General features: G+C 38.8%; 1 protein-coding gene across 2 annotated transcripts; it reads left to right on the forward strand.

Annotated features, from left to right (window-relative positions):
* The first annotated feature begins 51,374 nt into the window (after nucleotides 1–51,374).
* Mtx2 (metaxin 2) lies at nucleotides 51,375–113,469 on the forward strand. Of its 2 annotated transcripts, XM_034496230.2 has the most exons (10): nucleotides 51,375–51,601; nucleotides 80,120–80,167; nucleotides 81,179–81,225; nucleotides 95,877–95,949; nucleotides 104,657–104,733; nucleotides 106,129–106,221; nucleotides 106,685–106,723; nucleotides 107,110–107,235; nucleotides 108,200–108,276; nucleotides 113,047–113,469. In XM_034496230.2, the coding sequence occupies exons 1-10, from the start codon at nucleotides 51,562–51,564 to the stop codon at nucleotides 113,216–113,218; spliced, it is 792 nt and encodes a 263-aa protein (XP_034352121.1). In that variant the 5' UTR covers nucleotides 51,375–51,561; the 3' UTR covers nucleotides 113,219–113,469. The 2 variants fall into 2 exon arrangements, with proteins under 2 accessions (XP_034352121.1, XP_076785040.1); XM_076928925.1 differs by lacking the exon at nucleotides 106,685–106,723 and having other exon boundaries at nucleotides 51,392–51,601.
* Nucleotides 113,470–138,846: the final 25,377 nt, after the last annotated feature.

Raw genomic sequence — 138,846 nt, forward strand, 5'->3', positions numbered from 1 at the left:
CTCTGTCTCTCTGTCTCTCTCTGTCTCTGAGTGTGTGTGTCTCTGTGTGTTGCATATCTATATGTGTGCAGGTGTATATATGGAGGCCAAAGGAGGACATCAGGTGTCCTGCTATATTACTCTCTGCTTTAGTCCTTTGAGACAGGGCTAGACTGAACCTTGGGCTAGGCTAGTAGCCAACAAATCCCAGTGATTTCCCAGCTCACTCCCCAGTGGGTTGAGTGTGTTCCATTTTCCTGTGGGTGCTGGAGATTCAAAGTCAGGTCCTCATGCTTACATAGCAAATGTCCTCACCCACTGCACCATTTCTTTAGACCCTTCCCACATATTTCATATGTGAATAACTATGGATATCTTAGTTCATTCAGGCTCAGACTGGTTTATAACAGAAACTTATTTCTCAGGGGTAGGGAGAAGTTCAAGATCAGGGTGCTGGATGATGTGGTGTTGGGTGAGATCTGTCTCCTTTATCTGTGCCACCCACGTCCTCACTTCCCGAAGATGATTTTGTCAAAACATTTTTGCCGCAGCAATGAGTTAAGTAACTAAGATAGTGGCTAATCCAATTTCTTGCCAAACATCAGTGGATAGTTCTCAGAATTATTGTGGGGCTTTTAGGGGTCCTGTTTGAGGTTTTAATAATAAAGACGCAGACACAGCTGCATAGTATAAGTCTGTTGGCCTGTTTGCTGGGGCTGTCTCTCAGCCTCTAACTACTGAACTTCTCTGACATTTTGTCCCCCTGTCCCACAGCTGTCACTGCTCTACCTCCCTGTTTTGCTCACTCCTGCTTCCAGCCTTTTTCCTTCCTCTTTTATCTGCTCTGTCTCCTGCTCTGGTCAAGCTGCCAGCTCTTTATTGCTCAAATGCCACACTTGTTTCTCATACTAAAAAGCTATCAGTATAGTGAGAGAGATTCTTTCAAGGCAGCTTGCCTTTCTTTTTGGGTAGGCAAGAAAGCAACAAACATTTGCATATCCTTGCTAGCCTGGTGCAGCAACACAGCGGTTAACAACTGAGAATACAGGGTTCTCCCAACACAGAATAGTGCATGGGGATAGGGTGAGTTGGAGGAATAGTTCTCAGGAATTCTTTTTATGCTAGAGCGATTAAGGTGGGCAAGGAAGGGGTGTCTGTAGGTTGTGAGGAGGGCCAAGGTGAGTGGTGGCACTGGAGTTCAGGTAAAGGAGAAAAAGCCCAATCCCACCTTGGTCCAGATGGAGAGGGTCACACTAAGTTGCTTAGTTGCCTTAGTAACAGTGGGACATTTGTCTCAGCACTCAGGAGGCAGAGGACAGGGAGATCCCTCTGAGGCCAGTCTGAGAGTGAGTTCCAGGCCAATCAGAAATATGTAGTGTGAGACCCTGTCTCACAATAGTCATCCATCTTAGGGACAAGAAGTTTGTTTTTTTTTTTAAATGAATTCATTAACCTCTTTATTGGTGAAGTCAGTTACATACATGCAGCTCTGAAATGATATGTCTGTGAGCATTTGGCTAGAAATATTTTTTAATTTATTTTTTATTAGATATTTTATTTACATTTCAGATGCCATCCCCTTTCTCCATGTGAACATCCGCCTCCGTGTCTGGGACAAGAAGTTTTAAGATGAGTATGAATTGCAAACAAATTGCATTATTTTGATCTCATTTCTTCTCTTTCTTGTTTTGTTTTTTTAATTTTTTTAATTAATTTTTTAAATTTTGTTTTGTTTTTCGAGGCAGGTTTTCTTGGTGTAGTCCTGCCAGTTCTGAAACTCATTCTGTATACCAAACTGGCCTCAAACTCAGAGACAGAGATTCACCTGCCTCTGCCCCTCTGCCCCTCTGCCCCTCTCTGCCCCTCTGCCCCTCTGCCCCTCTGCCCCTCTGCCCCTCTGCCCCTCTGCCCCTCTGCCCCTCTGCCCCTCTGCCCCTCTGCCCCTCTGCCCCTCTGCCCCTCTGCCCCTCTGCCCCTCTGCCCCTCTGCCCCTCTGCCCCTCTGCCCCTCTGCCCCTCTGCCCCTCTGCCCCTCTGCCCCTCTGCCGCCTCTGCCTCCTGAGTGCTGGGATTAAAAGCATGTACCACCACTGCCCATGTTTTCATGTTTTAACTTGAAATTCACTGTGGAAAAATTTAGAGATAGTGGGGAGATATTGGGGAGGAAGTGAGGAGGCCAGAGTCAGGGTATCCTTTTCTTCACACTTCTTGGCTTGCCAATGTTCATTGAAATGACTTGTTGGTCTGGTCCCAGGCCTCTGGCTTCTGCTACTCTATCAATATGGCACCTCACTGGGACTCCTCTTGGATATCCTGTTGTCACTTCATGCCATGGAGATCCTGTAGTATTGGATCTGTAGGACCAACCCTTTCCTGCACTCCAGCAGTTCATTAAAGAGGTAAATGTTGGGGATGGGCCAATTTAAAGCTCTGGATCTGGGCCTGAGAGGTATCTGAACTGGTCAGTATGCTGGCTTTCTGGCTTTTTTGTCCTGGCTCATCTGCACCCCTGTCACCAGGGTCAGCTCTGCTGTGCTGCCCAGGAGAGGTACAGAGCCTACTTTTCCAAGTCCTGCAGCTGGTGAGGGGCAGGGCCAGTTCTCCTGCTCTCATGACCCCATGATCATGTCTCCTGCATGCTGCAGTTGGTGAGAGGCAGCGGGTAGGAGGGTATTTCTTCTTAGATGAGTGGTAGGCCCAGCTCTCCCAAGCTTGTATTATGGGGCGGGCTCACCTCTAGATTCCATGATGTATGGTTTGAGTACTGCTGCCGGCTAGGGGAGGAGTCAGTGTTCCTGCTCTCAAGTCTTTAGGGCCAGCTCTCCTGCGCGGTGCCCAGGTGAGGGGTGAGGCCAGATCTGTCTGCACAGCTCACTCTCAGACATCAACAAGTCCCTGGGTGGCAGCCCAGACCAGGGATGTCTGCCTGGCCTTTGGTGGTAACAGACCCCCTGCTGCTGCAGGGCCATCTACTCAGCACAGCCCAGGACCTTACCATGGTCCCAGGTGGCACCCCTGGCTTCTCCCATCAGGCTGTTCTTCACTACCATCAAGTCTCCAGCTCTGCCTCTCTTCATTGTGTCCATGTCGTCTGTTCCTCTTTTTCATCCATTTCCCCATCACTTACTTTCTCCTCTTAGTAGCACCCAGGGTCTCTGAGTGTCTGGGATCATCTCGGGAGTGCTATTACACATATTTTTAAGACTACCTAAAGTCTCTTTTTCTTATAGAAATTTAAAAATGAAGAGACTTCTACCCATTCAAGTAATTTTAAGCTAGAGAACCAGTTACTCAGATGACTTCTTATCTATGTTATATTTTATATTCAATAATAATTCAATATCCTACTTTTGATGGACTTCAGATGAGCAGGGTATAAGCGATAAGCCTAAGTAAGCATCTTCAGGCTTTTTGATGGAGAGATCTCAGCCTTTCCTGTCGTATTAGTTGGAACATTGTCGGTTTTATTTTTAATAAAAAGATGACTCTGGGCAGCATTTTATTTTCCCCTCACTGGGATGAAAGTGGTATCAGATACTTTTTTGAAGGCTGTGAAAAATAAAAGCCCTATTATGCCACCAGTGACCTTTGGCAGGCAACTGATCCCTTGAACCACTGTTGCCTCTGGAGTTTCCAACTAAGGTTTCTTCTGGTCAAGCCATCGACAATCCAAATGTCAAACAATAGTGTGGCCATTTTTCATCTCAAGATAAATGATTCTCTAATAAGGTGGTCAATTAGTCATATTCACATTACAATACATCCCCTCATGCATTTTATGTTGTATGAAGATCTCTGTAGTCCTGTTACCTCCTTATTAAAAAAACCTCTTCATTCAGATTTCAGGCTATTAGAACACATAATCAATTCAAATGTGCCCCATATATGACCTCATATATTGACAGTGTCATTATTCCAATACATTTGCCGAAGGTGGTACATGGGAAACAATATCTGTCTCAAGAAAAACAAAACAGACTGCAACTGTATTCCATGCAAGAAGACCCACCCTTGATAAAGATAATGTTCTAGAATGGTCTTTTTGCTGAAGCAGAATTTCTTTTTTCACTTGGAAAAAAGGTTTTTCTTGGAATTCTTTCTAACACAAACTCTTAAGTTTGCTTTTTACTAGAAAGACAATCCAGTGTGGGAAACAGTAGGAGCACATTCCGAGAGTTTGCAAAGCCTTTATATATGTGTATACGGCTTTAAAAACACTTTTCTGGGTTTATTGCTGTAGTTTAGAAACAGGTTCCCATGTAGCTGAGGCTGGGGATGATGTGTGTGGTGGTGTGCAGGGTGGCGTGTATCTGGGGAGTGGTGTGTGTGGTATGTGTGTGGGTAGGATGGTGTGTTGGGAGGTGTGGGTGGTGGTGTGCATATGTGTGTGATGTGTGTGTGTGGGTAGTGGTGTGTGGGGTGATATGTGTGTGTATTGGTGGTGGTGGTGTGTGGTGCATATGTGTGTGTGTGGTATGGGGTGGTGTAGGCATGCGTGGATGTAAGCATGGGGGTGATTGTGGGGTGTGTCTGTATGTGTGAAAGTAGTATGGATGTTTAAGGGAAGGCGTGGGGGTGTGGGGTTGGTGTTTCTGACTCAATTCTCCTCTCTCTCCTGCCTCCACTTCTCTGTGTGATCACTGACATGAACCACCATATTTAGTTCTGTTTTACTTTTAATTTTAAATTTTTGTTAATGGTAACACCACCTCTCTGTATATGTATGTTTTTAAAATTACTTTTATTACAGTTGTACAGTTTGCCCAAAGGGCAGCTGCTCTTAAGGGAGAGCTATGAATGCACCATTCTCAGAGACCTCCTGATTTGAACTTAACAGAACATGGCTAGGCTGTACCTCTGTTGTAGAGTCCATGCAAAGCACAATCAGGACTTTGGATTCGATCTCTAACGCTAAATTAATGAAGTTTATAAAAACCTTTTTTAAAGATGTTAGTTGGGCACTCAGCAGCCTCAGACAGTAGACTATAGACAGTTTCAACTCAGTTTTGCAAATGTACTAAATTATAGTATTACATAGGTGTGTGTTTATAGTGACAGAGAAAAATAGTTCCGTGCCCCACCCATATCTTTGGTAACTCATCACAAATAAGAAATATTTAGAATATATAAATAAACTGGCTGAAAAAAGTGTATATTCCATTGAAAAATAGAGCAGCATTTCCAATAAGGATTATAAATAAAGTAACCTTCATGGAGTCAATTATTTATTGGCTTATTCATTCCTTCTTTCTCCTGGATAGTCAGTGACAGGCACCTATTCTGAGCCAGGTATTGTATCAGGCAGTAGAGATACAAAGATAAATGACATTCTACCCTCCGGGAGAGTTTTCTCCTCCTGGATTTTTAATGTTTAATTCAATCAGTGCTTTTCTTAGGAAGAAAAGACGACAGAGGAGAAGGGGAAATGAGGGTCTGAAAAAGGTATGGAAACCTGACTCAGAAGCTCCTTGGCTTTTCCTGTGAGGTTTTGAAGCCATTCTATTAATATAATGAGGTCACTCCATTACTTTTCCAACTGAAATGAAGCACACCGCCCTGTCCTCCCAGGACGAGTGAAGGTTATCAGTGCAAGGCTATGTGCATAGACTGAGGACAGGTGAGCGTTGGCTGGAGTCCTGATCCTTGTATCAGCTCATTGGCACCTTTGTGCCATTGTCTTTTTGTTAATTAACACTAATTGTGTTAGTGTCTTTGTGAATTGGTTTCCTCACTGCAAAATGTGAGTAAAGATATGAACATGGTGGTTTATGCCTGTAATTTTAGCACTTTGGGGAATCAGTAAGGAGAATCCAGACCTCCTTGTTAGCCTGAGCCATTTCTTTTTCTATCTATCTATCTATCTATCTATCTATCTATCTATCTATCTATCTATCTATCTATCTATCTTTTTAACAATGAAATGTGATCCACATAAAAAGTCATAAAAACTTGGAATTGTATCTTTCAGTGTTAATTAGCGCCATTGCTAACCTTAATGTTTTATAAGATTTTAGAGTAACTATGGTACAGCCCTTTCCTCTCTTCCTCTGGTCTTGCTATGCACGTTTTGGCATTGATCCCAGACTAAATATAACCAAGTCTTGTTTCATGGGCCAATATAATTTTTAATCCCTGGGTTGATCGGCAAATCTTTCCAGACAAGATTTACTTCACAGATGCATTTAGATGGACATTGGCTATACCTAATAGCACATCAGAATTTAAAACACAGGTCATCAGCATTAGCTTGGCTAACGGAACAGAGGCTTGCATTAGGGAGCCAGCTATCTCACCGGCACATTCTGTTGGGAATTGACTAAACGTAACTGTTAATTGAAAAAAAATTAAAACTGGAGCAGTCGAGATATACTCTCCCTCTGACAGTTGCACACAAATCCCCTAAGTGTTAATGGAAACTCAGCTGAGTGCATCACTCAAAGAACATGCCTCTTAACGTCCAGGCTCACCTGCCACTCTTCCATTTCATGGCCTCCGGTGGTGGGCGGGGGTGGGGAAAGAGAAGACCCTCCTCTGAGAAAGTTTGAAGGCTTTTGAAGAAGGGAGAGTCCATCTCTGTGCCCTCACCAGCTCATCACACCAGGCTTTTGTTAACACGACCCAACTGCTGGGAATCCCAAGTTCCCGAGCTCTAGGGACTGGCTGTTTATCTTTTTAGAATAGACAGCCAGGCTTTTACCTTGTTTATGCTATGAAAGAAAGGCTTACAACGTCTAGATCTTGCTAGAAGCAGTAGAGTATGCCTACAGTCTCAGCATCCCAGAGGTTGAGAAAGGAGGATCCTGAATTCCAAGCCAGTGTAGACTAATAGTAAATTGGAAGCTTTAAAGGTCAGACTGAGCTATATAGAGAGACTGTCAAAGCAAAGCAAAACAAAACAAAACAAAACAAAACAAAACAAAACAAAACAAAACACAAATCCCCTTCTGTGAACATTAAAGGACATTTGGTGGTGGGGACATTGGCTGAAATGTCTTGTTTCTGAGTTCTGGGACTCACAGAAAGCTGTGAAAAGATTTTGTGCTCTGAGTTTCAGAAGAAGGGAGAGAGTTTTTATTTCCCATTCATTTTGATAAAAAAAACCAAAAACCAAAAACCAGCCTACATCTTTTAATTTCTGCACTAGCTGAGATCAGTTTCTGCAGTGGATCCAAGTTACTATCACAGCTGTGTGAAAAGCCAATAAGAAATTTGAGACTGCTGTGTCTACATTCGCCTCTAGTCTCCTCAGCAACGTGTGTGTGTGTGTGTGTGTGTGTGTGTGTGTGTGTGTGTGTGTGTGTGTGTGTGTGTTTCAGCGTTCCAATGTACCTGCCCAGCGACCAGGCCCAATATGTTCTGAAGCCTCCCCAGTGAAGCAACCACCATTCAGTCTGAATCAGAGTGATCTCCACCACAGCAACTTGTTTGGCTTGTGCCTTGTCTTGGTTTCCCGCGGCTGTCTTATCAAGATACCACAAATGGTGATTTAAGACAGGCCTTCTGTAAGTTCTGGGGGTGAGTTCTGAGTTGTATCTCACTGGGCTGGAGTCTAGGCATTGCCAGGGCTGCGTTCCTCTCTCAAGGCTTGATGTTTTGCATTTCCTCTTCCAGGTCCCTTCCATCTTCAAAGGAGAACAGTTCATTAGTCTTTCTCACTCAAGTTGACATCGCTTGGACTCGGATTCTCTCCCCCTCCCCCACCCTGTAATTGGCTTTAGAGGCCATGTCAGGTTGGGCTTTCTTATTTTAGAGTCAGCTGATTGATAATCATAATTAGATCTACAACTACAACTTAAATTTCTCTTCACTCTGTAACATATTTACAAATGTTGGAGATCAGGATGTGGACTTTTCCTTTCTTTCTTTCTTTCTTTCTTTTTTTTTTTTTTTTTTAGACAAGGTCTCTCTGCCTGCTCCTGGCTGTCCTGGAGCTCCCTATATAGACCCGATTTGCATCCAACTCACAGGGATCGGTTTGCTTCTCCTCCCTCAAGTATTTGGTTTAAAAGTATGTGCTGCCATGCCTGACTCAGCATGGGTACATTTTTATCTATGTTAGGGTTGGAAAAAAAAATCTTCCCATATTCCCACTAAAGGGAAAAAAAGCAACAAAAATTTTTTAAAAGAGAACGTTTCTTTTTTCCATGAGAGTAAAATATTTAAAAACAAAACAAAACAAAACAAAAAAACAAAAAAAAAAAACAAAAAACAAAAAACAAACAAACAAACAAAAAAAAACCCACCCTGTCAGTTCAAGATATGTCATTTGGTTTGAGGATGGGGAATAGTTGGATTTGAATCTCATGTCCGCGTGAGCCTTTCTTGCTGAGGGAGAAGTCCCAGGTTTATGAGGTCACAGGAACAGCATTAACAGTGTTCTCAGTGGCTCTGGGGGCTCGCCTCTTGTTTTAACAGCAACCTGGGGTAAATGAACCTGCAAAGTTTAAAGATCTGTTATTCAGCTCAATAACAAAGTACTTGTGCATTCATGAAGACTGGGGTTGGGATCCTCAGAATCCACGCAAAGGCCTGGTAAGCTGGCATGCCAGTTTGTGTTTGTACAAACTCTGGCTTCCCCTGTGCTTGTCCTGGATATGTCTCTCTCTCTCTCTCTCTCTCTCTCTCTCTCTCTCTCTCTCTCTCTCTCTCCCCACATCCTGATGAAAACCAACTGCCTTGTTTTAAGCTGTCCTACAGAGAGGCTTAGTGAAGCAATGCAGGATAAGCTTCTGGATGAGAGCAAGGGAAGAAATGTGTCTCCAAATGACACCTACGGAGGAAGAATTCAGTCAGTTCTTCCCAGGGTGCATCTGGAAAGGGACACGCCCTAGGTCCAGCAGTCTTGAAGCTGGAGCATCAGGTAGTGCTATCTGTCCAGATTCTACACAGAAGATTGAGAAAGCACATGCTCATTGCCTAAGCCTCCAAGGCTTAGGGGCCATCTGCTCCATAATAGTAAGTAACCAATGCAATAAAAGGTGAGCCTTAGGAAACAGAGGGAAGAAAACCCACTCATAGCTCTTCCCCTTAGCTGCAGGCCCAGATTTAGGTTTTGCATACTGTGGTGGTTTGAATATGTTTGGCCCAAGGAGTGGCACTATGAGGAGATGTAGCCTTGCTGGAGTAGGTGTGGCCTTGTTGGAGTAGGTGTGGCCTTGTTGGAGTAGGTGTGGCCTTGTTGGAGTAGGTGTGGCCTTGTTGGAGTAGGTGTGGCTTTGTTGGAGGAAGTGAGTCACTGTCGGGATGGGCAATGAGATCCTTCTCCCAACCACCTGAAAACCAGTCTTCTCGAAGCAGCCGTCGGATGAAGATGTAGAGCTCTCAGCTTCTCCTGCACCATGCCTGCCTGGATGCTGCCATGTTCCTACCGTGATAATACTGGACTGAACCTCTGAACATGTAAGCCAACCCCAATTAAATGTTGTCCCTTGGTCATGGTGTCTGTTTATAACAGTAAAACCCTAACTAAGACAGAAGTTGGTACCAGGGACTGGGGTAGTGTTGTGATAGGCCTGACCACGTTTTTGTTTGGAAGAATGTGGATTTGGGGACTTTGGAGTTGGAAAGCTATGGAATGCTGTAAGTGTGGCTTAACAGACCCTCCTATTAGGAATATGGAGGACTGTGGTGCTGAGGGTAATTTGAATTGTGTAGGCCTGCTGGCCCAAGAGGTTTCAATGGAGAAGAATGTTAGTATGTGATATTTTGGTGAAGAACATGGCTGCCTTTTGCCACTGTCTGAAGAGTCTGCCTGAGGCTAAGGTGAAGAGATTTAGATTATTTGCTTTGACAAAGGAAGCCTCAAAACAACCTGGGCTAAATTCTGTTGTGTGGTTACTAAAGTTAACACTTATGAAGAACATTTTAATGAAAAGGAACAAGCTGAAAAAGGAAAAATATCAGTTGTGTGGTTCAAGTAATAAAAGGGCAGCAGGAAGTGAAATGGAGCTGAATCCTTTGTTCAAGGACATAAACAGATTAAGGGAGTGCTGACTTAGGGGCATGATCCTACCCAGCTAAGCTTAGGTCCATGCATGGTGGTACACACACCTTTGATCTCAGCATTCAGGAGACAGAGCCATTCAAATCTCTGAGTTCAAGGTCAACCTACAGAGCAAGTTCCAGGACAGCCAAGCTCAGGCAGTGAAGGAGTTAGAAAACAGAAAGTGATAATGAAATAGAACAAGGGGGCCACGTTCCAACCCCAGCAAGCAGCAGAGCTTGGCAGCTTTTGAGTGTCTCTGGCTTTAGAATCCAGAATAGAAGGGACTACTGGGACAATTGATGCTGGTTAGCTGGAGTTAAGATATTAGAGGTGATTAAGAAGAGACCAGCATCACTGAGGTGAAATCTGGGAAGTGTTTTCTGAGAGCACGAAGAAGCTGTGTTCCAGAGGTAGCCAAGGTTGTACCTCATGCTGCAGCTGGACTTGGTGATGCAGAGGAGTCTCCCAGGTGGTACTGATTTTGAAGGTATGCTAACTGAAAAATAAGGTGCAGTTTTTAGCCACCTTATATGTGCATCTGTGTGCAGAATGAAATAAAGTATGTGTCTTAGGGTTTTACTGCTGTGAACAGCATATTAAGCTATAAGCATTTTCATGTTGTTATAAAATGTTTATTCTTATGATTCTTACTGGCTAAACAAATATTCTCAAGGGAAAGTGCATAGTTAATTTCTTGTCTACTCTTGGGCATTTTAGTTGCTTCTTATTTTATTTGCAATTACAAATAAGGTACCACCCCTCAAGTGCTAGCCTACTTTTGATTTGGGAAAGCGTTGGGTCAGAGGATTTGACCTGTGCTCAGTCCTCAAATTTCAGAATACTGTGGTGACTGTAAGTACTTAAAGTTACTCAAATCATTGTTAGGGTTGTGAAGGAGGGACAGGGTAGGATGGGAGGGGAAGGGAGGAAGAGACTCTTCCAGGGAATAGAACCTAATTTCCTTTGTCTAATCTCCATCCCTTACAGGACTCACTAGATTTCAGTAGCATCACAGGCCGGCCATTCACCTTGAGCACACAGGCCTTGGGGGACATTTGAGATCTCAACCAGGGGAGCATCCCTGGTCTTATCCTTCAGTGCCTAGCTTCAGCTCTAATAAGAAGCATCTGCTGCTGCTTCACATAGTAAACTGCAAGGAGGTTTTCAACAATATCTGTGAACAATTTTATCTCTCAAAAAATCGTGGTAAGTTCTGAAAGGTATCATTGGGTAAACTCAACCAAGAATCAAAAGATTAGCTTTTACAGAGTGGAGCAATATCTGTGACAAACACGGAATTAAAACATGGAAGTGTTCAGTGAATGCCACGGGGCAGAGTTTAATATCAAGTGAAGTACAGTGAGAAATGAATAATAAGAGAACCAGAGAAGTTCCTGGTTATTAAGCTGTTAACAGAAGTAATTGCAATTTTTTTTTTTTATAAAGCAGGTTAACATACCATCAAGTATCAAATATCCTCACACTATTCTTAGGAGCTGGTGGTGTAGGCTAAGAAGCCTATATACAGAAAGCCGACTGTCCCCAGCACCACACAGCAGAGTGAAACTACACTTTAGGCCCCAGGTTCTGTAATTTGATTTGTTTGTGATTTTCCATGTTAGCTTGTGTGAAGATTAGCTCTAGAAGGAAGGCCTTTTTAACCTTCGAGGAGAGGTCTTCACACAGCTAGAGACTGGTAGAAGGAAATTGTGACAGGAGGCTCCCCTTTTGCCCCTGGAATCCACACCTGCCATCCTCTGGCTGTCTGACTGGATCCCCACCTGTGGAGATAGCCAGCATCAAAGGCTCCTTGCCTTTAGCTTTCCATTGGTATTACCAAAGGAGAGCTGGTTATTATTTCTCTGTTTTCCTTTCAGAGATTTCATTGGCTGGCTGTGTCATGGACACAGACATCCTATCTAGAGTTTGCTGCCTGCTTTCTTCTGGGACTCTGACTGACACACAAGCTTCATTGCCACCAACCAGACCTGTTGATGTCAGATGTCTTCCTCAATCAGTCTCCGTGTTGATTGCTGTGTTGTTGTTGTTTTTATTTTGAGTCAAGTCTGGAGCTCACCAATTTGGTAATATTAGTTGACGAGTGAGATTTGGGGGATCCTTGTGGGTCCCCCATTTCCCTCCCCCCATGCTGGAATCACAAACTTTACCACCATATTCTGCTTCTTTTGTGGGTGCTGGGGATCTGAACTCAGGTTCTCATGCTTGAGCCATTGCATTAAAGCATTTGCATTTATTATTACAATTACTATTTTTAATGTGTGTTTGTGTGTGTGCAGATATGCACATATGTGTGGCACATATGCACAGGACAGAGGACAACTTTTGGAGTTGATTTTCTCCTTTTACTGAGGTCCCTGGGGTTGAACTCAGCTTGACTTGTGAAACAGGTGCTTTTACTCACTGGGCCATTTGCTAGTCCTGACTACTTAACAAACCTCAAGTGCCCAGTTGTCTCAACCAATATACTTTGAGATTGTTTGGAAATGGTTTAGATGGACACTAATTAAATATCTCACCTTCTCAAGCAGGGTGTAGTGGGGTGGGTGTATAATCCCAGCAGTAGAGAGATGGGATAGAGAGACTGTCAAAAGTTCAAAGCCCACTTGCCCTACATAGGGAGATTCTGGCTTAAGCCACAAAACGAAACAAAAAGTTCTAACTTTCTTGATCTTTTATAGTTTTAGTTAAGATACATTTTATTTATTGAATGCTTCAGTGTCTTCATGATGGGATCATGGGAACTGAGCAGACAGTAGTTTTTATGCTGGTCACTTGGTAATAATATTGTGCTTTCTACACAGAGTCCCTCACCTTCAAACTAAACAGCTACATCAGCGATAAAATTAAAATCACACCAATAGATTTTTTTGAAAGCTTTTGTTTTGATGCAGTAAGATCTATTTCTTTAAAAATATTATTGCCGGGCCGGTGGTGGCGCACGCCTTTAATCCCAGCACTTGGGAGGCATAGGCAGGTGGATTTCTGAGTTAGAGGCCAGCCTGGTTTACAGAGTGAGTTCCAGGATAGCCAGAACTACACAGAGAAACCCTGTCTCAAAAAAACAAAAACAAAAACAAAATGTTATTTTTTATGCATGTGGGTGTTTTGTCTGCATGTATATCTGTGCACTACCTGTATGCATTGACCATGGAGGAGAGAAGAATGTGTTGGATGCCCTGGCACTGGAGTTATAGGTAGTTGTGAGCTACCATGTGGTTGCTGGGAATTGAACTCAGAACCTCTGGAAGAACAGCCAGTGCTCTTAACCACTGAGCCATCTTTCCAGCCCTAGTGACATCTATTTATATACTTTAAGTTTTCATCCCTGCTAGCAAGTTTATCCAGGACTTTTCCCACAGTTTGAGTATTTTTAATCTTTAGGCTACTGGTGCTTCTCCCTTGTTCCTGACTGAAAAGAACCAGTATGTAAATCCTACCGGCCCCACCCGATGCTGACTGTAATGCTAGGCTGGGTTGGTGTCCCCATTCTACTCTTTTCAGGAGACTTTCCAATTTGTTCTCACTTCCTCCTTTGGACTGGAAACATACCTGGTGCATGTAACTTGGCCATCTCCAGTTTCCTTCATTCCAGTAACATCTTCAGTGGCCGCCTCAGGAAATATTAACCCAAGCTTACTTAGGAAGGAAAATGACCTTTCCATTAGACTTGTTCTAGGCTTTAAGTAGAAGCCAGAGGCCATATTCCTTAATGTTTCTTTTCTTTTTTTTCCCCAATAAAATTGTGGTCCTACTGGGATGAACAGGATTAAAAACCAATTTAGCTGGGTGTGGTGGTACATATTTGTAATCCCAATGGAGGGAGGAGGTTCCAGAGGTCGAGGCTGTGCAACCAGATCAAGACAGTCAAGCTCTAAAGTAAGGGCCTGTCTCAAGAAACGAAGGGTTGGAAATACAACTCAGTAGGAGAGTATCTGCCTTCTGTATGTCCACGTGCAGGGCCCTGGCTGCAATTCCCAGCTCTGCAAAGCAAGCAAACAAAAAGGTAACCTAGTAGTGAGTGGTTTAAATAAGCCAGATTCTTCTTAGAATTAAAATGGATACATATTGACAGATTAGTAACTGATTTTCATTGCTATTATGCTCATATTTACAGCTACTATTTTATTTACATCATTTTTATTAATAAGATTAATTAGGGGGAATTGTGCATGACATAATTTTTCTTAAGGGCTTACTAGGAGAAGTAAGACTGGAGAGGTGACTCAGTGATTGAGAACACTTACTGTTCTTGCACAGAACCCAGGTTTGGTTCCTAGCACTCACACGGTAGCTCCCAACCATTTGTGACTCCAGTTTTAAGGACTCTCATGCCCTGACTTCAGTAGGTAACAGACATACACATAGGCACTCACACATACACATAATTAAAAAATCTTTTTAAAAGAGTAAAAAAAGAAGAGATTTATTTTATTATAAATTTTTAATTTATTAATTTTAATTATTTATTTATTTTTAGTTATGTGTATGCCTGTATGAGAATATGTACAGGTGTTGTCAGAGACCAGAGAAGGGCATCAGATCCTCTGGAGCTGAAGTTACAGGTGATTGGGAGAAGCTTGATGTGGGTGCTGGGAACCAAACTTATGTCCTCTGGAAGAACAGCAAGTGCTCTTAACCACTTAAGTAATTGTTGCAGCCCAAGAACTTTTAGGGCATAGAAAAAAAAAGTGTAAGTATTAAGACTAAGGCACTAAGTCAATGAACCAGGAATTGATAGTAATCTCTTATTAGTTAAAATTAGTTACGGCTACAAGAGCCAAGATGGCGGTTCAGTTTTCTTTCATGTAGAAATCTAGAGGCCCGTAGTAACTGAAGTCATCAGGGAGCTGAGCTCCTGCTGTCTTTCTGTTTTCCAGTCTAGTGTTTCATCTCATGGTCCAAAGTAGCCACTGCAGGTCTAGCTGTCATGACTGCAATCCAGGCAACAAGGAATAAGGATGTATGCATATTTTGTACTACACAAAATATAGACATAAAACACAGGCCATACTGTAAGCTAAGAGATGTCACTTAATGTTCGGCTACCTCTCAGCTAAACATCCCCAGCACGGCTGTGAGGCGGAAGGATGGAGCAGAGGAGCAGGCGGCAATTGGAGAGCACTAGCAGGAAAGCTCCCAGGAGCAAGCATCTCCAGAAAACGAGTCCCTCAGAATTTGTCTTCCAACATCGAATGGCTTTAAATACACTTTAAATCATTTTTAGGAACGTTTTTATAATCAGACCAAATGCACGACTCTCAGGAGCCTAGTATCAGGAGCTCATCACAAGAGCTCTTAATGTTGGTGCCGAGAATGAAGACTGAATGAAAGTTGAAAACAGAGGACCTCGGAGTGAGGGCTGAGTGGACTCTGGAGCCCGGCAGCAGCCCAGCACACCGTGAGCGATGGTTTTGATCATTGTCAGTGGAATTGCCCAAATTGCAGATTTGGGACTTGGGGACGTCCATCTAGATCCAGTTCTTCTAAATAGCATCGCCATACTTGCTTTTACAAATCAGGAAACTCAACTCAGAAGAAAAACAGTTTCTTTTCTTTTTCGTTCCTTTTTTTTTTTTTTAAACCAGTGGAGCGTTTGCTCTCCCAAATGAGTTAGTTTCAATCCTTTCTCGCCATTTCCTGCAACAGTAATGTATTCATCTAGTAGTGTTTTAAGTTAACTTAATGAGTTCAGTTTGTCATTAGGGAATGATTTATGTCCCACAAAAAACAGAGCTTTTCTAATATGTGTGAAAGGAATCTCCAAAGACCTTTCCTATCATCCAATGGCCATCACATTTTGGCTGTATGCAAACTTCCCTCTGGATGACGATGACCATCCAACTTTACCCCCTAGAAGGTGGGGGCTCTTTCTATCTCACCTCTAGTGCACAGCGCAGTGGTTCTCACAGATAAAACTGGCGCCCCAAAATATTCAAAAATTCTGAAGCTGGAACATACACAATGCCAATAGAACTAACAAATTTTAGCAGTGGCTTCTGATTAGTCAGTCATCTCTTCCAGCTCCAAGAGAAACAGAAAGTCCAGAGTCAGGCAACCCAGGGGAGTCTGGAGCTTTTGTAAGACGTGAGAAGGGAAAATATTTACTGTACTTGACAACAGCTCAGCCGTGTGAGAAATCCACAGCTGTGTACCATAGTGAAGCAAAGGAAGCCCCACGGCTGGCTTAAGCATTTTACCACACCTGCTTGCAGCACTGCTCCTTTTGCTACTTCTGTTGCCAATTCTGCCCATTTGCCAAAATAAAGATGTTCCTTAGGCAGCCAGACCTCAGCTGCCAAGATGAACTAATGACTTCAGGATGGGAGGCCAAGGTTTCCTGTAGGATTTCCTGGACAGATACAACTATATATCAGTCCCTGTGGAGTTCCTGTTTAAATACAGAGGAAAGTAACTTAAAATTATTGACATAAAAATCACTAACATACATTTTTTCCAGTCTTTCACTTGTCTTACAATGTTTTCTTGTTTAATTTTATTTTTTTTATGTTGAGTTTTTTTTTTAACTTAAATCTTCTCTAAGTAAACTTTAAAATTTTTAATTTAAATGGTTGTCATGATTTTTTATCATTCATCTTTACATAGTGAGACCCCAATTTTAGATGTAAGTTAAATATTTAAATTGTGTGCAGAATCATGGAAATTATACAATCTATATTTTGCAGCACAAACATGCATATTTATCGTGCTCTTAGGAAAACACTGGAGAGAAAAAGGAAAAACTCTAACAAGAGGCTTTTATTTCCTCTCTTGGTGCATCCTTCTTCCACTCTGTAGATGTTATAAAATGCTTGCCTTGGACTTGCTTTGAGTCTTGCTGACTCTTGCTGGAACTGCTATGTTCATGCAGAACCAGAAATATTACATGCATCGGTGCCTGGCACTGCAGGTCTGTAATCCCAGCTACTCAGGAGGCAGATACATGAGGAGGTCAGGGCCGGCCTGGGCAATGTAAGGAGACTCTAATTGAAATTAAAAGTAAAAAGAGACCCGGGGATGAAACTTAATTGAAGAACACTTGCTTAGCACACACAAAGCTCTAAGTCTGGTCCCAGTACAGAAGGAGGAAGGAAAACAGGGAGGGAAGGAGGGAGAAAAGGGAGGGAGAAAAGGGAGAAAGGGAGGGAAAGAGAGAAGGAGGGAAGGAAGGGAGGGAGAGAGGACTGGTGGATGAACAGATTTCCTGAAAACTTCACTTAGAAAACACTTTCAAAATGACACCCTCAAAGCGGCAAACCAAGTGTGGGTCTACTGTGAATGCTGGGCCCTGTGTATGTGTGCAGGTCAGATGCCCAGGAAACCAGCCCAGAAGATAAAACCGAAACAAATGTCACCTTTCTTACTTTTCCTCTTTACAAATTGAAATATCAGTAACCATATAAGGACATGCTGGCAGGGAGTGATAGCTCAGTGGTTAGGAGCACTCGCTGCTTTTCCAGAGGACCCCAGTTTGGGTTCTAGCACCCAAATCAGGCAGTTCACAGTCACCTATAGCTCCAACTGCATGGGGTTTCAATATCTTTTGACCTCTGGGTACATGCATGCTTGTGTCACACACACACACACACACAACATAACATAAAATAAGACATGCTAATAAGAACAGTATTAAAAATAGCACAGTGAGCTAAGGAAATAGCTCAACCGGCAAAATATTTCTCTAGCATTCTCAAGGACCTGGGTTTGATCCTTAGTACCAAATAACTCAGGTGTGGCAGTGCATACCTGCAATTTGAGCACTTGAGAGGAGGAATGCAGGGGGATCAGAAGCTCAGAAATTCAAGTGCATCTTTTGTTACATAGAGTTTAAGGTTAGCCTGGACTACTTGATACCTTGTCTGAGAGACAATGAGGGATGGAGGGAGAAAGGATGGTAAAGTCAGGCTTGGCTGCATACACCTGTGATTCTGTTATTTGGGAGGCTAAAGTGGAAGTATTGCAGTTTGAACCTGTAGTGGATTTGAATGAGTGTGGTTCCCATAGGCTCATATATTTGAATGCTTGGTCCCCAGTTAGTGAAACTATTTGGGAAGGATTAGGAGGTGTGGCCTTGTTGAAGCAGATGTGTCACTGTGGATAGGCTTTGAGGCGTCTCTTTCTCTGCATGCTCTCTGTAGATCATGATATAGAACTCTCAGCCTCATGCCTGCCTGCATGCCCGCCTGTATGCCCGCCTGCGTGCCCGCCTGCGTGCCCGCCTGCGTGCCCGCCTGCGTGCCTGCCTGCTCCCTACCATGATGACCATAGACTAACACTCTAAATCTGTAAGCAAGCCCCCAACTAAACGCTTTCTTTAAAAAGTTACCTTGGTCATGGTGTCTCTTCCCAGAGACTATCCTAGGCTACATACTGAGTTGTTCAAGGCCATCTTGAGAAATACGGTAAAAAACAAAAGGAGATAGAATGAAACAGAACACACGGTAACTGACTCAAGCTTTGGATGAACCTGAAGACGCTGTAAGAATTACCATGACAGAAGGAAGTACTAGCCAGTGTTGAAATTGTTGTGTGGGAAATCAGTGGGCTCAATTTTTAGAGACTGAACATACTAGTTGTTGGTGCAAAGCTTAAAACTTTTGAAAAATGAAGGTTAAAAGTTTCAGAGAGGTGGTATTAAAACCTGTCACAGTTTTAATATACTTTGAAAAATTTGTTGCATATGTCTACAGCATAACTATTTCTACTCCCATCTCAAGGAGATGATACAAGAATAAGTAAAGACACCAATCTTGCTATTTTTTTTCACGCTCTGAAACTCTGTATTCCTCTGTGGATGTGAGACAGCACTATAAGAGCCCCCAAAGAAAATCTATCTAAGCAATTTCCATTTGAAAGACTTAAATAAACAATGATGAAGAAGCTATCAGTTTTGTTTTTATTTTAATGTGTCTTTTTTATATTAAGGTGAAAATTCAGCTATATTTTTCAAATGATCAATAAAAAAACTACAAGTATGTTAGGGTGACATGAAAAATCCTCACAAAGGGGCTGTGATTAAGCTGGGTGTTTTCTGTTAAATATGTTGCTATAAAATAAAGATCTATCTTGTATTCATCAATAATGGTTTCTAATAAAATTAAACAAAAGCCAGATCATCCTATGCTTACTCAAATACTCTTTTAAAATGACTTACATGTATACACGCGTCACCAAACATTGCTGAATGCACACTCAAGGATGTGAAAGTAGCCAGCCGGGTAGTGGTAGTACATGCCTTTAATTCCAACACTCAGAAGGCAGAGGCAGGGTGCTCTCTGAGTTCAAGGCCAGCCTGGGCTATAGAGCAAATTCTTGGACAGATAAGACTGCACAAAGAAACTCCATGTCTCAATCAAAACAAAACAAAACAAAACAACAACAACAAAAAAACCAAAACCAAAACCAAACCAAACCAGAATATGAAAAATGAAGCCAGGTGTGGTGGCACATCCCTATAGTCCAGTACTTGGGATGCTGAGATAGGAGCAGCAGAAGTTCAAGACCAGCTTCAGCTATATAGCAAGTTTGAGTCTGCCTAGGCTACATGAGGCCCTGTTTCAGGAAGGGGAAAAAAAAGGAAGCATACATAAAGTGGGAGATCTCTTTGTCTTTCTGGGGTTGGGCATTAACATTATTTTATTGGAATCATTTAAAAGTTTAGATAATTAACAAGTGAAGTCACTCAAAAGGTGTGCTGTTAAAATCCTTAGTGGTCCACTTGACTGAAACCTAGAATTACCCAGGAAGAGGGAATCTCATTTGTTAATTGATGTAGGACCCACTGTGGGATGTACCATCCTTAGGCAGGTGGGTTTGGGATGCATGAAAGAGGTAGCTGACCACGAGCCTGCAAGCAAGCTCAGAGGTCTGTGTTTTAGTTTCTGCCTCCAGGTTCCTATGGAATTCCTGGCTGTAACCTGTGAGCTGAAAAAGACTCCTTAAGTTGCTTCTGGTCCTGGTGTGTATCTCAGCAATAGGAAAACAAGTTAGACCATGCACTGCAGCACGTGCCGGTCTGCCTATAGGTCACAGTGCAGGTGTGTATCCATCATGCCTGCCTTTTATCCCTTTAAAACATTAGAACATTTTATCTTGAGCTGATAAATTCTAGTTGGGTTTATTTGTAGGGCACACGGTAACATGATGGTTTGTGGACACAGTGTGAAATGGTTAAGGCAAGTTAATTATTGTCTCAGTCACTTCAAATACAAGTCTTTTTGTGGTGAGAACACCTGAAACTTGTCAGCTATTTTAGAATGATACCTTGCTGTTAGTAATTATTCACCGTCTCACAGAATAGATCCAGAAACACATCCTCATTTCTTACTGATGCTGCTGTTCTTGTGACAACCCCCCCCCCCCCCAAAGTGTCTGGATATTCATCCTGCTCCCTGCTCTGTAAGTTTAACTGTGTTAGTTTAAAAAAAAAAAAAAAAAAACAACTAAAAGTTTTCTTTACTAAAGTTTTTTCATTGATCTCTAATAGTTGTTTGTATTTATGGGATATAATGTGATAATTCAATATGTACCGTGTATAATAATAAAACCAGAGTAATCAGCGTTTCCTTCCCTTTCAGTGTCCTTTCTTCTTTCCTTCCTTCCCTCCCTCCTTCTCCCTTCATTTACTCCTTCCTTCCTTTTCTCCTTCCTTCCCTCTTATCTTCTTTAGTTCCTTTCCTCCTTCTTTCTTCTCCTCCTTTGCTCTGTCTTCTTCCCTCCCTTCCTTTCCTCCTTCCTTCTCTCCCTCTCCTTCATCCCTTCCTTTCATTCTTCCTTCCTTTCCCCTTCATTCCTCTCCCTTCCTTCTTCTCCCCTCCCTTCCCTCCCTCCCTCCCTCCCTTCCTTCCTTCCTTCCTTCCTTCCTTCCTTCCTTCCTTCCTTCCTTTTTCTTTCATCAACACTGGAGATTAAACCCAGGGTTTTATGCATACCAGGCAAGTGTTCACCACTGAGATACACCCTCTGCTCCTCTTTATAGCTTTTATTTTGAGGGTTTCATTAAGTTGCTCAGACTGGCCTTGAAGTTGTGATTTTCCTTCCTCAACCTCCAGAGCTGCTGCTATTACAAGCCTGTGTTAAAACATATTTTTCTTAAAGTGGAAAACTTAAAACATATGTAAAAGTAGGTACTGAGAAAAGTGAATCTCCACATATTAATCAACCAACTTCAGATAATTCTCAATCCGCATCCAGTTTTGCTCTGTTTCCACTCCTGCCTACTTCCCGACCAAGTGAATGATTGTGGAGAAAATACAAGTATACGTTTTCATCTAGAAGAATTTTACTGCATATTTCTAGAAGGACTGAAAAACAAGTAGCTTTGATGCCATTGTCACATCTTTTTAAAAAATAACCAGTTTTCTTAGAATTGTAAAAACAAAGCCACTATTCAGTCATTAGCTGACTCAGAAATGTGTTGGTTTTTTTTTTTTTTTTAAACCGCTGAATTTTCTGGAGACTCTAATCTGGTTCCCATTGGATGATCACTTCTTCTTTAGCTTGATTTTTGCTGTCTTAACCCTTATTGGTTAAGACCAGATGATTTTTCCGTAGATGCTCCCCACTTCCTCCCTCCCCTCCTTAAACATTTTTTTTCATTTTTATCATTTTACTTTTATGAATGTTTTGCTTGCATGCATGTCTGAGCACCACATACATGCCTGGTGCCTGTGGAAGCCAGAAGATGGTATATGATTCTTTGCAATTGGCATGCTCCAGAGGATTATAAGCTGCCATGTAGGTTCTGAGAACACAACCCAGGTCCTCCAGAACAGCAGCCAAGTGCTCAGAAACTTCCAAGCCATCTTTTCATTGCCCCCTTTTTATTTCTATTGATGTTTTAGTACCTTTATTTCTGTGGTGGGATCCATGGCTTTGTGTATATGTATTCCCCAGCCCTGTAGGATTTTTCCAGCCTGGAGTTTGATGCTTTTGCTATGCCTTGTAATTGCTTAATATGCTCTTTGTCCCCATGATTTCTATAAATTAGTAGGTAGACATGAATACTTAAGCCAAGCAGCTTCTACTTCAAGGAAGGGCCATTTTCAAAGTGGTGGTGTGTCCTCTGTGCACATCGCTCCAGGAGATACATTATATCAATCACCACACCCTCGCCTTCCTTGCACTGATACAGATGGATAGCTTAGGGGATGTCAGCATATCATACTGCACTGCTCTCCCCATTGGTGCCTTCTCTTCCCTGGGTTTGCACTTTGTTGCTCTTTATGGTGGGTCTGAGCTGTGTGATGGCTGTGCAGCTCTGCTGATCTTGGCTGGGCTTGGCTATGTGATGTTTCAGGATTCAGCTAGGACTCACAGCAGCTGTCTAGCTATTGTCACACATCAGACAGCCTCCACTGGGACAGCTCATCTGCTCCTTGTCTTCATTCTACAACAGGCACATCTAGCCATGACCGTCTGGTGATCACAGGAGTCCAAGAGTCTTCCATATTTAAAGCATCTGAGTCATTATAAGATTGCTCATTCTTAGTAAATTCTTCATTAAACTTCCAATTAGTTTTCAGTATGAGATTCAATACAGATACAATGTATGATAGATCTGACCTTTCTGAAGCTGTGGCAGTTCATTTTGTCTCTTGTGAAATAGGAGAGGCTTTATTATTAACATTTTCTAGTCTTTGTACTTACACAGTTTTATAGACTTTCTGACGTGATTAAAGGTCTTTATCATTTTGTTCTTGAGCTTGTCAGTTCAATCCATACCAGAATTCTTTATTTCCCCTAATTTGTCTCATTGGCTCTTTTACTTCCTGAATAATTTTTCTTCTCTTCTTTCTTTTGACAACCCAAGTGGATTGACAGACAGGTCTGTTTAACTTGTTCTAGGGGACATTTAGGAGAAACCTGGGGGAGTTAGTGTTTGTAACTTTTGTGGTATTTTCTTAATAAAGGTGCCTTAAAGAGACAAAGGTAGCCATTGACTGAATTAAGAGGGATGCCAGGCATGGGAGGAGAAAGAGTTTCTCTGGGATTGCTATAATTTACAGTATTTCCTGCCTTTTTAATTATACAGTCTCTCTCTCTGTGTGTGTGTGTGTGTGTGTGTTGGAAAAAGAGAGAGAGAGAGAGAGAGACAGAGAGAGAGAGAGAGAGAGAGAGAGAGAGAGAGAGAGAGAGAGAGGAGAAATTTTTCTCCTTGGCTTGACCAAACATAATAGTGGATATTTTATTTAACATCTCATATTCTATAAACTATTTAAAAATATTAATTTACCTAATACTAATAAAATTTTGTGGGCTACTCTGAGAAGCACTAAACTTAATTTATAGAGGTGAATATGATTAAAGTATATTATACATGTATGGGAATCTCATAATGAAACCCATTATTTTGTACAATGAATGTATGCTAATAAAAATGTCTAAAATTTTAATTTATAGATTAAAAATGCTAAAATCAAGAAGGTGGTTTTTGTCTAACTAGTGGCAAAGCAGAAGACTAGCTATGTAGCCTAACTCTGTCCTCGGAGGGAATCCATTACTCTTTATTCAAGAGTAAGATAGCTCCCAACGGATTTTTACATAATAATCTCCTCTGAGGGTTAAACTTCATCAACTTGAGCCAATTTGTAATTACTTAGGAGACATTCCTCCAGGTATGTCTGTGATAATGTTTCCAGGAAGATTTAACTGAGGCAGAAAGACCTACCATGAATGTGGGCATCACATCCCATGGACTGGGGTCCTGGACCAAAGAAAAAGAGGGAAATGGGCTGGGAAGACATCTCTGTGGTTAAGAGCACTTGCTTCTCTTCCAGAGGACCAGAGGCTCACCCACATGTTGGCCCACAACAATCCAGTCCCAGGGGACACAATGCTCTCTGTCAGCCAGGATTGCATATAGTAGACAGACATACATGCAGGCAAAACATTCATAGATGCAATATATATATAAAATAACATATATGTTATATTTATATATTATAATATAAATATATATTAAATTATACAGTCTTTCTGTGAGAGAGAGAGAGAAAGAGAAAGAGAGAGAGAGAGAGAGAGAGAGAGAGAGAGAGAGAGAGAGATTTCTCCCCTTGGCTTGACCAAACATAATAGTGGATATTTTATTTAACATCTTATATTCTACAAACTATTTAAAATATTAATTTACCTAATACAAATAAAATTTTGTAATTTATAATATATAATATATTATTATACAATATAATGTATTATAAAATATGTTATAATATATATTAAAAAGAGGTGGGCAGGAAGTCACATGTTCAGTGCTTTTTTAAAACTAGTCATCTCAAATTTTCCTCCCAACTTGTCAGTGTGACCAGACACTGTGGGCTTGCCTCCCAAAATTTTGGACTGTTTCTCTGTTAAGCCACAAGCCCAAATAAATATTTCTTCTCTTAAAGTGATTCTGTAGGAATTTTGTTACAATAACAACAAAAGTATTGGGATACTTTTTTTTTTTTTTTTTGAGACAGGTTTTCTCTGTGTAACCTTGGCTATCCTGGAACTTGCTCTGTAGACTAGGCTGGCCTTGAACTTAGAGAGCTACCTGCCTCTGTCTCCTGAATGCTGGGATCAAAGGTGTGCACCACCACCACTACCTAGCTTAATATACCCCCTTAATAATAAGATATATAAAGTATTTTGCTTGTGAAAGCACTGGCTGAATTTTGCTAAGCAATAGAATGATCTCTAGATGTTAAAGACAAAACAAATAAAAAATGTTTTTTTTTTCTCAAAATGTGGGACACAGCTTATGTGGAATAAATTTAACAATAATAAAAAACTATTAAGGACTCAAGAGTCTTATATTACACACATCTTTATAATTTATTTTGGAACTACCAGAACTGATGGGCAGGGTGAATATGAACAAAGTACCCGACACACACATGGGTGAAAATGTTATAGTGAAATGTATCGTTTTGTACAGTCAATACCAATGCTAATTAAAAATACCTTCTTGAATACCATTCACAATCATCATGCCAAAAAGTGGTCACTTTCCCCCTAACAACAACTAGAACACCATCAGTTTATGTATATTCCTTTAGTGTCTTAACACTATGCTCAAAGTATTTTCAAAGAATGTAGATGGAAGGAAGGTTTATCCTAGTAATTGGTCTTGGAGACAGGATTTCCCTGTGTAGCCTAGGCTGGCTTGAAACTCTTAATCCTTTGGATCCAGCCTCCTGAGTGCTGGGATAACAGACATGTGCTACCATACAAAATTAGAAATAACTTAAAGAGTTCTATCCATCTCTTACTGTGGGTGTATGCATGATGATGATGATGGTGGTGGTGGTGATGATAATGATGATGTATGTGTTCACACACATGGCAGGGTGAGCATGTGGAGGTCAGAGAACAACTTCCTGTAGTCACTCCTCTCCATCCACCTTTCATGGATGTCTTTACCCACTGACCCATCTTGACCCCATCTAGTAACTTAACATTTTTTAAAAGATTCATTTATTTTATATGTACGAGTGTTTTGCCTGCATGTATGTTTGTGAACCGTGTTCATGCAGTACCCATGGAGGTCAGAGGAATGTGTTGGATTCCCTAGAACTGGAGTTACAGGCAGTTGTGAGTAACCGGATGTGTGCTGGGAACTGAATATGGAGCAGGAGCAGCAAGTGTTCTTTAACCACCGAGCATCCCCTTCTTTCTCTCCCCCTCAAGCAACTTTTTAAAGTGGCCAGATTCTTTTCAGTTGTAGATTCTTTTAAAAATATTGATTCATTTTATTTGTATGTGCACGAGTGTTTTGCTACAAGCATGACTGTGTACTATGTGCGTGCCTGCTGACTTGGGAACCAGATGAGAGCATTGGATTCCTTGGAATAGGGTGGATTTGGAGATGTTTGTTAGCCACTGTGTGGGTGCTGAGAATTTAATCCAGGTCCTCTGCAAAAGCAGCCAGTTCTCCTAACCTTCGGGCCATTTCTATAGCTCCCAATTACATATTCTTGAAGCTCTTTTAAGAGCTACGACGTTTCTCCTCAGAAAATGAGCATTTGTGCGCATGCTCACGCTCGACATGGAGTTTTGTGATTTTATAGGACCTCTGGAAGAGCAGCCAGCCCTCTTAACCACTGAGTCATCTCTCCAGCTCCTCAGGCACCAAAGAACATTTTTGGTGGAAGTGGTGGGGGTGGAAAAGCTGCCTTAGATGGATCAAGGGACAAGTTGGGAGAAAAATTTGAGATGGCTAGTTTTAAAAAATTTGGGGAGGGTGGGAAGGGACAGAGATGTGATAACAGTACAACTATTTGGATGGGGTTGATGCAGGGAAGTGAGGCGTGTCAGAGTGAGAATTTGTGACAAAAAGCCAGGGAGATGGGGGAGAGGGGAGGGGAGGGGGAGGGAGAGAGCAAGAGTGAAGGAGAGAGGTGGGGGAACTAAGAGTCTTTGGGTAGAAGGACCTTGCATGGCAACTGTCCTTTCAAAGCACGAGGAGGGTGACACATACTGACACAGATGCTGTCAGACAAGAAGAAATGACAGAGAGCTTGTGAGAGTTCTCTTGTTAATCTTTCAAGCATCTTGGTAAATCGACGTTGTCTGCTGAGATGGGAAAGATGAGGAAGATGTGGAGATCTGAAGAGAGAGACGGCACCGGAACAGCAACACCTGTAGACTTTGGAGACCTGTTACCTAGGTAGTGTATTAGTTAGGAGTTCTACTGCTGTGACAAAGTATCATGAAAAAAAGCAGCTTGGGGAGAAAAGGGTTTTAGCTTACACTTCACCACTGAGGGAAGTCAGGGTGGGGAACTCAAGGCAGAGGCCACTGCTTACCAGCCTGCTCCTCCAGGCATGCGCACTCTGCACTGTTATACACATGGACCCCACCTGCCCCAGGGTGGCCCCACATCTCCGTGGGCTGAACAATCCACATCAACCATTAATCAAGAAAATGTCCTATGCACTTACCTATAGGCAGGTTGATGGAGCCATTTTCTCAACTGACTTTTCTTTCTCCAGATAATTCTAATTTCGTCAAGTCGACAAAACCCCAGCCAGGACAGGCAGTGTACAAGTTGACACAGGCTAATAGACAGGTCCTTTTCCAGCCATCCCGTGTCGTTCTTACCTCTCATCAGGGAAACTTCTCTTTGCAACAGATGCGGACTATTACAGAAAACCACAACCAATCAAAATGCAGAGCTGTGGATTCCCTTCCCAGTGGGCGCATCTACAGAGCACTCCCACACCTGAGGCTTAGGGATCACCGCAGAAGAGAAAGTGGACAGACTGTAAGAGTCAGAGCATCTGCGAGTTTGCTGTTAGGATGTGTCTCCTAGGAACGTCAGAAGCCACACTCACAAAGTCTCACCACTATAATGGCTTAAATGTGAGCTGACCAACAACAGACATGCTAAAGTGAATGAGGGAAAGCCATGAGACCTCAACCCTACACAAGAACTACAGACAACTAAGCAATGCTGAGAGTGAAGGAAAAAGTCTTCCCCAGGGAGGAGTATACCTGTTGGTTATCCAGTATCTGATGGTTATTCTTCAAAACATATATAGAAGGAACATTATATAGTTGGAAAAAGATGTATTTATGTATCTACAAATATATATGTATATACATATACATACCCATGTGTAACAATAATGAATGGAACAAGAGAGAACAAGAACAAGGAGGAATATATGCACAAGAGTTTGGAGGGCAGAAAGGGAAATGATGTCATCATACCATTATCTTCAAAAATAAAAGAAATCATTTTAAAAATATGGGACAACTGAAGTAAGTTCACAGAATGGCAGTTGCGTGCCCCAACAGAGGCCTGTGGAAACTGCTCATTATATGTCCTTTTATAGAGAGAGACCTCACTGCACCTTGATCAGCAAGGTACTGCTGTCTCCATCAGAAAAAGGAGGGCTGAGATTCTAAAAGAATGCTTTCTGTGTTTATGAGTGGGGATATGTAATGTATGCATGTGTGTGTGTGCGCGCATGCGTGCGTGTGGGGTGTGTGTGTGTTTATCCAGAGGTCAACTTCAGGTAACCTCTTAAATTACTCTTCTTTATTTTGGGATACAGGATTTCTTCCCAAACCTGCACCTCATCCATTTGGATAGGCCGGCCAGCCAATGAACTTCAGGGATTCTCCAACCTTTGCCTCCCATTGTTGGGATTACAGAAGCTGCCGGGCCTGGGGATCCAAACTCAGGTCTGTATGCTTGCACTGCAGGCGCTTTTACTGACAGAGCCGAGGTCCTATAGCTGGGAACTAACAGAATGGTGAATGATAGCTAGGTAACGTGTCTCCAAAGTCTATGTGCTTTCTGCATGCTAACAATGTCATAAGGAAATAGGGAAATATAAACTTTGCTTTTAAAATATTCATGTTTTAAGGACGTCTGCATGGCACAGAAGTGGACTGCCAGCAGTGTCCTGTGACAGGGCTGAAGCAGCTCCTGCGGAACAGAGGCTGGGTTGTTCTGCAGTGTTGCAGCCTACGTGGAGATGGGAACAAGTTCCATAAGAGCTGACAGGGTGAGAGAACAAAGCCTCGCGTAAGGAAGGAAGGACTCCTGAGTAAGGAAGGACTCCTGCCTATGCTCTGGTCACATCAGCCTTTTCTGCAAGCATAGGCCGCAAGTGCTATCATGAGCACCCTCTGGAAAAGGCAAAGCTGAAATATGTACTCAGAGACAGAATTAAAATTTTATATCTATACTTTAGAAATGTGAGTGTTTCATAAATATAAGCCATTAAAATGATTTAGATTTTAAAAAGGAGACAGGGAGCAGGAACTGTTTTATCAGATTGGTCTCAGAAAGCTCACTGACTGCCAAAACGCTAGTGCTGAAAAGGAATTAGGTGCAGACGACTTGGGGAAGCCGTGTGTGCTGCCAGCTTGAACTTTTCTTCTGTTCCCACTGAAGCATATTTTGGAAAATCTATGTATGCATCCTATTGTACAGAGAACTTCAAAAGACTTAAGTGGACCACTGCAGAAACCTCAGAATATTGTCTTGAGAATACTTCAAATATTTTCAGAACGCATCAGCATAAAACATCTGCACTGTGAGTTAAAGATGCCAATCGGGTTGCCAGCAAAGGCAGAGTTTAATATTCCCAGATGTTATTATGTAGTATCTATGATATGTTGGCTGAGCAGGGTATGCACATTTGTACATCACAGTACTTTTCCAAGATGTAAATGTAGTCCCTGAAGATATAACAAGAGCAAGGCTGAATAAATTGTCTGGAAAGTAAAATTCATATTTCTTTTTTTACTCTTAGCTTAAAATATGGGGGAAGGGAAAAGGCAAGAAAATTAATTTCCCCATTAGATATTACTGGGAAAACTGAGCTGTGCCCGTGAAAACACACGCACATCTAAAACGAGTACCTGCTGGCCAGTGGTGGCACACACCTTTCACTTCAGAATCGGGAGGCACAGGCACATTGATTGATTTCTGTGAATTGGAGGCCAGTCTGGTCTATGAAGTGAGTTCCAGGACAGCCAGACTACACAGAGAGACTCTGTCTCAAAAATATCCAAAAAGACCTTGTTTTAAAATAATTGATTGGATTCTATATAGAGTGTTGGAACAAAACAAAGCAAGATAATTTTACAATAATAAATATAGTCATATCTCAGTTGAAAAATGTTTTTGGGGGATTTGATCATTTGTAGCAACCTTGTTCTTGTGAAAGTCGGTGGTAAGGACAGAACAGTAGAACTAGTTGAATTTTTGTTTTACTAGCACATATCTATTAATTGTATAGAACATGAGCATCATCATGGCATTTCCTACATGTATACAACATACTTCAATCACACTCAGGGCCATCATCCTCTGCTCTCTCTCCTTCCTTCTAGTCCTACCTCTTAGTCCCCTTTATATGTCCATGTCTTTTTTTTTAAATGACTAGGTTTTGGAAATAATAGCAAACATGTATATCTGGCTAACTGGCTTATCTTAGTATGATGGTTTCCAATGTATTCATTTCTCCCTTTATGGCTAAATAATAATCATATATATACATATATATATTATAATCACATATAAACACATGATATATATATATATATATATATATATATATATATATATATATCCCTCTTAATTTGAGAACAAACATAAAATGTTTGTGAGGTGTTAGGGTGAGAGCACTGACTTCCCAGTCTTCATGTCTATAATCTGTGACCCATGTGAGTTATTTAGTCCCCATCCTTTAGTCCCCATCAACAACAAGTTGTTAGGTACCCATTATTTTACTATTTTACTTGCTAGGCAAGAGAGATACTAATAGGTTTAAGATTTCTTTCCAATCTGACAAGATGTGTAGATTAAAATTGATGAAGTAAGCTGATGTTCACCCAGAAGGGCCAGGGTATTTGAGAAGCCCTTCACAGACAGTACTTGCAAAGGGTGAACAAGGTACAAGAGTGGGTAAGAGCGTGACAGAATGAACAGAGCCACCAGAAATACAAGAGCTAGACTAGTCAATGCCTGTCTTTGAATAATGAGTAGAGCAGTTTGGTTGGAAAGAACTGTATTATTATTTAATGAGCCTTTAATCCCAAATTGTGTATGGCAGCTTAGCTGTTATTTTAGCAAACACGCTAGCTATTATTGCTATATTTAGCTAGCCTTTGGTATATCAGACCATCCAACTGTTTACAATCACTTTTATTAACCCTGGGGAAATTACTGACGTGTCTCAGAATGTAACACTGACGCTGTGGAACAGTGGGCAGACATTTACTCAACTCTGCGGGACATACAGTTGCAATGGAACGTTTCTTGCTCTAAGGGAACAAAGTAGTTGCTTTTGCAAATAGCTGCAGGGAGGGGGGCAAAAAGATGAGTTAGCAGGTAAAGGTACTTGCTGTAAGACTTGACAACTTGAGTTTGGTCCCTGGGACCCACATGGTGGAAGGAAAGAAGCAACTCCTACAGATGGTCCTCTGACCTCCACATGTGTGCATTGCATGTATGTATTCCAGGACAAAGTAATGAAAATGTTTTAAAATGGCCTTAAGTAAAAAGCAAAAAGGATCATATATCCACTTCAGTGCTTTAAATAAAGCTTCCAGTGACTCTTACTTTGAAATATGATCTTCTCCATACCCATGAGGAGAAAGGTTGTCTGCATACAATGAAGACCCTAAATCTCCAGGTCTGGCCCAGGTCCTTTATCCCCAACAACTCTAGGACACTGTTCTTGCTTCTCTTCACTCTGCCACAAACACATCTTTACCTAGTGACCCCAAGCATACTACACATACAACAAGTGCCAATAGCCCATCTTTTTCCATCCTCTACAAAAAAATATAAAAAGGACAGAAAACACTTCCATTGCTACTTCCTTCACACACACACACACACACACACACACACACACACAGCTCTATGCACAATGCGTGTACCAAAACAACAACAATAAACAAAATCTTAAATCAAACTATCCTTTCTTTTGCAAACCCTACTCTGGCAAGGGGTAAACACCCCAGTCACCAGGTCAGATGATTTGCACTCTGAGAGAGAGGCACAATAAAGACCAGGGTAGGGTGGGTGGGGCAGATCGGTGGGCTGGGTGTAGAAGGTGGGTTGTAAACAGGAGGCAGCTGGAGATGAAGAACTGCCATGAGGCCACAGATATGTCTATCTTATTCACTGTACTTCATAAAGTCTGCCACAGTACCCAATACTCAATAAATGTTTGTAAAATTAAGATTTGCCCAAGGATGGAAATGGCCACCAGAGGAGAATATAAGATGTCCTGCTCTGTCACCTCATTATTTTGAGACAAGGTCTTTTAGTGAACTTGGAGGAAGTGGGGCAAGGAGTGAGAAGCATGACCCAACAATGAGTAGGTTGATTGTCAAGTTCTGTTAAAAAAGGCTTCTCTGTAGGAACACACACACACACACACACACACACACACACACACACACGTGTGTGTGTGTGTGTGTGTGTGTGAGAAATATGTGTGTGTATATGTATACATATAAATGTACATACATATGTGATATATAGATACATATATGTGTGTATATATACATATATTCATATATGTGTGATATATACATACATATATATATATATATATATATATATATATATATATATATATATACATGTACACACATACACCTGCAATGCAGATTAGGCATGCAAAAAGAAGATAGACAACAATGAAGACAGTTTAGATTTTGAACTCTGGGTACCCCAGATAACAGATATAGAATAGCAAGACCAATTCTGCACCCTAATACCCATGCTCTGGGCTTCCAATCTGCTCTGGGCTTGCTCAAAATTTCCAAGAACTCGAACAAATTTACAGCCTAAAATTGGAAGGATTTCTACAAAGCAGGCACTGATACAACTACCTATATGTATGTACCCACTCATCTCTAGACTGCAATGCCTTTCAACTTTAAACAATAAAGAACCTTACATCAGTTTTGGATAACAAAACAACGGTCACCCTTTAATTTACTACAACACACCGTGCAAAACCTTTCTTGCTATACTGCCACCACTTGCATTAAGTGAATGCCAAGCCTTGGTGAGGTGAATCCATTCAGTTGTTATCTGGCTTTCATTGTTGCTGTAATTTCTTTTAAGGCGTTTATGAAGAAAAGCTCCATGGTCATCTCTGCTCTACCCTAGGTACCTGTCAGGTTATTGCCCATTTGCAGGTTCTCTCTAGACAAGCTTTCTTCCTTTGGGAAAGAGCCTGTAGCAAGTGCCTCCTCACTCCTCAGGTAGACAGAATGCTTCTGAGAACCACAGGGTCTTTCTGACCTCCAGGATCAAGACTCTTGGGAACTGATACTGACAGCTACATCAAGATTCCAGAAGCCTCTGGACCTTTTGACTTAGTGGCTGACTATTGTCTTCCCTGCTTCGGCAGCATTCCTCTCTTCCTTTCAACTACCTCTGGCTGTCTCATCTCAGTTTCTAGAGTTAGGAAGGTGTTCAGTCTGCTGTTTGGCTCAGGCTCTGGTATGGATGATGCTGGAGACATCTTCTAGCATTTGTGAGGGCTGTTTCCTGTAAAACAAAAAGGACATTCTTAGCTACTGCTTTTGCCTCTAAAAACAAAGAAGAGGCTAAAGAGAATTAGCTCAGTGTTTTCTAAAACTTCTGAAGCGTGTCCCAAGACATATCTCATTTCAAGGAATCCTTTTGGAAGAAAAGGTTGGTTAAAGAATTTTAAAATTAGTTGGTTAGAGAAGGTTGACTTGGTTGGTGTGGTGACTCGTGCCTTTGATCCCAGCACTCAGAGCGCATATGCATCTCTGTGAGTCTGAGACCAGCCTGGTGTACAAAGTGAGTTCCAGGCCAGCAAGGGCTACACAGTGAGACCCTATTCTCCCCCAACTCCCTGACAAAAAGAAGGGAAGGAGTTAGAGAGGAGGCTCAGTCCCCAGCACCCACATGATAGATCACAACCAGCTATAATTACAATTCCAAGGGATCAGACACCTTTTGGCCCCCACAGGCACCAGCCATGCACCGTATGGTACATAAACGTAAGTGTAATGTAAATGTAAATGTGAGGAAAACCACTCACACATATAAGAAAAAAGAGAGAGAACTATGCGTAACTCTGCTGACTGTTCTTATGCACAGAGATACATAATGCACGGAGCACAGTAGTAGCTCTGAGAAGTCCTGCTGGAAAGCGGTCTATTTCGAGTGGAGGTGTAGCTCAGTGGTAGAGTGTGGATTTACCATGTTCAGAGCCTGAGTTCTATCCCAGCACCAGTGGAGAGAAAGAAAATAATGTAGTGTCTTCCAAACAGGATTCTTTTCTCAGATCTTTGTAATGTTTGTGAGTGTGAGATGTGTGAGAGTACATGTTTAAGTGTGCCCAGGAAAGATCCAAGCAGAGGACAGCCTGTGGGTGTTAATCTTTACCGTGTTTAGAGACAGGCTCTGCTCCTTTCTGGGGGCTCCAGGCTAGCTGGACCTTTATTTTCTGGAGATACTCCTGTCTCTCCCTCCCATTTCCCTAGTGAGCTGTGATTTCTGCTGCTTTTACTACCGAGCCCAGCTTTGATTTGGGTTCTGGGGATCCAAATGATCCATCTGGGAATCTAGATGATCAACTTGCCTGGTAAGCAAGTGCTTACCCACTGAACCATTTCTTCAACCCATGTGATTTGAATACTACAAAGCATCTCCAAGGAACTAGAATGCTCAAAGCTACACATAGAAAAATAAGTGAGTCCTCAGTCTCTTCTTCATTTTTGTCCCTGCAGTTCTTTTAGACAGGAACAATGCTGGGTCAGAGTTTTTGACTATAGGATGGCAACCCTATCCCTCCACTTGATGCCCTGTCTTTCTACTGGAGGAGAACTCTACAAGTTCCCTCTCCTAACTGTTGGGCATTTCATTAAAGGTCTCTCCCTTTGAGTTCTGAGAGTCTCTCACCTCCCAGGTATCTGGTAATTTCTAGAGGGTCCCCCCACCTTCCATGCCCCGCCCCCAGGTTGCATACTTCCATTCATTCTGCTGGTCCTCAGGGCTTCTCTCCTGTAGCTCCCCTTATACCTGTTCATATTCCCTTTCCCCCTCCCTCTCCCCTCTCCCACCCAGCTCTCTCTCTCTCTCTCTCTCTCTCTCTCTCTCTCTCTCTCTCTCTCTCTCTCTGCCTTCCATAATTGTTTTCTTCTCTCTCCTAAGTAGGATTGAGGCATTCTCATTTGGGCCCTTCTACTTGTTAACCTTCTTGAGTTCTGTGGATTGTATCCTAAATATTCTGTAGTTTTTTTGTTTGTTTGTTTGTTTGTTTTTGTTTTTGTTTCTTTTTGGAAAATATCCACTTATTAGTGAGTACATACCACTCATGTCCTTTTGGATCTGAGTTACCTCAGGATATTTTCTAGTTCTATCCTTTTGCCTGCAAAACTCATGATATCTTCATTCTTGTTTGTTTGTCTGTTTTGTTTTCCAAGACAGGGTTTCTCTGTGTAGCCCTGGCTGTCCTGGAACTCACTCTGTAGACTAGGCTGGCCTCGAACTCAAAAATCCACCTGTCTCTGCCTCCCAAGTGCTGGGATTAAAGGTGTGCGCCACCACTGCCCAGCAGATATCCTCATTCTTAATAGCTGAGTAGTATTCCACTGTGTAAATGAACCATATTTTCTGTATTCTTTCTTCCATTGTGGGACATCTTCCACTGTTTTGCAGCTTCTGGCTATCACAGATAAGGCTGCTTTGAACATAGTGGATCATGTGCCCCTGTGATGGTGGGGCGTCTTTTGGATATATGCCCAAGAGTAGTATAGCTGGGTCTTCAGGTAGATCTATTTCCAATTTTTCTGAGGAAACTATGGATTGATTTCCAGAGTGGTTGTACCAGTTTGCAGTCACCTGAGGTTTTGATCTTAGCCATTCTGATTGGTATAAGGTGGAATCTCAGGATTGTTTCGATTTACATTTTTCTGATGACTAAGGACTTTGAATGTTTCTTTAAGTGCTTCTTGACCATTTGAGATTCATTTGTTGTGAATTCTCTCTTTAGCTCTGTACTTCATTTTTTGATTGGGTTGTTTGGTTTTTTTTTTTTTTTTTGGAGGCTAGCTTCTTGAGTTCTTTATATATTTTGGATATTGGCCCTCTATCAGATGTGAGGTTAGTGAAGGTCCAGTGACCAGCCCAACTTGGGATCCATCTCAAGGGAAGGCTCCAAGGCCTGACACTATTACTGATGCTATGGTGTACTTACAGACAGGAATCTAGTATGGCTGTCCTTGGAGAGGTTCAACAAGCAGCTGACTGAGACAGATGCAGATTCTTACATCCAACCATTGGTCCCTGACTTCTGTGGTTGAATTAGGGAAAGGCTGGAAGAAGCTGAGGCGGAGGACAATCCATAGGCAGACTAGCAGTCTAAACTAACCTAGACTCCTGAGGTCTCTCAGACCAACCAGGCAGCATACATGAGCTGGTCCAAGGACACCTGACACATATACAGCAGAGGACTGTCTGGTTTGGCCTCAGTGGAAGAAGACATACCTAACCCTTGAGGCACTAGGGCGTGGGGAAGCCTGGTAAGGGGGTGGGCATCCTCTTGGAGACAGGGGGAGGAGCAATGGGATGAGGAACTGTAGGAGGGCTGACTAGGAAACAACTGGACTGTAAAATAAAAAGCCATAAAAAATACTTGAGTCAACTGGTACTACATTAACTACACTCATCTGCTTTGCTGTTAACCGACGTCTTTGCTGTAAAGGCCTGTTTGTATTCTCTAAGCTCTCCTTTCTTCTTGGCTTTTGCTTTTCTGATGTTCTGCCTCAGTCCGCTTGCTGTTCCTGCCTGGGTGTTCTCTACCATTCATGTTTCAGCTCTGTTTGTTTGTTTGTTTTTCTATTCTTTCATCCCTGGGGATCACACCTTGTTTCTAATTTCAACTATCACTTATACACTTATACACAGGCTTGGAAAAAAAATCATTCCTGTGTGGTGGTTGCTTTTAATGTTGACTTTCACAATCTAGAATCACCTGGAGAGAATCTCAGTGAATGTCTAGATTGGGTTGGCTTGTAGAGGATTGTCTTGATTATGCTAATCCAGGCAGGAAGACCCAGGATAAAGGAGGGTGGCAACATCCTTTTTGCTGTGGTCCTGGACAATGTGAGCAAGGAGGAAGTGAGCTAAGCACAGGCTTCTGCCTATGGGTGCAGTTAGTTCTGGGGCTAGTCCTGCCTCGATTTCCCCAAGATGACAGACTGGAACTGGAACTGTGAGCTGAACTGAACCTTTTCTTCCCTTAAGTTTCTTGTTGCCACAGCAACTGGAAAGGAAACCAAGACACCTGACTTTTCTCCTAGCTCTAGTTCTGTATTCTTAATGGCCCCAGATCATTTTCTCTTGTACATTCTGCTGGTGTCTCAAATTTAACACATCTATGCTTCTCTTTCTACAAAAGCCACCTTCCACCTTTCCTCAAGGACTTGTTGCTAGGATTTTGAGTTTGGGTAGAAAATGCATTGTTATAAATATTAAGTGAAAGCTTCACTCAGGTAAAAATCTGCCTTTTTACCATGTTTTCATTGATTGGGGTACCAGGGGAAAGAGTTGTTTAAATACATGTTGTTTATATTCATGCCTATATAATGAGTGTATCACAGGTACAAGATTGTGGTGGCAGACGTGATATTATTTCTAATGTCTGTTTTTATCACAAAGAGTCAGTAATATTTGGTTACCAAAGTCATTAACATTCTAAATATAAAATAAAATGCCAAACATGAATAGTCTTGATATAGATGAACAATAACCACTTTTGGCCCTCAAAGTTAGAGGAAAAGCCCATTTTAGTGGCAATAAAGAAGATTAAATACTCAGAAATAAACATACTAACAAACATACAAAGCCTAGATGTGAACATCTTAAAATATCCTCCTAGGCAGAGGCAGTGGAAGAAGAGACCACAGTGGAAAGTTGTCCTCTGTTCTTGCATCACAAGAGTCAACATTATAAAGATGCCAGTTCTCCTTAAATCCATTTATAGAGTTAATGCAGTTCCAATAAAAATTCCAAGAAGCCTTTAAAAACAGAGCTATCGAAGTTGATGCAAAGGTCATGAGGAAGAATAAACACATGAGAATAGTCAGGAAAACACTGCAAAACAAAACTACAAGGGAAGAAAGACACTGAAGGAGATAAAAGACTCCATATAAAAAGGAACGGGATTTTAAGAAAATAAACATTTATCTACTCGTATGTGCTAAAGATGTGCAAAGAAGATAAAGCAGAAAAGGAGGCTGGTTACTGCAGGGAGTAGACAGGAACAGGGGTGGAGAGAACAGGACAGGAGGGAGAAGGCAATGATACTTCTGTATCAATCTTTTTTGGGTTTTGTATATTTTGCATTTTTAAAAAAATGAATATTAAAATGAAGGGCCTCATTATCACATTTTCAAATATACATGTCATTATAAAGAAATCTTTCTGTACTGAGTTCTTAGAACTATGGTAATGAGACACACATCCCACTCCCTGATAAATAAAAGTAACTTCAGCCAGGATGTGAGAGAAACCAGAGGTAAAATTCGAAGAATGAGATAATATATATGTGTGTGTGTTGTGTGTGTGTGTGTGTGTGTGTGTGTGTGTGTGTATGAGCAATATATAACACTGAAGTGGCTAAGGAAAGAAAACACGAGCATGGAAGATGATATTTGGACTATAAACTGTAAGACAAAACAAATCTTTGCATAGAGGCTGGAGAGCTGCGTCAGCAGTGAAGAGCATGGACTGCTCTTGAGGATCCGTGCCCACTTCCCAGTGTTCAAGTTAGGTGGCTCACAGACACCTGTTACTACAGCTCCAGGGGATCTGACACCTTCTTCTGAGGGCAGCTGTACACATGTAAAACACACACACACACACACACACACACACACACACACACAGATACAGATATACAAACACACAATTCAAAAAGTTAAAAATAGGAGCTAAAGAGAACACTTAACAGTTAAGAGCTAAGCTGCTCTTCTAGAGAACCTGGGCTACAGTCCCAGCACCCACATGGTGGCTCACAAGTATCTGTAACACCAATAATAGGGAATCTGATGCCTTCTTCTGGGCTCTGAGGGCACCAGGTATGCACATGACACATAGAAAACATACAGGTAAAACATCCATATGTATGTACATACATACACACACATATAATAATATATATATAAATAAAACCAACTCCATAAATACGCTCAAAAAACTAATTAGATAAATTAGGAGAGAATCTTAGTTATCAGTAGTAAGTATGTAAATACTCAAGAATTCAGATTTAAAATATTAGGAAAACTGTGATATCCAAGTTTTTGTTTCATTTTGGTATATTTTAATCTGATTCATACTTAAAATATGTATTTTATTACTACAATACAACCTGGCAGGGCTGGCATGCTACTGGTTTTTTTGTTTGTTTGTTTTGTTTTTCAAAATAGGCAATCTTTGTGTAGCTCAGACTGTCCTGAAACTTATTCTGTAGACCAGGCTGGCAGCAAACTCAGACATTCGCCTGCTTCTGCCTTTTAGCTGCTGGCATTAAAGGCACGTGCCACCAGTGCCCAGCTATTTCTTTGTATTTTTTTTTTTTTTTTTTTTTTTTTTTTTTTTTTGAGATAGGGTCTCTCTATGCAGCCCTGGCTGTCTTGAAGCTCAAGACCAGGCTGTGCTGGCCTTGAACTCACAGAAATCTATGCCTGCCTCTGCTTCCCAAATGCTGAGGTCAAAGGTAAGCAGCACCGTGCTCATCAGTCTGCTGATTTCAAGCAGGCAAAAGTTTTTCTAAAAGCCTTGTTGTTCCTATATTCATTAACATGAAAATGGATATTATGAAATGTATATGTTATATGTAAGTTTACCTCTATAAAGAGGTATATATAGACTAATTATATGGTCTTAATTTTGCTATAAAGATCAAAATAATTTTTAATAGAATTCATTCTTTCAGATATTCTCTTTATTCATTCTGGCACCAAGACCATGACTGTGTTCATATTTATGCTATGTACATGTTCCACTAACTCTTTTTTGATTATATGTTTATTTACACATTGAGTTTTGTGTCTGAGTAGGGGGCTCTATTTTTTTTTTGGATATTTTATTTATTTATATTTCAGATGTTATCCCCTTTCCCCATTCCCCCCCATAATCCACCTATCCCATCCCTCCTCCTCCGTTTTGCTTTTAACCCACTATCTTTTTGTTTTGCTTTATTTTTTATTTTTTATTTTTTAAGAAAGTCTCACTATGCACTCCAAACTGGACTTGAACTCAGTACTCCACTGCCTCAGTCTCCTGAGTGCTGGAACTACAGGCCTGGTTACTGTTCTGGGTTGGCAACTCTTACATAGATATAGAAATGGGCTTTCTTTTCTCTGTCTTGTTGGAGTGTAGTTACAAATCTTCTGGAGAAAGCTAAATGAGGAAATTATTCAGGGGAAATGAATTGTTTTATCTCTCCCTAAACTAACAAAAAGTTCCCTTTGAGGGTTTTTTTTTTTTCATATATTTTACTTATTTCTATTAAATTTTTGGTTAACATACAATTAAATGGGTTTCCTTGTGATATATATACACACACACACGTGTGCCTGTATGTGCTTATACTTTTTTGTTTGAGGCAAGAGTTTTGGCATATATTCTAGACTATTCTTACACTCACTCTCTTATGGCCTCAACCTCCTGAGTATTTAAAGCCACTGAATGTGGCTGTGAGTTTTTAAATTCTTCAGGCGTGGACTGAAGCACCAATGGGCTGTGAGAGCCTGCTCCTGTTGCCTGACTGAAGTAGAAGATCTCCAGTAGCCTGTCTGCTGTATTGTATACTACTACTCATATTATAAATCCAACTTAAAAAACACCGCAGGCAACAGACAAACAAACAACATCGGAGGCAGAGTACTTTTACTTAAAATTAGGTTCTTTCTTGCCATAAAATATACACAAAGCTAAGGAGAAGATCTGGATAGAATTTGTGTGGATTTGTGAGTATACTCTCTTTCAACAGAGAACTATTCAGTCACATGGGCGCAATAGCCGTGATTGGCAGGTGGGTGCTGCTAGCTGACATTAGCTGTTTTTACTTCTTTCATGTTTCTGTATTTTATTTCTAGAATTTTTTTTTTTTTTTTAGAACAAAGCTGGCAAGACACCAAATATTTCACCTGATCATCATCTTAAAGTGATTTCTTGGATTTTTGAAAAGTTAGAGGGTGTGATGTTTTCATTTTATGTAGGAATTAAAAAATACAAACGTGTTATAACGAATAGAAGCGTGTTGTGCCTTTGAGGGATTGTGAGGTTCAAGGAGTGTGCCCAGATAAGTCGTTCACTCTCTGCACAAAGGCTGTGGTTTTTGATGCCCTTTCAGGTTACTGGAGGCATTGCCTACAAGGCCAAGCACTTAGTTCTTAAGATACCACATTTCAGAAGGGCGCCTGTATCTTGGCAAGGGCATTTCACTTACAGGAGTTGTGTTAGCTCTTGCAACACTGCCACAACCTAAACCATTTCTTAGGCAACACTGCCTGTAACTTGCAGAGGCTCACATTTTCTCTAACATTCATTCCACTGCATGGAAATGACTGATTTGTGCCTCCACCTTCTCTATTGGATTGTAAGCACACACACAGCAGACACTAAATTTTGTTTCCTTTAGTAACTCTGGAATCTATCTGAGTTCCCATCACCAAAGTGGGAATGAGAGAGTAAATGAATCTTATGCCCGAACACAGATTTGACTTGAAGGCAAAGGAAATGGTGGTGTTCATGATAGCTGGCATTTTCTTCTAGCTGCCAGCTTTACATCAGAAGTGGCCTGTTACTCCATCCTGGGGCTTTTCTTCAGAGGGACTCCAAACGCTTGGGTCCTTTCAGATTTTAGTGTTAGAGGACCGTCTCCTCACCAGCTGTGTCACATATGTTGTGGAAACCATTGCTTTCGGGTACCTTAGTCATCATCACCATCCCCCCAGCTTTGTTAAGGAGTTTACAGTTTGTAAAATGTAACAACTTGGTTAAGAGTTACAATTCACACCAGATCACTGTTCTTTCTGCATGTTCTCTCTCTCTCTCTCTCTCTCTCTCTCTCTCTCTCTCTCTCTCTCTCTCTCTCTCTCTCAAAGAAAACATTTAATTGTGAGCTTGTTTACAGTTTTGGAGGTTTAGTTCATAATCATCATGACAAGGAACAGGGAACATGCGATCACTGCAGAAGTAGCTGAGGGATACATCCAGATCCACAGGCAGAGAAAGGGAGAACAAGACATAATTGACTTCATGTAGCCTCTGAAACCTTCAACCTCACTCCCAGTAACACACCAAGGCAAAACCTGCTCCAACAAGGCCATACCTCTTTTCTTTTTCTAGGTTATATTGATGTATATTTTATTATTTTATAGACAATAACCAAACCGCATGAGAGAGATAAGGTATCTCCCATGCTCCATGCTGTATGACAGTTTAACCATTTGAATGTTGTCATGGGTTCAGGCATGTCTTATGACTTGTTCTATGGCATCTGTGACTGGGTGATATTAAGTGCTTATCTAATGGAGTGAACAGACAGGAGTGGTGTGTGTGTGTGTGTGTGTGTGTGTGTGTGTGTGTGTGTGTTTATGTTAGTGCTAGAGATTAAGTGATTAAGTTCAGGACGTCAAGCATTCTAAGCCCCTGAAGTTAGGATAGATGGAAGACAGACATTTCTGTACATAAAGGTCTTAAGAGTGGGCAGTGTTGCAACTCTTAGGCCTGAAATGCTGCCACCCATACTTTCCCTTTCAACTTAGTTAGTTTATGATACTACAATCTTTTGCTTCTTTTTTATTTCATTCTATTTTTTTTAAGAGAAAGAAAGCTTATTTTTTTTTTAAATTGAGTATTTTATTTATTTACATTTCAGATGTTATCCCCTTTCCCCATCCCCTCATCCTGCTATCCCATCCCTCCTCCTCCTTTTTTGCTTTTATATCACTTTAATTTCATGCAAGTATTAAGGTCAGTTCTAGGTTGAGGAACTAGCAATACAATAGATGCAAATAGTCAAGGAACAAGCAAGACAATAAACACAAATAGTCAAAGAACACGCAAGGCAGTAAACAGAGTCCCATGATCACTCCCATGATCACTATTTCTAAGGGCTTATCAGGATGACCAAAATATCTGAGCCTACTTCCCTGTCCTAGCCCAAAGTCATTTTCATGCTTGAAACCTTCTTTGTTCTAGCCTATGATTTAGATTCCTGCCTGAAATTACTTCTTTGTTCTAGCCTAATGTCAGATTCCTGCCTGCAGCCCATTTCCTTGTCTTTGGTCAATGTCAGATTCCTGCCAGGCAGCCCCAAAAGCTATCCACATCTCCCCCCCTTTTTAATGCATAAACAAGACTGAGCCTGTCTTAGGTCATTCTGACAAGAATGCCTTTTTTTTTTTTTTTTTTACTCATTGTAGAATATGCATTATCAAAAGCAATGCACTTCTGTCATAGGTTGGTAAGGCTCTGTGCAGAATCTTACCCATCCTTGGCTTGCCAGCCTGTTAAATTAATAACTCTGTTTGGGAGTCCATTTTCAGTTTCAAGTCATGTACTTTGGCTGTCAACATGTTGATGTTGTTAAAGACAAGCTTTAACACAATGGGTAGTAATAAAATTATTCCCAGGACAAAAAGGGCTAGCATGATCAAGATATATATGCCATTCTTGAAGCTTGACCAAAATGAAAATACTGACCTCAGGCCATGGGTAATTTTATCAGCAGCACCTGCTGCATGAATGCTCAGCAGAGCAGCATTCTTTACATTCATAAGCTCACTATGCAAAGTTAAAACATCCAGAGAGGTGTTAGAATTATGCCAAGTATACTACAAGTGTCTTTAAACTTTTTCCTAATTATAATGACTATCATTGCAAATCTTAGAAGTAACACAACACCCTTGGTATTTGGCATGACACTCAAGATGGCTCCTTACTCTTAAACTCTGGACCTCCTTCCAATAATTTGAATAGGATAAAGAGCATCAATCCGTTGTTCCAAATGCCTATCTAAATCCTCTTGTATACTCAATACATTAGTAACATTGTTTGCTAAATGTTAAAATTAGCTGTCTTAACTTCTTGTGTCAAAGCAATTGCATAAGCAGTGGTGCTAGCAATTAATGTAATTAAAGCTGTTATACCAGCAATAATCAAGCCCACTACCCTCTTGCTTCTACTTAAAGCCTGACTCACTTCTTCCAGTACTTGCAAGCTTTTTTCAGAAAACCAAGTAATACTCAGGGCAGTTAAGACAAAAGCTGGTTGATAGACTCCCATAACAGACATGCCAGGTTTCAACACACTAACACAATTATAAAGTATACAATCAATGCAACTTACAATAAATACTGTAGAAGAGGCAAAAGTAATTTTAACTTGACAATTCAAAGAGCCTTATCACATGCACTAATACTTGTTTGAAATCCAGAACCTGTCCCAACTTTATCTCTTGCTATCATAACATCATAGAGAACTGTAGCTAACTTCCAAATATGTTTCTGAAAATGTCCAGATCCAGCCTTCCAAATGAAGACTGTTATTTCCAATATTGCATTGATTTCCAGACAAGTACATGATTGAGTCCGAATAACTGGTTATATTTAAGAAAAATATAAGAATCATTATAACTTCTCTTTTTTGATTTTCTGTCCCACAAGGTCTATAAACTTGAGGCAAGGTAGCTTTTCCCATCTGGGATATAGGAAAGCAAAGGTGGGTCAGGAACAGATGTCCAATGCAGCTTCCCAATCCCCATTGTCAGGGCACTCAGCAAGCTCACAGGTCAGCATCATTCTTTGTCTCAGCATGTCTCACCCATTGCTCTGGCAGTCACCATGCTCCTTCAGCATCCTGCAGAAAAAACACAAACATGCCCTCTTCCCCATATTAGATACCTGGTCTGGATCATGCCATATGCCAGTAAGTGGATCCTTCTTTTTCACCTAGGCATAAGTGCCTAGTAGTAGGGTGCCAGAGACACTCAGCAGAAAGTTTCTTGGCATCCCAATTTTTTTAAAAAATTTGAAATAAAAAGAGCATGATTTAAATAAATTTGTGGTATACAGGGATCTCCCTTCCTGTTTTTGTTTTGTTTTTTTTTATGAAGATATTGTTTTAAGGTTCCATGGGCCCTTCCACAATACTTTGTCCTTGAGGAGTATAAGGAATCCCCATAATAAAAAAAAAAAAAAATTGTTGACAAAAAGTCTCAGACAAAAAGTCTCAAATGCTTGACTGCAATTGCCAGTTCCATTATCTATTTTTTTTATTGGATTTTTTATTTACTTACCTTTCTGTGGGGAGCCGACAGAAGGCAGCTATCATCCTTTCAGCCATCTTGAGCCATATACCCTGACAAAAGACTTGTTTTCAACAGCCTACCACAGCTGAGCACACTCTGATAATATCTTACTTTATATACCCAGGATTTTCCCTTGGGTGTGTGTGACTTAAAGGTGTGACTTAAAGGTATGACTTAAAGATATGACTTAAAGATATGACTTAGAGAGGAGACTTAAAGGCGTGACTTAAAGGTGTGACTTAAGTGAGACTCATAAAAGGCGAGAGGCAGACAGAAGAGGGGACTGGAAACTTGGAACTTGGAGGCACTAGGAACTAGGAACTAGGGACTAGGAACTCAAGACTTGGGACTTGGACTAGGAACAAGGGACTTGGAAAGAGAGAAGGGAGACTTGAGAATAAATGGGACTGAATCACACTCTGTCTGGTCTCCATTCTGCGTCCACCCTCACTCTCTCTCTTGCTGAACCCTGACCCGTGGACCGGAGCAGCAGTATGAGCCAGGACAATTTGGCCCCCAAAGCTTGGGGCAGTGAGGGCTCTAACAATTTTGTCCCCCAAGCTTTTGGCAGTGTGGGTTCCAATATTTGCAGAGCGGTCCCCAACACCTTTCAGATGTTATCTCCTTTCCCCATCCCCCCTCCAAAACCCCTTATCCCATCCCCCCTCCTCCTACTTCTATTCAGGCGTGCCCTCTTGTTCTTTATGTAACAGGGCATCTCTGCTGTGGAACTCAGAGCTGGTCTAAGATAGTATCTCAGCAACTCAATTAATGAGACCTGTTTCGTGCAAGACTTAGAAGCAGAATGATCTAAGAACTTCTCATGTTAGTCAATTCTAGCCTGTGTGATGGAGTTTTTTTTTCTGCTTGTGTTTGAGATTGGGTTTTCCTATGAAGCTCATGTGGGCTTGAACCCGTAATTTTCCCGCTCAGCCTCTCGAGTGCTAAGATTACAGATGTGTGCTGCTATGTCTGGTTAAAAGAGTTTTTTCTAAGTGGCACAAAAAGTATTACAGAAAATCTAGAAGACAGCAAAGAGTTAAAACTCCCAAATCCCATTCCCTTCCATAACAAGATTTTTAAGAAAAATCATTGCACTTTTTATAACTATGTTTTGACATAATTAAATTCACAATAAAATACATTTTCAGCTGGTTCTTCTGTTTGTTTAATATTACACCATTTGCACTGTCTTTTCTGATGTTATACAGCATCCACAGTTTTCCATGCTGTTATATGGTCTTTATACATACTAAGTACGGATTTAGGGAGGGTATATCTTTGCTAGGCAGGTCTGCAAGGGCCCTACACACGTCTAAGGATGAGACATGTTGTTCTATTGCAGAAATCCCTAGCTCTGTTCCTTTTAGTTAACACAATCATCTGAATTCCTCTTTCCCTCCCCTGTGCTAGAGACTGCAATTAAGGCATCATTACATTTAAGGCTCCCTTTACAGACATGAAAAGTATTAAAGAGCTTAAATGGCCCATCTAAGTCCCAAGACAAGTAATAGCCACAGTGTAGCGCTCCTTCGTTCCTTCATTCCCAAGGTGCACAGAGGTTCTATTGTTTTGGCTGGCATGCGTATTTTCTCCATTCCTCTTATTGCAACAGGCCTCTCTGCCCCACCCCCACAGCCTGCTCAGCCATCCTATCCACTCACTAGGACGAAGTACTAAAAGTGGGGGTAAGAACTTGCAGTTGAGGCTGACTACAGTTCTTCTAGGGTAACTTATAAGTTGGAAGAATGCCAAGTTGGTGCTGCTAGCAGCTATTTCTTAAGGTGCCTGGAGAAGGTTCATTTTTAGATAAAAAGAAGAAAACTGAACAGAGATGAGGGTGGTTCCAATAGGCCTTCGTTAAATCTGTAAATTGTTGCTTTATCTTTTGTGTCACAATAGACCAATGAACTTAAACTTGCTTAAGCTTAGGTTTAACTGTGTTTTTATAAGTTGCAACCACAAAAGTTCTAATTAATATAGTTCCTGTGACTTTAGGTAAGACAGCACTACCATCAAATGGTAGTCAGCAAAAGAAAAAGACTCAGTTCCCAGTAACAACTTATGACAGCGAGCAAGAAGATATTTAGAAGAACATGTTGGAAACTTAGCATTTTAATTTATTTTTAAAAAGCTGCTAATATTTGAAAACTCTTTGCCCATAAGAATCATGTAGCTATTTCTCAAAAAGTAGTCAAGTCAGCTTTTAGTTCATGTACTATTGTATGGTGTGAAATAGAAGGCATTATGATCAGAAAGTGGAGGGAGAAAGGAATAAACTTGATAGTCCTGCTCAACTGTGTTCCTTAGGTATTCAAAAGGGAGAAAAGGAATGGCAAGATATAATGATTAGCTACCGTTACATTGCTGGATCCTTTAACCATCTTTGTTAAAACTGGGCATGGTGGTACATGCCGTTAGTCCTAGCAACTAAAGAGATGAGTTTGAGGACAGTTTGTGATACACATCAAGACCTGCCTCATCCCAACTTAAAAAAAAATTATTAATAGAATAGAATAGAATAGAAAAGAAAAGAAAAGAAAAAAAAAGAAAAGAAAGAGAAAAAACATTTGGAGTAGCTTGAAGTTATCTATTGTTTTGTGGGTTTTTTTTTTTTTTTTTTTGTTTTTTTTTTTTTTGTTTTTGTTTTTTTTTTTGTCTCTTAACTGTATAACATCCTATTTTGGTTAAATGAATTAGCCATAACTAAATCTGTTGATAGTAGAGGAGGGAACTAACTTAAGAAGTCCGGAACTTACTGTTTTATTATCAAAGCAACAGTATTCTTTTGAAGGAATCATGGATAAGAGTTTTCTCTTGCAGACATCCTTCAAAAATACTTTCATTAAAGAATATTCTGTCAGAAAAATGAAATGTAAATAAAATGCCCTAATATTTTAATGTTTACATACACCCAATAATTGAGCATTTTCTTACTATGTAACTTAGTAATATAAAGTCTAGGTTAGAGACATGCAACTATTCTATGACAGAATAATTTGGCAAGTAAGTAATTTTATTAGGGCAAACAATAAGACTGTTAATGTCATGCATTAATAATTTATTTTCAATAATTGTGTGATTATCCTTTTAGTAACATATGGATTTTACAGCACTTTTGTTTTATAACCTCATTCTTAAAAATTCCAGTGGCTTGTTTTCTTGTATTTCCCTTAATTGTGGTGATCTTAACCAGATCTTCAGTTTTAAATCTGCCAGTTGTTCTAATACAGATGCATAAATATATTTTCTCCAGTTGGCTCTTTCTTACAAAGCAAGCTTGTTTGTGGGCACCGTCGGGACATCTGCATCTTATTGGATTTAATTTCTAGTAATAAAGACCTCCCACATTACACATTCTCCTCAGCCTAAATTTGCTTGTGTGGGAAGCAAAAGAACTGTCAGTCAGAGAGAAAAAAGTAAACCCATATGCTGTGGAGGATTCAGCATCCTTGGCTACAATAAAAAGAAAAAAGGAAAGCCGAGTACAGACAGTACCCCAGCAGACCTCATTTTTAATTTTTTTTCAAAAGGCTAGCTGCTGTGGTCTGAATGCTGGTACCCCATCAAACTCAAATGTTGAAACTCAATCAGCAATATGATAGTGTTTAAGAGAGAGAGGCCTTTGGGAGGATTCCCTCCTCATGTATGGAATTAAAACCCTTTATACAACACTTGTAAAACAAAAAAGTGTTTTTTTTTTTTTTTTTTACAAGTGTAGCTTCACACTTCTATCACAAGTGTTAATTCATGCTTCTAATTTTGTAATATTTATGATTTTTCTTCAATTGTAACCTATAATTTAAAAAATGATTAGGCTAAGAGGGAACACTCATGGGATCTACTACCCTTCCTTTACTAGTCCTCCTCTGAACCAGACACTGGATCTCCTGAAGCCTTGGTTTGGGATTTAAGAGCTTTTCAAAATGAGCAGTAAATCTGCTGCTTATAAATGAGCCAGTCTAGCTAGGTGTGGTAGATTGCACCTTTAAACCAGTACTCTAGAGGCAGAGGGAGGCAGGGGGAGGCAGGGGGAGGCAGGGGGAGGCAGGGGGAGGCAGGGGGAGGCAGGGGGAGGCAGAGACAGAGGGGGAGGCAGAGACACAGGGGGAGGCAGAGACAGAGGGGGAGGCAGAGAGAGAGAGAGAGAGAGAGAGAGAGAGAGAGAGAGAGAGAGAGAGAGAGGCAGAGGCAGACAATCTGTAAATTTGAGGCCAGTCTGGTCTACATAGGACAGGCAGGCAGTCAGGGCTATGTAAAAAGAAGAGGGAGAGAGAGAGAGAGAGAGAGAGAGAGAGAGAGAGAGAGAGAGAGAGAGAGAGAGAAGCGTGGCTTGAGTAAAACTGTGCAGAATCATTCCATTTGTCTGACAAATGCTCTCTTGCTCCGACATCTATTTCCAGCCTCTGGCTCTAGCATTCTTCTCCATGTTGGGCTTCACCTCTACCCCTTACACTTGCTTACTGTTTTCAGTCAAGCCCTGAGATAGGGCACTAAAAATGTTCAAAAACAGTCAGAACGTAGTGTCTGTGGCTTCAGAAAGGCAACAGATAGAAGAGGCTGGCACAACTTGACGTGGTAATAGACTTTCAGTTTTCAAAGCCTCGTGTAGAGGACAAGGATGGAAAAGTTGATTGGCAGGAAGATACCTAGAACAGCTCAATGTCAACCACAGGATGAGGAGGAAATTGGGCACCACATACACTATTGGTGTTTTCTCCCTCAGCACAAACAAGGGCAACCTATCATCTTGTGTTTCTATAGGCCTCTCATCAACCCTGAACTTCAGCCAGAGAAAAGATGCTTTTAGAAGTACTTTCTGTCTATTTAAATTAGGAAGCTTAACTTTGGTTTAACAAGCTTCTTATTTGCTGTGGGGATTACCAATACTGCTACGGCTTACTCTTCAAAACTTGCTACCATTTCATGTTCTCTGAGAAGACATCTATGTACTAGCCTCTGGTATCTACAGAGGTGACCTTATCTGAAAACTGGTTCTTTGAAGATAAAACTAAGAAGAGGTCATTTTCAAAAATAGAGTAGGCCTTAATCCAATGACGGATGCCTTCATTGGAAGACAGAATTTTGGCAAAGAGATGCACAGGGAGAATGTTGCCTGCTGACGGAAGCAAAGGTTGAAGTGACTTGTCTAAAGTCATGGAATGCCAAGGAGCACTGGCAATCCTAGAAGCTGGGCAGAGTTGAGGAAGGATATTAATTTCTGTGTCCTTGAGAGAAAGCATGGCCTTGCCAACACTTTCACCTCAGACTTCTAGCTTTCAAAACTAGAGAGTATCTGTTGTTTTAACCACCCAGTGTGTGGTAATCTGTTCAGCACCTCTGAGAAAGCAATATACTACTTAAGTATATGACCAGAAATATGGACGATAAACTGTAATGGAGGGTCAGAGACCTGTGGACATAAAGAAAGGAAATACACCTTTCAAAGCAAACTTTATAAGCAGTGAGATTTTTTTTTTTTTTTTTTTTTGTAGGTGTGGTGGTATCGAGGAAGCAGGTTCTTAATTATGTCAGGCAAGAACTTTACCGGTGGGCTGACTTGCTCAGTCCTGACTTTTTGACTCAGTCTTGACTTGTTGATGTGCCGTTAATAAAAATAAGTCAGTCTTCTCCAGGCTGGGGTGATGGCTTCATGGGTAAAGTCTGAGGAGGACCTTTGCTGGGTTCCTAGCTGCTACATAAAAACCAGCTGCAGTAGTTAACTCTAGGGTTGGGAGGGAGGTGGGCAGTGACAGACCAAGTTCCTAGTGTGTCGGCCAGCCTAATCTTTGTCCTCCTGATTCTCAGTGAGAGACCCTATTTCAAAAAAGAAGATGGAGAGCAACTGAAGAGGAACTTAGACACTGATCACTGGCCTGTACAAGCTGATTCATGTGTATGCATGGGCTAGGCCACCAACTCTGGTATTTGAGTTGGATCCCCGGAACCCACATGGTCCGAACTAAATACCAAAAGTTGTCTCACCTCTCTGAGCCGGGTTCTCATCATTGAAAAGGGGCTTCGGCTCACCAAATGATCTCTGAAATCAAGTGTAATTTTATGCCTCTAATTCTGTAATGTTTATGATTTTTCTTCAATTGTAACCTATAATTTAAAAAAAAAAATGATTAGGCTAAGAGGAAAGACTCATGGGATCTAGCGCTCAGAAACAAGTAATTGAAGTGTTTTATTCTCCAAACTTCAATTTGGGTGCTTGGAGTTGAAAGATTAAATTATGTCTCGGCTCACGAGCTGTTCAAGCCTCCTTCTGGCTGGCGCGTTTGAACAAATAACCAACACTAATGTCTGTCTATGGACTCCAAATCCTGCAGTTAGAGGAATTAAGAGATTTCCTGAGGTTTTGGGCTTCAGTAGTACCGGACCAGGCACTTTAACCTCTTTAAACCTGTTTCTGTCTTGGTGAATTGCTGAAAGGTTGCAATAAAATTCAAAAGCGCCTCATGAACCTAGAGATACTACGCGGGAAGTCTGATCTCCTAGGGCTCTCGCAGGTCCGGAGCGCGCGGGGCGGAGCAGCCGGAAGTGCCGGCGCGCGCTGTCAGCGACGCCGGAAGTCCTCCGTCGGCCTGGCGGTAACCTTGCGGGCCCGGCCGCCGCTGGTGAGGTGAGCTCGGCTTGACTGAGCGTTGGGCCAGCGAAGCTCGTTAGCTGCGGGGACCCGCAGTGGTCGCGCGGGAGTGCGCTGAGAGCCGCGGAGCTCAGGTGCGCGCGCGCGCAGGACCTCTCAGCCGACATGTCTCTGGTGGCGGAAGCGTTCGTCTCCCAGATCGCAGGTAGCCCGCGTGGGCGCAGACGGGACGGCGGGGGAGGCGGCGGGCATCCGCGTGGGGAGAGGGCTGGAGTTTCCTTGCAGCCGTGGGTCGAGGTTGCTGAGCCCACAGCCCGTGTGGAGACGGCTATGGAGGTTTGGCCTCACTTTCCGGATGAGGAAACTGAGGACACGAGGCCAAGGTCACCCTGGAGGGGCAGAGTCCAGTCCACACCCCCTCCGCGGTGCTTTGTTCCCCGTCCCGGCGATCTGGGGGTGAGGAGGAGGCCCGGGGGTCCCGATCGAGGTGGGGGCGTGGCCACAGGTTCTGTCCTCGCCTCCCCTAAGGCTTCTGTGGGAGTGTGGCAGCCTCTCTGGTCTTAGGTTCTCAAGTTTAAGGCGACTGTCACTCTCGAGCTGCCCTTCTTTACTCGTTGTTGATGGGTCACCGAAGTTCTTCTCCCAGCCATTTGCAAAATCTGTGGGATTTTTTGAACTATTCTTAATTTGTATGAGGCTTAAAGAAAGTAAACATCTTTGACTCTGTGGTTCGAACTTGACTTGTAAAAAGATTTATAATATCTGTATTTTTCGTATTGAAGTTTTTATTTTGGCGAAGGTGGCTATGATAGAGAAAAGAGTTAACTCCAGCAGTGTTTTCAATATCCAAATGAGACAGTCACTAAGATAAACAGGCATATTTGGGATAAAGTAGTGTACTGAACATGAAAAGTATAATGTGTTCTCAACTATCCCAAATGCTTTCCCAATGTATGCTTTCCCAATTCAAATGTACTGCATTTGTGTGAACATAGATTTCCTTTTTTTCTTTAAAGTAGCATTTTATAGAAGAGAGGGTAGAAGACATTGTGAGCTTCACGAAACCAGGGATGCTTGTTTGTTCTTGTTGTGTCCTAGTACTTGTCTGTTGGTTCTCTTTAAATACCCATGACTTGAGTAAATGAATAACATTGAGATTTCAAGTAATGGTTATTTCTGATTTTATCACTTAGATTGAAAAAGTCAGGCCTATGACATGAGATCAGTGGTTTAATTTAGACCGATACAGTGGTTATAAGTCTTTTCACAGTATATGTTCATATTCTGAATGCATATATCCAACGTGTGATTTCTTTTCAACAAGAAAATGAGGAATGGTATTTGATAAGTTCAGAATTCTACCTCAGTTAGTCAAGTCTACAAATTTCCAGGAATTTTGTATGGTGTCTTAAATTGTTTGTAGTGCTCTGTTATGCTATGAGGAAGCATTTAAAGATAGATAGTTCAGTAAATAGTAAATAGTATTGGAACAGCTTCTAAGTCAACATATGGTACGAATTCTAGATGTATTAAAGATATAAATGTAGCACAAACTAACTTAAAATAAAATAATTAGAAAAAACAAGGACAGATACAGGGTATTATTTTAATAATATTGGATAGCAGAGTTTCTAAGCAAAACATGAACTATACATTCCATAATAGAAATGGTTGTATAAGAATATGGAAAGTTTTTGATGTTAAAAGACTTCATGAGGGTGTGGGGCTCTTATCTGTAGTCATAAGCACTTGGGAATCTGAGATAGGAGAGTATTGCAGGCTTGAGGCTAGCCAGCCTGGGCTTTATAGGGAGAACATGTTTGAAGCAAAACAAACAACAGTAATAAAACCTCCACTGTAAATATATACACAGAATAAGAAAAATATTTAATTATTAAAAAAACTCCTAAAAGAAAGGCAAAAAAAATCTGAATAAGTATTTCATAAAAGGAGAAATACAAATAGACATTGAACAGGTGAAAAGCTGTGCTCTAGGAATAACTGATAATTTTTCAGTTTAGTTAGGCAAAAGTGAATATGATAATCTCTAATATTGTCAGGGCACATAGAGTAGAGAAACATTACTTTCTAACTTTTAGTGAGTATAAATTAGGCTCCCTTTAGGAAATATGTGGAAATATTTATAGAAATATTTCCTAGAATGTTATATTTTAATCCAGAAATCATCTGTATGTGGATTTATTTGATAGAGATTTGAGGACCAATTCTTCAAAGAACTGTATGATAATCTTCATTATAGCATTATAATGTTAAAATAAGAATGTCCCAGATGTATATCAGGGACCAGATTGTGATACCAATCCAACAGTTTCAACAGTACCTAAAATAAATGAGTTGTCAGAGAGGTATGTGCACTTCATTGTTACCACTATTTATGATAGCCACGATAAAAGCAAGCCAGGTGTCTCAGCAGATGAATGGATCGAAGAGATGGGCATATATAGAAAAAGAATACTAGATATCCTCAACAAGAAGGTAATTATTTGATTCATGGTGACATGAGTCATTTAGACTCAAGGAATAATTTTTGTTGTTGTTGTTTGTTTCCTTTCATGGTGACTACAGGTGGTAGTAATGTTGTCTTCCTTAGATTTCTGTTGCTGTGACCAAAAGCAACTTGGGAAGGAAGGGTGTATTTCAGTTTATAGTTGAGGCATAAGTCTATCATGAAGGGAAGCCAGGGCAGGAACTCAAGCAGAGGCTATGGAGGAGGAGGACCACTGTTTACTGGCTTGTTCCTGGTAGCTTCCTTAACCTGCTTTCTTATACAGCCAACCCAGGACCACCTGCCTAGGGGTAGCACACCACCCACAGTGACTGGACTCTCAGACGTCAGTCATTAATAAAGGAAATGCCCCACAGACTTGCCCACAGACCAGTCTGATGGAAGAATTTTTTTCAGTTGAGTTCACTCCCCCATAATATGTGTAGGTTTGTGAAAACTTGACAGAAACTTACCAGCACAATGTATATTTCAAAATAGCCAAAGGATAGATTTCTAATGTTATCACAAAAAGTTGATAAGTTGATGATGGAGATGTTAAGTAGCTTGATGTAATCTTTATACAATATGTACCTCTGTTAAAAATATTATGTTTGTTATTTGAAAAAAGCAAATTTATTTCTGATATGGTAATAAATACTTGTAATAGTAGCAGTTGGGAGGCAGAGGCAGGAGGATTGCCAGTTCCAGTATAGTCTGGGCCATATAGAGAGATCCTGGCTTGATGGTGGTAATACTAATAAAATAAAATGATAAAAGCAATGTGTGTACTTGGGTGTTTATAGATACTGATAGTTAAGAGATGTGATATGTTAGTTTTCAAGCTAAATTATATTAAATAAAAAGTTATAGTATGATATATATTCTGTGTGAACTTTGTTTTTGTTTTTTGTTTTTCGAGACAGGGTTTCTCTGTGTAGCCCTGTGTCCTGGAACTCACTCTGTAGACCAGGCTGGCCTCGAACTCAGAAATCCACCTGCCTCTGCCTCCCAAGTGCTGGGATTAAAGGCGTGTGCCACCACCGCCCTGCCCTGTGTGAACTTATTAAATAAATTCGGTTTGGACATGTATATGCTTACCTAAGCAAAGAAAAACATTTAGAACAATTGAACTAATTCTCAGGAGTTTCAAGAAAATATAAACTGTTGATAGAAGTTGGAGGAACTGTGTTTCTGATTTACTTGAATTACCGTAGGGAGCCTATTTTACTTTTGTAATTTAAATGACTATAAAATTTTAAATTAAAAGATTATACTTAGTCAAAAACTGAAAAGAAGATAATCTGGGTTTAACCTTGACCTTTAAGTGACTTAGGTCCAACAGCTATCTACAGTGTCTTGTTTCTGGTTATAATTTAGCATTTTTAGAAGGAAGAGGTTAACCTGTAGGTAGAGATACATGTTTACATAGTTCTGTTTTAACAATAATTATGAATTTTTTTTGTAATTGAGGAATCTGAGTTTTAATATATATGATAGTTTGGTTAGTCTTCCTTCCAGTGGTCATGAGCTAGCACACTTTTTGATATTTCTTTTGGAAACGTTTAAGGCATCTTAATGTTTATCTGGTATCTGTGATATTTCCGTCTCTGTGTGTTTGATATTTCTTCAGTGCCTCCCCAAGACTGATTTGCAAAGGGCATGTTTATAAGTAAGCTGCTTTAGTGTGGATTTGCAGTGTTCCACAAAGACCCATGTTGTCTAAAGTTTTTGATCCCTAAAGTTTTGATCTCTGTGGCGTTGGGAACTTGTGGCATTGGGAGAAACTTTAAGAGGTGGCGACTGTGAGACCTTCGTCTCTTTTGCTGTGTCCTTACCATGAAGAGAACAGTTTAGATATAGCTGCTTCACCACAGGTCCAAAGCAGTTAGACTGCCCTACAGTGAACCAAAATCTCCCAAACTGAGGTGAAAACAAACCTTTCTTCTTTGTAAGTTGGTTAGTTCAGGTATTTTGTTAGAGTAATGGTAAGTTTACTAGTAAAGCTTTCCTTGAATTTCTCAGGGTAAGTGATCCCTTATTGTCTCTTTACTAGCAGTGCACCTCCGGCTTCAGTTTCTCATTCTGATTCCACAGTGAAACTTTCTTAGTCTCCACAACTCTTAAGTTTTTACAATTTTTTTTTTTATGCTTGCTTGGTTTATCCATCTGTGAATTAGCTAATTTTGGGGCTTCCAGTCTTTCTTGCTCTCTTCTAAAATAATCTTTATACTACAGGTCTCAGTGGCATTGTTGTCTTTGTAAATTTATTTTCTTAAAATATTTGGTGTGATTTTCTCTAGTTTCAACACTTTCCTTGGTTTCCCAACGTCAGTAGGGCTAAGGAGCTTAAAAGCCTCTCTATAACTTAAGTCCAAGGCTGTTACAGTGGCTTCCTCTCTTGCTACTCCCTTCCATGGACTCTGGACATTCTACACTATTTGTAATGTCCATCTTCAGCACGTCTTTAGTTGTCTGCTTGAAGTGGCCACATCAACAACTCCTGTTTCATCTTAAGACTCAACACCATTTGAATTTGTGTGTCTAGGACATTTGTTTTCCTTGTCAAATGAGATTTTTTTAAAATAATAATAGTAATCATCCATGGTTATTATAGAAAAATGAAAATAATACAGAGAACTGCAAGGAATGAAGTGAAAAATCAACCGACAGCCTACTGCTAAAATTTAGACTTTAAAATCCCATCTCATATTCAAAACCTTGCTGAGCAAATCTATCATTTCTTTTTCCTAAATTAAAAGTATGGGCATAGATAATACAGAGGGTGCATTTCTTTTGTCATATGATATAATGGGATCTCCTCTCATGTCTATGATGAAATTATTTGCTGTAATATTTGAATGGCTACGTAGTATTTCATTGTAGTAAGGAAACCATAATTTACTTGTGAAAACCTAAAAACCACAGGGTTTTTAGGATTTTTTGTTTTGTTTTGCTTTTTTGAGACAGGGTCTCACTAAGTAAGTACCCTTGCTGTTTGGCCTGGATCATGCAATGAAGACCAGGCTGGCCTTGAACTTAAAGAGTTGCATTTGCTTCTGCCTCTGAGTGCTGGGGTTTTTAGGATATTTTATCTATCAGTATAAGTAAAAGATTGGAGACAGTAGGTGCTCTGTACACAGGAATATCCACACCAGCTCATACTTTTATTGTGTGACTGACCAGACCAAGCAAACGGAAAATTTGAAAAGCAGACTGTTAGGAACAAGGGATCTAGGAGGAAGAGAAAACATTTTGGGACCAGGTGCTATTTGTAATGTGTGATCTCAGGGAGGACTTAGTCCCTCTTTTAAAGGGCTTTTAAATTTTTAAGCCAGTTATCCTTTTGAAAGTCATGTAATTATGAATTTTAATTGTATCAGTTTTTCATCACAAGAGCACCTACATTAGTATTAGAATAACCAGAAGTTGTTTTTGTATGTATCACAATGGCTCTTAGTCTTGTTTTGCTTTTCTACCACTTATTGTGCAATATTTCTGGCAGCCTATATTAACTAGAGAGTAAAAAGAGAATTTGGCAAGTCAGTTTGGTCAAGTTGAGATATATGCCAAAGCCATTGAAGGTATATGTGATTTTTCTCTTTGCAATGGTGCTTACATTTGTGGGATACATTTCTTTTCTTTTTTTTTTTTTTTTTTTTTTTTTTTTTGGTTTTTTGAGACAGGGTTTCTCTGTGTAGCCCTGGCTGTCCTGGAACTCACTCTGTAGACCAGGCTGGCCTCGAACTCAGAAATCCGCCTGCCTCTGCCTCCCAAGTGCTGGGATTAAAGGTGTGCGCCACCACCACATTTCTTAAAGTTGAAGAGGAATTTGAATTACTCTATTCCCAAGTAACATGGAAAGAAAAATAAATGATGACTTTGAATGAACAATTTGGCTCTCTAGATTACAAGCTAGATTTGGAATTTAAAAAAGATAAAACATGGTCTTGGATATTGAATTATCTAAAAACTTTTAAAAATGCATTTTATTTTATTATGGACATTGTTTTGCCTGCGTGTATGTCTGTGTGATGGTGTTGGATCCCTTGGGACTGGAGTTACAGACCTTATGAGCTGTCATTTGGGTGCTGGGACTTGAACCCAGGTTTTCTGGAAGAACTCTTAACCAGTGAGCCAGTGCTTCTAACTGGTGAGCCATCTCTCCAGCCCTTTAAAAAATTTATAAACAATCCCTGTATTTTACATTTTTATTGTTTTTTTTTTTTAATTGACAAGCATTCCTAACATACATTTCTGGTTTGTTAGTTTGTTTATACTTGAGCTTGTATAAGTCCCTAAATGTAAGTATCTTGGAAATAAGTGGGATTAAAACAAGCATGTTTTAGCTCACCAGTGATGCTAGTTTGACTAGCCATCTTGCTCCAGGGATCCCCATCTCTGCTTCCCGTGTGATGGGAATGAGGATATGTAATATCCTAAGTTTATTCTTTCAACAATCTTAGAAGATACTTACTATTTCTCCATTTACTGTTAGATGAAATGTAGCTCAGTGGTAAGCCATTTACCTATCATGTGATCATGTGGGTGACCCTGGGTTTGATTCCAAACCTCAAACACAGACATGCATACACACACAAAAACAGGCGTATTTTAAAAATGTTTTTTATATTATAATAAAGTATGCTTTGTTCTGCTTTTTCTCATCTTAGTACAGGGCATCACATCAAGAAAGGTTCCAGAGGCTGAGATAAATGGAAAAAATAGAGGCTAAACTAATCTTACAGTATTGGTAGGAGTGTAATATAGTACAGTGGAAAAACATTTTCACATGCAAGGCCTGAGTTCTATGTTCAGTACCACTAAAAAAGTGTTTTTATTTACTAAATTCTTTAAAATTTTGGTATGAAGGAGCAGTGATGCTACTGTTGACAAAACCATATTGAGCTCTCAAAGTATTTAATGATGAAAACTACAACAGATAATTGAAGAAATGCATTAATATTTTAAATGTGCTGAGAACAATACATTCGATTGGTTTGCTCTTTAAAATAAAATAATATTTTCCTAGTTGTTTTCACTCAGTGTTCTGATGATTTCCTAGTAGCATTGAGGAAGGCACCAAGGAATTACTGAGGAATTATTGAACTGGCCATCATATTTCAGATAATCATTTTTTTCATTATCAGTCATATGGATAGTATTATATTATGGAACTTATCCTGTTGGTAGATGTGAAGTTGATATTGAAGGGGCAGGTGGTGAAGGCTGTTGAAGTAATTCTTTAAAACGGCAGCATCTGATCTGGCTTGTAGTTATGGAGCCACCATGTTCCCAACTAGGCTAGGCCTGAGGTCAAGAGCAGCGGCCAGAGACATGGGCCCTGCCACCCACAAGACGCCAGTGTGGGAGATGGCTCTGCCAATCTTCTAAGCTGTCTCCTCAAGGCTGGGCTAAGCCCAGACCATCCCACCATCCAGGTACCTGGTAGAAAATGAGACTCTAATGCTTAAAGATTATCCAATAGCTTTATATATTTGGTAATGCCCAAATAACAAGATGCCCACACAATTAGAAGTGTTACCCAATTAACTAACCTAGATATAAGTTGTTACCTAGGGCTGCTCCCGATACATGTGTGGTTCTTCATTGCTTCTCCATCAATGCCTCCTTCCTAGCTCCTCCTCTTCCTCTCCTTACTCCTTTTCTTCCTTTCCTTACTCCTCCCACCTTAGCTCCTCCCAACTTGCAGGGTAAATATGCTGCTACAGAAGGCAAACAGACAAAATAAGGTTATACTTCAGATGAGAAGTAAGCATGGCCTATTACTTGAGCCTACTGTATTCATGAATATATTGCAAACCAGATTCTTAAAGGCAATGCTTTGCTCCCTTTGAAAACTTTATTATGTTGCTAAGATTCTTTGAAAGACATGTTAATTGAAAATTGTCTGCAGTTGAGGTAATGTCAATTTTAATTTTCTTGTAAGTTTTATTACAGTTTGATACTCTTTGATGGGTTTGGGATGGGACCCAGTGCTTTGAGTGTGTTAGGCAAATACTCTACCACTCAGCTATACTCACACCTCCATAATTTTGAATGATTTAGCTTAAAAGATTTTGGTGACGGGTACCCTCTTAATTTTGTCAGTATTATCTCTGGATGCTTTTGAGTTATTAATGTTAGCTTAAGCTTTCCATATTTGAGTGAAAATTGAAAGAAAACATCATCAAACTTCTTAACATTTCTCAAACATTTAAAAAGTATCTTGAGAAGTAGTTATAAGATAGAAGATATGAAATAGATAAGAGATTGAAAATTCAGACTTTTCATTTTTTTTAAAGACAGAAGTTATAATGTTCAGTAAATTTAGCTAAACTCATTTATATGGGGAAGAGAAGTGTTCGCCTTGCCAGTAAGAAAAATTCATGCTTTAATTTTTTATTGCTTTGTAAATGACCGTCTATTCTTGACCTCTTTTCTTATTTTTGTATAGTCTATAAATGAATCATGGTTTTGAACTTTTTTACATCAGTAATAAAAATGAAATTTGATGGGTTAGTAATGAAGGCTCTTTTCATAAAAAGTAATTTTATCATGACAATTTCCATTAACTGTAACTATATTAGCAAAATAGAAGCCATAAAATATATTTCATTGTGTGTTTTTATGCTAATTGTATAGTTTTATCACTAAGAACTTTTCTAAACCACAGAAATTTCTTTGTAACTTAATCTGCCCTTGGATTAAAAAAAAAAGGTTTTTTGGTGTGTATTTATCTTATTGAATACAGCATTCTTAGATATAATAGAATTTCTTTTCATATATATTTTATTATATATATATCGTCAACCTAAGCATTGTCTAAACTTTGTATAAATAAATTTTATCATCTGTTTTATCATTAAAAGGCTGTTGTTACTGACTGCTGACTAATAATTTGTTAGCTACCTTTGCTTATTAGTCTTTTTGTTAAATGAAAATGTTTTGAGGCTGGGAACATAGCTCAGTAGAGTACTTACCTAGCATGCTTTTGTAGCATGCCTGAGGCCCTGGGTTCAGTCCTCAGCACCACAAAACCCAAAAGCAAGCAAACAAAAGCTTATGGACATCTTGAAGTATAAGTAATGTTTCTGATTTGCATGTTTTATTAAAGAGTTATTATGCTGTCATTGTTTTTACTATTACTATTATCAGTTAAAGACACTAATTTGGCTAGTGATAAGAACTAGTTATAATATGTAAACTACTTAACTGGTAATTTTTTTTTTTTGTTGTTCTTCAGTTGGAATAATGAATTATTAGTATTAGTGTTCTACAGAGGAAGAAAGTCAGTAGGGCCCAGGTATAGACATGAGTATGTGAGAGGGAATTTATTTGGGGAATTAGATTATTTGATTATGGAAGATGAGATGTTTCACACAGGGATGATGGTAGTGGGCTCAGTTCAAATCTGAAGTTTTGAAAACCTGAGAAGCTGATGTTTCAGTCCAAGACTGAAGGGCTGAGAGAACCCACAAAGTGACTGATATTAAGTCTCAAGAGTCCAAAGATTGTAGTTCCAGTGTCTCAGAGCAAGAGGAGAGGAGGGAAGGAAGCAGGCAAAAGAAGGAGGAGGGAGGAAGGGAACATGAATCTTTTCCATTGTTTTTCTTGTGGTAGGGCGAATGCTTATTTCATCTTATATTTTATAGCCCACCATCAGAGGAAGTCAAAGAAAAAATTGAAGGTAGGAACCTGGAGGCAGGAACTGATCATGGAGGAATGCCTTGTGACCTGAACCCACAGGAATAAGGGTCCTTCATGATCATGATCATGTGTTAAAGGGAGTACTAGAGATGAGAAGATAGAAAAGACAAGAAGCTGGAGTAAGGAAGTCTTACATAAGCTTTTAGAAATCATAGACTACAGATTAAAGACAAATATTTATATTTCAACTTACTGTTTCAGATTATCTTTGGCACCATAGCTAATTGACTTTATTGGTCTGTAGACAAAGATTTGAATTATGTTAAATGAAATGAATCAATTGGATTTTGTTTTTCTTTTTGAATAATGTAGCAACTTCTGTGCAGATCAGCTGTCTTTTTCTGTCTCTCTGTCTCTGTTCTCTCTCTCTCTCTCTCTCTCTCTCTCTCTCTCTCTCTCTCTCTCTCTCTCTCTGTGTGTGTGTGTGTGTGTGTGTGTGTGTGTGTGTGTGTGTGTTCTAGACTTCTCTTGTCTTATGTTCACCTTATTAAGTGAGTCAGGACTTCTCTCAGTGTAAACGGGAGCTCACAGTTACAGCTGTGGCTAATCTGGACTTGCTCCAGAGATCCCTGTCTCTGCTTTCAGTGTGATGGGAATTAGGATACTTAATATTCCAACTTTATTCTTTCAACAATCTTAGAAAACATTTACTATTTTCTTTTTTACAGTAAGATAATGAGGCAAGAAAAGGTTAAGAAACTTGTCCAAGATTACTCAGACGATAAATTGTAATATTGGGAGAATGTACATGACTTCAAGACCTAAACTTTTTTCTCTACACCACCTGTTTTTACTTACTGTGCTGTAAATGGTTCGTATCCCTTGTTTCCTTTCCTTCTACCCTACCCAGTCAGTAAAATTAGATTAGGAAGTACAATGACAACTTTATATTTATCTTTGCCTTATTAAAGCCATTTAGGTATTTAATTACTTGTTTGTTCATTTAAATGGGGGGGAGGAATTCTCAGAATTACTACATATCACTAAAGTGTCTTCTAATAATAGCTTTTAGCCATATCCATAAATACATGCTTTAGTAAATAATGTAAGGTGGTCAGAAATCTCAGTTAATCTACATAGATCCTCAATAGATCCTCAAAATTACCTTATCTGAGCTAAATGAATGAAAGAGATGAAAAGAATTTAATTTTATTTTAAGTATCACCTGTGTCTCTCGGACTTTTTTTTTTTTTTTTTTTTTTTTTCCGAGACAGGGTTTCTCTGTGTAGTCCTGGCTGTCCTGGAACTCACTCTGTAGACCAGGCTGGCCTCGAACTCAGAAATCCACCTGCCTCTGCCTCCCAAGTGCTGGGATTAAAGGCATGCACCACCACCGTATGGCTTCGGGCATTCTTTTTAATGTGTATATTATATGTATTAAGTTAACAAAAAAGATTTAGACCTGGTACATTTACTTTCTGAAATGGTATGTACAGTTTATGTATTTACACAGTCATGCATCACAGGCAACAAAGACTCTGATCCTGTTCATTCAGTTTCTTCTTCCTAAGGACTTAAGATAAGTTGTAACCAACACTGTAACTGTAAGAAACTTTCAAGAGTCACAAATCTGTGGTTTTTTTTTTTTTTTTTTTTTTTTTTTTTTTTTTTTTTTAAGAAGACAAGGTCTCATGTAGTCCAGACTGACCTTGAACTTGCTATGTAGCCGGGGTGAATTTGAATTGATTCTGCTGCTCTTACCTTCTGAGTGCTAGGATTATAGACGTGTGCCATAGCACCTGGATTATAGGGTACTCCCAGTTTTTTTGTGCATGCCTGGCAAGCTCTCTAATAATTGAGGCACATTCCAAGCCTCACAGAACCCTTATTTGAATCTATTAGTCTTTATCTTTGTATATGCACTTTCTTGCAGTACATTCTAAATTGCCTTACCCTATGCTACAGAAAGCTACCTACTTGTGTTTTAGGTATATGAAAATGACAACATGGCTCCTGCATATCTCCCCTTTTTAAAGATACAAGTAATTTTCTGGCATGAATCTCAAACTGCTGACGTGCGAGTTTTTTAAAAATTATTTTTATTTTAATTATGTTTCTTTGGAGATATAAGCATGTGAGTACAGGTGCCTTTGGAGGCCTGAAGAGGTCATTGGGTTCCCTGGAGCTGGAGTTATAGGTGAGTGTGAGCTACCCGACGTGGGTGAGTGCTGGAATCTGAACTTGGGTCCTATACAAGAGGCGTGCTTTTAACCACTGAACCATCTCCCCATCCCTGGAAGAATGGTTTTAATCTCCTGTTTTGGGAAGAGTCACTCCTTAACACATTTGTAGTAAAGTCTTTAAAACACCCTGCCTGTTTGGGGACATTGTTTAATCATCTCCTGATTATTAGCTGGGATGTGTTGTTGCCTTTTTCTATAGTTTGCAGGTTGAATTAATGTTGAATTTAATACCTACTACAGCATTTTAAAATTCTCATGTTGATAGGCTTGCATTTTAAGTCTAATTATCTTAAAAATCCATTTAACTATATTTGCCTAAAAGATGATGGGTTTTAAACTTAGTGTATTTGTTGACATCATTGAGGAAATCAGTCCTGTGTCTAACTTATTTTTTGTTTTCTTTGTGTTATGCAGTAACTTGATTGTTTGAGATCAGCCAAGTACTTGTTTGAATGTAGTATTTGCATTTACAACTTTGGCAGAAAGTCATTGGAATTTGGGGATAGACGGACTGCCGCTTGTCTTGCTCCTTTTCTCTAACACTGTCTAAGTAGTGTTGCTAGGCTGAAGGAATGACATCTATGAACTTTTAGAATAGAGTTGCCTAAGGATAAACTGAGTTTGACTTTATTAGTGCACAAATGATAGGTTTGTGTAGAGTTATCACAGCATTAATCAATTTGATGGATTGGAAAAATGACAGAATTGAAGTGGCATATAATATTAGTGCCTATTATTCTACAAATTATGTCTTCACCTATGTTCATATACCAGAGGAGTCATGTTGTACATTAGAAATGCAGAATTTTAAAACATGAGAAACCATCAACAGAAGGGACCTTTTTTCATGGCCTGTCTCTTGTCCTTATATTAGATCAAGAAGTAGGCCTGGAATCTAGACTTTTTTATTAGGTCACCACTTTCATAGTGTGAAATACCCTGAATGAATGGGACGGAAGGATCATCTGCCACCAGATTGACTTAGCACTTAACTTGACATTGAAGACAATACAAGTAATATGTAAATAAGAGACCTAATAATATACTTCTGTGGATTTATTTGCTACAAGTCATTTCAATAGTGTTCTAATAGACTACTTGTAAAGAATATTAAATTTTTAGGATTATGTTTATTGATAAAGCATAAAGATAGCTTAAATACAATTACAATAATGTTGAACAAATATTTATACTTTGATTGTTATTTTATCATGTATAATGCTAGCTTTTACCCACTGTTAGAGCCATTGCTTTATGGCTCTAACAAATTTAAGAGTTGTTTATTTAATTTTTTAAACTTAAAAATTTTGGTTTTATTAAGACAGTGTCTATATGCCACCTGTGCTAGCTTGGTACTTATGATCCCCTTCAGCCTCAGCCTCACAAATGATGTAATTATAGGATGTGCCACCTGCCTTATTCCTTTTTAATTTTGTTTTGTCTTCCTCAACACAAATTCATAAAATGGTAGAAAAAGTCTATTTTGAAAGTTTAAGAAATAACCAATTGCATAAAAATAACCCTTCTTTATTCCCTAAAGACTAAAGCATAGAGACATCCTTTTTAGCTCTTGTTAAAGGAAGACACTAAATAAGAAATAATCAGGACGTTGGCAAAGGACTGACTAGCTTTTCAGTAGCACTAATTGGGACAAAATACAAAATAGGAATAAATTTCTTTTTTTATAAAAATAATAAAATTGAGTATATATTTACATGAATACTGTTAGAATAGCAATTCTATTGTTTTGAATTTATGGTTTGTTTTTATGTAGATGAATGTTTTGTCTACATGTGTGTCTGTGTGTCTAGTTGCCAACAGAGGTCAAGAAGAGGGCATTGACCCCCTTGGAACTGGAGTTTCGAACCATGGTTGTGAACCACCATATGAGTTTTGGGAGCTGAGCCACAGTCCTCTACAAGAGTAACCAGCACCAAAATCATCGAGAAATCTCTCTAGACCCCAGTAATTCTAATTTTTAAAATGTAAATTAGATTGGACCACTAAGAGTGTCTTTGTTTTAGCATGAAAAAGATCTGGTAGTTTTTTTGATCTTAGAAAAAAAATTATCTCAGCTTTGTTTAGTGTATTGCATGCATGTGCATACCCTCATGTATACCATAGCACAAGTGGAAAGATCAGAAAACAACCCATGGGATTTGGTTCTCTCCTTATTTCCTTATACCAGGTATGTCCTGGGCATTGAGTTTAGGCCAGCTTTTACCTACTAAACCATATAGTAATTTCCTTTCTTAGAATGAATTAATTTCTCCATAAGCAGGCAGTGTGTGTTTGGGTGTGTGTGTACTCCTTTACATGTACATGTGTGCATGTGGGAGGCAGTGGTTGACATCAGTTACTTTTTTTTTTTTTTTTTTTAAATCAGCAGAGGTTTATTGGGAGAGTTGGCTAGCCAAGGTCAAACTGCTTATCCACTCAGGAACAAAGTTTGACAAAAGGCCAGTAAGCTGAGGGGTTTTTTTGTAGCATGGGGTGGGGAAAGGAAGGAATTTCTGCGCGGTTACACATGATTGGTTGTTTTACAAATTTTGAACATCAGCAGGCTGTAACACTGGGAAAACCTCAAGGGGGGTGGGTAACCAAGAACAATGGAACATTTCAGGGGAACCCACCCTAAATGATTTAGAGCCACGTGAAAATCACTCTGCATACTCATTCTTCTCAAAAATGTAGTTTTACCATGTCATTGTGCCCTACCCTGTCATTACCAACTATTTCAGGTTAACTATTTCTCACTTGCCATAGCCCTACCCTGAGGCTTGAGGAATGTTAATCCAGCAAGTGTGCTCTGATTCAGGGATAATGCCCTCCACCCGGAATGTGTACCAGGGCAGTGAAAGCCTGAAATCTTACATCCAGTTCTGCTTTCTGGAATTTGCATTCTTTGCTCAGGTCTAAGGGCAAAGAAAAAAGCCTGCATATATTTCACAAAATGGTCTTTATAATTTTTCACTCTACATCCCCACTTTTTCTGATAAAGTTATGTTTTTAATCATAAAAACTCAATTATTAATAAGTCTATTCTCACCCCACTTTTTCTGATGTGGATATTTAGAAAAGTTTAAACTCCAGTGTCATCATAATTATCATTTTCTTGACCTAAAGCTCTATATTGATGGCGCAACACAAAAAGCTGAACAGCACTTATCCTTCCTCTAACAAAAGTTACTAATCTATTTAAAATGCAAGGAACTATGGTTCACAAGTGGTCCAGCAAGGGAGGATAATAGGGTTGTCATCCAAGGGGACTTACTGAACCAACACTCGAATCAACTTTGCTGCACCTCTCTATCTTTCTGTCTCTGGTCTAACCTTAACATTCTTCTCTTAGAGTAGCACACAGACCTTCTTCTTTAAGAAACAACAAGTCTAGTCCTCTTAGCAGCACCTGTCTCCACACCTGTGGCCACTCCTAGTCTCAGTGTAACAGCTAGAGTCAAGGAAAATAGGCTCTCTTTGGAAGCGTCTAGGGTATATCTCAAACTCACGTTCAAGAGTACCTGTAGGGTGGTAGTAAACCTGGAGAACTAGCTGGACAAGTATATAATCATCTTTGGCCTCATCTAAGACAGAAGTAGATATATAAAGGGTTAATCTTGAGCTGCAAGCTCACCATTTATCAATTTTAGGCACTATGTATCTGTTAGCAGGGGTCCTTGGGCTCTATTTTATTAGCTAGGGGTCTCAAAAAATTTCTATTTCTTTCAAACACACTTTCAAAGTTGTCCTCTGACTTTTACATATTTTGTGGCACATAGTTGTCTACATACACATAAAATCACATATATAATAAAGAGAAATTGCAAAAGGAGCAAATCTATATAACTCTAGATTCACATTTCGATTTCAATCTTGGAATCACAAGTTGTCATTTAACCTTGGGTGTACACACCCTAAGCCCCACCCTCTAAGGCAGCATTACCCCTGTGCCTCTAGGGTGGGATGTCTTAGGAGACAAGGACTGCTGTTCTTTGGCCGTGTAGAATAGCAGAAGACCTTGAGCTAAACAGCAGGGGGTTGCTCAGGTCTGAATGTTCTCCAGTTGGCATCAGGCACAGGTGTTGGTGAACTTCAAGGAAGTCGGATGGTCACCAGCGCCAGAAACAGTCTCTTAGTAGCCTGAAAAATCATTTCCCACACAAAAGGGACATTCTGGGTGTGGAACAAGGACAAGGGACACTCTAGCCAGTGCCAGTTCCCAAGGGCAATTTAGTTTTAGGGTTCTGTTTATTCTCTCTACCTGTCCTGAGCTTTGGAGACAGTATAAACAATGGAGCTTCTAATTAGTCTCTAATATCTCTGACAATTCCTGACTTACCTTAAAACTGCTATCTGATCTAATTACCTAGGACACTTGAAACCTCGGGAAGGTCCCTATTCTAGGCTGTTTTCTCCTAGGTATGTTCTTATTTATTCTAAGTCTCATAAACGTTTGCTTGCTGGCATATATTACACTGTCTTTATCATTTCTCTGGCCCAAAACCTGAGGTCCATTTTATGCTTTAAATCTCTTGGCTGCTTGGTTGCACTCATATCTTAGGAGTTTATCTGTGCATTTAGTCTGGTAAGTCTTTTGTTTTCTGGGGAGTATAGTTCTCCCTTCTTGTGTGCACCATTGCCTCTTTTCCTCTAGATAGTAGCTGGCAGGATGGCTAGCAATCTGAGTTCTTTCTCTTACTCTGTGTTTTAAGTGAGGCCATCTCTTAGGCCCCAAAATGGGAGGGGCTCCTGTATCAAGCCCCTTGATCTGTCGGGTTATTGCCTCAGGCCACTGAGTCTCCTCCCTTTTGGTGTCCCGGGCAATGAATATTTACAGCTGCTGGCTTTATCAGGGTTTCCTCTCTTGGTATATAGCCCTGCGGACATGGGCTGTGGCAAAAGTATGCCTGCTTGTTGGCCCCAGGTTCCAAGGTTGCTCTCTGCACCAATGATCCCAGGGGTGGGGAGTCAGCCCAGATGACATTTGTGTCCACCATAGTAATGCTGGCTTGTCTCTGACCAGCATGGAGAAAACTACTCCCATCTGTAAAGCAGGTTACCTCGGCTCCCGGCTGGAGTCAGTAGGAGAAGACTTTCCTCTACCCGTGAGTTCTTGTCAGCTAGTTGCAGCCCGTCAGGTAGGAAGTGTATCTGGACCCCATCCTGGGGAGTAAGTCTCAACCCGACAGAGGGTAGGAGCAGTATAGGATGACCATAAATGAATGAGATATCCAGCCCATCTCTTAGTCCACCATTTTCGGGTAGTCCATGAATACATTTTGGCCCATTGGCCTGGAGGAGGACCCTGGGTCTATCAAGAGTTGGGTGGCTCCAAGCCACCCCATCTATCTCAATAGTTGTCTTCACACAGAGCTAATATCTTCGCCACTTGGGGTGTTTTTCAAGACCTGGGATTTCCTGGCCCTGGCTTCTATTTGTTAGGGCACTCTTGGACCCCGAAGCTGGCTCCTTTACTTGCAATGTGCACACTGGTCTTTTTCAAAGAGTTTCTTATCTCCCTTTGATTGGAGTCCTTCTTCTCTGCTTTCTGTAAATTCTTTTCCTGTTACCTTTCTTTTCCTTCACCTCTCTCTAGTCTCAGCAACTTACACTAGACCTTTTATCTTACACTAAACCTTTTATCTTCTCCACTCCTTTTCTCTAGACTTACACTAAACCTTCTCCACTCCTCTTCTCCACTCCTTTTCTCTAGACTTACACTAAACCTTCTAGTGACTTATCTTGTAGTCTCTCTAGCCTCCCTGTTTAACCTCATGTGCCTTGGTCAAAATTAGTGGGGTCTCATGTTCTTACACAAGATCTATCAACGGGATCTGGCGTGGGCCTTTGGGTATCCCTTACCTTCTGTAACTGCTGTTGACCACAGCCTGATCAATTGATGGGGTCCCCATGTCTGAGGGAACATTCTTTTTCTGGTGTCCTCTCTTGTTCTTCACTCCCGAAGACCAGAACCTACAAGGGTCTTTCGGAAGAAAGGCTTTTATGGGGGGGGGGGGAGGGTATTCTTCTACTAGATTTATCTAGGTGACTATATTAGGCACTAGATCTAGGTGTCTGAGGGATCCTGGCCTATCTATTGCTTTGATAACTAACTTACTTTTTACTATAAATTTGTATCTGTACCAAAATGGAGGCCTATTCTTTTGGCTCTCTGACTCAGGACAGCCTGTAACTTCTTGTAGTAGGCAACCTGCCTGACCTGTCTGCAGGCAGTTTTGTTGGTTCAGAGTTTCTAAACAGGAGTTACATCACGTGACTTGTCTCAGTGCTACTTATTTACTTTCCTTTTTTTTTTTTTTTTTTTTTTTTTTAAGAAATCTCAGCGCTATTCACTCACTATACTTTTAATAAAAAAATATATATAATTATAACTCTCAGGTGAATAATCTTGCTGGGGCTGTTTGTCCAGCTGTCCTGGTTCCACTGCCAGGTTTTTAATTACCTGGGCCCTATCTATCTTCATAGGTGGCAGGTGGGAAGCCATTGATTCGTTACAGCAGTGACCCCCGAGGTCCCCAGTACAGTCACACACCCGCCAAATGAGGTGCCGGCCAACTTGCGTGGCTAGGTGGTTCAAGGGGGCTGTGCTGGGGAACCATGAGCTGTCTCCCGCCAAGTGCGGGCTGGGCGGGGACGTCCCCCATGTGGTGTTATCTAGAGAGCACCCTACATGTGGTAGGCGGGCTGTCCAAACCCGAACCGCAGTTGGTGCCCCTTACTAAAGGACCTGCCTGCCTCTCTGCTCTGCAGCGGCACTCTTGTACCAGCGGCTTCATCAAGAAAACAGACACACACACACACACACACACACACACACACACACACACAAACAACACAAATAGCTCACCCCTCTCACGGGCAACACATAAACCAGGTGATACAGACAGTTCTTGCCCCTGCCACGGACGCAGAGACCAAGTTACACACTAAGGGCATAGAAAGACAGCCAGAAATCTGCCTGCCTCTGCCTCTCAAGTAAGACTCCAATAACCAGACAACGCAGTCAGTCTTCACAGATTCAGATTTAACAGATTCAGACGACTTGGCCAGCCTATGCTGGACCAAGTCTAACAGATTTCTAACACGCCAGCAATGAACAACCCAAAAATAGACACACTGCCATGAGAACACAACAAGTGAGAACACAACAACCGCTGCCCTAGGCTGCAATGGCCATTTCTGACCTTTTCTCTCAGCCCCATTGTTAACACACAAAAAGACTAACAAAAACCCGTCTCAACCCCTAGTGCCAGCCGAGAGGGATTCCACGTCCTCTCCGGCACCTAAATGAACTCCCAGACATCTCTGGGGGGTGCAGCAGCTAGTGACCTCACGTCTGTTAATCACTCATTTATCTCCTCTCGAGACAGAAACTGTTTACTGCCCCTCACGAGACAGAAACAGCTGCCAGTCCAAATGGAAAGTGCACTTTTCAGAAACCAAATAATTCAGACAGACAGGCACAAACAACTTAGACAAACCTAGACAAACGGCACAGGAGAAATCAGACGATTTAGACAACCCAGCACATGAAAAACCAGAAACCAGGCAATTTAGACAAAAGGTCACACAACAACCAGACAGGAAACCGAGGTGTTCCCTCACCTCCCAGTGGAGTTCTTGTATTAGGGTGCTCACAAAATCCAGGACTAGCTCACAAATGAATACTCACAAACTTGGGAGACCCTTCCTCAAGTCTCAGGAAATCACGACCACCCAAAAATCACAAGAAACCATACCTGGATGCAATCAGCAGAGGTTTATTGGGAGAGTTGGCTAGCCAAGGTCAAACTGCTCGTCCACACAGGAACAATGTTTGACTGACATCAGTTACTTTCCACCCTTTTTTTGTTTGTTTGTTTGTTTGGACAAGATTTCTTACTAAACCTGTAGTACCAAGTTCTTAAATGGCTGCTGAGTGTCAAGCTTAGGTCTTCATGCTTGAACGGCAAACATTAGCAATTGAGCCATTGCTCTAGCTGCTAAAACAGGTTGTTTTACTTTGGAATTCTTAAAATAAATAGATTTGTTGTTGTAATTATTTAATCTCAATGGGGATTTCTAACCCACCTTTGATCATTCAGTTCCCAGATAAAAGATACAGAACTTTTATATTTATAATTAGCCTTAATCAGCACTAGAGCTAGGCAGTTATCTACCCTCTGAGTTGTTATGTTTACTTCCTGCCAATAATCCTGAGATACAAAAATTTCCATCTGGGTTGCTCTTAACTTATTGACCAGTCCTCATGGCCATGTTTTCATGATCCACCTACTCCATGGCACCTTCTCTTTCCTTGTGGTTTCTGCCTTGGACCCTAAGACCAGAAACCAAAACTTTCTCTCTCTCTTTTCTGCTCAGTTATAGGTTGTAGGCATCTTTATTCTCCAATCAGGGATAACTTGGGGTGGGAGGCAAGGTTACATAGCATCACTTGGGTCCATGTGTAGATTCTCTTGTACCTGGGGGTAACCAGGCCTTGGGGGCCAGTATTTAGCATTATAATACATAACAAAAGACCAAACCTCAACATAGATTAGCTTGAAATGGTAATTAGACAACAAATTAAAACTTCATAAGTTCAAATTTAATATTGTGGCGTATATTATTAAAACTTCTGTGATTTGTTTGAAGCAATTGAGAGTCCAAAATTTTAACAAATAACTTCAGGACTATAGAAATAAAATTGTATCTAAGAATTTATTCCTTAGGAACCTAGAGATACAATATTGACCTAACAGTATGATAGTGTAGAAAATAATGTATGACATAAGACAAATAGAAACTATGTGGACTGTGATATGAAAGAGAAATTATATTAATTATAAGAGCCTTCTTGATCGAAGTGACATCGTCACCCAAGATGTCTGATTGAGTATTTGTCAGTACGAAGAATATTGCAGGGAAACAATTTGAGCAAATTCATCAAAGTAAGAGAGTCTGAAGTATTCAAGAGCATATTCTAGTTGGACAGAAAGAAAGGTCTGAGTGTTGAGTGGTTAGGTACCCAAGGACCCTATTAGTATTCTCTACTAATTCATGTTCATTTTTCCCTCAGCCTTTTTTTTTTTTTTTTTTTTTTTTTTTTTTTTTTTTTTTGGTCAAAAGCTGATTTTTCCCAAGAAAGAACAGGATTCTTTCTTGTTCAGGAGCACATGAATACCTGGGTTCCATGGTGAAACTTGAAATAAGTAACTAATTAGAACAATATACTGCCATATGGGCTAGAGTGTATATCTTGTACTATGCAAGATAATCATTTGATGTACAGAAGAAAATACCTGTAAATTAGCCATGCATTTCTTACACAACTATAAACCCTAAAACTTAACATTTCTATTTGCCATTTTACATAGTTTTTAATTACATTGTTTTCATCAGTGTCCTTGTTACTGAGATGAACTCCTATGAAAAAACAAAGCAGAAAGGATTTATTTGTGGTTTCAGAGGTTTCCAAGCCTGGTAAGCTGGCCCCACTGCTGTGGGTGTGAGGAAAGGAAGGCAGTCATTATGGAGAACTCAGGGCAGAGTGAGGCGCTTGCTGGTGGCCAGGTAGTAGGATAACATGGCCTTCAAAGGCATGTCCCTAGTGATGTACTACCTCTAGTCAGGCCCTCCCTCCTAAAGTTTATAGTTTTTCCCACAGTAGTTTCAGCTGCCCACCAAACTTTTTAACACAGGAGCTTATGTGGGCATTTAATGTTCAAATCATAACAATCAGATATTACTGCCAAGGCCCAAACTCTAACATGCTGTCTCACTGCTAATGCTTTCTGCATCCTATGACTTTAACCTAGGGTTCATCATTTAAAATCTCACATCCCCATTAATGCAGTATTTCAGCATGCAGGCCCAACCAGAGTTACCAGTCATGGTTGTTGATTCTTCTAATAGATAAATCAGATATACAAAATGTTTACACTAAGAGTGAAAATAAGAAGAGTTAAACAAGTTGAAGTCAAAGATCTATCTATCTATCTATCTATCTATACATATACATATATACACATATATATATATGTATTTAGTGTTTCTCTACTTGATATAGTTGCCTTATCTTCCTTGTAGTGCTAGCGCTCCGCATAAAATGATACAGGGTAATAATAAAATCTAACATTTATTTAGCCAGCATTTTCTGTGTGCTAGGTTCTAGGAATGACATGAATTCTGGACTCACAGTTTGTTTTCTGCTTGGAGACATAACTAAACGGTGAGATTATAAAAATATTGACTGTGATAAGTAGTATAATGGGTGTCTGTGTAAGGGAGTGTTTGAGTAATTTAGGGATATCAGTAAAGACTTCCTAGGGGTAGCTCAACTGCACCATTTGTAGGATACAGTGCAAAATAAAAATTTGAAGCTCTTGTCCACAACTGTAAAGATTTCAGGACTGGTGCAGCAGAATATTTTCATAGGTCTGTAGGCTTAGATTTTTTTCAAAATCTACTTTAGGGTTCTTAAACGCTTCAACCTCCCTTTTAGCCCGCTGACCAGAGGTAGCATAGAACGAAGGGTAATAGGAAAAGGGGGCTGTGGACCTGTTTAGAAGTAGTCTTTTGTGGTGATTCCAATCTTCGTTGTCAGGATATCAGCAGTTCTGTCCAATAGCAAATACCAAACAGGAATCAATACAGCAGAAACTGAAAGGTTTCACTGAACTGGCAGGAGTCAGCAGAAACGGCAAGAATCAATCTGAATATCATGAGAAATTCTTTGGTGTGTTTCTCTCAACAAAGTGAAAAATCAGCGAAGACCAGCAAAGCATTGCAAGATATAGCAGTACAAGAGTGTCTTCTTACTGTCTGTAGGGTTGTATTTATAGTCTTTCTAAACATCATGTGCCCTCTTAAGCATCTCCTCCAGGAAAACATCACATGCCCTCTCATGTCTGCTTCAGCAAAACATCATCTCACAAGACAGCTTCCAGAAAAACATCATATGACACAATTGAGTTTCCTAAGAAACCAGAAATTTCCACTTCATAGGTCCTTCCTGATTGCTGGATCTGTTCAGCTGCACTTGTTATATGTCTATAAACAGACTCAACCTGAGCAAGTGACATTTGAGCTGAGATGTGATGACACAAGATGGGGGAAAAAGTCATTCTAAGTAGAGGAAGCCAAAAAAGTTTTGGGGCAGGAGAAATTGTGATGCATTCAGAAACTGGATGAGGGTCATTGTGGATGAAGCACAGAGTGGGAAGGACTGGGGGGGCATGTGATGGGTAGAGAGTGTGGTTTTTCTAAGAGCAAGAAGGATCTGGGGCACCATGTTGAGGGCTTGAATTTTTATTGCAAGAACTGCATGTAGGCTTAGGGTTTTAAAAATTTTATTATATACATGTATATATGTATATATATAATAAATGTATATATATATGAGTTTACTGTTGCTGTCTTCAGACACACCAGGAGAGAAAAATCCTACATGTGATTGCTAGGAATTGAACTTAGTACCTCTGGAAGATCGGCCAGTGCTCTTTTTTTTTTTTTTTTTTTTTTTTTTTTTAGATATTTTATTTACACTTCAGATGCCATCCCCTTTCCCCATTCCCCCCCCCCCCCCAGAAAACCCCTATCCCATGCCCCCTTTTCCTTTTTGCATTTATACATTTTTTTAAATAATGTTAATCATAAGCGTTATAAGTTTGGAATTGTTCAATCAGAGGTGTAACCCACTGACCGACCTAGATATAACAACTATCTTTGACTGGTGGAGATACATGAATATCTGCCTCCCTGTCTCCCCCCTCTTTCTCTCTTTCATCACCTAGCTTCTCCTATCCTTCTTCTCCTCCTCTTCTTACTCCTTTTCTTCCTCTCAGTACTCCTCCTACCTTAGCTCCTCCTACACATCACCCTTCCTGTTAAAATGAAACTTTTCTCTCAAAATACAATTAGAGCATAATTATGCCAATTTGTACCAGTGAGGTACAAGATAGTCCTAATACCCAGTCCATCATTTTGTTGACTAACCAGCACCTCTGTCATCTATCCTAACTAAAACATTTACTTCTGAACCTGGCTTTAGGATGAATGTCAGCTGACGACCATCCACTCAAATCTTTTCTCTTACGGTAAATAGCTATAAGTTTTCAACCCCGTCAGAAATCCAGAATGACTGAGTTAACTATAATTGTGGGAAGCACAAAGCATAGCTTCTAAAACTTAGCCAATTTATAGAGACCTCTGAACACCTGAAAAGCCCCTATACTACCGAACGTTGGAGCATCAAATCTTCAGCCTTCTGGCCCAGAATCATCTGACAGACTTTGGTGATGCAGGATTATTAAGGACTGATTACTCTGTCTAGGCAGATATAATCAGTCGACTATTCTGCATGTGTGTCCTTTTCTGGACAGTAATTTGTCTGTAGATGGAAAGAGGCAATTCTTGCCTAGTGTCGGCCAGTGCTCTTAACCGCTGCCATCTCTACAGTCCGAGGGACTTAGATTTTTTAAAAAAATTTTTTTTTTTTTTTTTTTTTTTGTAACAACATGAGATTTAATGATACTGGTACACCAGGGCTTCCTTGCATTGTAGGCAGGAGAACCCCGAGTTGAGGTTAAGAACAGTTTTTATACAGTTTAAGGGGTGTACTACAGAAACAGTGACTAGGCACAATGTGATTGGCAGAACAGTGTGACTTTTAAACTGATTGGTCTTTGAGGAATGAGGTAATAAGGACGTCCCTTGTCTGTAAGTTAAAACCTATTTTTAATAAATGTTTTAACATCTCTTTTACCCCCACAACCCACCAGAAGTAAGGGAAAGAGGTTAATAGAGCAAAGAAGGATGTTGTTTAGAAATATTTCCTTGGAGTGAATCTAATCTGTGTTGCCATGATATAGTAGTTTAGTTCACATGAATCAGTAGTGGCAACTCAGTCTATTCACAAATACCATCCATGAATCAGCAATGGCAAATTGATCTAGAAGAAACCTTAAGGATCTTCCAATTGGTTTGACTCTGCAGAAGCATTAAGAATCTGCTGGAAGACCACCAGAAGTTTTTTGGCGTGTTTTTCTCTGTGAAGTCACAACAAACAATAGCATACCAATACCACTGAGTGTCATCAACGAAAACCAGCATCAGCAAAGCCCAAGGATGACCAGCAAAGAATGACAAGGCATACCAATACAGTCCTGCATTGTTCACTGGCTGTTGAGCATATTTATATCCATTTTAATCAGAGTTCTCTCAAGCATCACTCTATCAAAACACTACATGCCTTTTTCCAGGTTGCCTCCAGAAAAACTCATGTCTGTTCTTAGCAAAACATTCTTTTACATGTCTGCTTTAGCAAAAACATCCTCTCATAAGACAGTTTCCCCCCCCCCCAAATTTTTTTTTTTTTTTAAAATCACATGACATAACTGAGTCTCCAAGGAAACCAGAAATTTCTACTTCAACCACATGTAACTCTTGGTATGGTTTAGGCATAAGTAACTTGCACCTTAGCAGTGTTAGACAGCCCTTTTGCCTAACTTCTATTTTTTACTCCCCTCCCTTATTTTTGTTCTTTTGAGACAGAGTTTCACCAACTCCCTTTTAAGAAACTATTTTAGTTTTGTCTTCTTCCCTAGTTGAGACCGCGTTTCCTCTAAGGATATTTATAATGGCCTTTCCTATTAGGAGTCCTTTAGTAGTAGAAGTTGAAGGTACATAGGGCTAAGTGATATGTAATATTTATTATTGGAAGTAGTTTTGTGGTCTAAACATTTCCAGTCAACTGAAGGACAGTTAAAAACTTTAAAAAATTTAAAAATGCTACAGGTATTATGTCTCTTGTCATGACTATGCTTTAAAAATGTCTACCTCCCTTTATTTGACATAAAACTCGGGCAAATGATTGCGTGGGAATTGACTTGCTTGACATTGGGAAAGAAAAACAGAAAAACTTGTCTTTTTGGACTGAATCTTTTGTCAGGTGTTTACAATAAAAGGCTTTAATTAATGTTATTCTCAGCAAGAAGTAGCCTTTATATTTTGCCATAATTGGGTGATAATTGTTAGATTATCATGATTCTTAGATTTACTTGTATCAGTGGTTTTCAGTCTTCCTATTGCTGTGACCCTTTAGTACAGAGCCTCATGTTGTGGTGATCCCCCAACCATATAGTTAATTTTGTTGCTACTTCATAAGTGTAATTTTGTTGTTATAAACCATAAGTGTAAATATTTGATATGTGACCCCAATGGAAAAGGTTGCTAGACTCCCCGGGCATTGTGACCCACACTTTGGGAACCATTGACTTAGTTAAAAGCTTATTCCTAGAATGGTACCTCCATGGATCATGTATAGAGCTATCAGCATGTCACCCAACATGGGATTTTCACTTTTGGGATAAAGAATAGCACTAGTGATTTTTTTTTCCCACATCATACTTTAAATATAATTATTTAATCTAGGTCACATAGACTGGGCTCATATTAATGTTTGTATGCTCTGAGATGCTCAGGGGTGAATTAGATAGCTTGTCATTTACTGTGTACAGTTTCTTATCTGTTAATTCATAATACTAGAATTCCCAGCTGTTAAAATGGCTGTATAGATCTCATCAATATACTTGCCTTTTAAAAACTGGTATGTTTTATGTGTGAAGAAGATATCGAATGTTTCAGTAGAATTTCTGGGGATTTATTTTCAGTAACATATGAGATGAAATACATTTTATACATTTTATATATTCTACCAAGCAAAGCATTAACTCCCTCTACCCTAGTTTTCTGCTGTAGGTATTTCATACCAGAGCTTTTGGTATTTCTGGGCAACTTTGCAGTTATAGTATGTTGCAAAATTTCTATTGCTTTCATATTGGTATATACTCTATTGGATTAGAATTGGATTCTTCATTGGATTATGAAGAATCTTTCATAGTCGAGGTGATGAATTAACTGTTTGCCTGCGTGCGGGCGGGCGTGCATGCCCATGTGTGTATGTGTGTGTTTGTGTGTTGGTTGAGTTTGAACCCAGTACTTTATATATTCAAGGTGAGCACTCTGCTCTTGAGCTACTGGAATTGAAGCTTGAATTAATTCACATTATAGCTCATATTATAAACTAATAGAGTAGTAAGTATAGTATGTAAGACATGATACATTGTGGCTCACACAGAGGTATAGGACACAACTACTTCTTTAGTAACTGAGTTTTAAAATAATTATCCTTTGGAAACTTTATAAATATTATTTCTGTGTTTCATTATGAACAAGGTTAATAGGTTTCTTTTACCTAGTACCTCTTAAATGCTCCATCTTAAACTGCCTTACATAATGTAGATTTCTTTTAAAATCAACTATTATATATTAAAAATGACTTATTGATGTGTCAGAGACTGGCTCAGCATAAACACAGTTAGAAAACTATCAATTATTAACTACCACAACCCACTTTCTTGCTAAGAACAATCATAGTTGCTATATTACGGTTAGTTATTTTGGTGTTTTATGTCCTTTACAGAGACTAACTTGGTAAATGAGACCCTGATGATTTTATATATTCTGTTGGTGGAACTATTGCTTCCTAAGCACAATTGAGCAGACACTATTTTAAATTGAGTGTTTTTCCTCAGCGCTGGGATATTGTTATTCTCTATATATGGATTCTTTATACATGCAATCTTCTGTAGATCAGAGTAAGGGTCAGGGACAAGCATCATATGAGAATTAAACTGAACTTTACCGACTTTGTTTCACATTGTAATGCTGCTTACTGCTTATTATGCCACTTGGCTGTTAGTTTTGTAGGGTGACAGTCCTGAAGTCAAGGCAGTAGATCCTTTCATAGGCATTGGGATTCCTATGTTTTATAAATATTACTTAAAAAAATAAAAGAAAGAAAGGTGGTAAACCTGTTAACAGATATGTTTGGTTCTTTCATGTAGTGTGTGACATTTTACTTTTTTGAAAAGCCTATAATAAAATGTTCTGGACATTATTTTATTGTCTTTTTTTGTACTACATAAAATACTAGTTTTTTTTTTTTTAATATATGAACAATAGTTTGAACATAGCTGTTTTTAAGGAAGCTAACTTTATTTTTTAATTATCTTTTAATTTGGCAAGATAGTTTCCTTTTTTTTCTATGAAAAACATTACCACACAATAAAGAAAACATTAAAAACAGCCTAACCTTTGTATGCAGGTTATCATATAGTCTAAAATAGTATGATTCATTGCTGTAGTTAAGTGTCACCTTAACAGTAGACTTTAAATGCTTACCAGTGTACATATTGATGAGCTTGGCTGATTATTGATATGCTTTTGCATCATTTGCCTACTTATCATTGCCTTGTTTTTGCAGCTACAGAACCATGGCCTGAAAATGCGACCTTATATCAGCAACTGAGAGGTAGGTTCTTACTCACAATTAAAAATGGTTTTGTATCAGAATACAATTACAACCAACAACAAACTCCCAAATTAAACCAAGCCAGTTGACCAACCAAGTAAATAAACGAAACTCTGCAGCCACTAAATGTACTAATATAATTTCCTGCAATAAAAATATAAAACACAAAGAAGGGATTCCCTTGTATAATTTGTCTATGAGGTTTTGCCTAAACTTGTACCTGCCAGTTAAAACAACTATTCATAGCCTATAGGGTCCTTAGTTTATTATTGACTCATTATATTGGCTGCTGTAGGCACTGTAAAATGATGTGGTCTCAGGAGCACTTGGCAGATTTACTGCACCAATAGCTGAGACAGCAGATTTTTGAAGTCCTGTGGTAAAGTGGGCTCTCAGTAAAAAGGAACTGTTAAAATGTATAGGCTAGGATGGTTCAGGCTCCCTTTAGCAGCTCTTCATATATCATCAGATCACATTATGGACCCCATTTGGGGCTCAGCAGCCTGCTACAGTTGTCAGAAGACTGCAAAGTAATGAAGACTAATAGGCAGCAGCCCCCGTCTTCTAAGCATGGAATTTTTATTGCAGTGAACTTGTCATCTTTCTTTTGTGTGACAGACCTAGATACACTATGCAATATTAACTGTAAGCTGGTTTATATGGTTGTGAATGCTTTTACTTTTAACTAGAAAAATTTGAACAGATACTATTTTACTTCATTTTAATGAAAAGATTTTTTTTAAAACTTAAAAAAAGAATGTTTTTTAAAATAAACAATTTTAATTGCTGATAAAATGAGATAAATGATCAAATAATTTTAGAACAGTCTTATTTTACATATGGTAATATAACCAAAATTATTACATAGCAACATTGATGCAAATCTTTATAATTTCATTTGTATAGATTTTTAAAAAAAAATTAAAATAGATTTTAAGATGTTATAAATATATTTAGCTTATTTTGCTTATTTAGAGGTTAAACTTTGGACCTTTCATTATGTTTCCACAGGGGAACAGATTTTGCTTTCTGACAATGCAGCATCTCTTGCTGTGCAGGTAAATATGTAAATGATGTAAATTTGTTCTTTGTGCTAAAGGATTTATATCATTTGGAGTTGCAGTCCACCCCCACTGAGTGTTTTGACTTACCATTATCAGTATAATCTTACTCTTCTGTGCAGTATAATTTTATATAGTATTTTCAGTTGTCACTATGCAAAATAAACTTCATTATTTGTTCCTTTAAGCAAAATTACTTTTAGCTGGTAGGCATGGTCTCTCTTAGTAATTGTTTTACTTTTGGTTACATATAATAGTATTTGATTTGGGGTGATAATTTCACTTACAGACTTAAAAATTATTTTGTAACTTATTTGTAAAGAGTTACTACATATTTCTAATCATCCTTCTGCTCATTGCACAATGATGACTTAATTCCATCTGTTAGTCTTCAAGCAGGTAGACTCTTTCTAGCTACTCTACACATATTTATTGATTACATGTGCGTTTATTATTCCCAGCCCCCTTATTGACTGTAGTGGCTTTTTAAGTTGTGTATTATAGTTGGATAATCCAAAAAAATATTTTTAGCAGTGTAAACTTAAAATTATATTATGGAATACATGGAGAATTGTTTATTTGGAAAAAGTAAATGTTTTTGTAGGTTGTAAAATTACAGTTTATTATAAACATTTTACATGTTTAGCTGTTTAGGTATTTACTTTATGTAGTTTGAATCACAAAGAAGATTTACTGTGCAGCATGTAAAAGGAATCTGTACATCTGTGTCATTTGTTGGAATTAAGACTGTGAGCTACTGGTAGACAAAGAGAAAGGGGAGGAGAGAAAGTATCAAGCTTTTGTCACTTTGGAGACATAATGCTAAGCATTTAATTTTAGGTCATCTCATATGTAGTTTAATTTGATAATTGCTGGGTTTACTACAAGCATCTAGTATGGCACTAGGTAGTATGGCATTCAGCTCATCTTTGTTTAATGTAGAAGAGATGGGAGAAATGTGCTTGGACAATAATTTAGTAGTTGGCAGGTCTACTATGCTTCTTTTATACTTGTTTTATATCTTTTACCAAGAGGATAAATTGTAATTTTTGCCTTTATTTTGTCTTTAAATGTTATTTAACCAATTTTTATTCTCTTTTTATCTTAATGATGATAAACAAATTATCATATATGTACAATGTATATATATTTATACACACATACTTTATACAGCTTTTCTTAATCTTTTCTTTTTAGTGAGATAACTGGAATTTAAGTGTCATATATAAATATATGACATTATATATATATACATATATATATATGTATAAAACATAGTTATTTGAAATAAAGAATGCACTCAGATATATATGGTATAAATGGTTTGTTAGTGTGGTGAAACAGTTTTACCTGATAAACAACAGTGCAAATAAATTATTTGTTATGTGTAAAATAATATTTTCAATCTTTGTATCTTTGAAAAGACAGCTTCAGGGCATAGTGAATATTTTAGATGATGCAGTGTTTCTTGACCGCTTTTATCTGTCATTTGGGAGATAGTACTTTAAGGATTTAACAAAGCTAATTAACATCTTTTTTTCAGGAAATCTTTCAGTGCATGTAGTGAAAGAAAAATGGTACCCAGGCTATTTTGTATGTGATTTCAGCAGGTTTACTCCTTACTGAAGCCATCTATGAGTTCCTTATGAAGAACTCTTAAAATGAAATAACATTATTGTAGGGAGTACTGCAGTAATTAATTTTGAACAAACAGGAAAGTACTTTGGGTAGAAATAGCTAGGGAGTGTTTGGCTCCTTGAAGACATGACAGTGGTATAAGCATGTTGGGTTGTCAGAACTGTTGGAGGAATGCCATTGGGTATCTATACTGGGTAGACACTAGGGATGCTGCTCACAATTCCACAATGTATATAGGTCAGCTCTCAACAATGAGCTCTCCAGCTCCAAATATAAATGGTGTCAAGTTTGAGCAGCCAAAGTCTAGATGGTTTAATCAGTTTCTGTACAAAGCAAAATGTTAGAATATCTTTATTTTAAAAATTGATATTTAAGTTTTTCCTGGAAGGGAAGGAAAAAACCCAGTGTGGTGTATATTATTGTTTTTATGTTTCCTATTAATTTGTTTTTTTTACTATAGTTTCTCATTCACAGTTGCCAACTGAAATAACACCCAAAAAGTCCTTTTAAAAATAATTGAATTTTGCTTAACCATTTCAATTTTTTATCCTACATGTCACTTAGATGATAAATTAACCAGCATATATTAAAAATTCTTGGTTTTCCTCAGTATTCTTTGGCTTGACAGCTGATAGTAGCCATGACTATAAATGTGACTTTTCCACATATCTGATATAAACGTTATGGAGTAATTTTCTTCTATATGGATAGGAGCAGCGTCTGTTCATTCTGAATCAGCTAAAGGCTTCATGTTTGATGTATAAAATTGACCAAAAAGAATGTGACAAGTATCCATAAACTGTATATTTTCTTGAAGATACCAAATATCAAACATTGGACATTTTAATAGTCAGCCAATTATGCCATCAGAAAATTCAAATTTTACTTAGCACACTGGATATTCTGGAAGTTAAGTGCTTGGTTATTTTTAATGAAAGATACCTTTATGACTTCAGATCAAAAGAAAATAATTTTCCTTTTGGTAATCATTTTCCCTGTGATTTGCATTCTTTGTATCATTTATCTACAAGTATACGCTTGCCTGAGTGCTGCTTGGTCATGATGGAATTTTGATTGCTGACTGTAGTAAAAAGTCTGATATATTTAATGAGCTCAAAGTTTGCATAACATTGTATGTACACACATACATAGAAACATTTCCCATTTTAAAGTGCTACTTTGAGAGACTTAGGCTTGTGTTGATAAGTAAAACAAACCTGATAGTTCTCTGTTGTCTCTTATCCCCCAAATTTACACCAGCTGTACAGTAGATAATACAGTGCTGGCCACTAAGTAATTCAAAATTTTCTAGTAGCCTCATTAAAAAATATAATTAAATTTTAGTAGTATGTTTTACTTAGCCCAGTATATCAAAAATATTATCATGTAATCAATACAGAGTTTACTTTTTTCATATTAAATTCAAAGTCTCATGAGTACAATTAGAGTAGATGTTAGTTTGTGCTAGCTATAGTTCATCTGCTTAGGAGTGATACATAACTCTTGCCTCTGGTATTGGATAGTACTAGCTTAGAAATACAGTAGAATAAATACATATGAACTCTTTAAGTTTTTGGAAAAATGGTTTTAAAAAAACTTTAAGAAGTACTGGGCATAGTATTGTATTTCTTTAATCCCAGCATTTAGAAGGCACAGACGGTATATCTTTGTGTGTTTGAGGACAATCTGGTCTACATAGTGAGTTCTAATACTGCCAGGGTTAAATAGAGGGAAACTGTTTCAAGAACAGCAATACAAAAAACAAAACAAAAACAAAACTCCACAAAACTATATCTATACTGTTTCAGACTATGTTCTCTTTTATAGCTAATACCACACAGTGAAAGGGGCAGTCTATCTCTGTTCCAAGAACAGTATACGTTAAGAACTCTTTGTTTTGCAGGGCCTTGTTGGTGCCTACCTTTAATCTCAGCACCCTACAGGCAGAGAGACAGGCGGATCTCTGTGGGTTCTAGGCCATCCAGGATAGGTAGGGCTGGTACATGGTGAAACCTTGCCTCAAAAAATCCAAAATTAACATATTCAAAAACACTTAAATACTTTGGGTATTGTAAATATGCATTGGATATTGATTATTTCCTTCTATTCTGATTCTTGGAAGAAATACATTTAATCAATTTCAACAAGATGATTAAAAGCTTGTAGGCTTGCTAATACCTAAAAACATCACCACTGGGAATAAATATTATTTGTAAAGTTTTAAGGAGGACATTTTTATATTCACATGAACATTAATAATTTTTATAACCACATTAAATGCAGGATTTTATTAATTCTTTGGGAATTTATACATGGATTTTGATCATATTTACCCTCCTATTCTTTTCCTAACTCCTTCCCAAACTCCTTCCAGATCTATTCCCCATTTTCACCCTCTACTAACTTTGTGTCCTTTTCTTCTTTTTATTTCACAGCAAGTCCAATTTCTGTTGCCCATATACTCATGGGTATAAGGCTATCCACTGGAGCATGTGTGACCATGTTTTCATGCTATGCCTAAAATATGTTAATATTCAGTGGGTAAACCTAATATTATCTAAGAATATTAAGACTTGTTTTAAAATTTAATATTAAATGTTTGTGTATAATTAGTTCTACTGAGATCTTTTATGTAGAGTATTAGGATCAGTTCTTAATACAGCCAAATGAAAGGTACTATTGTTACTCTAGTTTTTAAGTTGTAGGGCCAGAGAAATGTCTCAGTGGTTAAGAGCACTGGCTGCTCTTCCAGAGGACCCAGGTTAAGTTCCTAGCATCCACATGGTCCATTAGTCCAGTTCCAGGCATTACATGGTGCATAGATATACATGGGAAACACCAATACACGTGAAAAAAAAATAAAAAGAAAATCAAATGTGGCACAGACATATGGTCCCAGGATTTTGGAGACTGAGGCAAAAAGGATCACAAATTCAAGACCAGCCATTGGTTAGAGGAATTTCAGGCCAGCCTAGGCTATATAATGAGATCCAGTCTTAAAACAGCCAACAATAAAGCCAGAAAACACAAAACAAAAAGTTGTAGAAATCTTTAAAGTTCAGAGATGTTTTTTCAAAAACACAGAAGCCAATAATTATGGAGGAAAACAGAAAGCAACGGTATTGGTTAGTTCTGTGCATGGGTGACACTGTGCTGAGCATCTCATTTTTATCATATCAGGCCAGTACTAGTGAGTTACATGTCAAAAAACCCTCTCCCATAACAGTCCTGGGGGACGGTACTATTACAAGTCCTACTTCCCACCAGGAGAATGGTGAGACAGAGAGGTTCAGATGTTGGCACAATAGTATGTGAATCATGCATTATTCCTGATATTTCCTAGCACATTAAAGCTTACATTAAGGTATGAAAGAAACATGTCTGAGTTTTTGGGATTTAAAAATGAAGTAAAGGTGTTCTTATGTTATTAAGCTTGTTAGATAGTGAATAAGAATGTTTTTTGAAAAATACTAAAGCTATAGAAATAGAAGATGTTGATGGAGAATTATTGACTTCAAGTATTTATACCCTTGTTTCTACTTTCTAGTGGGGTTTAGAAAGAAAGTCATTTAACATATGAAGCCAATTTAAACAACCTGGCTTTTCTTTTTTGTGTCTGAATATAGTGTCTATAAAATTGAATTTTTTTAGTGTCACAGATTGATGATCATCATTAGAATACTGCATGAAAAAAGTAACTTTTTTTTTTTCCATTAAGAATCACATTTAAGGGGACTGAAGAGATGACTGAGTTAAGAGCAATAAGTCCTTTTCCAGAGAACTGGGATTCAATTCCCAGCACCCACATGGCAGCTCACAACGTCTGTAACTCCAAGATCTGACACCCTCACATAGACACACATGCAGGGAAAACACCAATGCATATAAAATAAAAATAAATAAAATTATATAAAAGCAAAGAATGAAATTTAAGCTCAGACTAAAACAAAATGTCTGCGTTTCATTTTCTTCTTTTTTGTGTGAGTAAAATAATTCTAAAAATGAAAAAAGATAGTAAAAGGTATTTTCTGTTACATTGTTAAAAAAAATTACAACATTTTTATATGCTTCATTAGTGGTGTGGGCAGTAACATACTAATCTGTCAGATGGGCTCATACAGACTTAAGCCACTGGCCCTTTCTTTGGCTTTTTTAGCAAATGAAGCTTTGCAGAAAGAGGTATTTATTAGTGGTTAAATGGTGATATTCTGATAGAATCTTTGGAAGTGAGCAGCGAGGAATACCTTTTTCCTTTGGATTGCAAATCACTTGTTAGACTGGAAATGTGTGAGAAGAGCTCCTTGTCAAGTCATTTAGATGGCCGCAGTAGACAGCTTACCTGCAGAATTTTAGGTGAAATAATATTGAATATTTTTGTTTCAAACAAGTTATTTTATGCAGATGAGGTGCCAGTTTAAACATGGTATGAATCCTGGTAGGATGCTGTTAGTTGATTTGTTAATAGAGAATGAATGGAATCTTGTAGAAATATTTGGTAATTAAAGCAGCTTTATAGTTTGATAAAATATAAATGTAAAGATTTTTAAAGTCTATCTTCAGTTTGATTATACTCTGTAAAATGAGGTTTTTGTCTTTACTTTCTGAGTTAGGAAAAGGCAGGACAACTATGAAAAGGAATGTAATGACAGCTGTCCTCAGTATTCTAAGATGAGCAAGACGGAGGCTGCAGATGGTTCCTTAATATTGTTGAATTTAAATGTAGATTCTTAAGATTTATTGTTTTACATTTCATTAATTAGGTCATGATGGTAAGATACTTACAACACCTGGCTTGAGTTATGAAGTATAAATATAAAGTATGAATAAGTATAAAATATGATGTTTATAAAGTAAAACTGAACTTAGATTGTAAGCAGAACTTAACAGAGTAAAACAATCTCAATATTCATATTAGTTCTTTAGCACATAAGTGGTATGATGTGCATAAAACATATGAGCTAGTCTTATAGGATTTGCACTTAGGAAGTATTGCATATTCAAAATACAGTAGGTGGCTAAGTGGTCATTTTAAGTAATTTGTTAAATAGTTTATACCAACTAATATTTTCTAACATAAATATTTATCTTATTAAAAATCCATGTTTCTATAGGCTCTCAGAAATTATAAGTTGAGTATCATCACTTTTTTTTGTTTGTTTCTTTAAAAGGTAAATATCAAGCTGTATATTAAATTTTGTTGCAGTTAAATAGAATAATGACATAGTGGTAAGAAGAAGACAATCTATTTTTTTTAGTAGAAAAATGCTAGCATTCTTCATTATTAGATGTGCAGTATCAGCATAATCGATCTAGCAGTATTATATTTGAGCTGAAAACACACTTAAATTTGAGACCATACACTATCCCGTGTGAGTGAAACATCTTTCATATAGTTCTAAGATGAAATTACCCTTGAATGAATAGCATCTTCATTTATCTTCAAACCTCTTCTGTGCTTTTAGTGAATCTACTCTTTCACCATTCCACAAGAATTACATTATACTGTTATACCACAGTACCTCTACAGTGTGAAATAGATTGGTTTGGAAAATGAACTTGGCTTTGCTATAAATTACATTCACAGGTACAAAGGAATTTGTTATTTTGTTTAAAATAGTCACAAACATAATTATAGTCTTAATTTATGTTAAACTACAAATAGAGCTATTACTGTAACTGTATTAGCAACTTAATATGTCTCTTTAAGAATGATACCTAACACTTCTCATTTGTAACCTGAGATATATTATTTCAATTACAGGATCTGCAGCTGTTTGATACAAAATGAATTATTTTGTAGATAGATTTGTTCATAGTTTTTAATTTTAAAACATCTCTCTTCTGTAAGGTGGAAAATAATTCTTCAGTTGTCATCACAGATTTTCCTTTGTGTTCTAGTGAAGCAGAATAGGAATTACAGTTCAGAATCATTTTCATTTTGTCCCCTGAAAGTGGCATTGCATGCTTGAGAATAAGCCTTACCAAATTTTCAAGCAAAGTGTTTCAGAAGTAATTAGAGAATCTTTGTCCTAAGGTGGAAGCCTGAGCCGTGTAGACTGTGTATCTATCTAAACATTGAGTAGCTTTGTTAATATACTCTATGTGACACAAGAACCTGTATTAAGCTTTCAATGGTCTTAATTTTCATTAATGAAAATTCTTTAAAATTTTGAATTATTTTAACATTTACTGGCACTTGGCCTATTTACTGGTGATATGTAATTAATAAGAGTATTATGTGTTTAACTTTTAAGACAAATATTAATATATCTTCAAATAAAGAAGAGGAAAGGAGCTAGCTAGTACTGCTTACAGGTTAATACCAATGTTGTTTTGCAGTTGCTTAACTAAAATGAACTGAATATATTACGTGTCCTTACTCTCTGTTTAGCTTATAAAAATTATATTTTTTTGTTACTAATTTTTTTTATTTGGAACTATAACAGAACTTTATTACACGCTTCATAGAGCTTAGGAAAATCTTGTTTTTCCCTTTGCTCCCAGGCTGCAGGGAGTGCCAGCTGTGCAGCTGCTGGTGTTAGGTTCTTGGTGTACAAGAGTTGTTCTTTTTCTGCATTTGATAGCTTTACACTTCTTTTGCTTAATTTCCACTTAAAGGTTTATTTTCATCTATATGTATTTCTAATAGGCAAAGCTTATATTGTTTTTTATTCTGATTTTGGTTGCTTTTATAAAGAATCTAATTTTTTCCCAAGCTGTCAGATACTGATGTATCTAAAGTTGAGTCAAATATTCCTGGAACAGTGTTCATGGGAGTGTGTACTAAGGAAGGTTCTATTTTCTGATGCAATCTATCTTATGTACTCTCAAGTGCCATTTTCATGCTTTGGTAGCAAATTTGACTTATGTAAAGCATTTTTTGTTTATTGAGTTAAGATTTCTGATTACTAAATAGGTAAATTGAATTCCTGTTAGTTTCAAAACTAGTGCCTGCTTACTGATATGTGTAAGTATTGATATCTTAAAATACTACTTAATAGGAGGTGAGCTTACTTTAAAACACTGAGTTTTGGATTCATAGAACTAAAAGATGCCAGTCATTGTATGCCAAGGATGAGTAAAGACAGTCATGGTCCATAGGTACTGATAGAACTTACATTCTAAAGGGACAGGTCTTTTAGCTGCATGATTTTGACAAATTATAAAGTAAAGCTTTATGTTAGTACTATGTGTTTCTTTACTTCCTTTTACTTTGTTAGAAAAGATTATATAGTTGTGTGTGTTGAAAATAAATCATTCCTTTTTTGTTTCGGTGTGTTACTGATATTGTAAGAACAAACCATATCCAAAATTGCTTCTGCTGAGGCATTTCTGATGCCTCATGATTTGGTAGGGTACAGGACAGCACTGCAGAGGCCCTCTGTATCCTTTGACTTGGGACAGAAGAAGGCAAACGTTGATGAATTCTCACTTTGTGGCTACATGTCAGATGAATATGAGCAACTCTCTTTGAAGCCCTGGAGGCCACCTGTATTTGTGTGAACAAATACATAGTAAAGAGTTGTGGCAAGAATCGCTTTCATATTCGAGTGGAGCTTTGCCATCTGAGCCAACAAGATGTCCTGTGCTGGGGCTGACAGGCTTCAGACAGGTATGAATGGTACCTTTGGGAATCCCAGGTGCAGTGGCCAGCATTTACGTTGGTCAGGTCATCATGTCCATCCATACCAACTGCAGAGTAAGGAGCATGGGATTGAGAGTCTACAGAGCCGAGTTCTCTGAGCACCAGCACATCCACAGCTCAAAGAAGTGGGCCATCACCAGATTTAATGCGGATGAGTTTGCAGACACGGTCTCTGAGAGGCAGCTCATTCCTGATAGCGTCACATACATCCTCAGGAACGGTCCCCAGACAAGTGCAGGCCCTGCATTTCTGAGGCTCTCTATAGTGCTCTCCTGTACTCTACAAAATCATCTTCAGTAATAAATCTCACATTCAGTAAAAAAAAATTCAGTACTTATATTGTTCTTTCAAAAAATTATGTTTTTCATTTATTCCTTTAGTATCTAACTAAAGATACTTTTTTTGCTCAGAAACTTGCTTTTTGTTTTATATAAAAATGTGTTTACAGCATATAATTTTTTTCCTAAGTAGGTACCTAAAGTAATAACATATATGAGGTCAGCTTTCTTTTGAAGTCATCAGAATTAAAGTCCCCTTTCTCAGGTGAATAAAGAAGTCACTGTCACCACCAACAATATAATGCCATATATTTATGAGCTACTCTGTGCCAGATGGTATATAAAGTAATCTGCCTAGCTAATCGTTTTATTCTAGAAGTTAGAAAGTTTGTAGACTTTGAAGCTGATATAATTCCTAAGATTCATCTAACTATTCATTTCCTCTCACTGAGAGTTGTCTGTTCTCTTACACCCTTGTTGTTTTATTGACTTTCTGATGTATGCACATCATTGTCTTCTCCTTAGGCATCTTGCTTTGAGATCCATTAGATTCTGCTGAGGCATTTAACTCAATGATGTTAAGGAATGGAGAGGCTTGTCAGGACAGAGATGGCTGGAAGACTCATACAGAAAGTCAGATTATTCTAAATGCCACTAGGAACAGCAATCACAGCAGCACTCCCTTTGTGCAAGCAAGGGTCATGGCTGGGGAAGCCTTACTTTGGTCAGCTGTTTCTACCATGAACCTTTTTCTGAACTTAGTAATGTTCTTTAAAAATGCCACAGTAGAATAAAAGGCTATTTGATTTCTGAAGATTTTTAATCTTGTAAATGTTATTTTTTTGTATATATAGATATCTATATTAACTTCTATTAAAATCATTAAACTGTATTCTGGAAATGGATGACTTGAGTTTTAAATTTAATTCAACTAATTTTCCCCCATATTTTCTTCTGGAATATTATTAGTATATTTGGTAATGAAGACTCGAAATGTGATGTGCATATTATTTGGGATGCTGCTGAGCTGTCTCTGCAGCTCATCTGGGCTGTCTTTATGTTTAGTGTAGTCACTTTCAGATGACCTCAGCTTGCCATTGGTGTAAACCCATGGTATCCAGCAGACCTCCAGCAGATATCATCTCATCCCACACAAGTCTAGACCTTAGGCACTCATGCCTCTTGAACATGGAAAAATGACTAGGTTGCTTGAGAAAATTATTTAGAAATTTTACACAATTTTATTAAACTTAAATTTGACCTAAATAGCAACCTGTTGCTAGAAATTAACATATTGGACAGCCTGGTTATAAAATATTGAACACATTGGGATAGTATATGCCATGAAAATTGTTTGATGTGGTTGTTTGAATTGCTTGGAATTAAGTGTCTAACTGAAAGATGAGAAGTTTAGTTAACATAAATACATTGTTATAACCAAAACTATATTTTTTTCTCATCTCAGAATAAAAATAAATGGTTCTACTTCACATCAAAATCAAAATGTGTTTTAGATTGATATTTCATGGTATTTATTTGGACTAATTCTGTATTACAAGATTGAAAATAGAACCGAGGGCTAGAAAGATGCCTTGGCAGATTAGAGCTCATACTGTTCTTTAAGTCCATAGTGTTGGATGGATCACAAATACCTGTGACTCAAATTCATGTGGAATCTATAGCCTCTGACCTGCATGGACACCCACACATGTATTCACCCCTGACCCTGCACACACTTAAAAATACTTAAAAAAAATGTGAAAAGTGGAAAGTAGTGTTTTGGAACTCCAGTTTTCTTCCATTCTACAAAGAAGTACTAGTTAAGTCAGAGCTTCCCTTTGCTTTGAAGTTTTTCCATTATTGAAGATAAACATGGAAATGCTTTAATTTTACATTTTAAATATTTGGATGGAAGTGCTGTATAATACCAGATTTCTTTGTGAACTCCAGATAAATTCAGAAATGGCTTTTGTACTAGTTTAAGAGTAAATATATTAATGGTACAAACTTAATCTTTGTCTAACAAGGATCATGTTCTCAGTGGAGATCTCCTTCCTGTACATTGAGTGCTGTTAAATTTGTCAAAATTAATTCAGTTTTTAAAAAATTAATAAAGAGATAAAAATTTTTGGATTTAAGTATGGGTTTGATTGTACAACACTTTTTTAAAAAGTGAACTAAATGTGCTGGAGATGGCTCAGTGGTTAAGAGCACTGACTGCTTTTCCAGAGGTCCTGAGTTCAATACCCAGCAACCACATGGTGACTCACAACCATCTGTAATGGGATCTGATGTCCTTTTCTAGTACATCTGAATATAGCTACAGTGTACTTATTTTTTTTTTTTAAAGTGAATTAAAGTTCTATGGAATATTAACTATTATAATTATACTATATGTGTACAATTTCATACCATATGTATCTTTTTATGGTATCAATGATTGTTAATTAACAATTGACTTATTCAGGATGAAATTTTTTCAAATTCTTGTATTGTTGAAGGCCTTAGTCCCTCTTAGGTTCTTGTTCTCAACAAATGATTTCTCTTCATATTTCACAGTTAGTGTGAGTGCATTCTTATTATTATTATTATTTTTGTCATTTTTGAGTTTATATGTGCATGTGTATGGAAATCAGAGGGTGATGTCAGGTGAAGTCACTTTTCACTTTTTTTGAGACAAGGTCTCATTGTTTGATAATCCTGGCAAGCCTAGAATGTCTTATGTAGACCAGGCTGGCCTTAAACTTAGTGATTCCTCAGCATCTTGAGAGCTGGAATTAAAATCATGGGTCACCATGACCAGCTCTATCTTATTTTTTGAGACAAGATCTCTCACTGAACCTGAAATTCAGTGAGTGGCTGGACTAGCCATCCAGTAAGCTTTGTCTTTCCTCTTCCTCCTTCCCTGAGGTGGGACCACCCTCTGTGCTCATGTGTGCTTGACTTTTTATTTGGTTGCTAGGGATCCAAACTCACATCCTCAAGCTTGAGCTGAACTTACTCAGGAGCTGTTTCCTCAACCCTTGTCTTTTTATTTTTCTTTAAGTCAGTTTGCAGTCATCATCATTGATCTCTGCCTCCTTTGTGGTACAGTGTAGAAAGGATCTAGTTTCCTGCCATAAGCTCCCTTCCACCCGATTGTTTGTCCTCAGTATCACCTCTTCATGGAGTCTCTATGTCTGTTTTGTCCATTTTCTTCGGATTGTATCCATTTCTGTTGAATGTGTGCCATTTTTGTTTTGTTTTGGTTTGGTTTGGTTTGGTTTTTCCAGACAGGGTTTCTCTGGAATGTGTGCCTTTTGTAGTGCTGGAGATAGAAACCAGGATCTTGTACTTAGTATCTGCTGCCAAAACTTCACTGCAGGGAAAGGAGAGAGCATAAATGGCTGAGGGTAGGCCAGATAACAGCATCTGCCATGGTAAACTGTTGGCCACTTTGGTTGGTGCACTCAAATTACATGGCAAGTAAGCAACTTTGAATGCTTAGCATCAAATACTACACTATTATAAGTTGGTTGTAGGAAAATTGAAGGAGATTGTAAGGAGTAGAAATACAAAAATGTAAAAACACTCTGATTTCCTGAGACATTTCTTTGCTTCAGGAGATCATGTGTACATAAGTTACAAAGCTGTAGCACGCAGGCTGTGAGTAAAGGGATTTCTTTTTAGAAGGAAGCATTTCTAGAGGACTAGAATTTTAGTTGACAGACTTTTAAAAGTAGAAAGCTTTATTTTATCCAGACAGGGTCTTGTAACCCAGGCTGGCCTAGAACCTAGTTTTAATTAGTCTTAACCGTAGTGTTCCAAGTGGGTAGATAGACCTTTTTCTATAGGACGTTGTTCATGTTCAGTACTGTCACGGGTTCATGAGTCCTAGACTGACTTCAATCCAGAGTGGAAAAGGAAGGAGTCACAGGAAACAACTCTGAGGAGAAATTTGTATTGGGTATGAGCAGGGTGTTTTGTTCGTAATCTTAATAAATAATAGCCTTGTTAATTAAGTAGTTTATACTTGACTATTTTATTATAGTCTCATCAACTTGTGAAAATAGAAAAAAAGTTTTTTCCGCTTCTAAATTGTGTGTGGGAATTAGAACTCTAGTAACTTAGGGCTTCCCAGTGAATGAACTGTTTTGTAGAAAAAACGTTGGAGGAGTTTGTAAGAGGGAAAGATGAAGTCAGAAAGTTATGAAAGAGAACAAAGAGAGCAGACTTGAACAAGGGGAGCAAACTCGGAGTACAAGTTTGTATAAGAAATAGTAGATTTGGTCAGGTTCACTGGTTTCCTAAAACCTTTTACAAAGGAATCAGTGTGTATGGAGTGCAATTTGTGAGTGTGTGTGTGTGTGTGTGTGTGAGAGAGAGAGAGAGAGAGAGAGAGAGAGAGAGAGAGAGAGAGAGAGAGAGAGAAGGGAGGGAGGAAGGGAGGGAGGGAGGGAGAGAGAAGAGGGAGGGAGGGAAGGAGAGAGAAGAGAGAGAGAGAGAGAGAGAGAGAGAGAGAGAGGGAGGGAGGGAGGGAGGGAGGATGTCATTGTGTGTGTATAGAAATCAGAATGAATTTTGGGATTTGGCTTTTCTGTTGGTGGTCACACTCAGATTGTCAGGCGTGGCTGTGTGTACCTTTTCTCACTGGCTCCCAATTTAAATGACACCACATATCAAGATTTTGGGTATTACTAGAAAGAACATTGAGGTAGCAGAAATAACATTGTGAATTTTCTAATAAGATGAGAAAGATGGTGATCCTGTAATGAATAAAAAATTAAACCATGAATATTTTAGAAAATTTGACAGTATTCTTTATAGAAAGTAAAGCAATATATAATATTGCTTACTACACAAATAGAAAATGTGAATGAAATTTTCCTTAATATATAATTGTTTTAAATTTTATATATTTCCTACTGACAGTCTTTTTTTTTTTTTAAGTAAAATATTTTTGTTTGGACCCTTTAAACTTGCTCATTATTTTTAAGGGGAGTATTACTGTACGAACTATTAAGTTTAGGAAAGGAATGAAGGAATAGTTCTCTTTAAATATGCATGAGTTTTTATTAAACTTATTTTATTTCTCTTTTTATTTACAGACATTTTTGCAGATGTGTAATCTGCCTGTCAAAGTGGTGTGTAGAGCAAATGCAGAATATATGTCTCCATCTGGTGAGTGTGTGTGTTTTCTATTCATACTTTTGTTTGTTATTTGATATTGAGGGTTGAACCTAAGGCCTTAGCCATGATAGCAAGTATGTTACTACTGACCTCATTTCTAGCCCCCAATGTTAAAATCCTTTGTTTGTTTGTTTGATTTTTTTTCCCCTTTGAAGAATTATTTTTCTTTTTTCTTTTTTCTTTTCTTTTTTTTTTTTTTTTTTGTTAAAGTAGCAGTTACAAACTTAATCAAGAAGACCTACGTGTACTTCAACTCTGGTCTGAGGTGTTTAACTAGATTGTTAAGGACATACATGATGTCAGAATTCCTTAGTCTTATTTATAGGATAGGGTTTTCCTTATCAGAAAACAAATTTTAATACTAATTAATCTGTTTTTTGGTTTTTTTTTTTTTTTTTATTTACATTCCAGCCATTGCCCCCCCCCTTCCTGATGGCTCCTCCTATAGTTCCTTAGCCCATTCCTCCTCCCCCTTGCCTCGAAGAGGGTGCTCCACCCCTATCAAACCTCCCCTCCCCCCCATTTCCTGGGTCTCTGTAGTACAGCTTGAGGTCAGGGTTGGTGATTTCCCCAGAGGAAGTTCTTTTATTGTTGAGAATTCTTTTGGCTATCCTGGGTTTTTTGGTTTTCTGTATGAAATTGAAAATTGCTCTTTTCCATGTCTGTGAAGAATTGTATTGGAATTTCGATGGAGATTGTATTGAATCTGTAGATTGCTTTTGCTAAAATGGCCATTTTCACTATGTTAATCCTACCAATCCATGAGCATGGGAGATCTTTCCATCTTCTGAGATCTTCAGTTTCTTTCTTCGAGGGATTTGAAGTCCTTATCATAATGATCTTTCACTTGCTTGGTAAGAGTTACACCAAGATATTTTATATTATTTGTGGCTATTGTGAAGAGTGTTGTGTCCCTAGGTTTTTTCTCAGCCTGATTATCATTTGTATAAAGGAAGACTACTGATTTGTTTGAGTTAATTTTATATCCAGCCACTTTGCTTAAGTTGTTTTATCAGCTGTAGGAGTTCTCTGGAGGAATTTTTGGGGTTGCTTTTGTGTACTATCATATCATCTGCAAACAGTGATACTTTGACTTCTTCCTTTCCAATTTTATCCCCTTGATCTTTTGTTGTCTAATTGCTCTAGCTAGAACTTCAGCTATTATATTGAATAGCTAAGGAGAGAGTGGGCAACCTTGTCTTGTCCCTGATTTTAGTGGAATTGCTTTTAGTTTCTCTCCATTTAATTTGATGTTGGCTGTCTGTGTGATATATATTGCTTTTATTATGTTTAAGTATATGCCATGAATTCCTGATCTCTTCAAGACTTTTAACATAAAGGGGTGTTGTATTTTGTTGAAGGCTTTTTTCAGCAACTAATGAGATGATTGTGTAACTTTTTTCCTTGAGTTTGTTTATATAGGTACATTATGTTGATGGATTTTTGTATATTGAACCATCCCTGAATTTCTGGGATGTAGCCTACTTGATCATGGTGAATGATGGTTTTGAAGTGTTCTTGGATTTGGTTTGCGAGACTTTTATCAAGTATTTTTGCATCTATGGTTATGGGACTGTTGTAGATAGTTTACCTGATCTTGATTTAACTTTGGTATGTGGTATCTTTCACTTGCTTGGTAAGTCTAGAAAATCATCCATTTCATCTAGATTTTCCAATTTTGTTGAGTATAGGCTTATGTAATAAGTTCTGTTGATTTTTTTTTTTTTTTATTTCTTCAGTTTCTATTGTTATGTCTTCCTTTTCATTTTTGATTTTGTTCATTTGGATACTGTCTCTCTGCCCTTTAGTTAGTCTAAGGGTTTATCTATCTTGTTGATTTTCTCAAAGAACCAGCTCTTGGTTATATTTACTCATTGTATCATTCTCTTTGTTTCTAACTGGTTGATTTTAGCTCTGAATTTGACTATTTCCTGCTCTCTACTCCTCTTGTGTGCCTTTGCTTCTTTTTTTCTTAGAGCTTTCAGTGTGCTGTTAAGTTGCTTGTATGGAATCTCTCCAATTTTTTTTATGAAAGCACTTGAGTGCTATGGGTTTTCCTCTTAAGACTGCTTTCATTATGTTCCATACGTTTGTATATATTGTGTCTTCATTTTCATTGAACTCTATAAATTCTTTAATTTCTTTATTCTTTGACCAAGTTATCATTGAGTAGAGCGTTCGTTGTTCAGTTTCCATGGGTATGTGGGCTTTCTGTTGTTTTTGTTATTATTGAAGTACAGCCTTAGTCCCTGGTGATCTGATAGAATGCATGGGATTATTTCAGTCTTCATGTATCTGTTAAGACTTGTTTTGTGCCCAATTATATGGTCAGTGTTGGAGAAGATTCCATGAGGTGTTGTTGAGAAGAAGGTATATTCTTTTGAGGTGAAATTTTTGTATGTATCTGTTAAATCCATTTGGTTCATAACTTCTGTTAGTTTCACTGTATCTCTGTTTAGTTTCTGTTTCAATGACCTGTACATTGGTGAGAGTGGAGTGTTAATGTCTCCCAATATTAATATGTAAGGTCCAATATGTGTTTTGAGCCTTAGTATAATTTCTTTTACAAATGTGGGTACCCTTGCATTTGGGTCATAGATGTTCAGAATCGAGATTTCCTTTGATGAATATAAAGTGTCCTTCCCCATCTTGTTTGATAGCTTTTGGTTGAAAGTCTAATTTATTGCATATTAGAATGGCATTTCCAGCTTGGGACCGCTTGGAAAACTTTTTTCCAGCCCTTACTCTGAGGTAGTATCTGTTTTTGTCACTGAGGTGTTTCCTGTATGCAGCAAGATGCTGGATTCTGTTTACTTATCCAGTCTGTTAGCCTGTGTCTTTTTATTGTGGAATTGAGTCCATTGATGTTGAGAGATTTTAAAGACAGACGTTAGTTACTGTTATTTTTGTTGCTGGAGGTGGTATTATGTTTGTGTGATTTTCTTCTTTTGCATTTGTTGTGAAATGTTTAATTTTTTGCGTTTTCTGGGATGTAGATACCCTTCTTGTATTGGAGATTTCCTTCTAGTAGCCTCTGTAGGGCTGGTTTAGTGGAAAGATATTGTTTAAATTTGGTTTTGTCATGGGATATCTTGGTTTCTCCATCTATGGTGATTGAGAGTTTTACCTGGCATTTGTGTTCTCTTAGAGACTGGATGACATCTGTCCAGGATCTTCTGGCTTTTAGAATCTCTGTTGAGAAGTCTGGTGTAACTCTGATAAGTCTGCTTTTATCTGTTACTTGACCTTTTTCCCTTACAGCTTTTAATATTCTTTCTTTGTTCTGTTCATTTAGTGTTTTGATTATTATATGGTGAGAGGATTTTCCTTTCTGGTCCAATTTATTTGGTGTTCTGTAGGCTTCTTGATCATTTATGGCCATCTCTGTCTTTAAGTTAGGGAAGTTTTCTTCTATGATTTTGTTGAAGATGTTTTCTGGCCCCTTGAGCTGGGATTCTTCACCCTCTTCAATTCCTATTATTCTTAGGTTTGCTCTTTTCATTGTGTCCTTAATTTCCTGGATATTTTGGCTTAGGAGCTTTTTACACTTTGTATTTTCTTTGACCAATGTGTCAATATTGTATTATGATATCTTTTATACCTATTATACTTGAGATTGTCTCTTCTATCTCTTGTATTCTGGTGACCCTTGCACCTGTAGCTCCTGATCTCTTTCCTAAGTTGTCCATCTCCAGGGTTGCCTCCATTTGTGTTTTCTTTATTGTTTCTATTTCCATTTTTTAGTTCTTGGTCCGTTTTGTTTAATTCCTTCACCTGCTTGATTGTATTTTTCTGTATTTCTTTAAGGGATTTATTTATTTCCTCTTTAAGGAATTTATTTCCTCTTTAAGGGCTTCTACCTGTTTGCCAGTGTTTGCCTCTATTTCTCTGAGGGAGTTCTTTATATCCTCTTTAAAGGCCTCTATCATCTTCATGATACGGGATTTCAGGTCATTATATTTCATGATTTTTCAGGCCTGTTAGGGTATCCAGGGCTTGCTGCAGTGGGAGAACTGGGTTCTGGTAGTATCACATTGCATTGGGTTCTGTTGATTATGATCTTGTGCTTGCCTCTCACCAAAAGAGATCCGGTTCTCTCTGGTGTTAACTGGCCTGGGTGTCTCTGACTGGCCTCCTTGGAGGCAGGTGGAGCTCTGTGACCTGGGTTAGAACCGGTCAGGTCATCTGGTAGTCAGGCCGTGCTGTCTCTGGTTAGGGTGGGCCTCCTATATCTCTGGTTAGAACAAACCTCTAATGTCTCTGGTTACTGCTGACCTCCTGGGAGGCAGACAGGCTGTAGGGTATGGGAGGGTCTGATCTAACCTGGGTGGAGGAGCAGACCAGAAGGAAGGTGGAGCTAAGGAGGGGTGGGTAGGTTTCTCATCAGCTGGGCTATGTGGGTGTCGGTGTCCAAGCCTACAGGGCTATTTGGATGAGATTTTCACCTGTGTCCCTGGTTATTGCAGACCTCTAGGAGGCATGCTGGCTGTTGGGTGTGGGAGGGTATCAGGCCTGCTAATTTGGCCTGGGTGGAAAAGTGGACCAGAAGGGTGAATCTGTTTATTATTCAACATACCTCAGTTATCTTTGCTGCAGAACAGGTCGAAGAAGAAAGCTCATGAAGTGTCAAAATTGTCACTGGGTCTTAGTCACTGAAATGGCTCTTTTTCAACTTTCTTTTTTCTAGTGTTTAGAATATTTTTATTAAAGCTTCACTTTTTTAAGTGATAAGAGTGATCTATGTGTTATATGCAAGTAAATTTAAGCAGTCAGGATGATATTATGTGTTATATGCCAGTTGATTTAACTAGTGTTAAATAGGATTCAAATAATTTTGGTATAAAAACATAATGCTAATTAAATGTTAAATATACACAGATTATTTTAGTTATGGTTTTGCTGGAGCAATACTAACACAGAATCACTCCTTCATGAATAAGAGATTCTGTATAATTGATTAGTGTAAGTATGCTATATTGCATTTTTTTTCCTGGTTGAATTTTATTTGTTTGCTTTGGCCCTGTGCAACAACTTTGGCTGTCCTGGAACTTGCTTTGTAGACCAGGCTGACCTGGAACTCACAGAGATCCCAAGTGGTGGGATTAAAGGCATGTGCTACCATGCCCAGCTGCTATTTTGCTATTTATACATATAAAATTTGCCAATCTCTTCATTTCGATTTGGTGATTATTTAGGAATCTCTTGTGTTTAGCATTTTCTTTTTAACCTGCCTAAGATAGCTATACTTCATCTTGTTTCAAATTAGTATTTCCTTTATCATGATTTGGAATTATGAGTCCTAAATTTTCTTAAAAATCTGCTTGCTTGATAGTTATTTATTTTTAAATGTAAAGATTCTAGTGCTCACTGTTTAAGTGGCAACGTTCTGTTGCTATAAAGAAACACCATGACCACTGCAACTTTTATAAAGGAAACCATTTAGTTGTCGTGGCTTACAGTTCAGATGTTTAGTCCATTATCATCATGGCAGGAAGCTTGTGGCATGCAAGCAGATACGGTGCTGGAGAGGGAGCAGAGAGTTCTACATTTGGATCTGCAGGCAACAGGAAGAGTGAGTGAGCCACTGACTCTGGTTTGAGCTTCTGAAATCTCAATTTTACCCCCAGTGACACACTTCTTCCAACAAGGCCACACCTCCTAATAGTACCATGCCCTCTGAACCTATGAGTGGCATTTTCATTCAAACCACCACAGTCAGTATTTACTTCTGGCTCTCTTGGCACTCTCTCTGTAGACCAGGATAGCCATGAACTCATAGAGATCCATCTGTGTCTGTCTCCTGAGTGCTAAGATTAAAGGCATGCACCACCACACTCAGTTTTTAATGCACTTTTAAAGCAGAGAACATAGAAAACTTTGGATAAAAGTTAGGAAGTCATTAATTTTGTAACTTTGTCCAGTTAGTAACCATTTCCTTGGGAAGTTTTACTTCTCTTTGAACTTCAGTGACCTCAGGTTACATGAGATTATTCAGATGAGATGACATTTAAGTTTCTAGATAACATTCTCTGAATATACAAACTTATTTGACAATATGTTATTGCTTTCTTTAGGGGGAAAAGAAGAGAAGTAATTAGGGCTAGAGAGATGGCTCAATACTTAACTGTACATGTATGTGGCCCAGAATTCAGATCCCCACATAAAAAGCTGGGCCTTTTAGCACCTGTCAGCAGTCCCAGTGTCAGGAAACAGAGGTAAGGCAATCTAGCTAATCCTTGAGCTCTAAATCCAGTGAGAGACTGTTTCAAAATCACAGTAAGGTGGAGACTGATAGAAGAATAATAAAGGACAGTGATGTCAACCTTTGACCTCTGTACACTCATAGTTGCATGGGTGAATGCACGCGCACGCGCACACACACACACACACACACACACACTATAGAGTGTAGAGGAATTTTAATCTGTGTACTTGGGTGCTCTGGCAAGGGATCACATCCAAAGACTACCTAGGTCTGTATAATAATACACTTTTAATCCCTGTAATTGGAATATAGACATGCCTTTAGTACACACCTTTAATACAAACAGTGACATCTGATTGGGGGACAGACAAAGTGACTAATCAGAGAAAGATTTGACAGAATGAATCAGATAGGATATGCCCAACTCTCATGAGCACAGACAAGAAAGAGAGGCTACTTAAAAGCAGTGCAGGGAGAGCAGTAGTGTTGAGTTCAGTTGAGGTCCTGCAGTTCTGGTCAATTTGTGCATTCAGTTCAGTTCTTGGAATTCAGAGGCAGAGCAATTCAGTCAGAAGCTGAGAGAAATCAATTTGAATCGGTCAGTTTGGAGAGGAGTTTGAACCAGCCAGCCAGAGTTCAGAAAGCGCTAGAAAGGGTGACTTTATTCAGCAGTAAGTCTTGGAGGCGGAAACATTCTAGGCCTAAGTTAGCAGATAGAAGCTGGAAGCTGAAGCTTTCAAGATCCAGGCTTAACAGAAGATTAGATTGTACAGAGGCTAGAAGCTTCCAGGCCTAGGCCTGGGGATAGTTACGTAAAGACAATGCTCTGGGTTCAGCCCACACCATGTATTCATAAAGCTTGGGTACGGCTCTCTTCTCATCCCATCATGGAAGGAAATAGAAGAAATGTTTACAACACACACACACACACACACACACACACACCTTGTCAAATAATAAAAATCTTAAACATCATACTTTATTAAAATACCTATTTGTCTAGACATGAAACAGTTTTTTTTCCCAGAATCTCAGACCTGTATTTACACTAATAAAGATTTTTTTCTAAGTCAAATTCAAACAACAATATAGCCTAATGTTTATCCAATGTTTATCCAGTTTAGATTCTCTTTCTCCTGATTTATAAAGCAGTAGAAAGAATTCACCATTTGTAATAGAAATATGTCAGTTGAGTGTTGTGTCCCCAAAGGCTTGCCCTTTCTTTGTAGTGTTATCATATAGATGCAGATGAAGCTTTTATTGGTGCTAGGCACCTCATCCATTACCCTCAGGCTGACTAAGCCAGAGAGAAGTGAATATACTGAAAAGTAGCAGGAAGAAACCTGCTGTTAATATGAACTCTGGTTGAACTAAGTCTGGCAGCAGGTTCTGTCCTTTCACATTTAAAGTAGAGTAAGACACTTTTCTTCTTTTTCTTTAATAACTGTACTAAGCATTAATGCTTATTAAAATGGAATATTACTCCTAATGTGGCATTCACTTAAAGACACCAGTTTTTTCCTCCCTCTTTCTCTCATTCACTCCTTCTACTCAGATGTGAATCTAAGGCCTCATATATGTTTGTCAAACACTAGCCCTAAGCTGAGCTATGTGCCTTAGTGTTACCATTTTAATAAGCTTACTGTTTTGTTCTATTTTCTCTCATGTATTGGAAACATAATTCAAACTAGCATGCCCTTTAAGATAGTAAATTCTTTGAGTTAAAGAAATTAATGCATTGTTATATGCTTAAAATATTGATTTCATTGGGTATCAGATTTAAAAATAGAAAGTATAAAAGTAATCTTTTTGAAAATTACATTTCCCAGCATCCAGGAGACAGAGGCCAGTGGATCTCTGGGAGTTTGAGGCCAGTATGGTCTGCATAGTGAGTTACAAGTCAGCCAAGACTACATAGTGAAACCCTGTTTCAGACAAAACAAAACCATACTTTTAGTGTAGATTGAGGTTTTTGCACTGTACTGTGATGAGAAATCCCATTTAAAATTCTTGAAAGTTTTTAGTGATCTTGAACTAGTGTCCTGGCCTGGTCCACGTAGTATAAGTAATTGAGTAATTGTTATAGAGTTAGCTCAGAATCGAGAACATGGTGATTTCTTTATATATTCCACCAAGAACTCTAGAAATGAATCCACTTGTTTGTCTACTTTTTAGTTTTTGAATTTTAAGAAAGAGTGTTACTTTTAAGGCTGTCCTTGACCTTAGAACCCCCCTGCCTCAGCCTCCTGATTATAGGCATGTGCTACTATGCTTGGTTCTTTTGTTTTAAAATTTATTGGCAATCACTGCTTAAAATTTGAAGATTTCAGCAGATGCTTCTGGCTTTAATTTGGAAAATTATAATTTCATAATATTTCTTTATAAATAAAGCATTTCTGAGTTTTCTTGTTAATTTTTATTTATTTATTTTTTTTACTAGTACAAACTTTAATTTACTGAAGCTGTTTTCTCACATCTTTTTGCCCTCAACAGGAAAAGTACCTTTTATTCATGTGGGAAATCAAGTAGTGTCAGAACTTGGCCCAATAGTTCAATTTGTTAAAGCCAAGGTAAGGAGAAAATACTGAATGCATTTGACCAAAGTCACTTTTAAGTAACTTTTTCATATTTAGTGTTTCTTAATATCTTCATCAAGTCTTAAACTAGCTTTATAAAATGCTGATGTGAATTATTAGAAAATATTTCTAAACTGTAAGTTGAGCGGTTCTTCATAATATAAACCAATAGCAGAGATGTCAGGGGTTTTTTTTTTGTTTTGTTTTGTTTTGTTTTTTTGTTTTTTTGTTTTTTTGTTTTTAGAAAATGGCAGGTGTTTTCTAATAAAGGGTATGAGTTTCTGTCATAAATGAAGCTTTTAAGTTCTTATAAAAGATCTAGTTATTTTTGAGAAGGGAGATATAGGATTTGTTTTGAAATTGAAAGTATTAAGTTACCTACGTGAGTGATTCTGTTCATTGGCTTAATTTAGATCTTAACAGTTAAGAAGCACTTTCATTAATGTTTATAGAAACATTCTTCTGGACTTTTTCATGGCTAGAAAACCAGACTATACTATTATGTGTTATTTTGTCCTTTAAAGTTGCCAATATGTTTAAAAATGATTCTATATTAATGACTATACATAGATACACGTCTTTAAAATTGTTACAGTTTTCTGTTGTATTGCATGCATTATGTAGTTTTTCAGTGGGCATTTGGATGTAGACCATTTATTTTGTGAGTATTAAAATAAATTTTCTTTTACATAAACTTCTGTATACTTGTTTCATTAAGATAATTCCTTGATGGTCATGGTGTTTTGTGCCTTTAATTCCAGCACTTAGAAGTCAGATCTCTGTGAATTTGAGGCCAAATTGTTCTACATAGTGAGTTCCAAACTAGCCAGGTCAACATATTAAGACCCTGACTCAAACATAGCAAACAAGAAGATGAGTTCCTGAAGGTGTTACTGTGATGCTTTGGCATATACCTTTTAATAATATAGAGCAGATTGTCAGATTGAACTAAATAAAAACTATGCCATTTCTTCATTTCTACAGTGTCTTAGAGAGTTCTGACATCTTCTCTTTCCCCCTTTGATGTCTTTACTAACATTGGCTTTTGTTTTAATTTTTTTCATCTTTGCCCATTTTATAAGTAGCACATGTTTTGGTACTTTTGTTTTTAAGTCCTGAAAAATGCATGGCTTACTACTGATCAGTTTGTTTTCTGCTTTATGAAATAATTCATTCTATAATTTTATCTATTAAATACATTTCTGCACTACTACTTAGTAGTGATTGAGTACTAGGTATACCTTTATACACAATAATTTTGTTCAAAAAAGCATTCTGGAAATTAATTCACTGGACACTTAAATATTATATTGTTTTATTAGTAAGATACCCGAAAGATTTTGTATATTTAATACGATACTCTTTTAAAATTTTTTAAATTCCCTTTAGGGCCATTCTCTTAGTGATGGGTTGGATGAAGTCCAAAAAGCAGAAATGAAAGCCTACATGGAATTAGTCAACAATATGCTGCTGACTGCAGAGGTATAAGAGGCTTGAGATAAAATATAATCTATATTCTCATATAAAAATTTCCTTCCAGGGCTACTATAAAGCCATTGAGAAGTGGGACAGACTCTCAGGCTGGGGTGGTCATTTGAATTGTTTAATTGTTATCTATAAACAAGTTTCTTGATATTTTCAGCTCTAGTTTTTCTGCTCGTAAGGAGTCTTGCCTACTCACTGTTCAACTTCAGCCATTTGGAGTTTACTTTAATAATTCCTATAAAATAATGATGTTTAGACATATATTCTGTAAGTAAGAAATGTTTTCTGTAAAGGACTGCCAATGAATTTAATAATTCTGTGCAGTGAATTAGCCAAAAAGAAAAAACTCATATATTTGATTCACGAAGTTGACTTATTAGATATTACTATGGCAAGAGATAACTTTGATCCTTTTCTTTTCAGTATTTTAAAGTTTCAGTGACTGTTCCTTTGTTTCTAGTTGTATCTCCAGTGGTGTGATGAAGCTACAGTAGGGGAGGTGAGTGGTTCTGCAGCATTTATCTTAATTAAAATTTAATGAGAAAACACTTTTGCTCAGAATCGCAAGTCCCTACTCATAAATGAAACATTGTGGTTTATACCATTAGCGAGACAGTTTTTCACTTACTTTAATTTTGCTTGCACATACATTTTAGGGAAGCTATGTGTCATTGTTTGATAGAACTGGTTGTAAAGTACATAAAGTTTATATATTTTTAAAGGGAATGGTTTAAAATTTTAATTTTTTATACTATAAGCTATATATTTTTTTCAGACTGCTTTATGTATATTCTCTAGAAATACATACTTTTAAAAATTCTGTTTGTAAAAATGTGTTTTTAGTTTTTTTGAAAGATTCTACATTTGACAGTCTTTTTTCTTTAGATCACTATTGCTAGGTATGGATCTCCTTATCCTTGGCCTCTGAACCACATTTTGGCCTATCAGAAGCAGTGGGAAGTCAAACGTAAGATGAAAGCTATTGGATGGGGTAACAAGACTCTGGACCAGGTCAGTACATATTAGAGTTTAAAGAAGCTTCCACTCTTATGTATCAAAAATGACATTACTTTACAAAAATAATTTCGATGTAATATTGTAACATCAACAGCAAAATACTTGCTATTATTTATCTCCTGTAATGTAGTTTTATTTCTTTTATGAAAGTTACATGTTTATTTGCCTATAGAGTATAAATGACAAAATTTTCTGAAATCCTGCCACCGCAGAATTGCCTCTCCCCATTTAGAGAATATTTTTCTAGATGTCTTAGCAATACTGTCCTCTGATGGGATCATATTATGCCTGCTGTTCTGTAACTTGATTTTTCTCCATCTAAATAGTATATTATGGAAATCTTTTATGTCAATAAATAGATCTGGAGAATCAGAGCTTTAAAAAACTTTACTAAGTTTATTAAGTATTTAATTTATCTTTTAGTGGGGGCTTAAGTTTACTAAGGTATCAAAAAATTTTTAAAAATGTAAATTTTCAAGGTGGAGGTTGAGCATCTTTAAGCTAACTGATGTTCTTTTTGCCAAAACTACCCCTGATTTCTAGCCAGCAGTCTTACTGATGTGTGCTACAAGGGGCTTAGTGAGTGACTGTGGGTAGAGTGAGACCAGTCTCCAGCAGCCTTCATCTTGTCATGTTCATGGGTCCACCTTCCCCCTTTAAATGTGAGCAAAATCATTGAATATGTGGACTCAGGAAAACACTGTTGAGAGAATAAAATTTTGAGAGAAAAACTGTTGGTAAATAGTCATCCTCATCAGTAACTTAAATGTGCTTTAATGGTCTTTACTTTCAAATTCCCACTGATATCAAAAACATTATTTATGCCATGTATGTGGTCTGTAGCCTTAAAAAGTTAAGCGGAGTCTGTTTTTGTCATAAACTATGATACAAATAGTCTTACGTACTGTATTGTTTTGCTAATTTTTATACTTTTCTTTTTGGTTCACTGCTTGTGTAGGTCTTAGAAGATGTAGACCAGTGCTGTCAAGCCCTTTCCCAAAGGCTGGGAACACAGCCTTACTTCTTCAATAAGCAGTAAGAAGTTTTATTGTTGTGATATGTCTTTGCTTCATGTAAAGGTTACAAAGGTCTTGTATCACAAAGGTATTATTTTTCAGGAAGTACTTCTCTCTTCTTGGTGGGGACTTGTTATATAAGAAAGGGCTCCAGCTCTGTGTTGGGAGCTTTCTGTCCACAGATTTTATTCTTAAGCAGCAGTACACATTACAGAAGAAAAAAGTAAATATAAAAGACTCACTTTTAAATTTCATTTTTGTACTCATTAAATATTTATCCTCTCTTGGCTGTTAGACATAATGCTGGCTTTGGGGAACTAAAATTTCTAAAATTCAGCCCTTGTCATTTAGTTTTCTTAAGGTCAGTCTTATAAATCAATCAATTATTCCATGATTGGACAAAGATTTTGATAGAGACAGTTCAAGGTGCTATGAGAAGTATAAAATATTAAATATTTTATATACAAAAATAATGAATTTGTATATACAATATAAAAAAAATACCCTTTCAAGTAAAAAAAAAAAAAGAACATGCTGCTAATAACATAGCCCTCGTCTGTAGTGGATGGTGCTTGAGGACCAGGAGGGCATTAAGAACAAGCAGTAGAGTCTTGTGAGATGGACAAGAACTGTTTATCCTTTAAATGCTATGAACATATTCTTAAATATAGACATTAAGAAGTGCAGATAAAATATCTGTATGTATGTAAATTGAGTAATTTCTATCAACAAGATTAAAAATAAATGCTAATGTAGACAAAGATTTTCCTTCATTAAAAATTATAATTTTAATGTATTAAAAGTAGTTGTCAATTTTGTGATACGGTATAAGATACAACTTAAATTAATGTTTTAATCTCAGTGGCTTTCTTAAAAGGCTATCTTTTTATCGGCTTACTGCTAAAAATAGATTCTTTAGATTGATAATTTTTTTTCATGTGTTTTTATGTGCGGTGTGCATGCATGTGTGTGAGCACATGTGTGTTTGTGTGTGCATGTATGTATAGGCATGTGCCTGTGGGAGCCTGAGGTTGATGTCAGAAACCTTGCTCTTCTGCTTTACTCTGTGAGGCAAGCTTTGTAGGATCTCTTATAATCAAACCCAGAACTGTTGGCAGGGCTCATCTCACTAGCTAGCTTGCAAAGATATTTTCTCTCTGCTTCTGAGGCTGCGATTATGGAGAACACCATGTCCACCTAACATTTATGTGTGCACTGGGGGTCATTGTCTTGTTTATATGGGATGTGCTTTTACTGTTGAGCCATCTCCTATCCCTAGGATAATTTTCTTTTTAATTAAAAATATATTTATTTTTATGTGTGTGCATGCTTTGCCTGGTTTGTACCTGGTTCCTGCAGAGCCAGAAGAGGGCATTAGATCTCAGAATGCTGGAGTCACAGGCAGTTACCAGCTGTGATGGGGGTGCTGGGAACCAAACCTAGGTCCATTGGAAGAGCCATTAGTGCTCTAAACTACTGAGCCATCTCTCCAGCTCCAGTAATTTAAAAAAAGCTTATTTTATTTTACCTTCTGTGTCTATGATTGGGTATGTGCATGTGAGAGCAAGTGTTTATGGAGGCGAGAGCCCTGGATAACATAGGTTCTGGGAGGCAAACACATCTTCACAAAAGCAGTTTTGCTTCCTAGTCGATAATTTTTAAGGACTTTATTTGCTATGATTTCTATCCTAAATAGGCATTCATCTTCTGTAGCCATGCTACACATCTTTTATAGTAAAAATGAATATGACAGCAATTTGGAAATATTTTAATTGTATTATTTTTTAACACATAATATAAACTACATATATATAACATAAATATAACTCAGCTTATATAAAATAATCTTATGGTAAAAATTGGGACTTCTTAATCTCTGAAGCAGGAAGCCTATAGGACTCACCAAATCCTGGAAGCTGCAGCTTTGACAACTGTGCTGTGTGTTCACTGGGTAGTCCCCAACACAAACACATAGACCCACATGTTAGCATTTTGTAGTTGTTTTTCTTTTGATACTGAATTCTTAGTAGTTTGAAAGTTGAATATATATATATATATGTGTGTGTGTGTGTGTGTGTGTGTGTGTGTGTGTGTGTGTGTGTGTGTGTGTTATTTATTGTTTGAAGTTTTTTATTTACCAATGAGGGTTTTTTTTTTGTATATTCTATTTTTTAGAGAGGATAAGAGAATAATTTTTAGTTAAAGTCATTGTCAAAGTGTTGGCAACTAGGGATTTTTTGGCATGTGACTTAGAGGAAAATTAAGGATATTACTTTTGTTAACAAGTTATATTTATACCTACAAAAGATTGGAATTTAGACAGTTGCAAAAGCAAGGCATGCATTTGATGTTTATTGGTATTTAAAAAGTAGGTATTCAAGAATTTTACCTTATGTGATACTTAGCCAGATGTTTTTTTATTAACCGGTAATTACGATTGAGGAATATATTTAGTTTTTTAGTGTCTAATCTTTTTATTTTATTTAGTTTTTGGAGATAAGGCTACTATTGTGTGGCCCTGGAACTTTCTTTGTTGCTCAGGCTGACCTCAAACCCATGGTTGCTCTTGCTTAGCCTCCCAAGTGCTGGGACTGCAGGTGTGCACGCCATGCCTGGCAGCCCGGCATTTAACCAATATTAGATGAAAGGAAACTGCATTTAGGAAAAGGTAATTTTTATTTTGTAGTTTTATTTTGTTATGGTAAAACTGGTTTTTATTTCTTTATCTGTGGCAGGAGTCATTTCTTTGTGAAACACAGTAACTTAGCTAGCAAGGCATTTACTTAAGAGAAATAGGTTAGATTCTAAATTGGAGGCCTTGAGTTCTACCCTTGGCTCTCACACATACTGAATGGTGACAGATTCTCTTTTTCTTTGTACCCTACTTTTACTTTCTAATTTTGACTTATCTACTGAGGATGTTGAGAGAAGACTTGTAAAGGAAACCAAATGATCTTTGCTTGTTTTTAGAAAGAGAGGAAAAAGAAATTAAGTGAGATCTTGCAGCAAGAACAGCAATTGAGAAAGAAGACAGCAAGTGCTTTGATTTGCATGTCTTAGTAACAGTTTTGAAGCTCACTATTTTTCTGTGTATTATTTCTAGTAATATGAAGAGATGGCAAAATAAATAATATTTGAAGAATTTTGGAGATACCTAGATAAAATTAATAGTTTTGGAATTAAGTGATACTATAAAGGATATCAGAGAAAAAGATAAAATAATAATGAATAAGGCAAAAAGAATGGGCAGGAGAAATATTTTAAATAGGAAAGGTTAGGAAAATGTTCACGTTTTACAGCACTGTTTTCATTTGACATTTAAATGAAAGAATAAATATCTAACCAAAATGATGATTCAAGACAAGGTAGCAGTAGGATTTTAAGAATAGTTTTCTAATAAAAAGTCTGCAAAGATAAAAATAGTAATACATTTGAAATACCTTAAAGATCATAGGAAGAGAATTTGCGCATGGGTGTACACACACCCATCAGTACCCACACATCCCCATATCTCACAGCCCACAAGGACCCCTTTAAGCACAAAGAATGGAAAGTTTTCTTTTTTCCTTCATTGTATAACAAAGAAATGATGCTCTTGGCATGATTCAACAATATTTTACAAGTGTTAAGTAAAGTACATTTTTGAAAAATCTTTTTACATTTATGTATGTGTGTGTGTGCAGGGATCATGTATGTTTGTTATGACACGTGTGAAGGTCAAAGCACAGCTTTGGGGAGTCAGTTCTCTCATTTTACAGCATGAGGCCCAGGGAGTGAGTTTCAATTATCAGGCATGGATGGCAGCCATTGCCTTTACTTCTGAGCCATCTCTCTGGCACAAGTGTGTTGTTGCTTTGCCGGTGTCTTTCATAACCACTAAAATAAATAAAGTATACATTATTTCAGAAAAAGTAGGTTATATGTATTTGTGTGTCACAGAGGTGAGTGGGGGCGTGACCGTGGGCAGTGGTGCAGGTGTGGAAGTCAGAGGACAACTTGGAGAAGCTGATTTCTTTCCTTCTACCATATGGGTTCCTGGGATAGAACTCAAGTCATCAGGCTGAACAGCAAGTACCTTAACCCTGTGGAGCCATCTTGCCCCTCTCACGAAGTATATTTCTTTTTTAAAACAGAATTGCGGGAACTGGTAATTTATAAAAATTAGAATGATTTCATATGAGTCACTGAAATTTGTGCCAGGTTGAATGTCTCACTTTATATAATACCCCATCATTGCATCAAAGAGGGAAGGATGCAAAAAGAAGTGATAACTGTTGTTAGAAGAAGAGTCCGCATTCTGCAGGGTACTTACTTTTCTCTTCATGTATTCAGCAAATCCGGGAGACCACAGATACTGTACTAAGAACTGGGGATATAAAGATTCGGGCAGTGCTGTCTTTAACACTTACAGATCCTGGTGAGGAAAGCAGTAAATGCAGTTTTAGAGTGGCGTAAGAAGCACATCACCTTTTTATTTATGTGATGAGCACATGGAGAGCTTGCTCTGTGCGTGCGTGCGTGCGTGCGTGCGTGCGTGCGTGCGTGCGTGCGTGTGTGTGTGTGTGTGTGTGTGTGTATCTATCTATGTGTGTGTGTTTCTTTTTTTCTAGTGTAGTTTCTGGCATTACTCAAGTTCTGAAATGGAAAAAATTTTATCAAGTTGTGAGGAGATTTATTTTTATGACTTTTTTCTTTTAAATTGATGAATAAAATGGTTTTTTAAAATAGGATGCTTTCTACCATAAAAATGAGGTACCTCTCATGCTCCTCATCTTTACTTTTATTTTAGACCTACTGAACTCGACGCTTTGGTTTTTGGCCATTTGTACACCATTCTTACCACACAGTTGACCAGTGATGAACTTTCTGAGAAGGTGAAAAACTATAGCAACCTCCTTGCTTTCTGTAGAAGGATTGAACAGCACTACTTTGAAGACCGGGGTAAAGGCAGGTTATCTTAGTTGTATGCCAATTAGTTATATTAAAAATCTAACTTTTGAAATATGTATTACTTGAACAATATGGTAGTAGTTGCAGGATCTCAAAACCAAAAACACTGTTGAAACCTCAAAAAAATTACATAATGTCATGTATGTGTTCTTTGTACTGTTATTTGTATACACCTTCACTTTGGATTGTTTGATTTGTTATGTTCTATATCTTGACACTTTCTTTCTTTATGAGCACATAAAAATAAACCTTAAGTAACTGAGTTTGTTTCATTTCCTTTGATCTTTTTGGGTACTCACAGACCTTAGAGAACAAACAGTTCTCTAAGGAAAGCAATTGATACATGTATGCTGAGACTACTGAGTACATGGTGGAACTGATCACAGGAGAGTATTGTGTAAAAGGTACACGGAGAAAGTGTGGCATCCAGTGAGGTACAGGCTGAATGTTCTTAACACCTAATTTAAATTGCATTAGCCAGTGTTTCATTGGATCTGGGGTGAGTTGAAAGAAATATTTTATAGCAAATCTCAAGAGTATTTTTTTATTTTATTTTTCTTTTTGGTAAAAAATAGGTAGTTTTCAAAGGAGTGTTGATGAGAATTTATATGCAAACACTAAGGATTATAGATTGTCTCAGATTTGTCAATGTTTTCTGTTCCATTACACATAGTGATGCTGTGAGGAATAGATGTAAACCTGTTACCAATGTGTTGAGAGTTAGTTATTTGATACTGCCTTTTTATCCTTTATGAAGAAGCATTTCTAACTCACTTAATCTTCACAGAACACTTAATGGTAATTCTTATCTCCAGTTTACAAAAGAGAAAATAGAGACACAGTTTTTAAAATTTTTCATACATGTGTACAAATATTTTAGTCACATCCATCCCCACTCCTCCAGTACCTCCCATTCTCTCCCCCACATACATCTCATCTCTCCCCCAACTTCCTATCTTTAAAAAATTATGAAATTTTTACAGCTATGTCAAATTACTCATGTGTGTGAGGTTATTCACTGTAGGTTGTGAGGCAGTCTACTGTCTGTTTCCCTCTTCCCAAAGAAGTGTCTCCCTTCCTCAGCAGCCATTAACCGCCTTGGCTTCTAGATGAGGAGTGGCGCATTGAGAGGAACCCTTCTCCCCTCCTTGCAGACAGTCTTTCTCATTATCATTTGTATTTCATCTCCAGATTAACACTTTTCTCTCTTTGAGACAGGGCTTCTCTCTGTAGACCAGGCTGGCCTCAAACTCAGAGACCCACCTGCCTCTGCCTCCTTAGTGTTTAGATTAAAGATGTGCGCCACCACTGCCAAACTTCAAGCTAAAACTTATAAGGGGTAATTTTCATCTTTCATTCCAAAAGAGTGGGGGAAAAAAAATACTGTGTAGCTTTGGCCCAGAACTCAGAGAGACTAGTCTGCCTTGGTCCTTAGGTTATAGGCCCTTGCTACCACTTCAGTTTTTACTGTTGTTGTTTTGTGTGAGTGCTTGTCTGCATGTCTGTATGTATACCAAGTGTTATACATACCTGGTACTCTCAGAGATCAAGTCCACTGTAACTGAAGTTACAGGCAGTTGTGAGCTGCAGTATAGGAATTGGGTCTGAACCTGAAAACAGCAGCTACTCTTAACCACTGAGTCCAGCCCCTAAAGTGCCCATTTTAGTCCATCCAACAAACAGCCAAGGATGTGCTGTGTAAAGTAAGTACTCTGGAGAGAAAGCAGTGTGTGAGATTTAAATCAAAATTAATCTATAGTAACAACACTGGTGGCCTGGGGCCACAGTTTTTATTCTTAATGGGTTAAATGCAGAGGGACATGTTTTTGGAAGATAATGGGAATTTATTTGATTCTAATGTTTATAAGGTGTATACATTTATCAAACTGCATTTTATTGTATGTAAATTACAGCCCAATAAAGTTTAATTAAATAATAATTTTCTTTTGTTCTCTGAGTCACAAAAAAATCGAGAGATTTTTCCTTTAAAGCTTTGGGGGTAGCCCAGGCTAATACTGAGACTTAAGGATTGTTGAGTACTGGTTACACCTGGTTATTCATCTAGGTCTTTTGCCTTCCTAGTGCAAGGAAACATTCTGGTAAATGAGCTCCAGCCAGCGCTGCTTCTTGGTTTAGATTTTTTTTTTTTTTTTTTTCACTTCAGAGACTGGTTAAACTTGACATCCAACCTGGTTATTAGTCCCCTATACCTGTTTCCTTGTCTCTTATACCACTGTGCACTTTTCAAGTGACTTGATGCTATACCACACATTGTTTTAGATAAAGTACAACAGTTTTTAGTTGAAGTCAGTACCTGGTCTGTGATTCTTGAGAATGTCTGCTTGTGGTCATACAGCTCTAGCCATATAACTGTATGCCTTGTTGCTCCATGTCTCTGTTTAGGCAGCAGTCACACACTCCATCACAGAGGTAGACAGGTATTCGTAGTGGGAGCCCTGCCATGTTAAAATTTATCCATCTATGTAATGGCATTAAAATAAAAAAGTTAAAATAAAACTACTTGTCTGTCAAACATATCTTTGGCCACATTCAACTGATTGACTCCTTTCACAAACCCATTGACTTGATTTGGGACTAAAAACTGAAGTACCAGTGGGCATGGTAGTTTGATTCCAACACTCAAGAGAGAGGCAGATAGTTCTCTGTGAGTGCAAGGCCACCCTTTTCTACATAGTGTGTGAGAGCATCCAGAGTTAGTCAGTGAAGTACCATCTCAAAAAAGGAAAAAAAAAAAAAAGAAAGAAAGAAAGAAAAAAAAAGCCATGCAAAGGAGATTGCTGGAGAGAGACAAGGGAGCTTTCTCTGGAGGACATCTTACCCCTCTGCCTGACTAAGGGCCACTGGTGCTTAAGTTGTGTCTAGTGCTAAACAATAGTAATAAAGTTGATGGCGTCATGTAGCTTTAGTTATTGGCCATTGTGAACAGCTTTCCTTTTTGGCAGTAGCAATTGTTAACTCTGCTGTGGCTTTGAGCAAAACTACATTTGTACACGATTGCAATGTTTCACAAGTAACGAGAGAACGTGTGTAGCTCCCAAATGACCCGTTACAGTGTCTAATACTTGGGTAAGAATTCCATTTTCTCATTTATTATTTGGTCAGTCACCCATTTAATATATATTTAAATGTAGGCAGAAGTGAGTTGGTGGTTTCTTTTCTCTGAAGGTACTTAGAACTGAGTGTTAGGAGCAAGAAAACCCAGCACTGGGACCGCGGAGGTGAATATTGCTGAGATGGGCTTAATGAAGCCTCAGAGGATCAGCTGGACTGTGGGCAAACGCCTCATTTCCTGTGGATATCCCCCCTCACAAGTGGAGCAGAGCTTCCTCGGTCCTCACAATTATCACCCACTTGTTCTGTAGGTCTCAAGTTGGGTTCTTTTTTTTTTCCCCTTGCATTAGTCAGGTTGAAGGATTCATGGTATTAATCACGAGTGAAGTTGTTATTTATCACCTGCTGGGTGAGAAATAATAATTTTGGCACGAGTGGGGCAGCAGGCCAGAGGTACCAAATTAAGTAAAACATCTAAACACTAGCAAGGATCATTTCTCTGATTAATGAATTGTTACAAAGAAAAAGCGCTACTCATTATCTGGTCTCACCAATACAGAATGGGGCGTGTAAGAGAAAAGAGGGCCAGCTTGCTCAGGCCAGCTTTTGTTTGTTTCATTATTTTCCCTTCTATAGAACTGTGCTGCAGTCACACCAGCTTTTGGTTTTCTTTGTTGCCAAAGCACAGAAATGGGAAAATAAGTTGTTTAAATATTACATTAGAAAATACTAAAATGATTTTTTTTTTTTGAAACAGTGTCTTAGTGTATCCTTGGCTGGCCTAGATCTCTATGTAGACTAGGTTGGCCTTGAACTCAGAGAATCCACTTGCCTTTACTGGGATTAAAGGTGTGCACCACTATAAATGGCCTAAAATGATGATTTATGTTTTTGGGGGGTAACTCTTGAGATATTAAAATGATTTTTGAAATGGGATAGGTGAATCAGCTTTAAAATGTTTAACGACTTCAGCTGCATAGAAGTCACCCCAGTCCCATTACTGGGGATTAGGCGTAGGGCTTTTTGCACTGAGGGCTAGTTCTCTCCCACTCAACTATTTCTTCAGCTTTCTCTTTAATTTTTAGTTTGAGATGGTCGCAGTAAGTTTTACAAGATGGCCTTGAACTCACTGTGGAGGCCAGGCTGAATTTGACTTAGAATCCTCCTACTTCAGATCTTACATGGCTGGGATGTGCCACCAACAAGACTCAGCTAGGTTAAAATGTTATCTAAAAATGCTAACTTGTTTACTGTTTGTTTACTATTTCTGCGGAGTACCATTGATAAAGAAGTGCTTACTTAAAACAGAGTCGGTTTTCATTTGTGGGTGTTTTGTTTGTTTTCTTGACAATTTCAAAATAGGAAAGTTTGTTTCACTCTGATTCCTCAAGAAATATTTACATTTTATAGTGGTACTAAGGACTTTGTATTCATGGTTGGAATAACAAGGAGCTGTCTTATCCTGCCTTAAGTAACTAAAGAAACCAGGTAGAGTAGCTGGAGTAAAGGTTTCAAGACACTGAACAAAATTCAGAACATCGATCCTTTCCTTAAGGGAAGCAGCCCCCAGCTTCTGCCTAAAGGGCATTTCTGGGCTACCCAGAGAAGGTGAGAGCCCAAGGAGAAGCCAGCAGTCTCCCCAAGTTGAGAATTTATAAAGCAGAGTCTTGGAGGGACGACACCTGCATAGAGAACTTTGGAGGTCTTTTGTTTTTTTCATCTTTTACCAAGTGTTGGCTGCACCATGCATATGGAGAAACCACCTGGGATCCAGCAAAGAACTCTAGGGAAAACCCTACAGAACAGTCTTGCTCTCACAGAAGGCTGCACATGGTCTGAGTTCCTGCTAGTGAGAGTAGAAAGGCCACCAACGTACAGAGCATCATATAGATGTTTCAGAAGGATATCGCTTGCCTTACTGTTTCATGTAGAGAGTAGAGGAAGTGCTGAGTTATTGTTTATTATTGACATATCAAGGAACCAGTGCCTCAGACCCATGGGGGTGGCAAAGTCTTCCGAGGTCAGGTTAAGAAGAATGGCAGAGCTGCCTTTTAGTTCAAGTACAGATGCTAACTAATGATTAACCATGAGCTGAAACCAGTATGTCCAGAAACCATCAGGCACAGCTTACCCTTCCCAGACAACTGCAACCCAAGATTGTTACCCCACAGATCTAACTGAGATTTCTGGTTTAGCTAACACTCTGAGTTAGCTATTGGCATGTCTTCATCGAAACACAAGGTCCACCCAATCCTATCTTTTCTTTATATGTGTCTATTGTTTGTTCATTTCCTGGCATTCTAGGTTAGTCCCTAAGCTGTGTAGGTCATGGAAGTTAGGGCCTAATTAGGCCTCTACTAATGGCTGAATAGACCCAGTAAACAAAGCTGGGGCGGGGGGCGGGGGGAATGGATCTTAGCAAGTAACATTTTAAAACAGCCTTGCATCAGTTAAGGAACACAAAAAAAATCTCTAGTACCTAATAATATACAATTATGTGTCTGGAATCCAATGAGGAAAAAGAAAAAAACAAAATGTATAAGGAAACAAGAAAAATCAGTTGGTAGGACTAGGCCTAGAAATGGCACATGTAAAGAGACAAAGGCGTGCAGTGATCATGCTTCATATGCTTGAGAACATGTGCTAAGGACTGAATACAAAGAAACCGGGATTATATAGTTTGCTCAGAAAGTGTATTTTAGTAAGTATTGAAGGTCTTGAAAAATTGTGTTTTCAAACAAGAGAAAAAAAATCCTGAATGACAGATTCAATTGCTAAACTTTATTGTTGCATTAGAAATTACCTTGTGATTTTTTTATATCATGTGTATCTATGTATAGATCTATGTGTGTATATATAGTTATATATGAGAATAAACTTTTCTTTTTAATTTGGTATTTTGTTAAAGCTTTATAATGTATCTGATAATTACTGTACATTAATAACATATCTCTGCTTCCTGTGGTCTTTAATAGTAATTAAAGAACACTATTTCCATGCCCACCTAATCACAATACAGTATATCAAATGAGACCTTCACTTCTGAAATAGTCCAGGAAAAAAGAGTGACTTTATTTTAAGCTCCTTTGACAATGATTAACATGGAAGATTATATATAGTACTTAAAGTAACTAACTTTAAAAAAAAATATCAAGTCAAAAGCATCTTTAATAGAAGGGTCATCAAGTATATCTGTGTTTAGTTTCCTATTGTAGTACCAGGATTAAAACCACAAATATGAAAACCATCCACTAACAAAACTCAGCTAGCGCTTCTAAGAACTGAAAATTGAACTGCCATAAGATTGATTTATACTTTTCCTGGGTATGTTCCTGAAGGAATCCAAGTCAGGATATAATAAAGATACTGCAAATCTGTGACAAAAAGTGACAGCAAATGTCATAGATTGCTAAAGTAGTGTGGTTGACACAAAGTTTCTCTGAAGCCACCATGGAAGATGAATTTAGAAGTGTATATTGGGACTAGGTCACAAAGGGTTTTGAGGGTATTTAAATAATTTAGACATTTACACATGTTTGTTTTAGATAAACCTGTGCATGGAAATTGAACTGGACTTGGAATCAAAAGACTCCTGGCTCCAGTTTCCAGTTGGTAGCAGCATACATGTGTCGGACAGCGCAGTCCCTCTCTGAGTCTGAGCCTTCTCATGTACAGAGCGGAACTCTTAACACTGCGTCCATCTACCTCACTTATCTTGGTGTAAAGAGCAAATAGGTGTTGTGAAGGATGGAGTGCTCCAGAAACTCAAGTGTTATTTTTATTGGAGAAAAGAATATGATGACGGCTATTAAGCAAGAAGTAGTGTACAGTACACCTGTAACCAAGAAACAGACAGATTATTTTATTAAGCTTATGTAGCAAGTGCCTGAATCAGGAAGATAGAAAAAAGAACACAGAGGGGCCAGTTCTGAGAAAAGTTTGGAAGGGAAGGCCAGCATATATGAAAGGTCATTGGATGTGATGTAAAGATGGGGTCCAGAGTGTTAGAAAAACGAAGGACATTATTGAGAGATTTAAGAGATCAGTTTTGGGTGTGTTGAGTTAGTTGGACATGCAAAGGAAAGTCTCCATGAGATTTTAATCAGCACTGATTTTTCATAGTCCAATAAAGCTGCCCAGGAATCTTTTGCAATATAACAGATATTCAGTAACCAGGTACTTGATATTTTAAGGCCATAAGACAACAAAAGGCCTGGAAATGGAGGAGCCTTGACAATGCTCACTTAATAGCATGTAAATTGAGCTTGTCAGAATAAGCTTCTAGGGGGTTGTTGGCCACATCATACAAACTCCCTAAATCTAATTTCACAAAATCCACCATGCTCATTTTGGTTCTAATTTTATTGTTAACATATGTATGCTCTGTTTTTCCCATTTTGCCATTAATTGAAAGAGTAACAGGTAATCACAAGTGGCAAATATTGATGGGGATTTTGTTAACTGTCTTTTAAAAAAAAAGTTCTGTTAATTGAACTCAGGGCTGCATGTGTGCTGGACAGACATTCTATCGTCTAGCTATAGCCCTGCCCATTGACTGTTATTTTCAATTGTGAGTGTTTAATTTCTGGAAGTCATGTTGAAACACCACCAAGACACCTTTGATGGCTCTGGATCTCAAAGCAAACCTGGTCTGATGTGTAATGTTTGCTTTTTAGAATGCTTGTCTTTTTTTTTTTTTTTAATTTGCATGTGTGTGTGTGTGTGTGTGTGTGACAGTTTTGTGCGTATATAATGCAGTGTTTATTCGTATCCCCTACCTTCTTTTCTATCCGTTATCTCCACCTTTTCCCTATAGATCCCCCCTCCCTTTTTTTTTTTTTTACATTTGTGCCTTTTTGTTTTATGACCCTCTGGTTTTAAACAGGAAGCTCTGTGTGACTGAAACCATCCTTTGGAGTCTGATGGGCTCACTGTTACACATTGAAAGCCTCTCTCCATCCACAATTGGCTGTTAACAGGCCTAGACTTAGGCAGGCGCACTGCAGGCAGCTGAAGCTGCCGAGGGATCTTACCTGCCATGGCTGTATTGGGCTCTGAAGATAGCATTTCGAATCTCTCTTCCCTCTCTGTTGGTTCTTACATTCTTTCCACTCTCTTCCCCAGTGTCCCCCAAACAGTCCCACAGAGGGAGTGGTGTGGTGGACATCCTGTTCAGGGCTGGCCACTACACCATCATTTAGTCTAAGGATGCTGAACACCCATAAAGCATCTGCATTTGCCACCTTTCACTGTCTGCATCCAGAGCTGTAGGTGCCAGTTTTGGTTTAGAACTTACTTTTGAATTAAAATTAGAGACTTGGATCAATCTTCAAAATCCATATTTGGAGGCTGTTTTAAAGTCTGAATATGTTCAATGGCGGAGGATGAGAAATAAATGCCACACATCTTCATCTAGGGAGTTTGTGTCCATGTGAATTTTATAGTAAAACAAACCCATCTGCTTCTGATTAATTTATACTCCACCCAGAAAAATGATTCTGTGGCTTGTTATTTGGTGTCCAAACAGACTCCATTGGGATTGTCTTCAAATTCTTAGTTATTCCTCTCTATTATTCCTTCTCCCACCCAGATAAAGATGGAGACTAGGAAGGTTGGAGAAAAATGCTGTGTTCTATTTGAATGCAATGTCTGGATTTAAAAGGAAACGAAAATGCTCCTTAAAAGCAAAAATAAAACCTGCAATCTCAACAGTTTGAACAAATTAAATATTTAAACATTTATTTTGTGTGTGTGCGTGTCTGGGGTGTATGATTGTGTACAGATGTGATACATGTATGTAAGAAAACTCTGTTGACATGTTCCTGGATCGGCAGTGATCCACAGAGGTGCTGGCTTGTTGTGGCACTTTGTAGGGAAGGAGCTCAGGTCTATAGCAATAGCAAACCCTCAAATGAATTGTATCTGCTAGTTGGAGCAGTACCCTGCTCTGTTCACAACTGGGGATAACAAATATGCCCTGTACGTTCTTTTCCAAAAGAACAAAACGCAGGTCATTTCTAAGGCATTTGGCACAGCAGTCAAGCAGGGCCAACAAGCTTCCCCCTTTATCAAAATACATTCATTCCTGTTTTCAAATTGCTGTTTTTGAGTCCTAAATCTCTACCCACACTAATTTCTGTGGGTCAGACTTTGACCCTGATTGGAAGGAAATCTGGAGTCAGATATTCACAGCGGAGCGCTTCCACCTTCCCGTGTGTCAGAAGCCATATTGCTGCAAATGCCTCACACACCTAGGAGTGCGGCTTGTGGAACTGATGAGGTGAGAGCGCTGCACAGCGGCGCGGGCCCGGTAATCACAGGACTGAGGAAACACATACATCATCTGCCACACAGGTTGGCATTTCAAGTAAAAAACCTTCACACTGTGTAAGGTGTTGGACAAATGATGGCCATATGCATGTTTGTCTGGGTGCAGATGGCTCAGTGTTCTAGAGAGGAGAAAGCTGAGCTCGGCTCTTTTTTGCAGACAGTTTAATATTGGTGACACAGTTTATGTCCTCTGCAAAAACAATAATGGAACGGAAGGTGACATAAATTATTTGCAAATCGTTTGACATATGCAGGGCACTGTCCTTGCAATAATCACCATCAGTCTGTCAGTTTAAGATATGAACCGTGCCACGGCCATTTTATATCACTGTGTTAAAGCTTTCACATGCTGTAATTTCACAGATTTGTTCTGTGGGGATCCACGGCAACACAAATCATATTGGATTGTGTTTAGTCATGTACTGTATCATGCACATTGCTTAGATACAAACAAAAGCACACATTCCATAGGATGGGGGTTTTGAGGTAGTCTCTTCCATTTCCAATCTTTGGAAGTTGGTGCCTGAATAAAATGCCCCGTCAATACGATTGCTCAACTTTAGTTCATTTCTCAGGTTAAATGAGATTATTTATGGGGGTGTTAGTTTCCTAACTACCAAGCTATCCAGACTGTACAGAATTAAAAATGGTTCACCACAAGGATATTTCTTAACTATGTTTCCTAATAAATTCACAAAGTTAGTATGCAAGTACCCAACTATATGTCAGAACCTCCCATTAATTTTGTATATGGCATTCTTGCATACATTTTCAGCCCAACAATATAACTGCAAATGGTGATTAACTAGCAGGCTGTGTTGTCCTTGCTTCTATTGTGTGACTTAATGCCATGTGTCATGTTTTACTTATTGAGCAGTTGATGCCAATCGGTGTTGAGAACTGCACTTTACAGTGTAACCACATGGAGCAAATGTTTGAAGTGTGTCGGAGTCATTGCTGTAGCACACATATTTGGAGCAATTGATAAATGACCTTTAGAGAGGGTTTCTCAATTTCCTAGAGTTTATAAGAAAACTATAAATTCTACAACATGGCACTCAGAATTCGAGTACGAAATTTTCAAGAGAAATATGATTTGTTTTATTTGGCAAAGTTACTTCCACTCTGTTATATCAACAAAGCTGCATCTGCTGTCTCTCATTACATGGCCCCTTAAAAAAGATTTATTGCATTTCCATCTTTGAAATAATATTTATTCGTATGGCAGGTAGCCACGATCAGTGTGCTCTCATAATTATTGCTATCCTGATAAGTGCACCGAGACATGCATTTACAGACAAATTGTTTTAACCTGTCTTAAATGGTGCACTTAAATGGTACATCAGGGGATTTGACATTAAGTTTGGATGATTTCAGAAAATCTCTATAGTAGCATTAAATTGGAATATACTTGGCACTCAGGAAAAAAAATTAAACAAAAAATTTAAGCTTGATGAAGATGCCAATACAATCAAACATTTTATTTAAAGGACTAAATGCCAAGACAGAATTGTTTTTATTGTCTTCCAACAAACTTAACTAGCCCATTATTTTGTCAGTTGCTGCCAGGATGGAGCGGAGCACTTCTGTGTTTATCCTTCTGTGGAGCCTGTTCAGCTGGACGTCTGAACTTCCGGACGCCTGGTGCATACCTCCAACTCTCCATGCTTTTAATAAACACGTCCTTACATCAGTTCCCCCAACTCAGTGATCTTACCACCTACCCCGGTGCTTCTTTCTGTCCTGGAACTTTTGTGCTAATTTCTGTTGTCAAGCACATCTATGCTGTAGCACAACTCTTTCATCTTAGTAAGCCTGCCAGGTCTTTGAGACCACGGTGGCTACAAAAGGCTCAGGAAATATCGATTGGATCGGATCATTTTTTGCCGCTTGTTCTTCATCGCCGTTTTGTCTTGTACTGTCAGTATTTACCGAGCATGCGCCACCTCGTTTTCATTTCGCTGCCTGCCGCCTGCTTCTGATCCATCCACGTCATCCCTCTGCTAGTGCTCACCAAGAAAGGAGTCCTTTCAGGAGGAGGTTCCTGGTCTGCCCCTTGCTTTAGTAGAGTACACGCTTCCTCAGCTCTGGGCACTGCTTTCTTCTCTCTGCTCCGGGGGACTCCCTGTCCTCTCACGTGTTCTGACTTAGTTCTCACCAGAAGGACTGATTTACACATGTTATTATGTTCATGCTAATATTTGTAGGCGTTTTCTTTTAATTTTAGTTGTGACTTTTTTGTTTGTTTGTTTGTTTGTTTGATGCAAGATCTCTCTATGTAGCCCTGACTGTCCTGGAACTTTGTATGTTGGCCAGGCTAGCCTCAGACTGACAGAGATCTGTTTGCTTTTGCCTCCCAGGCACTGTGTACCACTATGCTCTATTATTAGTTGTAATTCTTTGTTTGTTTGTTTGTTTGTTTGTTTGTTTTGAGGCAGGGTTTCTCTGTGTAGCCTTGGCTGGCCTGGAACTTGCTCTATAGACCAGGTTGGCCTTGAACTTATAGAGAGCCACCTGCCTCTGCCTTCCAAGTGCTGGGATTAAAGGCATACATCACCACTCCCTGGTGCTATATTGCTAAGGGTGATGAGAGAACAGAAGAAAGAACAGACAGATGCACATACAGAAAAGCTGGGGTCAGGTGGGTTGTGTGCACTTTGATGGGGTGAAATCAGCTAAACACCACCCTGGAACCTCAGCATGTTTGTTACACACAGAACCAGGGGAGGGGCAGCTAGTCTAGGTAGAAGATGTTTGTAGAAGGCAACCAGTCCCAGCCTGTAAACATCCAGGGACAGGAAGCTGCAATTGCTCAGCTTTGCATGTACTGGGCTATTATTCAAAACACTGGAACGTGGTTACGGACACTGTCGGCATCCACACTTAGAACAGAAGGTTTTGCTATGCTGAGCCTAACCTGTATTGTGAAGGCATTGCCGTTTCCATGGACCGGAGGCACTCATTGGTCCATGACATGGCTGTGCCCGTGTCAACAGAACACAGTTGCTCAGGATGTCGTCATCTGCTCTTGACATGGTCGCTCGGGGTTCCTCAGCTCTCCTCGGGGCGACGGTACTTGGAGGTCCTGGTTTACATGCTCATTACTGCTGAGTTTAACCACTCTTCCCAGGTACATATGTATCATGGTTACATAGACAGACAGACACAAGCATAGAAGTGTACAGGAGAAGTTTAGCTTGTTCCATGTCCTGAATATAACCCCTCAGTGTCTGTTTCACTCTCTGCATTGTGTAATAGAAAAATAGTTCTTCTATGAAAAATTATTTGTGTTTCTACAGATCTATCTCTAAATACTTTCCAGATCAGGTTTTCTTTCATTTTTTTTTATTAATCATTTTATTTATTTACATTTTCAAATGATATCCCCCTTCCTGGTTACCCCTCCACAACCCTCCCCATTCCATACCCCTTCTTCCCCCTCCCCTTTGCCTCTATGAGGGCTCCACCACCCACTCACCTACTCCTGCCTCACCACTCTAGCATCCCCCTACACTGGGGCATCAAGATACCCAACAAAGGGGAGATTCAACCTGTAGAGATGACCTCCAGTAAATAGACATGGTCCCCAGTAGAGAGACTCAAAAATGTTCTTATCCAAAAGAAAGACAGCAACAACAACATCAACAACAAAAATGGAACAGAGACTGAAGGAAAGGCCATCCAGAGATCACCCCACCTCAGGATCCATCTCATCTGCAGACACCAAACCCTGACACTATTGCTGATGCCAAGAAGTGCTTGCTGACAGGAGCCTGGTGTGGCTGTTCCCTGAGAGGCTCTGCCAGCACCTGACTAATACAGATGCAGATACTCACAGCCAACCATCGGACTGAGCCTGGGGACTCTAATGGAAGAGCTAGGGGAAGGACTGAAGGAGCTGAAGGGATTTGCAACCCCATAGGAAGAACAGGCTAGGTTTTATTATATTTTCCAGGCTGTCCTCGAACTTGTGGGTTCAGTTTATCTTCCCGAATCAGGCTGAGTATCCAGAGCTAGCACTTTGAGTGCTACTGTGCTCAATTTTGTTTTGTTTTTATGTTTCTTTTTCCTTTTTGTGGGGATTTAACTCAGGGTCTTATCCACAGTAGGTAAGAGCCCTACCCCTGACCCACATCCATGACCCTCTCTCACACGCATACTTTGGCTAATATACTTTTGAAATAGTTTCCTAGATGTGACATATACAAGTTAAATGATTTTTATTTTGCCGGAAATTTTCCTATGGATAGTCTAATTTTGTGTGACTATTAGCAGTGTGCTTGTCTCCCCATAGCCTCAATAACAAAATACATTTTCTAACTCTGGCTTCTTGGACTTTTTTTCACTTAAGACTTCTTTCACTCAAAAAATTTTTACATGGCCAAAGGTAGACAGGCATATAAGGTAGGAACAGCAAACACACCAAACATTTAGTAGTAATAAATCACGAAGAAAAAATCATTTAAAGCAATATATATATATAATTTATTTATTAAAGATGAAGGTAAATTTACACACTAATGAGTCTGCTTGTTTATTTCTCTTGAAATTTGCCTTGATATTTGATATGGCAGAGTGTAGAGCATCTTCACTGTTTTTCAGAGTTGAATGCTATTTTGATTTGATAGTCAATGTCAACAACTCTACTTCTTTAAAAACAAATTTGTAGTACAATATGGTAGAAGTGTTTTTAGGGCTGTTTCAGAAGCTGTTGGAAATTTGGCCCCAATCCCAAGCCAACATTGTCTTTTTTTTTTTTTTTTTTTTTTTTTTTTTTTTTTTTTTTCTAACTGAAGCGTGTCAGCAAGTCTAACAGCATTTTAAAAACTAAGCTTTCTAACACAATGCAACCTCAAAATAGTTTGACCTGTACACATCAAGGAATCACAGTAGGAAGATATTAAAAGGCCTTTTCATACTCAAATAGAATGATTTTGTAAGAAGAAAAACCTTCATATGCAGTCAAAACACTGTGATTCTCAATGCACTGTGGCCTTGAATCCGAGCTTACATGGACAGTACAGAGAGCCCGCAGGCTGTGTTCACAATGGCTGCAGAGAAGTCTCACAGTGTGGCCCATTACTGCCCAAACACCCTGGCCTCCTGGTGCTTTGGAGTTTGTATTAATCCTTTGGTTGTTGCACCTTCATAAACCCTTTACTGTTCCCACAAATTCTGAGATTCTCACATTCAGTTATGTGACCTATGTGTGTGTGTGTGTGTGTGTGTGGTGGGGGTTAGAAGCTAAATGCTAACTGTTGATTTATATTTCTCTCATAGATAAGAAATAGTTCCGGCTGGGCAGTGGTGGCGTATGCCTTTAATCCCAGCACTTGGGAGGCAGAGGCAGGTGGATTTCTGAGTTCGAGGCCAGCCTGGTCTACAGAGTGAGTTCCAGGACAGCCAGGGCTACAGAGAGAAACCCTATCTCGAAAAACCAAAAAAAAAAAAAAGAAAAAAGAAAAAAGAAATAGTTCCTCAGTTTAGTTTTAGAAATAAACTTCATTAACATGTATTTTACACTTAACAAATGTGAATTTTAAGTGTATAATCTTTGGGGCTTATAGAAACATACACTGTGTGACTGTCATCCAAATCAACACACACAGCACTTCCATCTCCCCACTGTGTCTTTGCAAAACACATGTAGTTAGTGAATTAGCCTGTGAAAGATGCCCAGTGTCACTGCCAGTGTGAAGACACGAAGGAAAGCCACAGTGAAACACTGGTACTCACACATGGATGATAGGGATGCCGCCGCATGTGTTAATTTGGGCGACTCGAATCTCATAGCTCCTTAGCGGCTCTCAGTGTTGTCTAATTGAAAAAAAAAAGTTGTTTTCAATTTTTATTACATGTTCTAAGTAGTTTAAGGAGGGAAGACAAGCCTCATGGTCAGAAGTAAGATGCTGGTTTCATGCTGCACTTGCAAGTTTTACTTCCTTTATTATGAGTTTGGACATCTTTCCAGATGGTTAAGGACAGCTTGTCTTTCTCTTCTTAGCCTTTTTTTCTGTGATGTTATTGGATACCGTCCCTGCCCCCCTTTCTTTTCCTGTCTTTCTCTATATATGCATGTATAGACACATACCACATGTATATATAATTCATAAACACATGCATCTGTATGTATGTACAAATAAAGATATTAACTCTGTGAAATAAGTTGCTATTTTCCCACTGTATTTGTGTCTTTATTTTCAGACAACATTGTTTGCTATAGAGAAGCTAGTTCATGTATGTGTAAATGTAATATAAAAACTTACTAATTAAAACCAGCCAGAGAGTGGAGGGAGCCATCCATTTTTATCTAGTTCTTGTTTAGTTTCATTTAAAACACATAAAGTTCTTTACCTGGCACACACTCTAGTATGTGGATATGACGAATGCGTCTAGTTTTGCCTTTCTGACATATAACTCGTCAGGTAACCCAATGCTTCTTATTAAAAAGCCAACTTTCCCTCACTGATTTAAATATTTATTAAATCGGAAACTTGAAATATTTGCTAAATACAAATTTTCTTCCATGCAATTGCGTGTAATTTGAGCGTTCTTAATAGTTTCATGGTTCTGCTCACTAGTGTACTGAAACTATGCTGATTGCTATTTGAGATTTGTTAGTTAGCCCTTAATTCCTTGGCTATTATTGGTTTGTTTGTTGTCTCAAATTAACTTCCTAATCTGCTTGTTTAACTGTAGACAGGGGTGGAGAGTGAGTGGAAGGCACTTGCTATTTGACAGATAGAGATCTATAGAAAAAAAGTCCCTCTTGAGGAGCATTTGGAAGGTTAATTTTTCTGAAGCAGGTGTTTCACGGAGGGGTAACTGGAATGAAGGTCATTTGGGAAGCTGGAACCTGACTGAGACATTAACCTTGGTGCTTCACCTAACAAGCGAGAAAAACCTGGAGAACGGAAATTGGAACACAAAAAAACAAAAGAAGTAACAATGTATCTTATTGCTTCTGTGCTAGCCTGACTTTGTGTGTTCCCATGCAGCTCCTAAAGAAGTTGGCTCGCCCTGATTTTGGCATTTCCTGTCACTTAAAAGGAGATGATTGTCTGCTGCCCTTCATATCATCTGGTCTAGTCTTAGATATGTGCACTGAATGGCTGGCTGCGATAGCCTGCTGTAAGCCATCTGCTCTTGGATTCGTTGAGAGAAAGTGCTGGGGGAATCACTGATGTGTTAGTGAAGTCTGAGCCTTTGGAATTCATCAGGTCTGGATTCAAATCTTAGCACTATCCTCATTTTGTAACCTCGGGGAAGTGAGTTTTCTCTTTTATAATGAGCTCCTTATTGCTCACCCATAGATGTTGGGTTGTTTAACCATTATGTACTTGTGTCTCTCTATCTGCTTTGTCTCTTGTTAAGGCATTAGTATTATCCTTCTCTGTAGCAAACCAACCATAGTTCCAGGAATGGTGAGCGTGATCTTGTCTTTCTCATAAGTCTATTCGTGAAGAAACTTACATTTAATTTATGTCACTGTATCTAGAGTTAGAATGTTACAGAGATAGGAATGTGTTTATTTCTTTGAAAGAATGCTATGAGAAACAAATCTGGAGTAGAGAGAAGCTGGGACCCTTGCTTCTTCAGTGGGAGAGTCTGCAGGAAAAGTTGAATCGATCCTGATATATCCATGGTTTCCAGAAGATGTACTGGGTTCCTTCCTGGGCACAGAGAAAAGTCGGCCAGGTGGAGACCTTAGATCTAGCTGGAGTTTCTAGCTGTGTCAGGGACTGATCTTGGTTTTCTGAGATTCAAAATGATATAAACCCTTTAATGTGTAAATCTGATATAATAAAACACAGCTAAAACACTAAGATGTTTTCTTATACAACGTGTGAATCTTTGCCAAGCAGATTTTGTTGGCTCACTGGCATCTGCTGTGTGTCAGCATTGCCAGGCCATGAGGAAACCAGCTGAAGTGAAGAAGGCCTCTTGCTTTTGAAAAAACACAGGGGCTAATGTCTAGATTAAAGAATTTAAGTTTCAGGTTTTCTTCCAAGCAGTGTCTGAAGGCCTGATGATAAAAAGAAATAATAGGATTCTGTGAATAATAATAAAAAAAAAACAACCCCATGATACACAAAAATGTAAAAGGTACAAATGGATAATTTCCTCAAGCATCTGGAAATCAAGTATGTGAATGTGGTCTTGACTTACATTAGACTTTCACTATAAACTAACCTTGTAATGTAAATAAATCCTTATCTAGAGGTGTTCCATGACCTTAGCATGCATGTGAAAATATGTATATTCTACATTAGGTCAAAATATTGGTAGTTTTATCATTACCTTCAATAAGTAAGATGAGTTCTGGTCAGCGTCCTAGTCAGGGTTTTTCTGAGATGTACCCTTTTGTGAGGAGTGAAACCTTAAACACATTTTTGCCAACGTATCACACTCTTCACAACAAATGAGATCACCCCAAATCCGTGGCTTCTCAGTCTAAGGGCCTCAACTGCAACTTGTTTTTTCCCTTTGTTGAACAAACAGATGTGTGGATTTAATTCCTGTCAGTGCAGTCCCATTAGGAATGCACAGGAAATCCCACAGAGGTTTTGCTCTCTGTGAACTGAAGGGAATTTAACAAAGCGAGGACTACTGTGACTACTATCGAGCTACTGAAGCGTCCCCTGGGGTGGGACCGACTGCTGCTCTAAGCACTCTCTGTCTTTAGGTGACAGTGAGCAGATAAATTAGCTCACATTCAGTTTCTTATCTATGAATTCAAGCATAGACCAAGGCAAAGAGCTAATAGCATTGCTGGATTACAAGATGTCCAGTTTGATCTGAATTTCAGATAAAGAATGAATATATATTTAATATAAGCATGGCCCAGGTATAACACAGAATGTAGTAACTCAAAATTATATAACCGTTTACACAAAATTAAATTTGACTGATATTCTTCATATTTCTCTTTTATAATTGCTTCCTTATTGAAAAAAATTGTTTTGAGAATGAAGTCTTTGAAAATTTCATACAATGTATTTTGACTGTATTCCTCCCAATTTCTCCTAACTACTAAAGTAAAATAGAAATGTTATTATAAATTGAATTTTTTATATATGTATGTAGTAAAAGTGACATCATGTTATGTGAAATGGGATGATTAAATCAGACTAATCTTACCTAAATATTTTAAAGAAAACTAAGCTTTAAAAATTTTGAGCTACAGCCAGGCAGTGCTAGCCCCTGCTTTTAATCCCAGAACTTGGGAGGCAGAGACAAGTGGATTTCTGTGAGTTAGAAGTCTACACAGTGAGTTTCAGGACAACCAGGACTGAACAGGAAGAAACCCTGTCTGGACAAAACCAACCGACCAAACAAAAAATTGACCTACACATTATTAAAAACTAGAGCAATTTATTTTTGTAAAACAGATCTCTAGAAACATACCTGTTAGTCTTAAGATGTTCCTGTGTTATTTGCTAAATTTGGCAGTCCTAGTTGGGAGGTCTTTGAAGGAACACTTTTTAACACTGTTTGTATTTAATTATCTGTGAGGTTCAGCACAAAATATGTCTAAGGTAAGTTCAAACCTGTACATTCACTTTGTCTTTGTGAACACCGGTCTGTACGTTAGAAGTTTTGGTGGCGCTTACTTACCTGTTCAGCTTAAGATCCCCAAATAAGATGAATTCTTCTGAGACTGCAAATACTCCAGGGCTCTTTGCCTTTCTCTCATGATCAGTCCAAAAGAAGCCAGTCCCACCTCCACCTTGTGTTTCCTGGCTCAGCTAAAGACCTGGCGTTCCACCCCACTTCCACCAGGTCACAGTAGGAGCAGAATTCCAAGGCCAGACTCACTACTCGGCTTTTGTTAAATATTTTGCAACTACTGAGTTTTTATGCCCAGAGGTTCTTTTTATTGAATTTTGATGTCTGATTCTGTCTCCTTCAAAGGAATTGAATCCACTCATACAAAGATTCAATTTGAAACTTGTTATAAAGAATTCTCCCCCTGATGTCTGGGTAGCGAGGGCCACCAGCAATGGTATTGTTCCTCTGTGTTCCTCCCATTGTGATGAGCATACAAGCCAAATCTTTAGATCTAGCACAAGGCTAATTGAAAGAAGCATTTCAGTTCCATTATTCAGTGGATTGAAGAGAAAATAGGGAATTAACATTTGATGTGTGCCTAGGGTCCACAAACATGCCAGATGAACAAGTATGTTGGGTCATAATTTATTTTGAAAAAAGGACTTATAATACAAAATGTTAAATAATGAAGAGGTTGCCAGCTTTGCATCGACTGACACTTTCTCCAGAGAGCTATCCTCTTTTCTAAATAAGGGTCTCTATCTCCAAGAGATCAGTCCTTGGTGATGAGGAGAGCTGGAAGTGACAGAGCAAGCATATTCTATGCTTGGGTAAGCATCTGAATAAGAGAATTCTATTATTAAAGGTCTAAACCCTGATCAAGTGAGGTCTATGCATCTGCACAGGATCGCCTCTATTTGTCGATGGCTTCTTCTCTCATATGAACATAAAATTCAAAGAAGTCACTTGTTCATAGGAAGCTGATTCTGGTCTGGCCCAGATCACTGGTAACTTTTATTAAGTTGTAAACACGATCCCCACAGCTGATGTGTTTCTGTTGAGCCTGTGAATCGCCATCTGTCACTGAGGATTTGTGATCTTTTGTTGAAGGTTTCCATAGTGGCAAAGTGACCAAAAAGCAAGATATAAAATTTTATTCAGACTAATACAAATCATATCCTTGTTTTTTTAATCTTAGGAATTTTGCATGGGCTCTAGAGACAGTTGTGTTTCTAAGACAGTTAACTGAGCTCTTACTTGGCCTACATCCACTAATTATAAACTATTGAAATGTAAGTGCATTTTTGAAGCATCTATGCACCATAGTCATTAAGCTGCATATGTTTTCCAGATGTTGGCTAACTTATGCAAATCCCAGGAAAAGCATTTTCCTTCTTTGGAACTTATAATGGTTCCTAGGATGCTGAAATCCCATAATTTTATTGATTCTGACTTTAAGTATTTCAAATGCCACCACACTGAAATTTGGGAAGACAATTTCTTCTCTCCACATAGGGTTTTGAAAGCTCTCTGATGTTCTTGGAGATGATATCTAAAATGGTGGTCAAGAATGGGGAAATTTATTATTTGACAAGTAGGTGGGAACCATAGCTTTTAAGGAAGGCTGCCCTCATAGCAGCAAAGCCCTGGGTAAGTTAAAGATCAGATGGGAATGCAAGTCTCAGGCCTTTCCTCTGGCTGTTTATGGTGAAGAGAGAGCCTAGGGAGGAAGGAGGGGTTATTGAAGGGCATTTGGACAGGGAAAGGAAGGCAGTGGATGGTAAGGACTGGAATTGCTGTGTGGTACGTCCCTTGATCTTCACAAATTGCCAAATAAATTTTGATTTTTTTTTTTTAAAGAATTTGAGACAGAATCTGGCCTTGAGCTGGTGATTCGACTACTTCAGCCTTTTGAGTGCTGGGATTCTGGGTGTGGCCATGCCAACTCCCTATGGTGATGCTGGAGAGAGAGCTCTTGAATGGGTTTCTTCCTGGGGGCAGAAACAATAGTGAGTGATCTTGAAGAAGGTTGAAGTTTTATACAATTCCTTATAATGCTGAGTTGGCCACCAAAAGTATTAAATAGAATTTTTTGGTTTCTGTGCCCTAGTGAGGCTGTGGAGACTGGTAGGGTCTGGGCTAGTCCCATCCACTGTGTGATAGTTCATATTGTTGATCTCATGAGTGCTGCCAGGCAAGGGGTTCTAAGATCTCTTGGGGAAGGCAGGGCCTGACAGTTGGCAAGTACCAGTGTGATTGGCGAGTGATGCAACTGAGCAGTTAATATCATTGACCCTAGGAGCCGCCGGCTTATGCTGAGAACAATAGTTAACATACTTGTTAAAGCACCTCTAAGACATTCATTAATGTATGGATTCCTGGCTTTCTCTTGGAAAGTATGATGGAGAAGATTGGCAAGAGACGAAGGTGGAGTAGGACGATGCCTGGGGATCTAGGATTAATAAATGTCTTAGTTACTGTTATACTGCTGTAAGGAGCCACCATGACTAAGGCAACTTATACAAAAAGCATTTAATTGGAGGCCATCATGGCTGGGCCATGTGGAGGCAGGTGGACAGACAGGATGCTAGACAAGTAGACAAGAGAGTTCATATCCAATCTGAAAGTTTCAGAAGGAGAGAGACTGGGCCTGCTATGGACTTTTGAAACCTCAAAGCCTACCCCTGGTGATACACCTCCTCCAACAAGGACACACCCACTCTCACAAGGCCACACCTCCTAATCCTTTCCAAACAGTTTTTCTAACTGGAGAGCAAACATTCAACTATATGAGCCTATGGGGACCATTCTCATTCAAACCACTACAGTAAGCATGACAAGGAATCTTCTGACTGCCAAGTTTAGAAGACACTGATTTTTGATGGAATTGATATCTAAACTGTCCTGGTTGGCCTGGTACCACCTACTATTCAATCCCTAGGATTTTCTAAAGAAACACATCGTGTTTCTCCATCTATCTCTTATCTGAATGTTATAAATACTGGTACCTTTCCTTTTTTCACCTTTATTAGGATGTGATGATCCACATCTCTTTGTTTGTTTGGTTAGTTTTCCTTCTTAAAAACCATTTCTCTCATGGGATTACTTTAGTTGCCTTTTATCTAAGCTTCTGGCACATGCAAACAATTGTGGACCACAATTGCAAGCCATTTTCTAAACACAGATGCGCTTCTGTGTCCAGGAGAGGTGTGATGGTTTGAATTTGATGTCTCCTAAAAGTCTCAGGCATTTGAATACTTGGGTGGCTGTTTGGGGGAGGATTTGGAAGTGTGACCTTGTTGGAGGAGGTCTGTTACTGGGGACAGGATTATGGTTGCAAAAATCCAGGCCATTTCCAGTGCTCTCTCTGCTTCCTGTCTGGGGATCTGAGCTGTCAGCTGCTACCGCCATGTTGGCCTGCCTGCTGTCATACCCCCTACCATGATGGACCGCTATCCCTCTGGGACCGTAAGCCCCAAATAAACGCTTCCTCCATAAGTTACTTTTGTCATGGTGTTTTATGACAGCAATAGTAAAGTCTTAACCTCTCCCTCCTACTTCCAGATGCCACCTCTTTGTATTTATGTTCTGACCACACAGAACAGCTTTGTAATGCCCATGGATTCCTGTAGGCCTACTGTCCTTTCTGGGATGCCAAATCTAAGTCTACTCATATCCAGAAAACTCCACTTCTTTAAGCCAACACAAGCCCTTCAGTCAAGGGTAGGTGCACTTTCCTGTATAGCATCATGCAGCTACATCTAGGGGAGAATACATTAACTCCACTAATTTATGTGTCATCTAAGCCACTACAAGCTTTGCATTTCCAACAGTAAGCACGGCACTTGGCACCGAGCCCGTGTCCAGTACCTATTTATTGAGAGAAAGGAGGTCTGTTATTATATTCTCTAGTGTTCTTCAGCATTTAAGCATGTCTCTGCTTCCAGGAATGTACAGAGGCAGTGTCTACAAAGCAAACCCTTGGACACAGGCGGATCTGAAAAATCGGACCCTGGATCCTCAGCGATATTTGTGTGATTGCGCCTAAGTGCTGAGACTCACCTCAGTGCATCAGAGCTCAGCTGAGAGATTCTGCTGCTGCCTCATGCTGTCATCACAGTTTGGATATCTTGGCATGCCCTAGAACCAAAGACCTTTCCTATGTGCTGTCTTGCAAGTCACTTAAAAATCATCAGAGGATCCTGACTCTGATCACTGTAGAAACCCAGAAAATCATTTTTTTTCCTACCCAGATAAATATTGATATTTCTACTTTCTTTTTGTTTTCAGCTCTTCTATGTCTGTCCAAGCTTGCCTTGTGCTGCTGTGGTAAATCACTGACCAAAAACAACTTGAGAAAGAAAGCATTTATTTTATCTTACAGCTTCCAGTCTGTCATGAGTGGGACCCAAAGGCAGGAAACAAACAGGAGCCTGGAGGCAGGAGCTGAACCAGAGACTGTGGAGGAACACTGTTTACTGGCTTACTCTCATGGTTTGTTTAGTTGCTTTCTTATATAACTCAGGGTACCTAGAGTTGGGGATGGCATCACCCACAGTGGGCTGCATCCTCTCACACCAATCATTAATTAAAAATAAAAATGCCCTACAGACTTGCCTATAAGGTCAATCCGATCAAGACAATTCCTTAGTTTATGTCCTTTCTTCTCAGATGACTCTAGCTTGTGTCAAGTTGACAAAAACAAAACAGACAAACAAACTCCATATAACATTTCTCTTCTTGACCAAACAACAGACTTTTAAAGACAGATCCAACTAAATATATGAATAGCCATTTGGATATGAATGATTGCAAAGGAATATATTTTTGTCAAATTAAAATGGGAGGAAATGATATAAAAACACATGGGTTGGCATTCATTCCAAATAATGTTATTTTGTAAACCATACCTCAAATATGCGTGAAAACATCTATTAAGAACATATGTCTGTCAACTCAGCCCAAAGTCCCTACAAAGGACCATTAGCCCACAGTGCACTGGCCCCAGCTACTTCTCAGGAGCATCTGCCCTTTCTTTACCTATGTGGATCAAGCCAGATACACTTTGTCTGTGCCCTGTTCCCTCATCCCCAGTCCTTTTTCTGTCTCCTCCTTCAGTTGCTTCTCACTTAGCATCTTCTCAGAATTGTTTCCTGACTGCTCCATTAACCATCACCACCCCAGTCCTGCCAGGACCTCTGTAGCTCTCTCTCTCTCTCTCTCTCTCTCTCTCTCTCTCTCTCTCTCTCTTCTCTCTCTCTCTCCTCTCTCTCTCTTCTCTCCCTTTGTCATGGCCTAAAACACCCATCACTTCTGATATGTTTTTTTCCCATGTCCATCTGTTCACTGTCACATTATTAACACGTAGACCAGTATCTATGATATGCTTGGAGATCAATCAATATTGAATTTAATCTATACCCTATAGTATGTTTTAAAAACTATATTATTATAAAAGGAGGAATAACATGGAAAATTGAAAAAAAGTTTACCTCTTAAATTACTGCATTGTAGGCAATGTTACCATTGAGATGTTAAAAATCTTTCCTGAAACATTCCAGTCTAGTACTATTAAGACCTTTTAGATGATAGGATAATAATATCCATTCTTAACTACAGGAGAAACTGGAAATGAGGTATTCAACAAAACGGTATTGTTTGATAAGTTACTGAATATACATTTAAACAATGTTTATAGGTGTTTTGCCTGCATACATGTCTGGTGCTTGGTACCTGAAGAGGCCAGAAGAGAGTGTTAGATTTCCCTAAACTGGAATTACAGATGATTGTGAGCCTCCGTGTGGGAGGTGGTAATCAAATTTATGTCCTCTGGAAAAGCAGCCACTGCTCTTAACTACAGAGCCACCTCTCCAGCCCCAATATAGATACATATTTTATAGCTTACAATTAATACCATCATACATTGGTTTCTCCCAGGTGTTTGTTCCAGGACCTCTCACAGACACCAGAGCCAGTGATGTCCGGGTCAGCTAACTCTACACCTTCTGTATAATACCTAATTTCCTTAGATTCTCTCCAGGGCCACTGTCTTTAGCTCAAGCCCCTTCAGCTGTGCCCAGAGCTATACTTCTATAACCCCAGCAACTAGCACATGTACCAGCCTGCCACATAGGTGTGGACTTGAATCACAGTCTAATATAGCTTTGGGTCTTCTATGTCATTTCCCTGGGCTGGTAGCTTGATGCTCAGTGAGTATAAATCAGTTTTCCAGGGAAGATAATACTGGAGAGTAATACTCTACGTGCTTTCTACAATGGTGAACTTACCAGCTCTGAGTTGATTTGCACGTTTTATGCTCAAGGGCTGGGACTACCGTTGTTTAACAGCATAAAGGGGTTCACATAACAACAGACCCATTTCAAATCAACTCAACTGCCAAGTTATTCGCATGTCATATAATTCCTTAGGCAATGTTTCAACTAGGGCATCCCCTTGTTTGAGGCTAAGCTCAGATAAAACATCTTCCAGAAAAAAAATCATCACGGGTAAAGTGTCTTCAGATACTTAATTAGTGCCAGGCTCTCACTCTCCACCAGAGTTTATAATCTCACAGGAGTAGCTTAAGAAACGGTCACCATTTGTTCTCCTGTTTCCTTAAACAGCTACCTCAGGCCCCAAGATGTCCTGTTTATAAACAGTCATCTAAGAGGCCAAGGAGCAGAGC

This window comes from Arvicanthis niloticus, chromosome 2 (assembly GCF_011762505.2).
Source record: "Arvicanthis niloticus isolate mArvNil1 chromosome 2, mArvNil1.pat.X, whole genome shotgun sequence".
Lineage (NCBI taxonomy): Eukaryota > Metazoa > Chordata > Mammalia > Rodentia > Muridae > Arvicanthis > Arvicanthis niloticus.

Excerpts from the sequence above, each read along its gene's own strand:
- Mtx2 (XM_034496230.2), top strand. The coding sequence starts at position 51,562 with ATGTCTCTGGTGGCGGAAGCGTTCGTCTCCCAGATCGCAG. Across the intron at positions 51,602-80,119 it reads GTTCGTCTCCCAGATCGCAG|CTACAGAACCATGGCCTGAA; the intron begins GTAGCCCGCGTG and ends TTGTTTTTGCAG. Across the intron at positions 106,222-106,684 it reads ATATGCTGCTGACTGCAGAG|TTGTATCTCCAGTGGTGTGA; the intron begins GTATAAGAGGCT and ends CTTTGTTTCTAG.